We start from the raw sequence: 103,031 nt of genomic DNA, 5'->3' as shown, positions 1-103,031 counted from the left end.
GGGGGGGATTGTGTAATATCATGATGTCGTGAGGTGACCTCAGTTAAATAGTGTCGTCTCTGTTTACCACTGTCCACATGCCTGGAATATAAATGTAAAAAACGTAGCTAAGGCTCCGAAATGACCAGGAAATGAAAGTATAGCTTTGGACAAAATCGATTCATGACCGCCCTCCGTCCGCGTCATCGTGAAATTCCCAAATTTTATGAAGTTTAAAGTGATTATGACTCGGAAAACAGGCATGTTTGGTCACGTTAACAGAGCAGAAAGCCTGTTTTATAATTGTACAGAGTGGTGCTGCAGAGGCGAGTGCAGACATTAAAATAATTTATAAAAATCCACATAAACAATTATAATATGAGAATATTGCACATATTTAGCAGCCTGATGACCCATGGATAAAAACTGTCCTTGAGTCCATTCGTCTGAGTCTTTATGCTCCTGTGTCTCCTGCCAGAGGGCAGGACGGAGAACAGTTTGTGACCTGAGACCTGGAGTCATTGATAATTTCCCCGGCTCTGTAGAGGCAACAGGAGCTGAGATCTCCTCCAGTCGAGGCAGAGGACGATGGGTTTTCTCTGCCATTTTTATTACCCTCTGCAGTGCTTTCCTATTGGCCGCTGCACTGCAACACTGAGATGCAGTACGCCAGACTCTCAATGGTTGCATCGTAAAAAAGGACACCAGCAGCTTGTCCTTCACTCTGTAGGAGCCTCAGGAAGTGCAGTCGCTGCTGGGCGTCTTTCGCCAGCGCCGAGGTGTTCGCTGTCCAACTGCGGTCCTCAGAGATGTGCACCCCAGGCCCTTTAAGTTGGAGACAATGAACTTGTGAATGACAATGCCCCTTACAGAAAAGTTCATGGGACTGCAATGTTGGTGTGGAAGAAAGAAGAGAATTCTTGTACTCCTTAAGTTTATAGATGTTACAGTTTTCCCCCCCTTCAGCCTATGGGTTAGGGTTATATCTCATGAGGATGGAGAGGTATGAAACTGACTGTCTTTTCCAAAGAGACCGACAACAGATAAATAATCCTCTGGATGCTCAGTTCTGTTTCATTGGGATTGAGCCACTGAATGAATCGCACTTAGTCAAGCCAAAGGTGGTGTGGTGTGTCGTCAATAAAATGGACAGGACTGTTACTCTTTGGGTGGTAATTTTCCTGAGCTCTCTTCAAATCTGTCTCGATAGCTCTTTGACCATCCATTAAAGTGAGGGTCGACCTAAAATCCATCTTTTGGGCATCAAACACTCGTCGGCGTGTGGTCGTAAAAAGTTTGTAGTTGTGTCCTCAGTGAAGAAAAAAGTTACAGAGCTGCAGCTGTGGTCAGCATAAATTACAATCGATTTTCCAGCTCCTCGGAAAACTCCAGCAACATTCCAACAATGTGGACACTCTTCACTCATAGAACCTGCTTACGCCATGAACGTTGTCTCTCAGGTGTTGGGTGGTGAAACCATGACGCCTTAATGTCACATGACATTGGCTGTAGATCTTTGGTCCAAAAACTCTCCTGCTCAACTGTGACTTACTTTCTGTCTCCTTAGTGCAGTTAACAAAGTTTCCCCAGGCAAGTTTCCTGCTTACATGAGTCAGAAGTTCTCATCCTTAATTTCAAGTATTTTATAGACTAAATCAGTGTAGTATTTTGAATAGACAAAAAAATATTTCTTATAATGTTTATGTAGGCCTGCATGCCATTATGTGAAGCACATATAGCATATCTTTGTTGCCTACCTGTGTATAACATGTTTGTGTGGATAACTGACCCTGGGTTTTTTTTTCTAAAGATCTGTCGTACTACGTTTGCCAGGACAAGTAATAAAAAAGTGGATTAGCATGGATGACCCAACTCTGCCATCTTGACATGTCAAAAGGTTATCTCCACTCTGGAACACGTGTATCAAAATTATCTCCCAATTTCCCACGGGAAATCACGACGTGACGGGGCCGTTCGTGTGCATTTTGCACATTGGGAATTATTTACCATTTCCAATGGCATGTAAAGGCAGCATAAATCTTACTGGTGAAAGAGATTTTCCTCGCAATGCAACTTCTAACTGAAATGGCATCAATTCTTTTTAGGACGTGGCAGTGACAACCTGAGCATGAGCATTATCCCCAACAGAAAACCAGTTCGATGAGGACTACTGGCCCTGACAAGGTCCTAAAGCTGTTGCGAATACAAGTACACATACAATCTCTCACGTTAATTTAACGTCTTCTGATTTAATTAGTTACAACAAGGATAATCTGTCAATTACTTAGTCTGTAATATGTCATGAAAAATGTTGATCTGCATTTACCAAACCTGAAAAATGATGATCCTGTTTCGTCCACAAACCAATTATTCATTTGTCTTGATTTATTTTTGTTATTTAGAGCAAAGAACCCAGAAAATATTCACAATTAAGTAGCTGAAAAAGCAGAGAGCTTGTTTTCATTATTTAAAAAAAAAAAAAAACAACCTTAAAGCGATTCATCAATCTATCAATCAAATAACCGATGCAGCTCAATAGATTATATTTTTTCCAGGCATCACTGAGCATCATTCAAACCACATGTGTCCATGTTACATACCTGCATGTGTAGTGGTAGTGGAGGTGAGGGTGGGGGGGTGCTGCCTAACATGTGACTGTGTGTGGGCGTGTTTGTGTCCAATGCTGAGCTCTCTCCATTTTCATTGTCCTTGCACTCACACGCCGAGCCTTTCTTTCCCTGTGTAAGATAAATAATTCAGCCTTTCTAGAGACACAAAGTGGAGTGAGAACATTAATGAGGGCGGCAGCGGATAAAATGGAACAGCCATGAAGTGTCTTTCAGGAAAGGACTGGAGCGCAGGGGCTGCAGCTCCTCCGTGGAGGCGTGCACAAATCGGCCATCGTTAGCTGCGTGCAGAGCAGACTGGAGATGGAGCTGCTGCATTTGCATTTCTGCAAAAGTGCCTGGCACACTCACAGCATCTCTTGTCAGCCCTTCTCTGTAACGAGGATAATCGATTACATCTTGGTCAAATATCCATATGTTCCTCAGGAGGGGAAAAACAAACTAATGGTACTGTAGACTGGAGGGTGAAGCACACTGCACTCATCAACATGTATCTGAGGTGTACGAATGAAACGTAATGTTTTAACCTATCCCACGCAGATTTGAACACTTTCTCGCTATAATTATGTTCTAGCACTAAAGTGATTTTGTTTCCCCTCCTCAGTGATATTGGATTAGCTGTGTTTTCCCTATTGAGCTACTTCCCACCTCAGGCTTTTTACTAATGCTACAGCCCCCCCATCCTCCATCTTCCCTTACAAGGTTTGCTGAGGAGGCCATCCATGTAAAAGTGCTGCTGCCACTGCTATAATGTCTTACTTGTACTGTTTTTTTTATGTGTTTTTGTAATTGAGGTCTGATTGCAGTGAAAATGTCTCTGTCTATTGTCACCTGGAGGTCTTTTCACCTAATTTGTCTCAACCCCAACATCAGCTGATTATTCTCAAATCAGCTTGTAGAAAATAAATGGACAGGTCAGAACATAAAAGGCTTATTCTCACCCAGTGACACGTCCCTCAACAGAGGAGCACCAGACACAAGTGGTGTAATATGAGACAGATCTTGGTTCGATAACCACTTTTTGGAGATCTGGATGGTCTAGGACGCAGATTTTTCTCATTTTGACCTTTACGGGGCAAAGTAGCTTCCACAGACATCCAAAATCACATTAGTTTACGTTACAGTGGGATCTTAGAAAGTGTCGTCATGAAATTTGACCAATCGGCAGAGGCCTGTGACGCTCAAAACTTGTGTAGTGCAGTTCAGTTCCTAACCTATGAGGGCCAGGATTGGGAAACACTGCTCTTTCATGTTCTTTTCATTTTATTTGTGTTTTTATTGTATATTCATTTAAATATACACACAGACGGACAAGGAACGCTATATGGTACCTTCAAGGACCCAAGGATTTTCTACATGAAAAAAAAAGTATTTTTATATCCTCCAATAATAATCTTTTTTTTTTATTTCCAAGCATCAAATCAAAAAGACTAAATATTACTTATTCCAGGAACGTTAAATGTACTGCATTTACTGTATATTATTTGGTGCTTGATAATCACTCACATTACAGTTTTGTATACACACACACACACACATTCCTGCAGAGCTTTCTCTACACAGGGATCGAACCAGCAGCTCTACCTGCTGAGTCCCAGTTAGACGCTTAGACCAGTAAACCAGCAGGAACCTAATGTTCAAATAAACATACCAGGTACAAAACGACCTAGAAAAGAATCTGAAGAAGACTGGATTAGCCAAACTCTTCATTAAGCATCATTAAACTCAAATACGGTACATTTTTAAGACTTTAAAAGAAAGGAATTCTTATCCTAAGGTGAACTGCAGCTGTGGCTCAGTTGGTAATGAAAACAATTATTAAAACTCTTCCACAGACTGGATCAGTGAACATGTTGTTTAGGCATTGTAAAAAAAAAAAATTAAAAAAAAATGCAAAGCAAAATTTAGCTGTTGTGTTTTTCCACTGTTTTCTGTCACACAGAATGTGACTGTATGAGAAGGCTACTCCAGGAACCTTCAGACAGAGGTCACTGATCATTTCCAGTAAACACAAAAATAAAATGTGCTACTTGTGCTGTAAAAGTGTCCAAAATCGTATCTCATTTAACCACATTAGAGGCTGATTCATTTCCTTTTCCAGTCATTGGGGTTCGTCATAATCAGTGTGAGATCAATACAAGTCAGACATGAAAACATCGGCCTCGTACTCTATGCATTATCATTAGTGCCCTTGTTTAACTCCTCCCACAAAATCAATCCTCTTAGCTCCTTCCCCTGAACCTTTACTCTGCCCCCTTCAGCTCCTGAGTGAAACAGACAAATGAGGATGGAGATGATGATGGGACAGACACACAGAGAGAGAAAGAGGAGGGAGGAACGCAGGAGGGAGAGAGGGAGAAAGGGCAAAGAAATGGGGGAAAAAAGATGGAAAATGGAGTGATGGCTTGTATGTGCTCAGACTGAGGAGGAGGAGTGTATCGATTCCTACATCATGATGGACTGAGAGGCCTCTCGTCGTTCTGAGAGCCTGAGACAAATGGAGCATCAGATCAGGCAGGTTTTTTGCAGCTGTGTGGAGCGACTGCAAAGACCCAAACAACAGAAACACAAAAACAGCCCAGAGGTTAAATCATATCTGGCAGCACGGGGATTCGAGCTAAGACCAGTGCACCTCATTAAATACTCAGCATAAGCCCTCAGGATTTCATTGATTGCTGGTGTCCAGTAATGCTTGAGCTTTATCTCGCTGCCTTCCTGCTGAAAAGAGGCTAAATGAGCATGAGCCTGAGGCGGGGACAATTGTTTTTTTGTATCTGGAGTCATTTCTGACTGCAGAGCTTCATGAGAGGTTGGTGTGCAAAAAGACCAAACTAGGTCATAGGGTGAAGCCATAACACACAGTGGAGTCATCCTTGCTGGGAGGCATTTCCCTTTATCTCTCCACTTGAAAACCATAGATTCACACACACACACACACACACACACACACACACAACCATAAACCGCTTTTGTTAGCACAGCTTCTGGTTTTTTTTGGTCGACAGGTTTTCGTCTCTGCCTTTGCATTCAGTGGTGTGCACAGACATTTCAAGGGGCAGGTGCTCAAGGAGAAAAAGGGCCACCCCTCATAATTGACTGAAAAAACTAAGTTCTTGTACTTCATTACATGTTTATTTACTTCATTAAACCATACACATCTTTTAGAAAGTTACTGCATGCAAACATAATGTTGTCACACAGTAATTACAACCTATTATTGGGCCATCATTGGACATTTTTAAGAATTCATGCTTTGGGCCGTATAAATAAATCAAATATATAAGTAGAAAACAGAAAATTCCTGTCAAGAGGCTCTAACCTGTTCAGAGGACAAAAGAGTCTGTGCACATCCATGGCACACAGTTACGACAAAAACCATAGTGTGTAGCTTTTAAATAAAACATGTCCGTTAGTCTCCAATCATTGTCAAATTACTTCTCAAAATGTGGATTAAGCCAATCAGCTTGTCAGTATAGTGGTGTTTTGATTTTGACATTTTTGCCCTGCACACAGGAAGTGATTAATCAGACAGCTGAGTGACAAAGAACACAAAGAGCAGCAAAAACGTGGCTGTTCAGCAGTTTGTATGCTGCTCCAGCGCGTCCTCTGTATACACACAAACGCTCCCTCAGTCAGATCTGAAAGTATTGCTTGACAGGGCCCGTTTTAAGCATGTCTGTTCATGAAGACCAAACAGAGGCAGAATAATGACATCAGCAAATCTTGCACACTGCAGCTTTAACCTCAATCCTAATTCCAAACCCAAACCAAGCCCTGACCTTTTTAATCCTCTTAAAGTAGTAAGAAAAGGCAAAATGCCTTTACTTTGCGTGTTTATTTTTCTCCTTGTGAGGACATTTCAGGCAAACACACTCAGTGAGGAAACAGGCTTTAGGACCCAGAGCTTCAGCTGGAATAATAAGGTAGTAGAGTGAGTGGTGGAGGAGGAGGAGGAGGAGGAGGAGGAGGAGGAGATACAGTCAGCTGTATTTGGAAAGTCAGAGGGAAGCTGAGAGTGATAGAAGAGAGGTGACAGTGTGAGACACACTGCAGCTGCAATAAGGATTAATGACACTGGAGGAGGAGGCAAGAAGAGGAGAGGCAGGATGTTGTGTAGAGGGTTTTTAAGCAACACTGCTGCTTCACAGGTGTAGATGCAGCATCATCATCATCCTCCTCCTGCATCCACAGCCGCAGCATCAGCACCACGGCTTTGACAGAGGGATGCTGACAAGTTAGGCTCCCCTGAATGACTGTAGCTCAACCCTCAGCGTGTAGGATGTACACGGAACCTGCATTTGAAATCTAATTACACGCACTTGCTTCACATGCCCACGCCGTGAAAGCGCTGTCAGTGTGTAAGAAAGGGAGAAAAAAGAAAGAAGAAAAAAAGCACTCACTCCAGTGGACTGTGGATTCCCTCAATTTGTCCTAGAGGGACTCAGGACAACAGGACGAGAGGAGCGGGGGAGAGGATCTTTAAAGGTGAGACAACACACAAATGCTGTTTTCTCTACATTGTGAGAGCGATTTTCAACACAAAATATTATCTTTTAAATATTTTCTCCGTACTCTAAGGCAAGGATGCAAACAGAATGGTTTTCAACATGTATTTAAGAAAACATTGAATGCTTAAAATTGCAGTCTTTATTCTTTGATAATTGAATACATCCATCTTTTTATTTATTTATCATCCTCCTTTCATCCCATTGTATAATGAAAGTTGTTCTGCTTATTAAAATAATCACTCTTTAATATTCAAGTTTTGACTTCCACGTCAGCAGTAATTTGTCTTGGATGATAAATTAACGCTCTGTGTTCACGTGAAAACTTTCAATTACTGATTCACAGGTCTAATGGTGAATTAAAACACAATATCAAATGTGAAATGTAAAAAAGGAGCTGTAAAAAGCATATGCAGTACAATAAAGGACATACTGCTACAGAGTGGAATCATCATCATCATCAGCAGCAGCAGCAGCAGCAGCAGCAGCAGAATACCAACACCACCACCCACTCATTCACCCCCATGACAAATGCACTGCTCTGCTCTATTGTTTATCTTTGCACTGTATATTTATTTACTGCTGGCAGCATCACAGCAATCTTTCCAGAAACCTCGGAAAAACCTTAACCTCCTCCTGCATTCCTCAACACACGTCCTATTTTTATCGGCGTGTGTCAACCGTGAACTGTCTAATGATGACGGTGAGAGACCATGTTTGTTTTACATCATCGCTCATCCTGTAAAACACCTGAGAGGCTGATTACCTCATTCAGCAGCACACACACACACACACACTTTGGTCCCTTGTGATGACATTACATTGACTCTAATGCTAATCTTATAAAGCTGGCACAGGCAGAGTCTTAAATGTGACTATTTTTCCCCAGTTTTTGTTCATGGAAAAAAAACATGAAAAGTGAATCATTTTTGGTTTGTGGAAAAAAACATGACATTTGAGGACGTCGTAATTTCAACGTTTGGGGAAAAGAAATCAAGATTTTTCTGATACGTTATGGAGCTAAAGATAAAATCATCTCAACGTAGTAAAGAAATGCTTTGTATTTGTATAAAATAAAGTGAGATTACTTTTTTTTGAAAAGGGCATTGGCTTGTTCAAGGTGTGTGTGAGAACAGATAATTTCCCCCGACAACAGAAAAACACACTCTTTAATACAACTGATGTAAACACGGTTTACACGTCTAGAGGCGTGACAGGCGTTACACGTAAACTGAGTGTTTTGGCAGCTTTGTCAGCTTTCACACACATTTTTTTCTTTTTTTTACTAATGACACCTTATTATAATTAAAGTGACATAACAATAACAGTCTGGTGTTTTTCTGGTTTTCAGGTTTCATCAACGGTGTGAATTTAAGTGATGGCAAAAACATTTAGCTCTTTTTAGATCTTTTTCCGTATTATCTTGTGAATCGGAATCAGAAATCATTGTGGTTGTATGTTTATACCACCAACTATGATAGTATGACGCGACCATAAAAACACTAAACAGAACATTAAATAAAATGAAGACCACCTGATAATAAAAATTTTAAATAAATAATCTGTGTGTGTATTAGACATGAGATAAAGTGGGCGTGATGCTTAGCAACGTGAGTCGTCTGGCAAATGTCATGTTTGTCATATATACGCACAGCAGCTTATTATATATACACTATATAAAAATGTATTCTAGAAATGAATATGCATTTAAAATTAGGTGCATTTTTAGCATTTTTTAATAATCAGCATCAGCCGTTTATTATTTATTTCCTTTGTTTATTCACCTTTGTTTCCAGAAGGTAAATAAACGCTGCTCAGTGCAGTGAAACTTTCATTTTTCATCATAATATATTTGACAAAATGCTTGTACCATGTGTTTTTATTCAAGTCTTAGGACATGTTGCTGTCATTTTGTCTGTACAAAGGGTCTCTGTGTACAGGGTACTGTGTGTTATTGGGAATCTCCAATTGTTACCTTACATTGTCAGTGTTTTGACACAGTGGCATATACAATTAGTGCACTTCCACACAAAGTGGCAGCAGCTGCAGATCACACACACAATACTGTGTTAGTGAGGTATACAGTATACACTTCCTGTACAGTGTGTCCCATAATGCTCACAGATGCACGTAACATCACACTGGATGTATAACATAAAACACACGCTGCAGTGAGATGCTGCAGCCGTTTGAAACACATCACAGATGGGTAACGTGTCGCTCCTCAGGCCTCGTTGCACTCGAGCACCAGCTGTGCAAAGAGTGTGTTTTTCTATAGATGAGTGGGTGACGCGTGTGTGTAGGTGTCGATGAAAAGTGAATGATGCGCAAAGCTGCAGAGATTCTATGTGCACGTGTGGCTTCTGTGAGGGAATGAATTGACTGAATGCGTGTCTTCTTGTGTTTTGTTACCTTTTTTTTGGCATAAACACTGATCTTGTCAGAACCAGACAAAAAAACAATCTGGTCAAACCTCATTTTCTGAGGAACTGGTTGAGTTTAGGAGGATATGGGAGGTTATAGGTTTTGGCATTAACTGGTTATGGTTAAGGTTTCATTTAACTCTTTGTTCAGGCTATTCAAATGAATGGAAGTCAATGTAGTATAGTGTCTTGTGGGGACCTAAATCGTGTTACACAGCCACATTATGGGGACAAAAATCAAGGTTAGGGTTAGGGTCAGGGTTAGGATTAGGCCAGTAGTAATTATGGTTATGGTCAGTAAATCTCCAGAAAAAAGTCGATTTAATGTCCTCTGAAGTCATGGAAACCAGTGTGTGCATGTGTGTTTACCTGGTATTCCTTATGTTGTGGGGACCTGTTTACACAGTCACATTATTGGGACTCGTCTTCTTTTTAGGGGACAAAAGTCAAGTCCCCATAGACATGTGAGGGTTAGGTTGTAATGTAAATAAATGCAATGTCCTCTGAAGTCATGGAAACCAGTGTCTGTGTGTGAGTGCTTGTGTGTGTGTGTGTTGGGGGGGGGGGTCAATGCAGGGCATATCGTGGACTGATTAATGAGCTCCTGCTGTCGCACACACATTCAGCACAGAGGGGTTTTAAGTAAACCCAGTGTCTGGCACGGCTGAGGTTCATTTGTTATCACGTAGTGATTCTGTTGAAATCATCTGTCCTTTGCTGTCTAACGTGGAAAAACGCGGCTACACGCCGGAATTATCCCATCCAGTTATTATCAAGCCGAGCAGAGGAGCAGCACTGAAAATGGCAAATTAGCCTCCGCTTCATTTCTCCTGCAGTGAGCACTGCACTCCACCACAGTGAATGCGTTTCCATAGGAACATGGTGTTACTTTGAGCTCCACGAGCTGTGCGATGCTGACTATGTCGCCTTTTCTGTTGCAGTTTTACCCCCTCAAGAAAGTGATTAGGAGGGAGAGAAAGTGTGAGAAAAGCCATTTAAAATGCTACTTGAGTATCCACATTTTGTTTGGCATATCTCAAATCTCAAAGACTGCTCTGGTCTTATCAGCCTGATATCTCTGCTCTTCATCATGTATTTTCATTCGAACCTGCAGGCTTCTACAGCTGCAGTATTCCACTGCCAGCATTTCCCTTTTCTACAAGTGCTTTCACTGTATCTGCATCTCCTCGATCCGTATCAGCTGAAGTATTGCAGCAATTACTTCCAGCTCTGTGTTTGTATGCGCATGTGTGTGAGTGTGTGTGTGTCTGCACTGTGAGATAGAGAATCAGTGTGTCTGTGCAAAAAAAGACTGCAGAGTCACTGGAAATCAGTTCAGAGTCAGCACCAGCAACAGGGTTTAGGGCAACATTTCACATTTGTGTCATGCAGCAAGTGCAAGACAAGTTTTCAGTTTTGCACACTGGCTTTTGCTGACAGTGTTGGCTGGATTACGGAGGAGAGCAATGGAGTCTGATCATAAGCAACAATAATAAAAAAAAAAAAAAAAGGAGGAGGGATGGAAGCAATGAAGGGAGCTGAGAGTTGTTGTGAGCTTTTGTATGAGCACTAGAATAAAGAAGAGGCAGAGAGGGAGAAAGGGACGAGGAGCTCTTGTAAAAGTGTCAGTGGTGATTTGCGGTGGCGTCCTTGCAACATTCCCTGTACCTGACTGGATGTTTTATGAGCGTTGCAGAATCAGAAAAAGAGGCAGGCTTATAATACAGCTGACAGAAGTCTTTTTATGGTGGATGGGCAGAGGTGGGGCTGTGGAGGTGGTGTTGGGGAGTGTAATAAAGCTGAGTGCACCTCTCCTGGAATGAAGCTGCAGTGATTAGGAGGAGGGGGGACAGAGGAGAGAGATAGAGAGAAAGAGAGATAGAGAGAGAGGCTGGTGCCACAAAAATGTGTGCGTCCACATGCGCGTTTGCTCCGAGCTGTTGAACGATCACTCGGCTTGTTCAGCGCGAGAGGTACGAGCCCTCCATGAAAGAGAAGACGAGGGGGTCTCAGCTCCACTCCAGCCAATTATTCCAGCTTTCTTTTTTATATTATATATTTTATTATTTTTTCTCTCTCTCCCTCCCTCCCTCCCTCCCTGTGCTCTGAAGCATGTAACAAGTCACTGGATTGATCTCGAGCCTGTGAAGCACTCAGCCATGCAGAATGAATGCTTACTGATGAGATATTATGTAGTATGGGTTGAAGTGACTCCTTCTCATTCCAAGCAGGAGTGAAAAGCCCCTTAAAGCACAACACAGGATTTTTTTTTTTCTTTTCCTCTCTTGTCAGCTCGCAGCAGATTTCTCCTCCACCTCTCAGTTGAGGTCTAATTTTAAAATGTTCTTATAGTCCACGAAGTCATTGGTATGTGAGGTGAGTCACATGCCGTACTAGGTGTGTACTGTATGTGTCCAACGGTTATGGATGTTGTGCAAGTGTTGAATCGGCATGTCAACAATCTTGTTTCGTGATGCAGCACGGTGGGAATATGATACTGTGACAACGCACTGCCACAGCTTTTCAGTTTATTCACACGGGCGTTAAAAGTTAGGTTCATTTAATTTAACTTAGCATAGCTAATGTTCCTGAGTGTGGAACTAATCCTGTTTAAATGAAACTGATTAAACATTAACAGATACTGGGAGGAAATGGAATACATGTGGAACATACAAAGAAAGATAGATTGGGATGAATTTGTTTTGATGCCCAGGCCTATCATGCAAATGTATCAGTAAAAAGCTGAAAGTTCTGATTCAAAATGTGGCATTGATGAGCAGTGACGAAAGATTTACGAAGAAGATAAAAACAACAATGTTGTCTTCCCGTTTCTGCTCTTCAGAACTACTTTTAGTCAGATTTTGACATTTTGTTCAAAAACGGTCTTGTCAGCACAGGAAATATTGTGTCCTAAGCTCATTCATTTGTAAACTTTATGTAAAAATAGGCAATTGCAAACTAAATTTCAATTTTGAAACCTCAAGGTTGGTCACCTGTAAGCAGGTACCATGGTTTGCCATCCATTTTCCTTTAAATGGGATCATCATTTACATCGTGTTCTATTGAAGAAGACCTGAAACCTGATTGAGCCCATTTACTCCTCAGGACGTCATAAATCATGTGAACAGGCTCCTGTTCCCACGGACCTCCATTCAAACAACGTTATTTTTGCAGCTAGTGGAGTCGCCCAAGTGATACATTTACTATATGTGCATGAAGAAAAAAAAAACCTCCGTCTGACATGGAGTTTTGAAGGCAGCAAAAAGCAGTCAGCAATGGGCAGCTTTCACTCTCACCGTTTGTTCTTTTCTGGCAACAGAACTTCAGTTTATACGTCGTCTGCTTCTACTTCCGGGTCAAAGGCCAGGGAGGAAATTTAGGTGCAGAACACCAAATCCAACGCCAATCTGACTAAGTGTATATATGCGTAATAGGACTATGAATCCAGGTATGCTAGTCCGACTAAGACTAGCTGAGGTGTTTACATGAGATTGACAAAACCAAAAGATTGTCTTAGTCTGACTAAAATGGGACTTTTAACATACATGCAAACGCACTGACTTAGGCTTAAAGGTCTATTGGGAGAGAATGTGTGACATCTAATAATGAGACTCCTTCCTTTCCAAAGTGTGACAAGAAACTATGGTGGCCCGTGCATACTAGAAGGGATTTCATTTTTCTTTGTTTGCATAGTGAACTTCCATGATAAAACATGAAAACACAGCCTCAAGCAGTTTTGTCCATTTGTAAAGTACATATAAAAGCTATATACTTTATTTTAAGGTGACTACACACCTAAACAAACATACACATGAGTAGTTTATTCAATACCGGTCAGTGAATGCTCCGAAATGTTACACACTGGACATTGAAGTGTAAAAATCATTGTGTGACCTTGTTCTTCTTTTTATCAATAGACTTCATCGTCCTCCTCGGAGAAGTGTGTCGTGAGCCGCCCGGCTGCTCCTCTGTCCTGAATGAAACCCTCTTAAGGCGGACGGGAAGCATTAAAATTACATGTCCCCAAGGAGCTCTGCTGTGGCAGGCGGCAAAACCACAGCCATAAATCAAGAGCAGAGAGCTTTGATTTCTTCATTATCGGCTCCTGCAGCAACAACAATGTCCGCTGACCTGCCCATCTGCACCGTGGGATTCTATTTCTGGAGCCTCATTGCTTTTACAGATTAACTGCCCTCAAATATGGCCCCAATCCTGTCAGTGTGCCACTAGTTTGACTGCTGCCCGAGGTTGTGCATATTCAAGCTTCATAGCACCCCACTGAGCATCCGTCCAGTCATCCAAAAGCCCTGATGCCTTTGGTCTGTTTTTGAGAACACAGTCACTGCAACTTTTGTTCTGACTCATGAAAAGGAACAAAAAAAAGTACATGACAAAACATCCTAAAAGTCTTATTTTGTTAAATAACTTCTCAACTCATGTGTGATTGCTTGTTTCCTTTCAAATCTGTTGACAGGAGAGATTGACATCCAGAGCTTTCACACTTACTTTATGACACTTATTCATATTTTATTGCAGTGGACGTTTTTTGTTTTTTTTGTTTGATCCTGAGGGCAGTTACAGTGAAATCCTTTTGCCCAGTGTTTTCATTTTCCTGTCTGGGGCTAATCAGGGACCTCGATCATCTCAATTGGCATTTTCATATAATATGAGAGAGGAAGTAACTGGTATTAGCATATTCATGAACACTAACGCATTCAATCATGTAAAATTGGAGACATGGGGCAAATCATGAACCACCAAATCCTGGAACTAATATCTTATTACATGTGAGGAGAAAAAAGGGGAGTCTTTAATCCACCCACACAACTTCAGCACATCATCTCGTGGCACATTAAGGACATTTTCGCTCTCATAAACCTGGCCTGTGTTGCAGGCCTCTGGACAAAGGCCTGTGATAAGTCAAAAATGAAAGAATAGGATTAAGATGGATTATCAGTAGAGAAGCAGCTGCCTCTGCATAAGCCCATCGGACGCTCTTCAGGGAGACAAGCTGCAGACTGATTTGCAGATTACATTTGGTTGTTGATGTGGTGGCCGCTTGTGTGGTTGGAATTAACCGAGAGGGATGGAGAATCAGAATGAACTGGAGCACCCTCTTCTGGGAGAAAATCCCAATAACAGCCGGGCATCCGCTCCGGGGCTGGGGCCCGGGACTGGACAGGCCCCGGCTCCTCTGTTCAAGGGAATGTTGGTCAAGTGTGAGGAGGACAGAGCCTATCCTCCCTTAGCATGGAGAGGCTACTGTGGACATCCTCCTGAGCTTCAGCAGCAGCAGCTACTGGACCCTTGTTCCTTACCCCGCACACTGGATTCTTTTTACCCGCCAGCTCCAATCTGGGGCCACACGGACTCCCTGCTCAGCAAAGATTACCTGGAGACCACCTTTGTGGACATTCGGCCTGGCTCCACGCTGGAGAGGAAGCTGCTGGCCGAGGCGCAGGACTTCCACAGCATGTCCTACAGCATGGACGATGAGGATGACCTGCTTCCTGACTCTGACGTAAGACTCCACACTGACATTGTTCAACCTCATACAAAAATTGCCAAGACTACCTGAGTACATTAACTTTAGATAGAAGTGGACAAAGTCTTCTGGTTTGAAATGAAGCCTAGGAAGTAGAATACAAGTTAGCCACTAGGGGGCGACTCCACTCATTGTGGAAAAAAGAACATTTGCCTATCCAAAGCCTATTGGAGTCTCTACTTCTTGATTGATTTATAGTGTCAGTAAATCATTTTCTGAGGAGTTAATGGTCGAAACCACTAGTTTCAGTTTGTCTTCAACAGGAATATGATGTGAATTTTGTAAATAATGTATAATAAGTATGGCACACTTAAGTGGTCATGTTGTCAAATCATGAATCTTGAGGCTTCAAAATGAGTTTTCCAAACCACAGACCCCCACTGTTACATACCGTCTACGGCTAAATTAGAGGAATGGTTTTCTTTAAAAAATAATTGGAAGCGATTTTGATTTGACTCGTTTCATCATCAATGTCCTCACAGCTGATCTAAACACATTTCAGCAACGTCCTTTGTCGTGGAGGAGTGCGACCGCCTCATATTCTCAGAACAGATTCTGTAAATGAGAGAGCAACTTAAAAATAGACGTACGAGCGGTGCATTTCAGGGGTAGGCAGCAAATTGAACGCTTACTGTCAAAAAGCCAGATTACATAAAGCTCATCTCCTGCTGCCGCGCAGGTAATGACACCACAGTAGCGATGCAGAGGATGCCAGGTCTATTTCATAGATCAGCGAGCTAGGCTACCCTGGAGAGAAATGAAAATGAGCTTTTTTATAAATAAAAAAGGCAACTTTATGGTGGTCATGTGATGTTTTGGGGGAATGTGAACATATACATGTAAATGTCACAAATAAGAAGCTGCTAGTAAGTTAAAGTCTCACAGCAAAGTCAAATTAAAGTACAATGATGCCTCACTGTTTTTACTTGGATTAAAAACACAAATCAATCACGCAGGCAAACAGCAGCTTTACACACACGGCAGAAACTTTTTCTTCACAAGGGCAAAAGAACAGCACAAACATTGTTTTTCCCTTCATTCATTCTGAAAGCTTGATGCAGAAGGCGAAGGCCTGTGGCAGTGAAACCTTGTAGTGACCTCAAACAGGCACAACACAACCACTTTGTTAAACTGGTGAAGTGGCAAAGGGAATAAGGAAAAGGGTAAAGGTTGTCAAAGATTAAATGCATTGTTAAGAATATAAACTGTCGTGAAACACCAAAGACGAAGACCAGCCATGGTCCAGATTACTCAGGAGGATGATTAATAGTAAATGGAGCCATAAATTAAGTAAAAGAGATGTTAATCTCAGTAGTGTTCCTTCCCAAGAGACATCAGAGCAAAATGACTGGGATTACATCGACACAGCATTCTGATAGTAATCAGATTATGACCAAAAATTGGGGGCTAGGCGCACCCTTGGTAGATTGCTGTGGGAAAACTCCTTATATGGACATTCTTGGAGAGTGTGTTTATAAGTCACATCTTCAGGCTTTTCCAAGCGCGATTTTTCGTCCTCTTATGTGTTGTTGAGTCAAAGTAGTATTATTTTATTTTTGTTCATAAAAATGAGCCAAGCAAAACTTTGAGCTGTGACGTGTTTCCAAATATAACCGACTCCATCGGATTTTAACATTTTGAGTAGATTTTGCTCAGATGTGTTTATATAGTTTCTGTGTTTATATAGTTGGTGAAAATTGGGGCGAAAAAAAAGATAATTTCATCAGACTGCCTTTAGGTTGTGCTGAAAAAAAGAACACATAAAAGACCAGTTTAAATGAATTGGAGTCAGAAGTTTTCACACAAAAAAATCTAAATGCATCACATGAACCCCAGTACGCCTCAGGTAATTATCAGTAACTGACTTCCACCCATCGCTAATAATGGTGGTTGTAGTTTCAACTAAAAAACACTCACTTCAGTGAGATTTCCAACTCAAAAAACCCTTACACAGGAGTTCCAAGCTACCAGTCATGTCAATAATTTAAAATACCATGCTACTTTTTCCCTGTTAATTGTGCCGTCTGTGTCTGTCACTCCCAGTTCAGAGTTTAGGTGTAAATGTAAGACATTGAGTTGAGCTGTGGTAGTTTGTGAAGGAATGGAGTTGTCGAAGTTTAACAAACAACCAGTTCCCTGCACAAACACCACAAATACCCCCAAAAACAAAAAACACAAAAAAGTTTTATCAAGTTCAAGCAGTCAAGAAAGAACCCCACACTTATTTATTTGTTTTACTACAGTTACATCATTTCAGCCTTCTGCCCTTCTCTCAGACCAGAAACACTCTGACACTGGCACTGATTTATAACCTAGGCCACTCCTACTCGACGCATGTGTTGGCAATCGTAACAATTAACCTCCACCTGTTGTGAGGGAGCAAACAATCAGTTTGGGGGTTTTTTTTTCAAACATACATAAAATCACAATATTAAAAAGAAATAATTCTTAGTAGATGTGCAGACAAGGTTACAACATTAGTATGTATGTCATAAATACCTTTCATATGATAGAGAATGAAAATTGAGAAAGAGGTGGTAACATGGCAGTTTTAACCACATGGGCTGAACATTGATCATAACCTAAAATGTTTTTATGGTGGATTTGTTGTGGGTTTTTTTTAAAGCAGTGACATGTCCTGTTTTTATATATGTTAAAATGTCAAATCTACCCACTGATTGTTTTCTCCCTCACAACAGGCGGAGGTTGATTGCTGTGATTGTCAGCACATGTGTGAAGTAGGCGTGACCCACTCTATAAAGCAGAGCCAGTGTCACAGTGTCCCTGCTCTTGAAAGAGTGGCCATCACTTTAGTTTTGAACTTGTGCAAATGGGGGAAAAGAATGTGTTTGACTGTTTCTATGTTTAGCCACTTTTTTTTACTTCTTCTTCTCAGTGATCAGCTCCTAAAATGCAATATAATTATGTGCTACTTTTTTTTTTTTTTTACAAATAGACATGAACACACGGGCAGCTGACATTTATGACAAGACTTTTGGTTTTGAGAAGGTCAGCCTTGTGCCGCTCTGATCACCAACTCAAATCATTGAGCAATTAGTTTTTCTCATCTCTGAGAAGTGATACATCAGAGTTGAGAGCAACAGATTAAACATTTCCTTTGTGCCAGGTGGCAGGTTTTTGGTTTTTTTACCGCCGTCCACTGCAAACCAAATTTCCACCTGGAGAAACAAAAACCTCTGAATCTTAATCTAGAGTTTTCACAGCAGTAGATGTGAGTCATAAGGAATATGAATGGAAGCTTGTGTAAACATAATCTGAACAATGTCGTATTAGATTACTGATGAGACAGTCACTATCTGTGCTGCTTTTTGCTTCTAGTCGCCATGGGAACTGCTTTATGCTCCAGGCATATTATGAGATCATATTCCAGAATTATCCAATGGCATCAAATTAAACTTAATTTTATTGTAGGTTAAAGCACTAGTATTTAAAGCTCAAATGTTACAGGAGTATCTTTGTTGGACAATGCACAATCATTTCACATACACTTTTTAATAGAAGCAGTGAGGTGGAAGGGAGACGCAGCATCACACTGAATACGCAACCGTTTCACATTGTTGCATTAATCATGAATTGTCAGCAGTCAACAGAGCTTTCCTACATCCAGGCTAACCCCATTCAGTCACACTGTCTTAATGAGAGTTTCATTTGTTGTGGAATCTAAACCTTTCACACAGTGTGGGCCAAAGCCCTCTGGTGGACAATGCAGCTACTGCAGATGGCCAATTTGAGGTCATTAAAAATAATAGGTTTTTTTTAGTTTCATAATTAAGCTCAAACTATTTAAGCTACATTTTTAATTGACAAACAAAGACATTGGATTTAAATGACATGCTAAAAGGAAACCATTCACTAAGTGTTTTGTAATAAGTTTGAAAGGCTATAAAAAGGAAATTTGCTTTTTCTCCAATTCATCCCCTGTGAACATAGACATTTCAAAGACACACTTCACGTGGGCAAACACAAGCAGACTCACGAGTGTGAACAGACACTGTGAGCACTCAGACACTCTGACCTGATCTCAACTCTGTTTAAATCCCAGGACTCGTCCATTGATGACTTCAGTGATACAGACAGTGAGAGCAACTTCCCTCTGATGATCCCTCAGGACTATCTGGGTCTGGCCTTTTTCTCCATGCTCTGCTGCTTCTGGCCCCTGGGCATCGCTGCTTTCTACCTTTCACAGAAGGTACACACACACACAACTAAAAATAGCCCCAGTGTTGTGCAAGGGTGGATGTTATGATGCTGTTGTATGATTATAACATGAGATCTTTAACAGGACAGAGCTGAACAATCCACAGTAGAAACACAAGATCTTTTGAAATGGTGTGTGTGTGTGTGTGTTTTGTGCCATGATTCAGATCAATTTGTTTATTTCCACTAAGGAGGACGTGTTTTTATCCACATTTGTCAGCTGTGGGCAACAACACTTGAAAGTAATTGTTAACCATGTGAGATGGAGTTGTAAAATTGACATTGTGGAAAACTGGGCAAACTTTCCTTAGATATTTCTCATATTCAGTCTCTAATATGTCATTTTATAAACCTGCCTATATCAGTGCCATGATTTGCCAACATCCTGTTCCCAATGGATGCCAAATACAAGGCATTCATTCTGAGGTTATGAAAACATTTCTACTTTAATTTTAACAGCAAGGACACACTTGTACAAACATACTTATTAGTTGTATGTTTCATTTTTGCCAATAAACCTTTTTAAATGTTTACACAATAGATTCCAAGTATAATGCAACAAAACGAACAGAAAAATATCACTAAGGAAAAGACAAATGTTCAATAACTGATTTCATGCCATCCCTAAACCAAATGATGTCTTGACCCTACTGAACTATAGATAGATAGATAGATAGATAGATAGATAGATAGATAGATAGATAGATAGATAGATAGATAGATTTATCCCTGTCTTATATCATTTGTATTTCCATTAGCAAGGAGTCTATCAAGCCACTGTGGAAAGAAAATATTAAAAAATCAGTACTGCTTCTGATATAATCATCTCCCCCACCTATCACTATATATAATTAGTTTTCCGGACAAAATGTCAGTGAGGAGCTGGTAAAAACAAAATAGATCAGGATAAAGTGAATATAATGACTATGTCAACTATCAGTCCATAGCAACACAGACCTATTTTGAAATGCTGTGAAAACCAACAGTTGAACAGTAGTTTTGTTTTTTTACTCGACCGGCTCTCTGCTGACCACAATATATACTCATTGGCCCCCAGGTCATTTGACTTTTAGAGCCCTGGCCTAAACCATCTCATCACTCACTGTTAGTTCTGGCAGTGTGGAAAAAAAATAAAACACCTATATCTCCAGTCCCCAGAGGGCTATAGTTTCATACGGCATCATACCAGCAGTGCTGGGGGGGGGGGGGGGTGAAATCCTATAAAAGCAAAGCTACAAAGCTAACTGGCAGCAAAATGCAAAGGCCTTCTGATCAGATCAATAGCCTTCGTTAAGGTTTAATTGGAGTCATAACAAGGAGCCCGAAGGTGATAGATTTCCAATACTGTTGAGTGCTACTGAAAACAGAGGTCAGAGTCAAAGACATAGACGGGAGGGAGCGAGCAGGGACGGAGGGGGAAAGTGATGAATGAGGCACAAACGTCGGGTGTAATTCAGAGATGGAGCGTAATATGGGTTTAGCTTGTGATTGGAATGAGTGGAAGAGGAAAGTGTATAGGCCATGGAGGACACTGACAAATGATGACAAATGCTGCTTCCTCTCTCCTCTCCCTCCACCCTCCCATGACTCTAATCCTTATCTCACTCCTCCCCCTCTCTCTCTCTCTCTCCCCCATTTCTTAGACCAACAAGGCAGCGGCTCAGGGGGATTTTCACGGGGCCAATGCAGCGTCACGGCAGGCTCTGTGGCTCTCGGTGCTCTCCATTGTGTTTGGAATCATCACGTACATCTGTGCCATCGCTGCACTCATCTCCTACCTGTCTGGGAAACCACCATAAAGGGCACACAAGGATTGCGACTCTTGTGCACATTATCCACACAAGCCAACATGTCACCTGTAAAATAGCCCGTTTTTGTCTAATTAAACAATCATTTTCTCCACAGTGAGAAACAAAGAGCAGTGGAGATCACATTCACGTCTAAATGGATCAGGTCACATTTCAACTCAAAGAGGATGTTCCTTGCACAAGAATGAAGAATCACTGAACATTACGCAGTACAACTCCATGTAGAAGATTCAGTCTGTAAGTGTTGTTTATTGTCACCCGAGGTTTTAAAGCTATAGTGCGTTAACTTTTTAAGTGCAAACACGTGTCCAATGACATTCAAGTCACATCTGTAGCCATCAAACCGAAGGGTTCACACAATTCTGATCAAGTCAGCTTCACACTTTTCTACTATACAGTTGTAGCTCGGCACGGTTTGGCTCGTCTTTTCATTCCCATAGTACAACCTCAATGTGGGCGGAGTCATCATATCAGGGCTGCACAACACCAACTAGAGACTTGTAAAGCACTTGTTTTCGGTGTACTGAATCAGTTGATTTTAAAAAAGATGTTCACAGAATCATTTAGTACTTTCCTACATGACCGAAGTGCAGACTCTGACACGCTGAATTAAAATACAGCAGAAGGGATTGTGATGTGGATCACGATCACCAGATTTCGGCAGCGCTGACGCAAAATACACCAGACTCTTCTGTTAAATACAAAAATTAAAAATTTTGTTGCTAAATGTTGGAGATGAACGCATGTTTTCAGGATTTTTAAGTCTTACTAGCTGATCTACAGTTCGGCATTTGATTCGTCGCGCTCATGACTCTTCCAGTGACGACACTCTCTGACCAATCAGTGTCCGGCAGTCTGTCGACCTCACATTTTAGCTTCACGCTTGGAGCCGTGCCGTGCTACAACTTTATAGTGGAAAAGCGCCACAACATTACTGTGCTGCGCACGGAAGTGATTCAGTTTATTTCATAAAAAAACAGATGAAAGCAACAGCAACATTGTGCTAGTAGAGCGAGGTGTCTGAAAAGTTTCAGAAGTGAAATCTTCTGCTCAACCAACTCCACCAGTACCACTACAGTGGTGCTGTATACACACAGATGCTCCCTCAGTCAGGTCTGATTTTTCAAATGAAGGATGCAGCATACAAATAACGCTACATTGTTTCTGTTCACCAACACCAAACAGAGGCAAAACAACAAAAAATCACCAAAAGTTACGCACTGTAGCTTTAAATGACCAGTTTTTCTGTTATTTTGTGCTATAGTCGTTATCAAATGTTAAGCATAACTGGGGGGGGGGAAAAACTGCAAAAGCAGATGTTAACTTAACACTATAGATGTCATAAAACGATGGAGAGGCAGAGGGAGATACTTAACTTCAGCTGCCTGGAAAGTGGAGGGGGATTTACAGTGATGCAGATTCACAGGAAGGTCAGAACAAGGACGGTGCAGTGGCTAAATCCTGACGGACTTTGCTGTTGGAGAGCCTCAGTCAGCACCGTCGCTTGCAGGATGAACGCTGCAGTGGTAGTTTTATAGCTCCTCAGAGCTTTATTTTTAAAACTCATAATGGAATGGATGAAATATTCTGTTCCCTGCTCTGGCCGGAGCGAAGGACCAGCAGTGACACACTGTACATGAATCACCCACATCCTCGTTCACCTGCAGAAGAGACTTTGACTCTGCTTTGTCCATGCCAAGTCCAATAGGAATCTTTTTGTTGAAACACACAAAAATAAATGAAAAGTAAATATATTTAGACATTATATATATAATGTCTAAATATATATTATAAAATAACTGAAGGTTTTTAAAATGAAATGCTAAGTCATGGTGTGACTGGCTTCAAATATAAAATACCCTAATACAGTGCTCTGCATTTAAATTGCTGGTAAAAAGAAATACTAGATAGAAGTTGCAGATCTGCAAGAAAAAGTGCCAAAAATATTGGAGAAACTCTGGAGGAAAATCCTGTTGAAAGCTTTTCCATAAATAGAAATAAATGTGCTGCTCCACAAATATAGCTTCTGCTGTTTTCTCAAAGCCTCCCTTTCCTGGAATCCTCCAGGAACTTGCTTTGTGCAGTACAGTCCTGTTATGTGAAATCATGTAAACAAAGTTTAAGGCGTCATTGGTGAGGGGAAAAAAGGAAATGTTTAGAAAAAGTAAAAGTGTGACTGCTTGGCCCTGCAATGCATGAGTCATTAAAATCTCCGTTTTTGGTCCCGTCAGAATTCTGCATGGTGCGTTTTGTTGCTCCAAGCTTCAATCCCTGAATCACTGAGAGCAGCTTTGACAGAAGAAAAAGACGAAAAGCTTAAATGAGCTTAAATGTGCCATCAACAAATACATTTTTGAACTAATGTGGCCACATGGTAAATGTAGACATTTTTTATGATGTAGATGTATAGTTTTGTAGAGTCCATAGGAACAATTTAAATCACTGCATTGCTTTTTCTGTTTCCGTGTATCATGACTGTGCTGGTAGATCACTACGACTTAAAGCGTTGTCCGTTTTATCACTGTTGATGCGATGCAGCTGCGATCCACACACGATGTCGTAACAGGTCTGACAATCCTTCACATAAAATAAACAAAAGTATATTTATGAATGTAGAGAAAATCCCTTTTGTTGTTACAGCCGGGTTCCCACATTCAGAGATTTATACAGGAGCATTTGATATGGACGACCTTGACTGATCACGCTGGCGTTAAACAGGGTCTGGTCAGATTTGTCTCACTTTGTGTCACCTGGAAATTTAATGACTGGACGCAGCAAATAAAGGTTAAAGGTGGTAGCAAAAGAGATTTATTACAACACAAGAGACTGAGTTCTTTCCTGGTTCACATCCTTGTGTTTAATGTAAATATGAAACTGAGAAAAAAAAAAAATCACCTAATAAATGCACTTGTTTGACTTTCATCTTTATTTCTTGGCTCTTTTATTTCAAATGTCGCGTGTCCTGTGAAATCACCGGCTCAGTTGACGCAAAAAGGTAGTCTGAGGTAAATATTTTATTACAACATCAGTGGGGAAAAAAAGAAAACAGAAAAAGCTCATTCATAATCAGAGGTTTTTGGAGTATCGCCGTTTGACAGACTCCCGGTAAAACTGGAACATCTTCTCTGATGCTTTCTGGCTGACTGCTATGCACTGCTGCAGCTGCAGATGAAGAGAAAATAATCATGAAAAGAAAAGGACAAAATAAGAATTTGTCTGATGTCAGTACATGTAAAAAATAACCAACATCGTCAGACCTGAAGAAAATCAAAGAAAGAAGCTCGAACAGGAACAGCAGTTAAGAGCTGGAAAACAGGTTTGATTTAAACAAATGTCATCATTAAAGAGATATTAATAAACATATTTACCTCGTGGACTGAAAATGATCCTTTGGTTGTCGACATCAGTACTTTGCGGTCTCTGCTGTCAACTGCAAAGGTCATCAAAGCTCGACTTTCCTAGTGACAGTGAAAACAAGAGGAACAGTGAGTGTTTACGGAGAGAAAAGTGCCCAACTTTACATTGATCCGCCTCATATGAATCTATTTGACTTCCATCATTTCTAAGGCAATCTGTATATTGACGTTTTCCACGAGTCAAATCCAGCTCTCATTTCAGATTTTGGAGGTTGAACTGTGAATGAAGACATGAGATATGCATGTAGAAGCTGAACATCCCTCCCTCATTGGAGAAGTATCTATGTAGTCTTCAGTTACACATATATGAATATAAAAGACTCATTCTGGGGTAATGAAAAACAATAGGTCATGCAATTGGATGATAAAACACTTTTTTAAATACATCACACTGCGCATTAAATACTGAGCAGTGATGAGGCTTTAGACCAGGGGGCTCCAACACAAATGACCTGGCTGCCACTGAGTGTCTAGTTTGGTCAGTAGGAGGCTGGTCCTATCAAAATAATATTTAAAATCATATTTCATAAAATTAAAATAAGGTTTGTTTTGATATGGAACAGAAAATGGTTCTCAATATAAATGTATTTATGATGCAAAAATGTGGTTTAAAATTATAATGTTCATCTGTTGCTGTCTATACATCTGTGGTTCCCCAAAGCCATTTTTCTACATGTGCTCTTTAAAGAGCATTTAGAAAAGAAAAGCTGGAGCTTTAATAGTCACATGAGCATCAGATTTACCTTTTCCTGAGCAGCAGTGGGGTCTGTGATGATCTGACCGTCTGCACTGATGGCACATGTCACTCCACAGAAGAGGCAGCTCATAGGCAGACCGGCATCCATGAGCGCCATACAGGCTGCGTTCAAAAAGCAAGACAAGAGCTGGAGAACAGGTAAGGAAGAACGGACACCGTCACTAGAACATATCAGTGCTTTCAAGTGCACATAAGAAGTGAGCTTTCACAGTATAGAGCAGGTCAAGAGCTTTGGCGAAGGATACCGAGCCATCATCGTGCAACACCTGAAGAACGAGGGTGAGGGAGGAGCGAGGGTGAAGTGACAGGAGCAGAGATGCCTCGCAGGTTTCTCGCACACACTGCTCCTGCGATCGCTCCCTTACACCTGGGACAGAGAGAAACCACGCGGTTGTAAGTCTGCAGCAGTTAATCGATTACTAAATCAATCACTAAATATTTTGATTAATTGGAAAGCAAATATTTTCTGGTTTCTTTGCTCAGTTTAACAAAAAAATATGAACAGAACATTATATGACAATTTATAAACTGAAAATCTACTGGCTAACCTGCTACACCTTGTGGTCTGTTATGATATAGCTCTTGACAGCTCTTGAAGAAGATAAGCAAAGAGAAATTTAAGTGGCATCTAAATAATAGCCCAAACTGTTGTCTTTGGCTTCTTGAAACATTTACTCCGCACTGTGTCAAAAATTCATAAATATTATTTATTTATGTATATTGACAATGCTTCATAACTACAGTATCCTGCCAAACAAAATATTAAATGTTTGTCCTATTACATTGTATTAAGTGTCTTGAGTAGGACTTTAAATAATAAGCACCCACATGACAAAATTCTACAAACTACAAACAAACTAATAAATCTGCATGAGGATAAGCAAGCATCTCACTTGGTAATCCCACTTTAGGCTGTATCAACACCTCCAATGTCGCCCGGTCATAGATCTCTTTGCTGACTTTGACCTCAGCTGGTCCGTACACTCCAGCATACACACTCGTGTCTCCTTCAGATAAGAACGAGAGGTCTTTATTCAACAAATCTTTTGAACCACATGATACAGACAACAATAATAATAATAACAATGTCTAGACAGAGGGGGACATTCACGGCAGATGCAGCTATAGGTGAGGATGATGGGCCAAATATCTAGTGTACGGGTGGAACTGGGAAACAATAGTTACAATAATTAGATGGAAATCCTTAATTTCTTCATCTTTAATAATCAACACTGGCCAATTCTTGTCTGTCAGTGTTCTCAAACTAGATGATTGCAGCGAAAACTTTTTTTTTTTTATCTAAAAGTTTATTTGAAAAGTGTAATTTTCTCTATTTCCTATTTTATGTGTGTAATATCTAGTTTATACACTATATACACTTATACACTACGACATGCAGATTGGAGCAACAGAGCACAAGTGTTTTGTTTTGGGGTTTTTTTTAATGCTTTTTGCTTAAATTTTGCATTTACAGTTTTTTCTAGTGTTGTGAATAGTGAAATGATTGGTTATTTGTGTATATTACATTGTTGACTGTGTGAAAAACCTGCATATATGACAAATAAACAAATCTGGATCTGACAGCCTTGTTACAGTTAAAAATGACTGTATATCGGACCTTGATTAATGTTTACATTATTATTTTTAGCTCTGGACCCTGCACATGTATCTAGACAAATTTAATTTATCTTAAGGTTTATATTGCTCCTATATTTTGATGCTTTTTGCTTATATCTATACGAGTAAAATAACTGTATAGGGTCGGTGTCAGACCCAAAATATCCCGATCCATGCCAAGTTAACAGAGTTTTATACAACATGACTAGGGCTGAAACAATTACTCAATTAATCCATTATTAATAGATTAATCGAATAATCGCTTTGCGTGTTAAGGAATTAAAACAAGTTTTCAGATTTTTCAGCATCTTAAATGTGAATATTTTATGGTTTCTTTGCTCCATATAACAAAGAAATCATTAAAACAGAATAGTTTTTGGTTTTCGACAAAAGAAAGACATTTGAGAGCATCATCCTTTCTAGGTTTGAGAAACACTGATCGACATTTTATGGGCCAAACGATTACTCGATTAATCGAGAAAAATAATGGACAGATTAATCGATAGTGAAAATAATCGTTAGTCGCATGAGGATAGACAGATGGATAGAAAGATGGATGGATACGGTTTAAAGTTCGGTGAACAGGCTGTGCTTGTTTTTTGGGGGGAGTTTCAAACTCTAGCTCGTGTTTCCTCTGTCGTTACCTTGGACGAAAGACGCTGAACCATCGGGTCGAGAAAGTAAGTTGTGTTCACATCCAAACGCTCTGAGAGTCACATCTGAAGTGTTGCACGCCTCCATCACACCGCCGCCGTGGAGAGGAAATGAGGACTCGCCGCGCCTTGATGACGTCATCTGTTTACAGCTGCTGCCTCTTCTTCTACGTGGAATTTTAAACCAAATAGAACGTGTTGGCGCATTACCGCCATCAAGCGGTGAGGAGTGTAAACGTTTGTTTGAAAACGACACTTTTCATTTGTTATTACGAGTTATTAATCTGTAGATTTAATGTCATAACCAAACAGTAGCCGGGATTTTACTGTTGCACTCGTCATTTCTACCTTTCTACCATTTTCAGCAGAAAATGCATTTTCTCCTGCTTACTTTTTTTTAATTTGAGAAGACAAAACATAGTTTTGTTTCTTTTTGAAAGCACACGTGTGGTTCTTTTATATTAAACGATCTCATCTTCCTTGACTTTGCTCTTTTATTGGGCGTTAACTGTATAAAGTAACCTGAAGAGGGCAATATTGTCCTTTTCAGCGTCTCGTCTGCCGGAATTGAAATAAAAATAAGACTTTACTTCGGCGGCTTGGCTTCATTCAAGATGGTGGAAATCTGTACTTCCTGCAGTCAAAGCTTATGATATAAGTTTCCCCGTGTTTAAGGAAAAGGACAACTTTTTTCTTTTGGGGGAATTTCGGCCTGAATTAATAACCACCAGGGTAGGTGTCGTTAAAGTTGTCTTGAATGTGAAAAAACGAGGCTGTGGCAGGTATTAGCTGCTTCACGTCTCAGTACTCCTAGTCATCATGTCGCCTCGCTGTTTATTTGCCAAATACACACATTTTTGTAAATATCATTGTATGTTTAGTCTTGGTGTGTTGATTAATATTTGTTAATGTACTTTTCTTTATGTTTATGTCGTCGTGTCACACATCTATTCATCACCTTATCTCTTGCTCCATCTTAGTCTAATTTCACTATACCAATGTCTGAAGTATATTTGAGGAAGAGGATGATGAGGAGAGAGCAAATGATCGTATTGGGATTAAATCTGTCTCCTGTGAAAAGTCGGTAGCTGACTTTCTTCAACCTATTTACGCCACTGTATTTTACGTTGGCGATAATTGAATAAATACATTGGTATAAACAGTTTGAAAAGCACTGATTTAGGCTGTTAAATAATAAGAGGAGTTGCTGCTTTGTATACGGTTGTGTATCGGACAACAATACCTTGTGTGGAATTGGAAAATGTGTTATGATGAATAACCTTTAACCCTATAATCAGCAAATATCCACAAGGAAAAGCTGTAGTTTGTTGCTTGGGTGCGTTAAATATATGGGCTCTGTCTTGGTACTATTAAGAGTACTCGGCCTATTTACACCACTGTTTTTTAATGTTGGAGATAATGTTACTCTGAGAGCTCTATTTCCTCAGGTGGTACTTGGTATAAAGTTTGAGAACCACTGATGTATACTTGTACTTTGTATCAACCTCTAACATCCTTAAATACTATAATTCTGTAGATTAACAGTAAGTGAATTAATTAATTGAATTAAAAATTTCCCCCCCTCAGATGCATTTCTCCATCTTAACAAAAGGAGCTACTTTCCACAGAACAACCATCACACCGTCACTATTTGGTTGTCCTCTGTGTCCAAGGTTCAGGACGACAAAGGACAAGGCGAGTAAGAGGCACGTGAATCGACACATTGAAATGGGAGTGCAAGTCCAGGGTACGTTGACAAGAAGTATCTCTTAAAAATGTTGTGCTATGTGAATGTTTTTTTTTTTTTTTTTTCCTTTAGCATAGATTTGAAGTCTGGTATAATGAGGTCTGTAGATGAGCTTGGTGAGTGTTTTTTGGGTGTAAAGTACATTTTTGTTTTATCTTTTCAAAGTTGAATTCTTGTTTCATTACAGATACGTTAATCTGCCGATGCAACATGCCATGCCGGGACAGGGGTCATTACCACTGCTTGTATTGTGCCATAACAATCTTACGCAAAGAAGACCTATATTCACATCTGTCTAGATGTCAAAATTCACCTCCACCACCAGCTAACCTCAGCTCAGCTTTACTATCCTCATTGTCCTTGCCCCTCAAGGATGCTGTTGCACCTGTAGTAAGTGTAGAGCATTCCAACAGCCTTCCACCATCCGTGACATCAGTGAGTGTACAGCCTTTTTACGCACACTCTTCCACACCATCACCCCAGTTGCCAACGTTGTCAGAAAAATCTTTTCAGTTACCCACAGGCAAACCGTCGGAGCCTCCCAAATCACCCAAGGAAGCAGTCGGCCTGGGCTATTCACTCGATTACGGTATCAACACTGCTACTGAGGAAATACTCAAACATGAGGTCCTTGAGGAATTGTTGGAGTGCAAGTTTTTCACCAAGTCCACAGTGGCAATTTGCAAAAACAGGCAAAAAGAAGCAGAGGAAGCTCATGCAGCTTTGTGTGTGTTGGTGGAACACGATGGTTCTCAAGATCAGATTTGTCTCTCTGTGCACGAGCCCACAATATCTCACTTCTGCAGTTTAGGCAGGGTTGTAGTGACGTATGACAATAAAAAACACACATGGCATTGTCCCTGCGTAAAGGTAAATACATCCTGCCCACACAAGGACATTGCAAAATGGCATCTTTTACAAACCCAGAAAAAACTTTTTACGTGGCTGTAGTTTGCACCAACTACCAGAGCAACGGATATTCACAGGCGTCACCTGTAACCAGGAATCTATTTGATGATTCGAGCTGTCAATCATGCTGGTGCCCACTCGTATGTACTGTGTGTAACTGTCTATTTTTAAATGGGAACATTATTTACAAAATGTACATATTTTATGGAAGGAGACCATTAACTCCTCAGGAAAATGTTTACTGATGTTGTAAATAAAGTTATTTTTGCAACCGTTTTAGTCACCCCGTGGTGGCTATTCTTTAAATTGTTACTCCCTGGTTGGCCTCAACCAGAATATCTGAAGACTGTGTCCATTTTTCTATATGATCTATGAACTTAACTTGATATTGTTTTGTAATAAACCTGAAAGTGAAGGTTATTTCCAGTTCTGTGTGTTCTCTGACTAAAAGCGCTATATACATTTTTGGAAGGTTTAACATATGTGTAATTTTACCCAAAAACAACACAACTGTTTATTTTACAGTTATATACTATATTTGTGGGCACAGGCAATGCAATGGAAGTGTTAGTCTTTCAGTCCAACATCTATTGACAATCATTTATTTGTTTGTTATAAGAGGGACATGGATGGCTACAAAAAAACAATTCAAATCAGTCAAACTCATGTTAATAGGTATTTTTGGTTAATATGTTATTTATAATTCTGTTTTTGTGTATCAAGGGTTTGACTCACTTTAAATCAGCATGCTCAACGTTTATGAAACACTCCCTGGATACAAGTTTGTCTGTTGAAACATTTGGCAAATATGCCTATTTTTGTAACTGGACCTTTCTTTACTATTTTTCACACTGCGAGAATATTCTGTGATATGGCAAGCAGTCTTAACATTTAATCATTTAATTAATTTTGACTAGTAAAAACTGAATTGCAAATGTTTGAAACTAGTTTTGACAAGAATGACGTTACATCTACAACGCGTTTGGATTTTTATTTTGAAGTTCTAACCGGAAGTCTTCACTTTGGTGAGCTGTGAAGTACAGCTGTGGATGGAGTAGCGGTGTCTAAAGCCGAAAAGTGACAGAACGGTCGATGCCAGCTCATTGTGTCGTGTAATTGTGATATTTAGCGAAGAGTCTGACAGACACATTTCTAACGAGCTTCGGAGAGAAGCGACTGAATAAAGGCATCGACTGTTGCGGCCTGTGCAGATGGCGGCGGTGACTGTGAGCGGCATCCACAAAATGTACGGACTGTGTTCCCACGCTGTTCGTCAGACTGCAGGGCTGAGGGCAGCGAGGCTGCTGCAGCACCACAGAGCCTTCAGAGTCAGCGTGAGTTTCACACGGAGGGAAAGCGGCTGTAGCTCTACGGGGCTAACGTTAGCCGAATAACGTGGAAGGTCGCTTTAGCTGCTGGATTAAGACGCTGAAGTCGGCTTCTGGCTCGTTCGTCAATAAACACAGACATAAGTAGCACCGAAACTGTTTTAAACGGCATTTGACGTCTTTAAAATTATTACATACCTATATTTAAACATATGAGCTGATACTGGTCATAACCCGATTGTTAAGAAGGGTTTTTTTTTTAAATGATCAAGTTTCCTTGAGATTATCGAATCAGAAACGAACTTCAGCGTCGCGCAGGAGCTAACTGCGAGCTCGTTAGCTTAGCTCTCAACACTCCAGCAAAAGACGTGGATGTAATTACATTTGGATTGTGCGACTCAACGTATTTAATCTTGAGTTTCAATTTGGGTTTTTTAACAATATAACGCACAGTGTGACCTTGCACTTCCTGGTGTGACTGTGGTCAGGCTCAGCTAGCTATTTGGCTAAAGTCAGTTAGCTACTATCCCATTGGTCGAAGAAAGGGGTGTGAGCTCAAGTTAAAGTTTTACTTGAAGTTTTACTAAAACAATGTCATGTTCAGAAATAGAAACATTTCAGTTGTCTTCATTGTTGTATATAGATTTGTTTTCTATTATAAGTTGCTGTTATTTGTGTCTGTGTGTGCGATGCCAACCGGTTACTGTAAAAACAATTTACATACATATAATGCAAACAAATAATATGTACGGACATAAGTAGAAAAATATAGTTCATATATTAAAAAAGTTAACCATGTGCAGTACAAAATACTGTGACAAGGCATGTACATTAATTTTTATGTATATTTCAAGTCATAATTGTATCTACATTAGGGCTGCAATTAGTGATTGTTTTCTTTATGTTTTCTTTACTTTTTTGAGTAATCTGTTGATTATTTACTTGATTGAGTAATAGTAAGACTGTAAAATGTCAGAAAATGTTCATCAGTGTTTTTCAAACCTGGATATGATGTTCTCAAAAAGTATTCCGTTTGAATGATTACTTTGTTATATGGAACAAATAAACAGTGGAAAAAAATGTAAGAAGCTGAAAAATCTGAAAACGTATTTTAAAAAAAACACGCCAACTATTCATTGATTATCAAAATAAAAGTTGCCGGTTAAATTAGTAATTCATTAAAAATGGTTTTACTTTTAACTAGGGATTAATAAATGTTTTAGCAACGAGAGTACATAAATACATGATTGTTGTATTTTTAGTTTTGACTTGTCTTTTGCAGAATTGGAAGGGTTTTTCTCTCACAAGAAAAATATACTGCTAACCTGAGGTTACTTCCTGTTGTACTGCATAAATAATAAACTATTGTGGTCGGAACTGTGACCACATTTGTATCAGCACTGTAGAGTCACATACATTAATATATTGACTACTATTGAACAGGTGTGTGTGTGGAGGGGGTGGTGCATTTGCTTTATTAAAAATACACAATGTAGATTAGAGAAACAAACCATTAGTGTTGTTCAATAACTGGTTGCAGAAGTTAAAAAAGGTATTTTGTATTTGTTATAATTAAACAGTTGCATTTTATCAGATGGTGGAAAAAAGGAATATTGGCCAAATATGTGGGACAAACAAAACTGGCGTCAGACATAGAATAAGCCTTATCGGTTGTAAATATATAATTGGTTTTATTCCATGTGTCAGGCGGTACACCAGCAGGAACCCTTTGACTCATCACTGGAAAAGCCTCAGTTCCCTGGAGCATCAGCTGAGTTTGTGGATGAGCTTGAGTTCATCCAGCCCAATGTCATCTCCGGGATCCCAGTGTACCGAGTGATGGACAGGCAGGGAAATATCATAAACCCCTCTCAAGACCCTCAGGTACAATCACCCTGCCTTGTTTTCACCTTAGTGTTAGTAATGGCACTTAAACATCAACTGCAGTTAATAGTGTTTTTGTTTCTGCTCCCCTCAGCTCTCTAAAGAAACAGTTCTGAACTTTTATCAGAAGATGACTATGCTGAATACAATGGACCGAATTCTGTATGAGTCTCAGAGACAGGTATGTTTTTTTTTTTTCCCTTGCACTTCCTTTTTAAACAAGAGAAAATCAACACCACTATTAAAAAAACAAGTGTTGTCCTGTATCTGCTCCAGGGTCGAATCTCCTTCTACATGACCAACTATGGCGAGGAAGGGACACACATTGGAAGTGCTGCTGCTCTTGACCAGAATGACCTTGTCTTTGGTCAATACAGAGAAGCTGGTAAGGATCAATCCACTCAAGTACTTGGATAATTTTATTTTACTCAGTACTCGGTACATTGGGTATTCAATTTCTACCACTTGATGTCTTCATGTGTTTGGGATCTCCATTGTAACTCACTGTCATTTCCCTTAAACAAGTTGAAACTTTATTGATTGATCACACATCAGAGAGGGGATGAGTCCGGAGAGTACAGTTTAATCTCATGCACTTTGTCGCAGTAATGAAGCATAGTCTGAAGAAATCATTCAGCAGTTCACAACAGCATGTCATCGCTGTTAGGATGAAACTGTAAACATGTTCAGTGATCAGTTTCACCAGTAATTAATACGCTGACATCAGTGTGCAGGAGGAAGTTGCAGAGACTTTGTGTTCCTGCTCCAAAGGAATGTACTGACACTGTGGAATTATCACATTATCATTGTCAGATTATCTTTCTCCACGTGGCAGCCCTATGTATCGATGTTAATCTGACACACTTTAATCTCAGCATCTCCTCTGTCGGGGGCATTGTCAAAAAAGTAAACGCGTAATTCGGAACTGACAAAATATAGCTGTTTAATGATAATTGTAAGGAATTCTACAATCTATAATCTAAATATTTTACAGGTCACTACCCGTTCTTGTACTCGGGTATTGTATGTTGACATTGGGCAAATGTTCCAAATGTTTTATTTTTTTTTTTTTTATTTGTCAGGGGCAATGCAATGCAAAAAAAAACACTATGTTTTAACATCACAGTAGTATGACGGTAGTGTATAGAAAAGCCTGTCCTGGGTTTTTTTTTCTTGCCAAACGAGTTTGTCAGAATGAAATTGTGTCTGATACAAAAGAAGTGCAGCTAACGCACCCACGTTTAAGATGAACACAAGCAAAGCAAACAGGCTTTCAGCATGACCATAGAAGCTGAATGTGAAAAATGTGCTTAAATAATGATGGGGTCTCTTTGTACTCTTCATTGTCACTAGAGCAGATCATCTTCTAACTGGCTCGTCCACATGCCAATGAGTCCTTATGGATGACAAAGGGGAATTTCCTTCTTTAGAATTACTGGTTTGCAGCTGTGAGGTGGTGGAAATGACTACAATGTGTTTCTGTGGGGCAACGGCTGGGCATGAAAACAATATTTGTTACACAGTTGGAGAATTGTCTTTGAAATGTCTCAGCATAAATGTGTTAACATCTTCGGCCTAATGGATGGATAGGTAGATACTCAATTATGCGTTATCGATATTGGACACAAAAAGTTGGTATCGTCCCATCCCAAGCAAGTGCAACACTGAACAGTGTTTTCTTTAATAACAGTTACAACACTGCCTTTTGTGTTCTGCCCCGCAGGAGTGTTGATGTACCGCGGGTTTCCCCTGGATCTGTTCATGGCTCAGTGCTACGCCAACGCCGATGACTTGGGGAAGGGTCGGCAGATGCCCGTCCACTATGGCTCCAAAGACCTGAACTTTGTCACCATCTCGTCTCCCCTGGCCACTCAGATTCCTCAGGGTGAGCTGTACATGTGTGGCGTTAACCCCTCCCAAAACCTACTCAATAGCTTTTATAATATTGGGTATATTAATGGTCGCATGTGTTCTGTTTCAGCGGCTGGAGCTGCATACGCAATAAAGAGAGAAAACATGAACCGTGCCGTGATCTGTTATTTTGGAGAGGGAGCGGCCAGTGAAGGGGACGCACACGCCGGCTTTAACTTCTCTGCCACCCTTGAGTGCCCGTTGATATTCTTCTGTCGTAACAACGGCTACGCCATCTCCACCCCCACCAACGAGCAGTACAGGGGAGACGGCATTGGTAAGAATCCGTGGTGTGTTTTCTGTAGAATCTGATTTCAGGACCCATGCTACTCTTATGAACTCCACATTTTTTTTCTTTCTTGCCTAAACAGCTGCTCGTGGTCCGGGTTACGGCATGTTGTCCATCCGCGTCGATGGCAACGATGTGTTCGCTGTGTACAACGCCACAAAGGAAGCTCGGCGCCGGGCTGTGGCAGAGAACCAGCCCTTCCTCATAGAAGCAATGACCTACAGGTTAGTTGTTTGACGGCTCTGTTGTGTCACTGTCGGATACATTTGCCTTTGCTTTTACGGGTTGAGAAGTAAAATCCTGGTTCTCTTCAAATTTCCTCAAATTAAACAGTAACAAAACAGAGATTCTCCTCATTGGTACAAAATCAACAGGATACAAAACCGACAGTTTTATTGTTATTGACAATTGCTCCGTTCCCCCCTCGCTTCCACAAGCACGTCTCTACTTTTTTTAGTACCTGTTCAGACCGGGTTCCAAGCGCGCTGAGCTGATGCTGTGTGTGACGCCATCAGACTGCAGCGCACTGATTGGTCAGAGTGCCGTCACAGGAAGAGGCACAAGAATAAAACCAAACAATGCCAAACTGTAGATCAGTTAAAAAGGCTTAATAATTCTAAAAACAGGGATTAATCTTCAATTACCAGGGAAGTTCTCAGTATTTTACAGTAGTCTGGTGTATTTTGCGACAGCACGGCTGAAACCCAGGCGTTCGTGAGCGACAAGTACTGAACAAATCTTTTCAATTAGCTGATTGTAATGATTCAGTTGCATTGAAAACAACTGCTTTACAAGTTACTAGTTTGTGTGTGCCGCGTATACAAGTCCTGGCAGTTTCATGCAGCCGTGCTGTGACGACCACGTTGAGGAGGTACTATATTGTAATGGAAAACCAATCAAACCGTGCAGAGTCGAGCCGTTAATTGAAGAAAGATAATTCTGTTTCTCCTCCAGAATTGGCCACCACAGCACGAGCGACGACAGCTCGGCTTATCGCTCGGTGGACGAGGTGAACTACTGGGACAAGCAGGACCACCCCATCTCCAGGCTCAGGCATTACATGTCGACCCGCGGCTGGTGGAGCGAAGATGACGAGAGGACCTGGAGGAAGCAGTCGCGCAAGAAGGTGATGGAGGCGTTCGAGAAGGCCGAGAAGCGCCTGAAGCCGAATCCGGAACTAATGTTCACAGACGTGTACCATGAGATGACGCCCAACCTGGACAAGCAGAGACAGGCCATGTTTAAGCACGTGCAGCAGTACAAAGAGCACTACCCGCTTGACCTGTATGATAAATAATGGCCCTGACTAGGAATTTTGGGGAAGGGTTGTTGTTGGTGTTTTGCTCTGTGGTGAAATAATTCAGAAATGGTTTGGTGGTGAGACGAGAAAAAGATGTTGCACACCTTTTTAATAACGACTGTAAAGACGTTGTTTTGATAGAATCTCAGAATTTCTTTCTGCAGACCGTGCTTCCTGAAAAATATTGTACTTCATACCTCTGGGTTTTGGTGCCTTTGGTTATTAGATTTCCTATTTTCTATGCATCCTAAAATCCCACTTTGATCTCAAATCTTGTTTCTGCTGCAGTGTGACTACATTATCCAGATAAAACTAACCACACAAGTCAAGCAATAAGCGGTGGAGATTCACATGTGTTGTATATGCTTCTCCCCCTGTACTGTTCTGCTTCAGTGTATATGGTATTGACCAGGTTTCCCTGTGTAGCTCTGAGGTGACTGATCTAACTTAAACCTGTTTTAACGGTTCCAAGTGCACAGATTTTTGATGGGATTGTATCATGTTACGACACTAAATATCAGAACTGTATAGCCACCCAGCTCCTGTTACATGTTTGGTGTTTGTAGAAAATAAACTATGGTAACCTAAGTTTTATTATTTCGTTTTGATTTAAACCTAAACCTTAATGTCACCTGAGGCTCATAGCTCACAAACTTTACAAATTATGTCCCAGGTTTCCTTGTGTAGCTCTGAGGTGACTGATCTAACTTAAACCTGTTTTAACGGTTCCAAGTGCACAGATTTTTGATGGGTTTGTATCATGTTACGACACTAAATATCAGAACTGTATAGCCACCCAGCTCCTGTTACATGTTTGGTGTTTGTAGAAAATAAACTATGGTAACCTAAGTTTTATTATTTCGTTTTGATTTAAACCTAAACCTTAATGTCACCTGAGGCTCATAGCTCACAAACTTTACAAATTATGTCCCAACAGTGAAAGCTTTGACGGGCTGCATGGTTTCCTCTACTGTTTAAATGTTATTATTTGTTTTCAAGTGTTCCGACAAACTGGAAAAATCAAATTCCAGTTGTGCATCAATCACAATATGTTAAAATGCATCTTTAAAGATGAATAAAAATAAACAATTTCATGCTAAAGCAGAGGCAAACCTATTATAAACAGTCTTGTGAAGGTGTTTTAATACCTTGGATATACAGTGCTTAAAAAAAATATTAGACCACCGGTCATAAAAACACTTTCAAAAATGTTATTTATTTGCCAAATAACAAACGGAATTCACCTTTTTATCAAGCATAACATTGACATCTTAATCAAGAAATATTTATGTGCTTTGATAGTTTTTTTGTAAAAACACTGCATTTAAAAATGGATGATAATATTTTTTTATTTTTTAGCATTACAAATATAATTTTGGTTAAAGAGCATCTACATACAGTTGTAAACATTATTTGGTAATTACTAATAACGTTTTTGAAGCACTATATTTCTTCACAAACTTTATGGGGAACCCGCTTATTCAAAGATGGTAAACTCCTGTGACCCAAATTACAAAATCAATAGCAATTGAGTCAAATGAGTCACTACATTACACACAAATGTGCTCCAATGTGTGTGTGCGTGTAATGTAGTGACTCATTTACAGCCATATCTGTCTCCTCTAATCATTTTTGAAGTGGTTTGTAAATCAAAAGTAAATGGTTGGGGGAAACTCCACATCTCCTTTTCAGCTCAAAATATTTTATAAAATTACAGTCACAAGAAAAATTGTAATACTGAATCACTGCCATGATGCAAATTCTGTGCAGACTATGAACAGAAAAGCTTTTTTGGAAGGGAAATCATTGTCAGATCATAAACTCAAACATTTTTTTACGTTTATTTTAATTTTAGAGGAAGAAGAAGAATAAAAAACAAGCCAACCTCCTTAAATTTTAGACACTTTAAAAAAAAAAACAAGAAAAACATTGCAAAACAATATTTACAAAAGATAACTGCGAGACGAGGGAGCATTGTATGAATGAACGTGCAGCTGCTAGTCCCTTTGGTGCTGGTCCTTTTGTTTTCAAGCCCCCATCATAGAATGAAAAGAGCAGAGAGTGAAATGACAAATGTAATGCGAGTTGTTTCCGTCATGACAAGGTCTTTCACAGGTTTGAAAAATATGTACACAAACGACAGGCGAGGAAAAATTAAACACGAGGAGCACAATGAAACACAACAAAACATTACACATTCAAGTAGCACAAATGATATATCACATGGTGCATATGTTCAAAAAGGAGCCGCAACTTAATGAACATTATCATCACTGATGCCATATAAATAAAAGCAATTATCTCGTATTTTTAAATACGAGATAATTCAATACCAGAAGTGATGAGAAGTGATACTATGAACTATGGAACGGTTCATCATTATTTATTTATAGCTTATAATTTTAATTATTTTAAAGATGTGTATGGGGTTGTTGTTTTTTTGTGCTCAGATACATTGTATTGTTTGGGTTTAAGCTTTAAATGTGAACTTGAAACCTATGAATTGAGCGCGTCTGTCCCAGTCTTCACATTTGCGATCACAAGAACGGCAAAGTATGTTAAAGCATAACTAAGTGAGATATGGAATTGGACACCCTGTGGGTAACTCCACCCAATGCCTAATTTTGGGTGGAGGAGGAGGAGGAGGAGGTATGAGGGAGCACCACGGGAGCGTGGACGCCTTTTAAGTGTGATACGTCGGCTGCGTGAAGCTGCCGTGACGTTGTTTTATAAACACGATGCAAACACACAGCCTAGTAACTAGCGACTTGTGAAGCAGTTGTTTTTGGTGTAACTGAATTATTAGAATCAGTTCCTTAAAAACATTTGTTCACAGAATCGTTCAGGACTTCCTGCATGACCGGAGCACATCGTTTTATCAACAATCAATATATTAATGACATTGTAGTACTATAAACATGTCATGATTCAGGACTGCCTTGTCTAAACTTATAACTTGGTACAACTGCTCCTGGTCTCTTTCTTCTGTCTCTACCTCACATCTCTACATCCCTCTTGCCCTTCCTCTCTCCTGTCCCCCATTTTTCCTTTCACCCCAATCAGTCGTGGCAGATGGCCGCACATCTTTGAGTCTGGTTCTGTCCGAGATTTCTTCCTCTCTCAGTGTTTGCTCAGTGTGTGAATTGTTTGGTAAGTAATAATAAGAACGAAAGAACCACAGAATTTCAAAATAAAAGGGTCTGTGTTGACATGGAATTTGTATGATGCAACAAAAAAAAACCTTACTGGGGGAAAAAAAAAAAAAACTCACATTATAAATTTATATTTGTAAATAAACCCACAGGTTTTACACCTCAGGTTTAGGGGGTGAGTTTTGCGTTAACACCTCAACAGTTGACAAATGATGGACCAAAACTCTCGATGAAACTCACCCGTTTTATAACTTGAACTTATCTCTCATGCTCGCCTTTGCAAAACGACCACTTGCTAATCCTCCTGCTACAGTGGCACCTTTTTCAACATGTCAACAAGGGGCTGTGAATGCCCCTCCACAGCCTCTTCATCTCCTTTGGCAAGCGCTGGTGGATCAGAATAAGTTTCTTGTGCACACACAGATCCTCGCGGTCTTGCTCCCTGATGTCAAAGGTGTGGAAGTCTTTGTGTTCCTCGGGAATGATTCCCAGAGCCTTAGCACACATCCCGGTGTAGACGTCGTCGATGGGGAAGAAAGGAATCACTTGTGAAATAATATACAGAGGGTGCAACAACGCTCCAGAGATGATGAAGCCACCCCCACCAGCGTATAGAGGGTACGGGCCATCATAGTAGCTCATGGGAATGTAGTACTTGTTTTTGGGGTCTCTTATGGGACTTGCGCTACTTAAGATGTGTCCCACGTACAGTTGGTCTGCTTTAGAAGGATTCAGAGACTGCAGGTAAGAGGCCAAAGCTGGGGTGTTGACAAATACGTCGTCATCCCCGCTGAAGACAAAGGAGACATGAGGACAGTTTGTCTGTGTCCAGCGGAGGAACAGGTTCATTTTAAGTGTCAGGTTAAAGAAGGACTCTTGGAATTCCCACTGCAAGATGTCCCCAAAACGTTTCGCTTCAAATGCCAGCAATGAGCTGAGGTCAGGTGAGTCCTGCGAGGTTGTACCCAGGAGAAACAGTGTCTTCACGATCACTCCTCCCTCGTATTCTATCTCTTGTCCCCATGTCTCCCGCACCACTTGTCTCTGCACAAAGTTCCAAGGGGTTGACTTGATGGCCAACAGCAGGGTGGTCTTGTGCTTTCTATCCCCTTTTCTGGAGATGCACTTGGCAGGCGGATTGATGATGACTGGAAAGATCCTGCAGTTCATAAGCAACAAAAAGTCCTGGAATAAGGCAGGGTATTTATTGATGTCATGCAGATTGAGCTGCATATACTCTCGATTCGCCTTGTTGCAGTCCATGTTGTCTGGGAAAAGGCGTTTGCCGTTATCCTGGCTTCTGAGACCGAAGTGCAGCATACGGTTCCAGTACGCTTTATTGTCAGGTATTAGCTTTTTGAAGTCTTCTGACACATTGTAGACTTTGGGTTGAGCTCGGGTGATGCTCTCTGTCTCCAAGGTGGCTTCCATTTCATAATTGTTGTCCAGGTAATTGCGGGTAACATATCTCTGGTCAATCCTGTAACTGGAAGACGTTTCCAGGTGAAGACTTGCGTAAAAGATCAGGAATAAAGTGATAAGCATTGCCATCAGAGTGACCATACGAATACGCCCCATTGCCTTAAGCTCAGCAAGCAAGTTGTGTGGTGTGCAGTTCCAAGGAAGGATTGTGTTTCAGGGAGGACGATGTCGGCGCAGTGTTATTGTCTTCGGGTTACACACCCAGCAGGTGACACAACTCCTGAACCTGCCAACAGGAACAAAAAAAACACATAGACTTAACAAGAAACTTGTTAGTAATAATAGATCAGCTTCAGTAAGAACAACAGTGGTGCAGTGGTAGACCTTGTTTGATATAATAGAGATGATATCACAATGTAAACAATGTAATTTATATAATCTACCCTGACACAGCAGCATCCGTTGTCATCCCACTAAGCCGCGTTGACATAGAAATGCAATTATCGCTCAAGAATTAAATTCTAATTAGTACCCAGCCTTACGCACCACCTTCAGTGTGTCTCCTTCGCCTTTTCTGTGCCCAAATTTTTTGTCTTCTATGGCAAAAAGTTGAAAATTGTAAAATCCCCCCCTCCCAGACTGTCATCTGCAGATTTTCTTTTACACAACAGACATTTGGTATTGTCGTCATCTTCATCATCATCATCATCACCCCCCCCCCGTCTTGTGTTGGCATGCCTGTCGTGTTCGCCAGTGTCAAACTGCATTGTAAATTATTACTTAAAAAAAAGTACAATGAATGACTTGTCAATGAATCATTAGCAGGCGTGTTTTTTTTTCCAGGAAATCACATCGAGATGTTTTAACTCCAACTGCTGTACCAGGAAACACACTCATCCTTATTCACCCACGTTGTTAACATTAACTTCATGTAGAGACGCAATAAAAAGAGGCATTCACAAAAAAAAACAATGACAGTATTTTACTCTATGTTACCTTATCTTTTAAACATCAGGGGAGTTTTTTTTATAACGTTTTAGAAAAGGTATTAACATGAGCAATTGTAAAGGAGACAGGACACTTCAAACTATCATTTGTATTGAGGATTTAAAAGATGAAATATATAGTGAAAGCAACAAAAATCATCAAATGAAATAAAATAAAAATATGGTAACTTAATTGACTTAATAACTGACCGGCACTAGCAGGAAAACTGAACTTATGTTTTAAAGAAATGTGTAGATTTTAACTAGAGCGGTGGGAAATCATTATGGGAAATGTTTTTGCAGTTCTTTTTTTCATTCACAACACACAATGACTTTACATTGTGTGTTGTTTTCATTGCCAAAATAACTCCTGGTGTGTGATGGTCATTTTAAAGGGAGTTTTTCAAATGTTCCTTGGCCATGGTTACACAACAACCGTGTATTTAAAGGCTTTTGCTTGACTTCACAGTCAACATTTCGTGTTTAATCCTCAACAAGTCTGTCCAGGAGAGAGAGGGAGTGGCTCCTGTACCATGACAGGTATTCAAACTGATGGCTGGTCCGTCTGTTGCTATTTAATAATAATATTTAATATATATCTCTATATTTTGGGGGGGATTTTGACAATAATTACCTATATCCTCTCAAAAAATGTTTGATTTTAATCGTTTAAGTCATTCATTTTTGCTTACAGAGTATATCAATGGAGACAATGTTTTTATATCAAGTATAGATTCAAAGTCGTACAACATGCTGTATTTGTATTTGCGTATTATTTTAACTTGGACTTTAGATTGTTTGGCATTCATTGTGGACAGCAAAGAAAGAATTCCATTGAACAGCGAAACAATGTTTGCTTATCGTGCATATGGCGGTAATATTTTAATCTGTATCTAAATCCTTGAAACATTGTATTGTTTGCTCTTCTGACTGTGTGTGTGTGTGTGTGTGCGTGGTCACATTTACACGGTCACATAATGTAAATTATTACATTTTATTTCACATGAGAGAGGACATGTTTTAAGGTAAGGCTGAGGTTACGTGAGGTCCTGCACGTATTTCACAATAGAAGCCTTGTTTTAAAAAAAAAAAGAAGATAACATCAAGAGGAAACGCTAGAACTATAAAGGATATAAAAGAGTCTGCAGTGCAGAGGAGCTGACCTTCCAACTCATTTAAAACTCATAAAATAATCCTTAAAAAATCCATATGTTTGCAGATTTCTAGAGGATATTGTTTTGTATATAGTGTATTTGAGGAGACGTGTGACCCCGTGACTGCTTGATAATCACAAGTATAATGAGAATATACTGTGTCGTGAGCTCAGTTCCGGACACTAAGGTTTGTCAGACACTACTGTCTGCTGCTGTCTGACATCCCGTATGAAACAGGAAAACCCCTCTGAGGAAAACCACAAAAAGTGGTCGACATGTTTCTGTCTGAATGAATCTTAAGCTAAGTGAGTTTGGGTTTCTTTATTTATCGATTTGATTTGGCAGAGATTTCACGCTGGATGCTCTTCCTGACACAACCCTCCCATTGTGGCCCCCTGTAGCTGAGGTCAATATGATTAAACGATTATTTTCATAATTGATTAATCTGTTTAATTTTTTTTTTCCCCGAGTAATCGTCCATAAAATGTCAGAAAATGTTGATCAGTGTATGTCAAACCTGGAAACGATGATTTTCTCGAATGTCTTGTTTTTGTCCACAAACCAAAATGATTCACTTTCAATCATTTCTTTGTTATATGGAGCAAAGAAATGAAGAAAATAATCACATTTCAGACGCTGAAACAATCATGATCATGAAAAAAGCTTCAAACCAATGAACCGATCATCAAAATAGTTATTAATAATCGATTAATTCAGTAATTGTTTCAGCTGTAGTCCATGTAACAATGGGGATCGGGTACCTTGCTCAGGGGTACCCCAGCCCTTGATCTAGATTGGATTTTTGATGGAAACATTCCACTGGTATCTGCATTTATGCTTTGAAGGAAATAGTTACCGCAGTCACAAATTGATGCATTTAAGGCCGGACAAATAAATCGTGAGAAAATAGTTTCAGAAGTTGGTTTCTAGAGGTGTGGGAAGGTGCACAATGATTTGGATACGCACAATGACAATATATTAAAAAAAAAGCTGCTGCATTCTTGTAAAACTGGTTGCGCGATGGGCAACAGTGCCATTAATCTTCCGAAGTGTGCTGACAATTGCCAGGAAATGCCCGGCTGTAGTCAGCCGAGGCCAAGAATAGGTGTGACACACGTGCAAAGACAATGAAATATCTCTATACTGATCAGTTGAGTGATGGCAGAGATAAGCTTTGACAATGCTGTAACCTTCCAACTTGGAGCTTTTTGTGCACCTGCACCTCTTTAATGAAACTCATCCCATGTTGATCCAATCTTACAATATCCCCATTCTCATTCATATCAGTGTAGTCATATCCTCACATGTAATTTCTTAAAAAAAAGAATATATATATATATATGGTGATGATTTATTACCTTTTTTGAGTGCCTTGAGTGCTGCAGACGTCCCTGTTACATCATAAAATGTAAGGATCTACTGGTGTCCATTCTTGTGTATCTCCTGGATGAAAACAGCATCATGGAGCTCCTTTTGTTTTGTGATCGAGGTTAAGAAGACACTGATATACACCTTCGTGTGAATCTGTGTGGAGAAAAAAAACAAAAAACTGAGTAAACTTGGTAAAGGTAGTGATGGCAGGGCAAATAACATCAGCACTAATGTGTACAAAATGTTGCTTTATTTTAATAAAAAACAAATTTGAATTGGCCTGAGGTGATATTATCTTACACTCTGGTGAGGTGCTCATGGCCACATCCTTCTCTCCAGTGTCTCATTAGGCAGACAGGCTTATTCCAAAAACCAAAGGAGAGAAAACCCCCCTAGGGGAAGTTCACAGGTGAAAAATAAATGAATGCACCTGAGGTCTGTTGAATCATGAACTGTGTGTTTGTGCGTGTCACTGTCCTATTTCATACAAGATCTTTCAAATGTGTTAGACAGATTCACAGGACGACTGTGGCAAGTATGCAACGTGTGACTCATTAAAATGTGGTTTAAAAGCCTTACTAACGGCCAGAGACACAATGACACAAACCAGCACTGCAGGTTTCACTTACCGCTTTCCATCTTTCACCTGGGTAGAGTCTGCTCTACTGCTCTACTTCACCGCTTTACAATATAAATCAGACCAGTGAGAAAAAAAGAAAAAAGTACTTACCAAAACCCAGAAGAAGACACAAAGCTGAATAAGAGCACATGGGTTTCTAGGAGTCCCAGGGTCCTGCTGACAGGTTCACAAAGCTGCTGTCATCCTCATTGTACAGCAGAGGAAGTGATATGAACCACATGTACAGGCAGACTGAGGCAGAGAGAGGCCACACCCATCACAGTGCTTTACCCATACAGGTTTATTCTTGAGAAGGAAAATTGTATAATTTATTGGTGAGTTGTTCAACTTTGCTTAAATACTTGTTTTTAACCTGAGGATATTTTTCCCCGACTCATGCATGTTGAGAAGCTGTACTTCCCTGAAGCCCAGGTCTTCACTGGATACCGGATTGGGGACAAAATACGGCTCCAGCATCACCCCATCTGGACCTCAGAGTAAAGATAACCAAACAAAGTACAAACAACCAACACCCAATTCCTGTCCACCCTCTGATGGGTGTCAAACACTGCGTCCATCTTTGGGCAATAGCTGGCTTTGACATTGGCATTTGTGCAAGACCTGAAGACAGAAGTGCACACTCCATCCAAACTGCAGGGTGTACATCACAATTTCATGAATAAACCACTACCTGAATCAGTTTATATTGTTTGTGGAAGTTAGGTCTATAGCTGTGCATCACAACTTGATCAAACTTCTGTACAGTATAGTGATACACCTGATATGATTCCATTGCCTGATTAGGTTCCTGATGTCTATGTACCACAAAAACAGCTCATTGTCTTATTTATGAATGTTATGAAAAATGTGGATTTACTTGTGTGTGTGTGTGCGGTCATAGTATGACCAAAGGGAGGATTGATGGGGCCAATTGTATCATTTAACAGTTGAAATGTGCTCATTATACTTATGTTTAACCTGATAATATTTCCTGTGACTTAACTTGAAGCAGCAATATGCAACTGTGTCTAGCCACACGCAACCACTTGAGTGACTGTGCATTTGTGAACAGGAACATTGAGTCATTGGGGTAGAACCTGTGTTTGTCCTGCGGAGTAATTCTCTGTAATCAACTTTGTTTGCTTATTAAAAGAAGAAAGACCATTCCTGACTGAAAGACTGCATTATTTCTCTTCTCACGGATAGTTTCTACAACAATTCTGATTTTATTATTGGCAGGAAACATCACTGTTATACAAATTATTTAAGACCAATTGTCAATAGACAAAAATCATCCAGAGGATACATGGGCACAGTGTTCAGATCAGTAAAGCTTCCTTATCTTCACTGTATTGCATCTTGTGCAGGCCTCTTTTTTTTCCCCAGCCAGTTTAGTATTAACAGAAAACAAACAAATCAGACAAGAACCAAAAACAAGGAAAGCGTTTGAGAAATGTCTCGATATAGTGGAAAACGTCTCCATTTAGACCAAACTATGCAAATGTCTTCCAAAGGGTCTTCTTTTGTGGAATAAAAGCACTTTAAATGGAAATGACGAAAACTCGTTTGCTAATTAATCAACAACTCTTGATAAAAGCAGTCATTATTAATATTATAGTGATATTTTTTTTTTTTTTAAATCATATCTATCTTTTCGTGTCCTGAGAACTTAAGGCAGAGGAATTATTTGCCATGGAAAACCTCAGGGACTCTCTGCGTGCAGGGAGGAAGAGCGCAGGTGAGGTACTCGGTGAACTCGAGACACCCTGTTGTGACCTGCAGTTAAAGTACCAAGAATAACACGACTGCTTTAGTCCTCGTGATGGCATTTTGGTCTGTTTCATTTAATCTAATGCACATTTTCTGGAAAATAGATTTTGCAGGTCTCAGGGTCACGTTGGCATCTTCCCATCCATCTTTATAAACTAACAGAAATAAAATAAAGCCTTTATATTGCAAGTACGCTGGTATTTGGTATTGCAGCCAAATTATTTCAATTTTAACTAATACTAGGCCAACACATGAATCATAAAGATAAATATATCTAACATAATGTGTGCAATGTGCACTCAGGAAGGTAGTGTTCAGAACTTTAAAGACCATCATCGTTGGAGGTTTGAGTCGAGCAGATTAAAAAAAAAGGCAAGAACATATACTGAAGATGGTAGGAGGAGAACTGTCTGTGAAGTAATATAAGGGCTAATGGTTAAATAATTAAGTGGGAGTGGCAGGCTCGAGGCAAAACGAAGAATGCAAGTTGTTTGTCGAGAATGGAGGGAAGTCAGCGGAGGTCGCTCTCCTCGTCCTGTATGGTTTTCTTGATGCGCAGCAGCATGGTGGTGAGCCACTGATCCAACCGAGAGATGGTGTCGTACTCCTTCACCTGAGACACGAGTAACAATGTCATAATCAGTTTTATTTATACACCACTTCTTAACAATGTGACAAAGACTTTAAAAAAAAAGGTGAAAAACAAAAAGGGAAAACGGAACAAAACTGTTTGAAATCAAACAGGTAGTAGATTGAAACGACATGGCTACACCTATAAAAAATTAAAACTGATGAAGATATAAAACAACAAATAAGAATAATTTGTATCCAAAATCTTTGATTAAAAGAAAAACCAAACAAGGTTTGATGATTAAAAATAAGGGAGGGGTGGGCTTTGTCTAAGAGCCAAAGGGAGAGAGTTCCAGGGACCATACACACAAAAACAAGTTCAGTAGAATCTGCTTATCGTGTCAGCTTTTTCTCACCCTGGCTTGGTTCATTCCATCTGTGACTGTACACATTGTAATAGATTAAAAATGCATGCATGCTAAACATCTCCTCTGTTTTAGGCGTGTTTCTGTGGCAGCGTTACAGCACCACATACAGGCTTGGCAGATGTACTACAGTGTTTAGAGGATTTCTGGGAAGTTGTGTGGATGAAGACATTTCTTGAAATATGAACGAAAAAGATCATCAAGGGAAAATTTCCTTGAAAGAAGTGAATATTACCAATACTGAAGCAGTGGATTTTTTAAGGTTATGATTCCAGTTGAAAAGTAGTTGGGGGACTGAATATGATTTTATGACAAATCACTCTAAAAAGCACAGTTGAATTGTGAATAAAAAAAAAGGTAATATTTCATGTGAGGGTGTTGAAAAATGCTGTCCACCACAACAACATACAATGCCACAAGGGGGAGCCAGCATCTTTCTAGTTATTCCATGACCTCATGATAGATTCTTCTTTTTCCCTTTAAAATGTTCTAACTATCTGTGATGCATAAAAACTATTTATTACTGTAAACTATGTTATGCTTGTTCTTTAAAAAAAAAAAATACAGATAAACTTAACTTAAAGGTTGGGAAAATTCTGCAAAGTCTCCTGTTTCCCATCTGTGGGTTCCGACCCAGTGTTTGGGGATTTTAAATTTTCATTTTAAAACGTTTGATTCACAATTATTTTAGTCAGGATGAAAAGACAAGATATAGCTCCCGCGCATTTGTTTGTTGCCTTCCATAAAAGAAAATCCTTTAGACTTTAATCACCAATCGATACTTTTTACTGGTATCCCATCAGTGTGAAATCAGAGACCCAGAAACACAGCATCATAAAAATATTCAGCTATATTTGATTGACTCACTGAATCAGTATAGGCATCCACCTTCTGTTCTTCATAGGCATCTAGAAGTTTCTGGTGAGATAAAAATGAGGACAGAGATCAGAGTAAAAGGAAACAGAGGCAGCATTCAGTCAGACTGTTAAACCTCCTGGACTAGATTTATATGGTGTTATTGTTAAATAACAGGATAAATAACAGGATAAATATAGGATTAAAAGCCTCAATACCAACCTTCAACAGTTTGCATTCCCTCGAGTCTGAAAATGCTGGAAACATTTCTTCATACTTCTGCACAGCAAGCTGAGTGAAAAGAGGAGGAATATTATTATTATTATTATTATTATTATTAGAGTAGCAGGTGACGCTACATCTGCCGTGTATGTACTGTCTGGACACAGGTTCCATGCCAAGGCTAACCTTTGCATTTAACATGTCTATGCAGAAGTGACAGAGCGCTGCCTTGAAGAAGTGATCCTTGGCACTGTATTTAAGGAGCGTACTGTCCATTGCGTGGGTTCCCACCTAAAAGAAAAAGGACCAATCACAGGTTTGTTTTGTTACTACAGCCCTTGGTGGACAGATCACGTGGTAAAAACAAAAGTAAAAACAAAAGGTTGCATCATCTCACCTGTTCATAGATTTCAATAGCTTTTGGGTACTGCTCCAACTGAGCTGCATAGGTTGCTACTTTCAGAAGGCACTTGTTTGCTGAACTGAGAGGGAGGGGAGGGAGAAAAAGATTCTCAGCCAAAACACATTTAATGAGATCAAAGAGCACAAATTAACGCAACCTTACAACAAGCACAACAGGATTTTAGTTCATTCCTTTACCAAATCTCTTTTACTAATCTGTATTAATTAAATGTTATGAAATAAGTTGCATGTCTAATTTCAAGATGTTTTAGAACCATAGAACAGTATTCTTATTAGAGTGACTATGATACTTATGACTATGATTATTATATATATTTAAAGATATTGGTTAAGGGAATTAGTTATTTATATATATGTGATATTTCAAATCATATTTGTACACCTGAATAAAAAGGAGAGAAAAAGATGCTTTAATAGTCACCTGGTGGACTCTTCTCCTTTGTAATAATCTGCAGCTTGCTCATAATGAGCGACAGCCTGGAATGGAAACAGGAAATAAGGTGTAAGCAGAGCCAAAAATCAACATGTACAGTAGAAAACAGAATATTTCCTCCGACCTTGTCAATGTCCACCAGCTCTGTCTCGTATATTTCGGCAATGGTGATGTGATGTTTGGCTGCAATGGTGAAGCGGCCCTAAATCCAAAATAAAGGGGAGGGATCAACCTTTGTAAATCAGATGCTAAACATCTTCCGCTTCCATTTCTAAAACATTTACTTACCATATCGGTGTATATCTCAATAGCTCTGTTGAGGCAGTTTATGGCCTCTGTTGGGAAAAATAATGATGTTATATACATCACACAGACTTAATATCACTGCAATTGTAAATGATTGTTAAACATTTGAATAAAACAGTTGATTCTGTGGTTTACTTCTACATTTCTCCACAGTGTAACACAGTGTACTCTCTTTTCCCCATGTGTAACAAACATCCTTCATCAGGAACAACTTTATTCAACACAGATCTTGCTGTGCATGGTCCACTGCAGCTTGTGAAATAAAAGAAAAACTGGTACGACACACATGAACTTCAGCACTTATATATTCTGTGGTGGGGATGAGTAATGATTACCTTGTGGATCTGCTTTTTTAAAGGCGTTCCCGGCATCGATGTAGTTTGTCGCTGCGTCGTGCTTGCTCTGCATCTGCAGGTGAAGGCGGGCGGCTTGGGAGAAAGCGTTTCCTGCGGCTGAAAAGGAAAACGTCCTCACATTAGAGGACGGAAAATCTCCAAAAGAAGAGGCGATGATCATAACACTTGTTCTTAATCGATCACATTGAAATATACTTACCACACCAGTTCTTGGCCATTTTGTACATGTTGGCTGCCCTCACATACATGTCACAGGCCTCTTCAAGCTTGGATGAACCCCTGTATGATAACACATGTAATCAGCTACACAAAGATTGTTAAATCAATCTTAAATACCATGACACAAAGCACTAATGTCTATTTCGGGTTTTTCCACTGGCAGACACATGAGAATCAGGGCTATTCTTTCCCCCCCCCTCCATCTGATAAACAGTTAAATAATAACAAACAATACAAAAACTGCTTATCTTAAGTACTAATTGTATCAGTTTTCATAAAACCTGAGTAGAAAAATTAAGTTTATTATTAAACAAATGTCAAAACTTTTAGTCTACATCTAATTTGCACCACCCATGATCATACTTTATATGTATTTAATGAATTATGATCATATTTGACAGTGTCTTGCATTGTTTTCTTGCCTTGTTTGCACCTTGGTTGATTTGATTTAAAACTCCCACTACATACAGCAATGTTGATTTTGATCAATTTATATATTATAAGTCAGATTGTAAATAAATTACTCCTGTGCCCCTAATACACAAAAATGCTGTATTAAAAATTGACAAAGAAACATAAATTAATGTATCAATTTTTTACCAATCAATACCATTATTGACTTAATTCCTCACCATGAAAAACAAATATTCATATTTCAAATATTCCTGTCAAGGTAGATCTACATTACATAAAACAATTACTTTATCTAGTGGAAAACAATAAAACGTGAAATTTTGAAGGGATTTTAACACAGAGGAATAAAAAAATTAAAAAATCTAATTGAAATAGCATTGTATTCTAAATATGCATTTTCAATGGGAGTCAGTGGCACACACAAAAAATGGCTAAGGAACACAGATTTCCTCATTTTGTTTCCAGGGTGTATTAAAATAATATCAAAATTCATCCCAAAATACACAACCTTGTCAAAGATGAAAAATCCAAAAACACATAACATGTCTAGGGAGCACACTTTATATGCAATTGAAGAATTGTGACTATCTTTTACAGTGTACTGGTGAATATTTTTGTTGGACTGTACCAGAAGGGTTAAAACGCTTACAAAAATCCCCCAGGTGATGGCGCCACAGCTACACAACTCCCTGGCAGGCAGTGTTCCAGAGGAAATGTGGCAGCACCTAATATTATCTAATGTTATCGAATATTATCGAATGTTAATGATATTATCACATGGCATGCGAGTCACTTTTAGATCACCGTTTAAACAGACAGAGCAGCAACTCAACTATGTAACTGAAGCCTGCTCACTGCAACATATATATATACACAACTCAGTGTAGCTCCTAACTGTATGTGTCAGGATTCGTATTCTGCAGTGACCCGCGGGGAAATTACGCTAAACACTTATGTAACACTAATTACAATGGTATAACGTTGTATATAGCGCAATGGTAACGTACTGTTAAGAGCACAGAGTGTGAGTAAGAGTTTAGTCGTGTATTTTGACAGATAAATCCACCTTCCGCTTCGTTGGCCCCTTCGCTTTGCAAAATTAGCTTAACAGTGGCTAGCCAGCATACTCACCCAAACATCGATCCGAAAAACGACTGCGATGACCGTACTTTCTTCTCGGCCTCGGCCATTAAGCTTGTCGCTTCTTTTTCTTTCCCGGTATGTTCCATTTCTATGTCGCTGCTCCGATTCAGAGAAGAAGAAAAAAAGGATCAAACGAAAGTCAACAAACCTGCTAACCAGAGCTAGCGGCAGCGGATCAGTCTTGTCACATCACCAGTGGCGAAATCATCATCACTCCTTGTCACGTGACACGCTGAACACACAGATGCTGCGTTCAAGTGCGTGTCTGTAACTTTGAATAGTTCACATCCCCCAGGTTTAAATAATTTGCTGCTCAATCAAATAACTAGCCGTGATAAACCAACCACACTATGACCTGAATTACGCGTAAACCAAACGGTAAACATGTACATACGGCACATGTATTTACAAACAATATATTATATCAGTATTTATATATAGTATATCTTTTTACCACATCAACATCTGTTCTGATCAGTTTCCGACAACAACAAAGGTATCTTACAACACATTCTAAAACCCACACACGACAACGAGTATATGAGAAACTAAGAAAGTATAGCAAGTCAGTGTCCTTTGATGTAAAGTTGGTTTGAACTGAAAATAAAAAAAACAACAACTGCACAACTCTAACGGCAGCTTTGCTTGATGGTTCGTGGATAATTTTGTTAGTTTGTCATCGTTTGTAATGGTAGTAATAACAGTTTACATTACTATGGTATATATAATGCACTGAATTGTTGCAATACATTTCCAATGCTTCAACATTATGTACGGATAGCGTTCCCTTGACATTTAGTTGTTAAGCAAGAATGCACCAAATGAAGTCTTAATAATCACATAATGTACAAATTGTAATTTGTACAACAATTGTAATTTTTTTTCGAGCTTCATTTTCTTTGTGTTTTGATAGTGTTGTCGTTTTTTTGTCTCCTTGTTTTACAATAAAAATATAAATATTTTATTATTATTATCGTTGTTGGCATAAACGTTTTTTTTTTTCGTTCATTCAAACGCTTAAATGTTCAAACTTTCAAAAAAAAAATAAAAAAATACAGAAGGGGGCACAGATTTCAGTCAGGCAAAACGGAAGTCTGCTGTTTCCTGCCTGTAGTTGGGTCCTGCACAGCAGCCCGTGCGAGGTTGTCCTGGAGACCCCGCGCTGCCTGCACCTCTATCGTCTCGGGTGAGTTTGTCATAAAACTGCATATTTCTCAATTTATACGAGTAACTCTAACAAACCTGCGATATTCACGCACTGCGGGAAACCCGCAAACTGCATCGGCACCGCAATCGAAGCGCCACGTTTTTGCACGAACCTGCAAACACAGTCATTTTCCACCGAATTCCCAAGCATACCCCCCTCATCCAAGAGTATTCCAACATTAACTCATATTTTGCTTGCAAGGAGAACCACATAGCTCGCTACGCCATTGCGTTAACACTTCTAATCACAGAATGCTGCGTTTTCTCGGTCGAATTGAGGCGCCCCGGTAACTAAACGAGTGTTCAAAATGAGTCAGTCGGTTGTTTGTTTTGAATGTCAAAGGCTCATGCTAGCTATACGACTGAATATTGTTGATAGCTGGTTGACTTAGCAGCCTAGCTCGCTAGGCTAACGAATTTCAACCAAGGTGCGTCCAAACGCTGTTAACTGGGCGAAACTGGTTTTTGAAACTAATCGTTTTATCAGAGTGGACTCTTAAGTCAATCGCGTGGTAGTTAAACAGTCTGCATTGAAATGTATCTGCAAAATATGCATGGAAAGTCTTTTGAAAACACCAGCTAGCATGTAGCTAGCCGCTTGCAGCGTCTCCATTCATATCCTGCGCACTGGCTCTGCTCAGACCCGAGTAATGGCTACAATCCGCTGCTATTTTAGAGCGGTAACTGGGGATGTGTCTCCATCATAACCCGGGTAAAATATATGTTCAAGTATTCGACGGTTACTGACGGTTATTACAAGTTCAGTGCTTGAGAGTTTTACTTAATCTAGCGATACTCCGCACTCGAAATGTTTCCAGGCTGAGTAAAAACCGCGCGTTTTCAGGTTGTTATCCTCTTCCATCCGCTGTGTCTTGGTGCAAATCGAAAATTATCTGCTCCTTGGTTTCTTGACGTGTGCATACCATATGCTTGTTTTGTTGTTACTGAGTATGTTTATGTACGATATGACATGTTGTAATTGACGAGTAAGTTGGGCTAGTGTGTTGAGATTCAAACTCAATTTCTGTATTTGTTAAACTCACAATTGCAAGTGATAATGTAGTTGGTCAAGTCCCAATATAATTTCATTGCCACTGTGCAGACCCATATCTTAGACTTTTAACAGCATTCAACTTATTCACAAACCATATGTGGGTAAAACGGATCACAAACATCTGTTTATTTTAGTTTTCGCATCAAACATCTGTTCATTTTAGTTTTTGCATTTTTCTTTTTAACTTAAGTTTAAATGCACAATATCGGTAACAGCAGATACTGGCTTTAAAATGTGTTAATGGATATTGCAAACATGCCAAGATCCCCCAATATGACTAAAACTGAAACAGTTGGCTAAATAGGCTGCTACCTCTACACTTGTTTTTTTTTCTTTTAAGCACTTTATTTTGCACACTGAAGTTATTTTATATCTACGTCTGCTGCAACATGAGTGTGAACAATATTATGTTAAATTCATTACAGAAGCGACTAAATGACCTCTGCAGTTGAGCGAAAGCAAAGACATACTATATATCTGTATTGGTTATCGGCCCAAGCACTGCTGATATATTGGCGTATTGGATATTGGCAAAAAGTCCAATATTGTGCATCCCTAATTTTAATATAAAGAACTACCTGTGTCTGTTTGCTGAAGGGGTATTTCTATGGACAAGCATTTAATTTTAACTAGAGAAAGCCCCAAACATTTTTGACAAGACAGCTCAGTTTCTTACATTGTCGATACACTCTCCTACTTTGCATGGTTAATAATTGGTTTTTAAAAAGTACTGTATCTGAAACACCCAGAAGATTTCATCACAGTTTGTTCCTTATTTTTAGAGTTATGCTGCTCACCTGCCAACACAGTCTATAAGGTAATGACTATAGTGGAACAAGGAAATACTCCAGTGTGAAGGTTTAAGGAATCATCTTGCCCCTATGCTGTCCCATATAGTATGTGCCCTATATAGTAATTGCTGTGTAGTATGATTACACAGTTAACTGTTTTGTTAAAAAGCACTAGCAAATGTTTAGTTTATTGAAGTTGGTTTTCTGTATACATTAGAAAATATCTACATGGACAGTAATATAGTTAAAGATAACGTTTTTGTGGTTCTGTAATGTAAAGTGTGTTATGATGAAGGACATTACCTATCAGAAGCAATCCATGCTAAAAGTGTGGGATTCATTTATTGCCTATTAAGTGAATGTTAATAGTATAATATATGGAATTACTCAGTTTGACATTAAGTTAGCAGATCGTTTAACTTATTATTGGATGTTGCCAGTCCTTTTAATATGCAAGCATACATTAGCACTTAATCAATTAAACTATTAAATGTAGCAGTTTGATCTGTACTTAATATATTGGACATAGAACACAGTGCTCGGACGGATAGCTGAAAATATCTTGTATTTGAGTGACAGTATGTTTTGTTTGCTGTTTCTGTGAGTGTATTAATGACTTAATTAATATTTTCATCTTTTCATCAGTTGTCATGGATGATGAAGACGGCAGGTGCCTTCTCGATGTAATTTGGTAAGCAGTGCTAAATTGGTTTCTGGTGATATGCGAAAACAATGTGAGTCATCTTATTTGTCATGTTGTGAATCTTTTTTATTTTTTTTGCAGTGACCCAGAAGCTCTCAATGACTTTCTTCATGGATCTGAGACCCATGTGAGTATAGGAGGGGGAAACAATTGAAGACTTAGTCATGCGGTTCCTAGTTGTGACCTTCTTCCCTTAAATTATTATTACTTTTTTTATTTTGTGATGGGTATTTATTTTGCGTATTATAAAAACGCTTGGGGCACTTGGGTCAATTTCGGATTTCACACTGATGTACCATCAAACATGTGACCCTTGCTGCCTTCATTTTATTTTTCTTATACTGGTGCCATTGCTTCATGGTTGTCCTTTCTCTTTGCGCTTTGTATGGTCTCACCCTCCCTTCGTTTTTGTTAGGCTAATTCACAAAATGAGAAATACTAATACTAACAATTCCCAGCTCTGTGTCACTCCTTTTGTTTGTGCCCCTCGTCGCTTATCTTTATGCTTTTTCTTTACAATCTTGGTTCTATGGATTGTATTCTGTCCTTTCCTTGCCCCCATCCTCTGTTTGATGGTCTGTATATTTCTCTGTCCTGGTGACTTTTGCCTGCTGGTTTGGGTGCCTTTTGGTTTCTGTCTGTCCTATCCTGGGTGGGTGTCTGTAGTTGGACACTGACGACCTTTTGGATGGTGCGAGTGACCCCTCCAGCTCGTTCTTCTCTACCACTGGGGTGAGTAAAATCCCCCAATCTTCATCCTCCTCCTCCTGTTTCCTCTCCATCTATGTAGCATGTTAATCCAAATACCCTCCCTTTCCACTAACATTCCTATACTTCTCATGCTGTGCAACGTGACAAGAGGTTTTTGTGGAATTTCCGTGTCTGTAAATCCGTGTTAACTACACCACACTCCTTGGCATCACATCTACATCTCGGCAATAAAATCCATCTATTCTCTGGTTTCACCTTTTCCCCATTTCCTTTCCTTTAAGGGCCATGTTCCAGAGGTCCAGCCCTCAGCCCAGCTGTCGGCCAGTGAACCGGCAGGCCTGCCCAGAGTCAGTGTCGACCTGGACTTCCTCGAGGATGAAGACATTTTGGGTGGATCCCCAGGTGGTGATGGTGGAAGCAATGGCATTGGGACAAATCATGAACCATGTGACATCCTGCAACAGAGCTTGGCAGAAGCCAATATCACAGAGCAAAGCTTACAGGAGGCAGAGGCTGAGCTGGACCTGGGCTCTTTTGAAATTCCAGGCCTTACACAGGTGGTTCAGACGCTACCTGATGCCAGCCTCTCTGGGGCTGGAGGAACTGCTGTTGGTGTAGGCTTAGGTGTTGGTGTTGGGGGAGCAACGGCAATTTTCCCTGGGTCAGCCACAAGCGCCACTGCTACTCCCCCCAATGCCACAGCTGACATGCTGGGGTCAGTCCTTGCTCAACAGGGCCTTCAGCTCCAATCCCAGGTCATGAACAAGGCAATTAGTGTTCAGCCATTTATGCAGCCTGTGGGCTTGGGAAATGTGACACTTCAACCCATTTCAAGTCTCCAAGCTCTTCCTAATGGGAGTCAGTCTGGACATCTGGGTATCGGACAAATTCAGGTTGTGGGTCAGCCCACAGTCATGACTATCAATCAGTCTGGACAACCAATCCTGGCTAAACCCATGGGTGGATACCAGTTACATCAGTCTGGGCCAGAGGTACCAGGTTCTGGTACTCAGCCGGGGCTTGGAGGCTCAGGAGGCGGACTTCTGATCCAAGGTAATAAAGCCACTTTGGGATCTCCTGCTTTAAATGGACCAGCCGTTTGTGTCAGCAGCACAAACAGCAGCGGTGGTGGTACAATGACTGTTCCTGCTGGGCTCTTGGGTTTTGGCAGCAACACCACAAGTTCAGGAATTGGACCCCAGACTCAAACACAAGGTCAAATCATGCAGAATGTGATTATACAACGCACACCAACACCCATTCAACCTAAACCCCCTCAGGGGGGAGCCATCCAACCGAAACTCTTCAAGCAGCAGCAGCCACAGCAGCAGCCACAGCAAGCACCCCAACCCCTGCAAAATGATGCCCACAAGGCTCTAGGGCTGCAGCAGCTACCAGTTTCTGCTGCTCAGAATGTAGCGTTCCTGACGGGAAAGCCTGGCTCTAACGTTGTCCTAAGTACTCAAGCCACAACACAAGGCACCCAGTTTCAACAAACGCTATTCAAGCAACAAGCAGCACAAGCATCCGGCAAGCCCCTTAGTGTACACTTGTTGAACCAACAAGGTAGCATCGTTCTTCCCCCTCAGACTGTCCTGCAAGGTCAAAACCATCAGTTCCTCTTGCCACAGCTTCAGGCAGGTGGCCAGATTCTGACTCAGCACCCTGGGGGCCACATCATAACTAGCCAAGGTCCTGGTGGGCAGCTCATTGCAAACCAGATTTTAACTGCAAACCAGAACATCAACTTAGGTCAGATGTTGACTTCACAGGGCCACCCTGCCCACATCCTCTCTGGATCCATTCAGCTCCAGCCTGGCCAGATGGGCACACCCACCCTCTTTCAGATGCCTGTCACATTAGCCCAGAGTCCAAGCCTGGCACAGACACACACTGTCTCAGGTCATGCCCAGACAGTCATACAAGGCATGCCAATCCAGAACTCCTTGACCATGCTGAGCCAGGTGGAGGGGCTTAGCCCAGCAGTCACACTTCAGCCAGCCCTGCAACCTCAGCCAGGTGGGGTCCCCAACAGCAGCAGCAGCACTGGTGCAGCATCCATGGGTCAAGGCCAGACTGGAGAGTGTGTGACTGTGCTGGGAAGCTCCACAGACCAGGCTGCTCGTCCCACTCAGCAGCATGTTCCGCAGCAGTCCCCCATCCTCACAATGCAGCCAGCTTCCTCTGTGTCCACGACGATCACAGTACCCTCCTCTTCTCCGTCCATGTCAGTGTCCACCAGTTCGCCTGTCACAGCAGTGGGGCTGGTCCCCCATCAGGCTCAGCACAGTCCAGGAAGGTTACTGCTCACCAACCAGGGCTCCAGCATGATCTTGAGCCAGGAGTCTCTGCAAATGTTTCTGCAACAGGTCAGTGTTTCACTCCTTGAATGTTTGCTCTGCTGTTAACATTGTCTTTAAAATTACATAACATTGCACGGTGTGATATCTTGGTCTGACCTCTTTGGTTTACTATTTTACCCCCCCAATCCCCTTCCTTCACCCTACCTCCCTCCCACCCTCCTTCATCTTGAAATGGTAAATGTACACCTATCAGGAGCAGCACCACCAAACAGAGAATGAGACAACCCCCTCTGTGGGCGTACCAGCGTCTGTAATCGTCAGCAGCAACAACATCACTGCTCTGGCCCCCGCTGTCCATGACAGTCAATTAGCTGACTCTTGGGTGGGTCAGAGCCACAGCCCTTGCCCTGGCCCCTCCCACATGACAGCAGTGGTAAAGCAGGTAGAAATGCCCCTTTATGTTAAGCCCCACCCACTTGTTGCCGCCGCTGCTGCTGCCACAACATTAGGGTATCTTACCTTTCCCTATCACTGCTCTGAACCTCTCCTTGCACTACGCATTGCTTTCCTGGCCCTCACTGTTGCATATTATATTATTTTATTAGCAAAATTACTAATTTGCTTGCAGCTTCTGTGTGTTTCTAACATTGCTACATTGTGTGTCAAAGCATGACCATCCCTCTTGTTCATGTGTATTGTGTTTCAGCCACTTCATATGTCAATATTCAACTTAAAATCTTTCTAGTTTGAGACTAATAACCAAGTGCCATTTTTTTTAACTGAAGTCTACTAATTTGCTGTTTTTCATTCATTCTATATATTTTGCTGCAAACTCCAAACACTGGGCTCAGTATTAATTGCAGAATGACTAAAGGGCATGTTTTTTTTTTACCTTTTTACTAGAACTGATTAACTCGCCTCACCTTGCTCGATCAAATTCAGTAAAACTCACCTTCATCTGCTACATTACTTACCTATTACTGATCAATCACACCACACCTCTCAACCCAGCACTTCTCATTTACACTATTATATGCTCACAGTGCCTCTCTACCCCTTGTAATTCCTAGTCCGATCACTGTAATGACTCCCACACCCAAATTAAATGCTACCCTGACCCGACTCCCATCCCTAAGACCTCAAATCACCTTCTACTTAACCATCACAGAGAACTGCTGATCTTTACCTCCTGCTTTTGTCAAATGTTGTTCTTTTTGCCTCACCAAATGATTATTTTTCTCCTAATGTGTAATCCTCCTCAAATGCTAGAAAAAGAATATTGGGCTTCTACTACTTGTACTGCTTTTATATTGTTTGTTTGTATTTTCATTGTGTAGTTCTTTTTAGGGGTTTGGCGATAGATCTAAAATCTTTTGTGGTATTACGTGTGTGAAAAATAATTTTTTTTTCCCCAAATTAAACTTTCATAAATTTGACATATCATAGTATTAAAAATTAATGCCTAAAATATTCTAAATGAGATTGTGGTATATCCTTGTCGCCCAGCCCTGCTTTACACAGTAGATAGCATATAATCTTGTCCTTAAATCACATTTACTATAATCTGTGCATGTGATGTATTTTTTTTTTTTTTTTTTTTTTTGATTAATATCCTGATTTCTACCTGTGTTTAAGGATGGTTTATATTCTTGAGTCAGTTGCACATGTCAATATTTTGTGATTCCACATCCTCAGATACCCTCCGGTGGACATCAGCAGCCCCTGAAGATCCAGGGTATGTCCCCATCAACGGCCTTGTCCACAGCTCCCCTTGTGGCAGACAGACCACAACCTTCCCAGTCCCCTCTGACTCTGAGCCAGCAGATCCAGTCTCCACACCATCAACAGCAGTCACGTCCTCCTTCTCAGCCTCAGCCACAGTCCCAAACTCCTTCTCGCTCCTGTACGCCCTCATCTCACCCTCAGCTCTTTATTGTTCATAACCAGATTACAGAGTCTCCCCAACCAGTTCCACAAGGCCAGCCGCAGCAAACACAGCTTCAGCAGGCGCACATTCAAGTGCAGCTTCAGACTCAGCCACGGCCACCCTCTCAGCCTGCCCCTTATCAACAAGATATGCCCCCTATGTCACAGTCACCCAAGCCTCCTCCTGCACCACCCCCACAACATCAGTTTACTTCGCCTCCTGTTAGCACTGCTGCTACTGCTGTAGTGAAAGCCCAGGTTCCCATTCAGGTCCTGACAACCGAGCAGCAGCACCACCTTCAATTAGTAGGAGCGCAGATTCAGACCTTGTCAGGCATCGCCCAGCCCTCTCCTCAGCAGAAACAGTTACTGGATAAACTGCACCAGGTATTCACCTCAAGTTTATTTTATATTTTGACATTTTTTTTCCCTCATGGTTGAACAGTGGACTAATCTTTCTGCCAGTAAATGCATGCATGCATGTATGTGTGGCTATGTTCAGACTACCAAGATGCAGTGACTCTCCTCTGATTTCTTTTTTGTCCCTTTGATCTGAATCATGGATATCCAATTGTCAATTGGGATTTGTGTCAGTTTAGTGTGCTAAATCTCACGACTTTGCTGAGATGGCTTACATTTCTGACAGTCCTCCCTCTTCAGCACTGACTGGATTCACAGTTAGGATATTTTCTGTTTTTGATAATGCACACAAAAAGGTTTCATTGCACACATGCATGCTGTTTGAGATGACTGGTGGGTTCACTTGAAGGTCAGATACAAGACACCTGTACTTGCCAATGGGAACCCTCAATTCTTTATTCTGAACATAGCCTGTGGATGTATGCCACATTAAAATGTGGTCAATGTATCAATGGCACAAGATGTGTATTAAAAAGTAAGTAGTTTTAGATCATAGGAAGTCTGGGGAACATTTTTAATAAACTAATTATGCAGATGGCCGATCAGTACAAATCTGTTTGCATAGGCACCTGGAAATTAAATAGGTTCATCTAGAGTTCCTCATGTACTTTTTATGTTTTTAGGTCCAGCAGAATATCCTCCTGCAGGTCAAGCAGACTGCACAACCCCAGGCTCAAGCTCCCAGTCAGTTCAGTTCTCAGCAAGACGTGCCAGTCGATAAAGTTGTGCTTGCATCAACACCCAGCACTGGAACTCCTGCTCAACTCCCTTCTGTGCTGCAGTCGACACCAGTGCTCGTAAAAACTCCTGCTACAGGTTAGACACGATTCACTGAAGCTAAGCGACAGGGTCCTGAACACACCTTGGAAGTCTTTGTGCACCCTTTGTTATTATTTCTCTTTGTAATGACGTGTGTGCTCTTATTTTAGCATCAAGTGACTTAAAGGTATTCTCAGGAGCCCAAGGGCCAGCTGGAGCAATGGTGAATCAGACTGTCACTCCTGCAAGCCTTACCCAGCCTGCACAGGTAAGCGACATTAGAAAGTCCTTTTCTCTAAGGGTCAATTTTATACTGAATTTCAGAATGACACTTTTCAAATTCTATTACGTCTGTGCCTAATTATCTTTCCAACTGTTCCCACAGGTTCAGCCAAAGCCAGGAGTGATCAGCTCAGTTGGAGGGATGACTCTGGGGAAAGGTGGGTTGCAGATACAAGTGTTAGGAGCTAGTCTGACTCAAATGCCTGCTCCACAGCCCCAAGCTCCAGCACAAACTCAGGTAAGGAAGCTTTGCTTTATTTTAGATCAAGAAACTGTTCAGTTTTCAGCTTCAGTCTAAAGGCTTTGAATGCTGATTTTAATCTTTCCTCTCGTTACAGATGACAACAACAACAACAACGATGCCTTTCAGTGCAGAGCCCAGCAAAGAAGCCAAGTGCGTGCAGTAGGCATTTAAAATGTTATTTTAACTGTCTAAAAATGCACGTTTCTTTTAAATAGTAACTCTTTGTCTACACTTTATTACAGGATTCTAGAACAGGTGAGGAAACAGCAGGGTTCGGTTCTTCACCCAAACTACAGTGCACCTTTCCACTCTTTTGACGACACGCTGCACAGACTGCTGCCTTACCACCTCTACCAGGGAACTGCCATCTCTTCTCAAGACTATCAAAAAGGTAGTGAGCCCTATAGCTGCAGGTTGTACACAGTTAATTACATTTCCCCTCATTTCAAGATTTTCATGAATACTTTGGCTCTCTTGTGCACAGTGGATGATGAATTTGAGAGAGTCTCCTGTCAGCTGCTGAAAAGGACCCAGGCTATGCTGGATAAATATCGCTACCTGCTCTTTGCTGAGTCAAAAGTAAGTTTATAAATCAACATTTTCACCACAACCCTTCTTGTTCCATTTGTTCTGAACTGGTTTTAACTGATGTTTTTTGGCCTTTAAACCTGAGCAGAGACTGGGCCCCTCAGCAGAGATGGTGATGATTGACCGAATGTTCATTCAGGAGGAGAAGGTTGCATTGAATCAGGACCGGATTCTGGCCAAGGAAAGACCAGGTACAATAGCATAGTCTGTTATACATTGTTGGCGTTATCTACATTGCCGTATGTGCTAATATTATTCCTTAAATGTCGTTGCAGAGGAGTTTGTAGCAAACGCTCGCTTGTTGGAGAGAGTAGTTTCATCCCAAGAGAAGTCCTCTTCTGCTGAGCAAACTTCAAGGAGTGGAGCTGTACCAGCTGCTGACGCCCCCACTCCTGCACCTGCTGCTCCGGCAACTGTCCCTCCTCCAAACATCACACACAAACCTCCTGCTGCACCTACCCCAGCTCCAACTCCTGCTCCAGTGTCTGCGCCACCGTCTGCTCCAGCTTCTGCTCCAGCGTCTGCTCCAGCTCCAGTTCCTGTTCCAGTTTCTGCTCCTCCTGCCACCACCTCTGTCACCCCATTCCCTTCTACTAAACTGGTAATAAAGCAAGGTGGAGGTGGAGCCTCTGTGTCATGGTCGAGCAGCTGTCCACCACCTCCAGCTGCAGGTGCGAGCAAACCGGTGGCTGAGCCCACCAGCCACAGCTCGTCCATCAGTCGCACGCCAGCAGCCTCCTCCTCTTTCTCATCCTCGTCTTTCAACTCTCAAGCGGCCGATGATGATGACGCTCTCCCGCAGAGAACCAGCAAACCGCCGATCAAGACCTACGAGGCTCGCAGGAGAATTGGCTTGAAGCTGAAGATCAAGCAGGACCAAACTGGTTTTAGTAAGGTGGTCCATAACACGGCCTTAGACCCAGTGCACACGCCTCAACCTCAGCTGAGCAGCCAGTCCACATCCCAGCCTCAGCCTGCTCTACCACATCCAAAGTCTGTTCTTTTATCTACTCCTTCTACTACAGTCATCAGAACTCAGTCCCCCATATGCACTGCTTCCTCTGAATCACCAGTCTCAATAACGACCCCTCAGTGTAACCCAACACTGAGAGGTAATTTCCCTCCCAACACAGCCCCATCTTCCTCTACCTCTTCTTCTCATACTTGGTCGTCATCCTCCTCCTCGTCCACTCAAATGAATGGGACTGTGGATCATCACGATGTAGGAGGGATCAAACATAACCCCGCCTCCACTGCCAATCCCTCACCAACGACCTGTCGCCTCCCCCTTCGAAAAACATACCGGGAAAACATTAGTCCCCGGGTCAGACCTGGTGTTCCTGGGGGAGGAGACGAGAATCTTTCCTACCCCAGACCCACACCATCTCCCCCCAGGCACGAGGCCTCATCTCCTCCCTCAGAGCGGACAGTGATAGCCAGTGTGAAGGTGGAGAAAAGAGGCAGGGAGGCCTCGCACACACTCACAGAGTTGGGCCACGAAAGGAGTCGTTTAGGGAGTGCAATGCAGGGGCTGAACGAAGTGGACGAAGTGTTCAACCGTGGCATAAAAACCACACACCATCACCTCCCACACCTCCTGGAAAAGGAAGTAGTGAAGGAGAGAGTGGAGGAAAACAAAGACCAAGAGACTGATGTAAGTAAGTACAAGCGGGCAGGGGGGAAAAATAGACACAGAGTAGGTGGGACATTCAGAATGGACCAGCATGCCCCTGGGCCTCCCTCCCCAGAGTCCTCTTTCACACGAGACTCTTTACTTCCTGCCAAACGTTGCAAATCAGACTCTCCCGACATGGATAACGCCAGCTTCTCCAGCGGCAGCCCCCCGGATGACTCTCTGAATGAGCACCTGCAGTGTGCCATCGACAGCATCCTGAACCTGCAGCAGGAGCCCGCTGCCCACGGGCACCACATCAAAGGGGGCAACAGGTCACACCAAAGCCAGCGCCCAGGGGGCTCGGCAGCTTCGTCTCACAGACCCTCGGTCCCACCCCCCTCCTCTGCTTCCTCGTCCCCCTCCCTGGCCCAGCACCCTCAGGTCGGTGGTCGTGGCCACAACGGCAGCCTGGTACCCCAGACTCAAAGTAGATAACAGCCCCTCAGCCCCAGGCCGGACTGACGAGTGGGAACTAAGAGACAGACTTGGAGGCAGGGAAAGGGGGGTCACTGTGAAAACAGTATCACTGTACTACTCAGCCAAGCTGTGTTGGCTTTGTTTGTCCATTTGAATTGTCCTGACATTTCTTTGTCATTTACAGTCTGAGGTAGACCCGCGGTGGAAGAAGCGTGTGTGCGATCTAAGGTAAAAAAAAAACAAACAAAAAAACACGGTTGTGATCCGTCAAGTTTGCGAAACAAGATAAAATTATCAGAGGTTGCTGTTCTCAATTCATACATTCCTTTCATGTGGCATGAGCACCAGTTCATCTCATCTGAACAGTGTCCAAGTGAGCATCAGGTTGTTTTAGCAGTCGACTGCCTTATTTGATTTGTTTACCTGCAGCTGAGAGAATATAATCAGATTTGTACTCTTATCAAGAAAGAGTCCTCAAACAATAAATAAACTCAAGCTTGGTCACACCACTCACAAGGCAACTGCTTTGTTTCAGCTGGCAAAATCAAGTCGCCCCATCTTCCATTTTTAACGATAATTAATGTAGACATCACATTAGTAAAAGGTGTCGATGACATAATTTCCAAAAATTGTGAAGTTGTTTTCCTGTTCACTGCTCGTGGATTCTGTGTCAAGATGTAAAGAACATGTAAGGAAATTCAGTTTAGTTACTGCTTTTAATGTCTGATGATTTTCCAACGGTCTTGTTTTCCGACGCCTCCACACACACACACCTGCCCTTCTGTAACTTGTGATGCCAGTTTAGGACTTTATGCATTTTAGTCAGCAGGGGGCAGGCCAGTTTTAACTGTTAATTTTTCTCTAGTCTCAAGTCTGTTTCATATTTCTGCAACTGTGCCCCTGCCTCCTGTGAGTGAGTGTGTGTATGTGTGTATGTGTTTGTGTGTTTTTTAAAGCCTGGTGGACAATTTAAACCCAAACACAGCACAAGCATTGAAATGGAAAAAAAAGGAACAATAATATTGTACAAAAAGACGGTGAGAGAATTTGAAGTATAGTATTACAGATTAATTTTGTATTGTATTTATTGTGTATAATGACACTTTTTAAGAAATGTACATTTAGTAAAACTGTAAATTAAACCTTGCTTCTTTTATGAAACATAGCAGAGCTTTGTGTCATTTTTTTTTTTCCAGACAGTGATTCCGAAGCTCCTGGATACATTCCCTTGAATGATTAATGGTGACTGAGGAGTACGGTATGACAGTCAGGAGGGGATGGTGGGGGTGTGTCCTCCATCAGACCACCAGCAGGTGGTGCATGGAAGTAAAAACTTGTGCGTATCAGTGAAGCTGAAGCGATGGGGAGGAGCAAGAGAGTTCAAAATGAACTATCACATCTGTAAACATATCAGTGTTACAGTAGGGAGAAAAAAAAAAAGAAAAAAAATGTGGAGGAGATAAGAAGCCACCGCTCGAGGGAGCAGCATGAGATTGTGTTTATCATCCTAATTAATGAGTTATGACTGTGAGGTTATGTCATGTTAAAATAAAGACTCCACCCAAATTATTTATCCCCCCCCTTCCTCCAGTTCCACACCCTCTGACCACAGCTCATCCCTGCCCTGAGCAGAGTGTTAGTGCTGCCCACAGTTTTGCCAGGCATCCCTGGAAGAGGAGGAGGTGCGTTCAGCACTGAGACGTTTGTGAAATCTGTGTGAGTTGTGTGCTCTCGCAGCAGGCAGAGAGAGTAAAGACCTTTGCCAGATCTGGAGCTCATCTGAAATACATTAAAACCCCTGGAGAAGAAGGATCCTCTGTAAAACTGTGCTGCGTCGGACGCTCCACCGAGGGTTTCTATTTGCTGTTCGAGGTACACCCATGCGAGTAGCTGCAACTCCACCAGAAGACTGACTGCTTTTGTGTCCTCCAGTCAAAATATTTTCCACACTCCAGGGAGCAGGAGAGAGGTTTACAGTGCTTGAAGAAGTCTGTGATCCACAGAAACGAGGTAAATACTATTTTTCAAGCTTTATGTTTGGATTTAATAATCAGACTGAGTTTGAACTTTAACTTGTATATCCATGTTTAGATGCAGAAGAGCAAATTAAGCCATGGTGGGCATGTGGCGAGTAAAGATTATAGGTTATAGCTGAGGACTGAATGCACTGAAACTTTTTTATAAACTGTTAGAAGTTCTTGTGAACATCGCCCCCCCCCCCCCATTTCTTCATTTGGATATTTAGTAATACCCTCTTGTACGTGTTGCTCTTGCAGGCTGAATTGATGAATTCCTTTTTCCACGTCCAAATCTGTTCCAGTTGTGGTGCACAAACCCACAGAGAATTTTTCCATCTTTAACTTCAGTAAAAGTCAACGTCAACCAAACCATTAAATGTTACAGGAAGCCTGTAAGTCAGTTTTTAACTCGCGCAGCTCTTCTGGCACGCTACTATTATAATGAAATGGTGGGCAAAACACATTTAATGTAGATCCCTGGGGTTCGCCATTTTGATAGGAGCTCTGTCCACACAGGTCTTGTGACATGTCAGTACAGCATTGCTTTCTCTCCTGTGGGCATATTTCTTTTAATCTGTGTTCAGATGGGGTTTTTTTTCTCTTCAGCGAGAAGCTCTTCAAGACACGTTACCATCTGCTGATGCGTGTCTCACTCTTGTGTCTTTTGTGTCAAGTTGAGCTTCAACTTCAATTCCTAATCCACTGTTTGTGTGTATAAAGCCTCCAGTGGAAAGGAGAGATCGCTACTTAAATTGGGTTAAATTGTTTTTTCCATGTATAAACTAAGATGTCTTTTCCTCACTTGAACTATGCACATATTTTATGTTCCAGCAGGAGGATCTGCAGGAGGGGGGTAAGAGGAATGTCTTACTCACTTCACTATAGAGAAATGAGCTGTGCGATCCCTCACGCAGGGCTGGGTTTGCGAATTTTCCAACGTGAACACCAAATTTTTTTCCAGGCATGCACTGACAATGTGTGGCCAACTTCTTGTTGGGCTGAGGCTTACTCCTCCTCCTCCTCACTTTAGGTTGTGGCAGATCCCAATCACCAGCTTCACAAAAAACTGAGAAATGTTTTGCCCTCTGGATTAATCTCACTTGATCTTCTCTCCTCCTTTTCTGTCTTTCCAGGGAATAAAAGTTGTTTTCAAAAAAGGAAGACCCAGACTTCAAAAGAGGCATCACCCCTGTGGCTCCCTGTGTCGTGTGCAGAGCAGATTTCAAGGACAAGAGAGCAGCGGTTACATATATACAGGAAACACCTGAAGATTTTCCAGGGCTCAGGCACAGGAAATACAGCCCCAGAAAACAAACCCAGCTCGATCTCTGATTTTTGTAAGAGGCTCACAATCACATTAGTCTATCAACATGTCACGCTGGGGGAGGAAAAATGTGAAAAAGGCACCAGAGGTGATCCGCACTGTGACAGAAGGCCTAAAGTCTCTGTATCGAAAGAAGCTGCTGCCTCTGGAGCAGTACTACGGTTTCCATGATTTCCACTCCGCCAGTCTGGAGGATGCAGATTTTGACAACAAGCCTATGGTGCTGGTGGTGGGGCAGTACTCTACCGGGAAGACGACATTCATCAAGTAAGTCATTTTAGAGCATTTGCATCAACCGTTGCCTTTTATTTGCTACGTTTATTTAAAGAGTGAAGATATAAAAGCTATTTGTGTGGCTGACAGGTATTTACTGGAGCAGGATATTCCTGGAAGCAGGATTGGGCCTGAACCTACCACGGATTGCTTTACTGCCATCATGCATGGAGAGGTGGAGGGGGTCATCCCCGGGAACGCCCTCATTGTGGACCCCAACAAGCCGTTCCGCAAACTAAACCCATTTGGAAACACCTTCCTCAACAGGTGAGAGCAGCTGGGCTTTTACGTAAACATGAGGGAGCCAGATACAGATCAGCACGACATGAACAGAGGGAGTCCAAACAAGGAGGGAGTGATAACAGAAGGTTTTCAGCTCGATGGAATTTCAAGACCTTGTGCCAAATTTCAGAGCAGGGAGGCGCTTGCCTTATTTGTGGAAAAACTGAGAAAGGGAGCGATATCACCCGAGAGCCTGGTGAAAGCTGATGTACTCAGAGAGGAACTGCGATGTACGCAAGCTCAAAGTTGAGGTCAGAGGCCTCCACTGGCTCTCGGGGCAAAGACAAACACATGAAGTCACGGACTGTGTGAGGCCTGTAAGAGAAAGCCTTGACACTGAAGGTTACGTTCTTGACTCCCAGGTTTCCACTGTATGTTTTTCCACTGTTTTAAACTAAGAAGGTCATATAAGGGAATAGTAGCACGGACATGCAGTCCAGAAGGAACAGGAACTTGCAGTCCTCCTGCTAATGAATCTCCAACATGGAGCTGTGATGCCAGTTTTCCAGCAGAGCCCCCCCTCCCGTCCCTCTGTAGGGTGTGTTTGCGACCGTGTTTGCGTCTCTCCTCTTTGCGTCGACTTCCTGTCCTGCGAGCCAGTGGGCTCGTTAAGTTCATAAGTGACAGGAAGCGTCGTTGTTGTTCTAAGCCACACATCGTTAGCAGGACTTATTGTTTGATTCTGGCACTAGTGGTCATTTTCCTTCAGGAAGCTCAGAGCAATGAGAGGCCTACTAGCACACAATGGCCTGCAGAGGGAGGGGTGGGGAGGGGAGCCTGGAGAGGACAGCGTCCAATCTGCTCCTTGAATCACATTAGCCTCTTTGATAAGAGTTAACCATTTTGCACATGATTCACATTCTATTCAAGCAAAACTGGCGGTGTTCCAAACAAACGTGACCTTCCTGAACTTGTGTCTCGTCATCGTTCACGTGCCTTTTCTCCTGTTTACCTATGAAAATACTAGGTTCCAGTGCGCCCAGATGCCCAACCAGGTCTTGGAGAGCATCAGCATTATTGACACACCGGGAATCCTGTCCGGGGCCAAGCAGAGAGTGAGCCGAGGTGAGGGAGGTAACAAAGGTGAGAGGAGGGATATGGGGGGCTGCAGAGACACACATCCCCGAGCGTCAACTCACAAACTCATCTCCTTGCCACGCCTGGCTAACTCCTGGGACCAGTTTGCTCTGTCACAATAACACTTGGCAGCAGCAGGGCAAGAGAACTTGTCAGTGGAGCACTGAGCAGCCATAAAGTCCTAATCAGGAACAGAGATAACACTGACAAGAAACTCTGTCAGCACATCTGGAGGAGTGAACCTCACAGAAATGCAGTAACTATCACCATCATCTCACTGTAGGTTTGTAGGTTTCCCCCATTTTTTCTGTCCATCCACGCTTCAAATAACCCAAACATTCATGTCAATCTGCATGAGCAACTAACGAGTCAAAACAGCGAGTGAATCCATATTATGAAGGAGACTGCGGGTTTCAGCCACACTGATGGTTTTTGGTTTTATCTGCTGACATTTTGTCTGTGAGTTTTTTATCCTCCACCACAATATAACAGAGGTGGACAGGGTGATGTGTGCGGTAGAGGCAGATTTTTGTCACATATTTAATAATATTGTACCTAACTGTACGTTAATCACTTATTTAAAATGTAATTTTACACATTCTGATCTCAGAAACTTAAACATTCTGCTAAAATAATCATTCAGAGGTTTATTTGACAAAGCTGAATTCTTTGTTGACCCGTTTCATTACTTTAATATTTAGTTTATTTAAAAATCTGCATCATATATCGGCTATCAGTTGCAGATTTCAAACACTGGCATTGGCCATAGTGAAACCCATATTCGATGTCTAGTTTGTGGTTTCCAAATTATTTCTTTGCAAACTACTCAAGCAGTAGGTTCATCCAAAGTATCTGCATCTGAATCTTTTAATGCAGATATATTTAAAAACCTGAAAACCTTGTCAAGCTCAAACCAAAGCAAGCAATTTTGGAGAATGGTCATGTTGACACAGATGAAGAAATCACCACACAAGTGATTTTTTTGGTGACTTCAAACCTTAAAACTGACTGTAAAGCAGTTGTAGGTTTGACATACACAGAGAAGAGTTGAAGGGTTTGTGTCTGTGTTGACCTTCTGTACCCGCTCCTCTCGCCGCGGCCTAATCCTGCCATGGTTTGTCTGAGACATTTATGCACATTTATTTATTTATTTTTCACATTCTCCACTTTCCTTTTTCATAACCAAACAGGCTACGACTTCCCAGCTGTGCTGCGCTGGTTTGCAGAACGCGTGGACCGCATCATCCTGCTGTTCGACGCCCATAAACTAGAGATATCGGACGAGTTCGCCGAGGCCATCAGTGCCCTGAAGGGCAATGAGGACAAACTGCGCGTGGTGCTCAACAAGGCAGACATGGTGGGCACCCAGCAGCTGATGCGGGTGTACGGTGCACTCATGTGGTCCCTGGGGAAAGTGTTTGGCACCCCGGAGGTCCTGCGCGTCTACATCGGCTCCTTCTGGTCCGAGCCCTTGATGGTGACGGACAACCGCAAGCTGTTTGAGCTGGAGGAGGAGGACCTGTTTGCTGACATCCAAAACCTTCCTCGCAACGCAGCCCTACGCAAACTCAACGACCTGGTGAAGAGGGCACGCCTGGTCCGGGTGTGTAACCATGCATGTCACAGATGTGTTCTTTAATGGTCCAGTGTGTTAGAATTAGTGACATCTAATGGTGAGACTGCTCATCCTTCAGGGAAATACTGTGTTTGGTCTGTTCAAGCTACTGTAGAAACATGGCTGCACAAGATGGCTAGTCTTTTGGTAGTAAGTAAGAATATTTTGAATAGCCACCAGGGGGCTACTCCACTGGTTGTAAAAATAGATCTGTTTGAATGGAAGTCTAAGGGAAAATGTCTAATTTTTTTTGAGTAGATGATAAAGTGCAACACTTTACTTACCAGTGTAATTTACAGCTGGTATCGTCCAACAGGTGTCTGGTTACAGGTGACATCTGTAAACTTCTGTCAAATCGTGAATCTTGAGCCTTTAAAAGCGAAGTTCAGATTCTTATGGGCGACGACACAACTGGTTGCCACTTGAGCGTGACCCTTGCATATAAAAAAACTGATTCTAAGGCCACAAAAACCAAGCATTTTTTTTATTTTAAAGTGATTATACACTTATACAAATGTGTTCCATTCAATTCAACTGCCAATAAAGTATTACACACTGGACCTTTAAGTATTATCGACATCTTAAAAGTCTTGAAAGTGGTATAGTAATGTAGCATTAATAATTAAAGAAACCTTTCCTGTTCTTTTCTTAATCCCAGGTCCATGCCCACATCATCAGCTATCTGAAGCAGGAGATGCCGTCTCTCTTCAGAAAGGTTAATAAAAAGAAGAATCTGATCTACCAGCTGCCAGTTATTTTCTCCAAGATCCAGCTGCAGCACAACATTTCTCCTGGAGACTTCCCAGACTGTACTAAGATGCAGGTAAGTCTGAGTCCTTATGGTTTTCACTACTGAGTACATCTGTGAGGCAAATGTGTAAAAAGTACAGTATGTAACGCCTCCAAACCCTGCATTCTTCTTTTTTTAGGAGGTTATTTTTTGTATTCAGTAGTTAGACAGACACGGTGATGTATCTCTATATAATTATTATTATCACAAAATAGCTGTGTCATGATGTCACCGTGGGCCGTTTATCAAGGAACATGTTGTGATTTTACGCTGCAGTTCCCACCCCAAGGATATAGAATAGCATAGAAGAATGCAATGTCTTTGTTGTTATTGTGTAAGAACAGTGACATTTGCTGGGCAGCTCCTTTGAAACATTGATTTAACCTTCGCACATTACCTTGTCCTGCATTTTTAACTTAATCTAAAATGATTTACATATCTACACAGTAGTAATAAAAGTAGTAAAAGACTAACTATAAAAATAGACAACAACATTTTGTCATTTTGCCCTTTTTAAGGAGCAACTGATGGTTCATGATTTCGCCAAGTTCAAATCCTTGAAGCCCAACCTCATGATGGCCTTGGATGAGTTGCTGGCATCTGACATCGCCAAGCTGATGCCCCTCCTGAGGCAGGAGGAGCTGGAAGCAGGTGAGCAACTGGGCGTGCAGGGCGGAGCCTTCCTGGGCACCCGCGTCGGACCATTCAGCGAGGGCGACCCCTTCGCCGAGGAGAACGGAGAGCAGTGTGAAGGGGACGAGGACGAGGACTGGGTGGTGACCAAAGACAAGCCCAAGTACGACGAGATCTTCTACAACCTCGCTCCCAACGAGGGGAAACTGAGCGGCACCAAGGCTAAGGACTGGATGGTGAGTTCCCGCCTACCCAACTCGGTGCTGGGCCGCATCTGGAAGCTGTCAGATGTGGACCGGGATGGCATGTTGGATGACGAAGAATTCGCCCTGGCTAGCCACCTGATCGAGGTCAAGCTCGAGGGCCATGGTCTCCCACCTGAGCTGCCCAACCGTCTGGTCCCGCCGTCCAAACGCAGACAGAAGGGCTCTGATGCATAGACATGAGCTGACAGAGACTCTACTCTCTAAATTGTCACACTTCTGCTTTGCTGTTGTTTTCCTTTTCGACCCATGTCAAAAGCTTTGTATGCTTTTGACTGATTTTGGCCTCGTACAATGGAAATATTGTATTCAAGTGTTAGTCCCATGCTTGAGACTGTAACAAGGGCTCTTTGCAAAAAAAACCAAAAAAAAAACAGATTATGTATTTAGAAGTCACATGGGTCTGGCTGCTTCTCCCCCTTTGACTCCTATGAGTTTGCTTTTTATTAGCACTTTTTAAATGATATATCATCTTGTGTGTGCTGAGCAGAGGTGAATGAAGACTGGCGCCCTCTCAGCTGAGCAGTATTCAGTATATATAGCTTTCACAGAAATACCACAAAAACCTTTGAATCCATCACTCACTGCAGTGACCAGACTGGAGCGGCACAAACAAGATTATGCTACTTCAGGCCAGTGAGATGATCGTCAACAAATCTATTTTACACAAACTAATTTCATTCACATGATTTGTATGATATCAATTCCAATTCAAACTGGCAGCACATATCTAATAACCTGAACGCGTTTCACTCTGTTGCTTTACATGCCACAGTTATATTTTTTGTGTGTGCGTACTTTATATATATTGTTATTATTTTTGTAATTGTTGCTGTCGTTTTGTATGTGCAGGAGCGCGACCTCGGTACACGCTGAGGTTAACCTTTCAACCAGACTGAATGATTGATATACTGCTGACTACTGTACACAGCTCCACCAACGTTAACTGTTATTGTAACCAAATAAAGTTTTCCAACTGTGTCCCGTCGTCGCCGTTGTTTTGAAACAGTTAGGAAACACTATTCGACATAAAGTTCACGGTGCAGAAAAAACAGCCGGGTGCGTTTTAATTTGGCTCTTTTCTCTTCTATGGAGCTCAGTTGGTCTCTCAGTGACGGACCAGATAAACAGTGACTCACACTCTCGCCTGCCAAATCCCCATACCACCATTTTCCGAGCCTCACTTCCCCTCTCATTCCCACCATCTGAAAGCCTCTCAGTCTCTCCCCCTCTTCCATCACTGGTTGGTTTTACGCTCACAACTCTCACTGTAGCTTCCCTGTGCAAATCTTTTTTTGGCTCCATCCTGAGTAAACTACAGGGTGTTGAGCACAAATACTGTATGTGTCCCGTGTAGGGATGCGTGCACTTCACACAGGGCTTCCAAGATATTTGCGAAAGAAGGGGTGGCCTCCCCGCCTTCTTGTTCCACTCCTCCATGGAAAGAAATACAAATGAGAAACAGAGGCAAACCAGCTCTTTCCTCCCAGCTCACTGGCATACAGTGACTCACTTGTGAAGAATGTGGTGGGAGGGCCTTCAGTGTTATTAATATCCCCTTTCCAAGGGTCTACTGAGGTTCCTCAGGCACATACACAGAATCTAGACACTATACCTTTCTGAGAGACATTTAGCAGCATCCCCTGATGGATTGGAGTGTGATTCTGCTTTACTAAAGATTTACCACTGGAAAAAATGAAAGTGGGAGGTTGAAAAAAGAAAAGTGAAGTACATTGACAACAGTGCGGCCGACATGTTTATGTGGAAATGAAGGCTCTCGACTACTCGTGTCTTTTTAAGTCACTGCTCACGGAGCTACCCGACATTTCAGGGAGCAGAACAATGCCCAGCTGTTACGTAATTAGGCTGCACTGAGTCATAAACCATCTCAAACATCTGATGCTCATTTAAAGCGGCACAGTGGTGCCACGGTGATGGGTTAAATATGCAGAGGAGGGACCCCTCTCCTCCTCCTCCCCTTCCCTCACACACACCAGAGACAGACATCCCCAACAATGAAGCTTACTCAACATAAACCGGGGTCTCCACATACGTCACTCAACGCTTTCATGGGGAATTCCTCACAGCAAACCTGGAGTTAAGAGGGAAAAAAAAAATAAATAAAAAAAAAAAATGCTGTAGGTCATTGACTCTGGAGTGTTGTGACATCTGGTGGAGGCAGGAGGATTTCTGGCAGCCGTGCAGTGAAAACTGCACATTCCACTGTCCAGCCATAGATGGCAGACTGGAGCCATGCAGCAGCTGTGAGTATCATTTATTCAAGTCTATACATGAGCTCCACATACTGAAGTAGAACAGAATTAAGTAAACGTCAAAAGTTTCAACAATATAATATTTATCGTCTGGATGTAACAAACTATATAAATGTCACTCGTACTCTGTTGTTGCATTTGTCAAATCTTTTAAGCCCAATAGAGACAAAGGGAACAATTAGTGATCAAACACTTTCAATTTGCTAATTCTTTTATTAATGTACGTTTTCCTTCATGTCTTTAGATTTTTGATTTCCTAATTGTTTAATATGTTATATTCTAGTTATTTAATTAGATTTGTGTAAAATGTCCACCCTTATTTCTGAGTGTCTTTGTCCACAAAGATGTCACAGGGTAACAATGAAACCCCCCAAAAAAAATCACATTTACTAAGCTAATATCTCTTAGATAAATTGTTTAAATGGTATAAAAAATATTAATTTAGTTTGTCTGTTGTAAACAAATGAGTAATGTCAACTGTTGTTGCCCCAATGTTTTGACAATGTCTACTTTAATACAATTGTAATTATTCGTTATTGTGCTAAATAGTAACCGTCTCATATGATTAGAGCTGCAACAAACGTTTGATCCAAAAAATGTCAGAAATTGTTAATCAGTGTTTGTCAAACCTGGAAATAATGAGGTTCTCAAATGTCACGTTTTGTCCACAAACCAAAATGATTCACTTTCAATGATTTCTTTGTAATATGGAGCAAAGAAACAAAGAAAACATTCACATTTAAGAAGCTGAAACAATCAGAAATCTTGTTTAATAATGAAAAAAGCTTCAAATTATCAAAATAGTTGACAATTAATTAATGAATGAAGTTTATTTATTCAAAGAGATACCAAATTACAATGAAAATATCTCAGCGAGGTCAGCTCAAAAATAAGAAATCTTACCCGACTATACATGACATACTCTGATCGGACTCAATCACAAGTCTTAAAAAAAGAACCATAACATAGATACATCTGTATAAAGAGTAAAACAGGCCTGTAGCAAAGATAGTTCCATCGGTATATATGAAATGTCTCAATTTAAACACGCTTACACCTGAAGCACTGGTTTTCCCTTCAGAAAAAGGCAGATTTATTAACTGGATTGTTTTCAAATGAACATTTGAAACATTTTCCTCAGTTCTTCGCAAGATATTTTTCTGAGTTTCTACAATGCTTAGAAACTGAAGTGGTTTTTGACGTCTTTTATTTGCTTCATCATGTCACCGATTTGCTGCCCCTGTTCTCTGAGGACATCCTGAACGACCTTCTTCTGTTGGGCGTTGAGTGAGACCTTTGTCCGGTCTGAAGACACCTCCTTCTCCACCTGCGTCTTCTGGTACTGCATCTTCATGTTCACCTGTTTGATGCAGTTGTTCAGGCGCTTCAGCTGATCACTGATGGTCTGCAGCTCCTTCTTCATATCCTTTTCACTGCTGGACAGTATCGGCAGCTGGCTTTGCAGACTTCCCAGCACCTTTTTAACCCTGTTCATGATGGTCTCCTGGCGATACTTTGCATCTTCATACTTGTCAGCCAGCCTCTCTGCCACTTCTGTCAGACTCTTCCTCTCCTCCCTACACAGGGAGAGCTCCTCCAGCTGCTTCCTCTTCTGGCTCGTCAGGAGTTTCACACGTCTCTGCAGCTCTTCGCGGGCCATGTCCTGCTTGAGAATGTATTCCTCGCGGAACACCTGCGTGGCTCTGCTGAGGAGCTGCAAACACTCCGGTGGGGGTGGTGATGTTTCCTTGTCCCCAGCCTTAAGTACAAGAGGATTGGTGGAGCTGCGTAACAGGATGTTACGGATGTGCTGCTCGAAGGAGTCGTTGGCCAGACCACGCAGAGGGGAGCTGACGGAGCCTGAGCCAGGATGGGTACAGAGCAGGGGAGGTGAGGGAGGGCGAATAGAGCTCAGCAGGGGCAACAGGATACACTCGTAAGTGCTTGTGATGCAGATCATGGTGGCGCCCAAGGCAAGATCAGACACAATCAAAAAGCCACGAACTGGGGCTGACTGACTAGTAAGAAGGGGCCTGGTGCAGAGAATGTGCTCAACGATGCAGCGCTTCTCAGCAGCCAGCTCCTGGAGACTGTCCTTATCCTCCTCATTCGACTGGAGGAATCTCTGCAGCTTGTTGACCCAGATAAGCCCCACACTGTGCACTCCTGCTTCATGGGTGCAGTGATACCTGTGTTGGCACAAGGGGTCTCGGTGCAGTCTGATGCGACAGGTGAAATCAAACTCCTGTGGCTCCTCGTCTTCGCCCATGGCTACTTTGAGAGTGAGCTCCAACTCAACACATTCAAAGACATAGAGAGCTGGCACTGCTTCTGCGTCTCTGATCCATTTTTCCACCGCCTGCGTGTCCTCCTCCTCTTCAGACTCCAGCACCACACAGTGATACAGCGTGCCCGTTTCTGTGGCAATGACCAGGATGCTGGGCACACATGGCAGGCAGAGAATGGCACAAGCGTCATAGCCATAGTTATCCTCTGCAGCAGGATACATGGGGAGGGGTCCAACAGGTTTAGTTAGATTCACGTTGTTTGCCTGACTTGTGTAGCTCACATACGTCTCCCCGTTCTCGTAGAGGATGTACAGAGGATAGACCTGCTGATCTTTGCCGATCTTTGACGCAAGATGCCGAGGAGGAGACGACACCGGCCCAAAGTCGAATGCCACAGCTATCTCACCTAACGATGCTGCATAGGAGCAAACTGTAGGAAGGAGGCTGCCGTCGTCATCAGACTGCGACAGAGACAAGATGCTGGTCGGAGTCTGGGGCGACTTCAAGCCGTAAAACCTGATGGTGTTATCTGATGTGAGCAGCACCAGGTGGGGCTCATCGGTCTCGCTGGGGTACCAAGCCGCCTGTCGGAGATTCACGGACTGTGAACTGGTGAAGTAGCGCTCCGCCACCGGGATGGTCTTGCAGTTGATCTCGCTGCGTCCGCCCTCAAACTCGGACCGTTTACCCCAGCGCTGGGGGAGCTCCAGCACGGAGACGCCACGCTGCCCCACGAGCGCGACATGGTGCTGCGTTGGACTCAGCAAAACCTGGCAAACCTCGAAAAGAGGCGGGTTGATGCACATGAAGGTCTGACACTTCCCGCTACTGCCACTGTCGCCTGAGTTCAGCTGCCTCAGGTTGGTAGTGTGAAACAAACGGTCCGCGTCGTCCCACACGAAGAAGTCCCCGCCCAAACAAAACGCGAGGTTTTTGGCGATGCCTCTTTCATTTTTACGACTTCTGGAATCCGACTTATCTCGTATTTTTCGGAAAACTGCGTGATTTGGCAAGTCTTCCACCCACCGCTCCGCGCCGCACGCAGCCATCTTGATTCGCTGTGTGTGACTTCTTGTTTTTATTTCCTGTGGAGTTAGTAGGTGGTTGGCAACCAGCGTCAATGTGCAGTATCGCCACCTACTGGACTGGAAAGCGGATTAGGAGCTATGGCAGAAAAAAACGACAGGAAAGACAAACAAACAAAAAACTAATTCATGTTTCTGTGTTGTTTATATGTATCTCTGCACAGCACCGCGAATCTACCCGTGAAAAGTGCTTTCTACTTTAAACATTACATTCTTAAAATAAAAGGTAGCCTATTTTTATTATATAGGTATTTATATAGTAAGACATTTTTAGGACTTTTTGGACACCTTACTATACTAAGACATTTTTGGGACTTTTTGGACACCTTACTATACTAAGAAATTTTTGGGACTTTTTGGATGCCTTAATATACTAAGACATTTTCATGACTTTTTTGACGCCTTAATATACTAAGATATTTTTGTGACTTTTTGGACACCTTACTCTACTAAGACATTTTTATGACTTTTTGGACACCTTACTATACTAAGACATTTTTGTGACTTTTTGGATGCCTTAATATACTAAGACATTTTTATGACATTTTGGATGCCTTAATATACTGAGACGTTTTTATGACTTTTTTGACGCCTTACTATACTAAGACATTTTTATGACGTTTTAGACTACTTACTATACTAAGACATTTTTATGACGTTTTAGACTTCTTACTATACTAAGAAATTTTTATGACTTTTTAGACTACTTACTATACTAAGACATTTTTATGACGTTTTGGATGCCTTAATATACGAAGACATTTTTGTGACTTTTTTGACGCCTTACTATACTATGACATTTTTATGACTTTTTTGACGCCTTAATATACTGAGACATTTTTGTCACTTTTTGGACCCTTTACTATACTATGACATTTTTGTAACTTTTTGGACACTTTACTATAATAAGACATGTTTGTCACTTTTTGGACTACTTACTATACTAAGACATTTTTAGGACTTTTTGGACACCTTACTATACTAAGACATTTTTATGACTTTTTAGACTACTTACTATACTAAGACATTTTCTATGACTTTTTAGACTACTTACTATACTTAGACATTTTTATGACTTTTTAGACTACTTACTATACTAAGACATTTTTATGACGTTTTGGATGCCTTAATATACAAAGACATTTTTGTCACTTTTTGGACCCTTTACTATACTAAGACATTTTTATGACTTTTTGTACACCTTACTATACTAAGACACTTTTGTGACTTTTTGGATGCCTTAATATACTAAGACATTTTTATGACTTTTTGGATGCCTTACTACACTAAGACATTTTAATGACTTTTTAGACTACTTACTATACTAAGACATTTTTATGACTTTTAAGACTACTTACTATTCTAAGACATTTTTATGACTTTTTAGACTACTTACTATACTAAGACATTTTTATGACTTTTTAGACTACTTACTATACTAAGACATTTTTATGACGTTTTGGATGCCTTAATATACTAAGACATTTTTGTCACTTTTTGGACCCTTTACTATACTATGAAATTTTTGTCACTTTTTGGATGCCTTAATATACTAAGACATTTTTATGACTTTTTGGATGCCTTAATATACTAAGACATTTTTATGACTTTTTTGACGCCTTACTACACTAAGACATTTTTATGACTTTTTAGACTACTTACTATACTAAGACATTTTTATGACGTTTTGGATGCCTTAATATACTAAGACATTTTTGTCACTTTTTGGACCCTTTACTATACTATGACATTTTTGTGACTTTTTGGATGCCTTAATATACTAAGACATTTTTATGACTTTTTGGATGCCTTAATATACTAAAACATTTTTATGACTTTTTTGACGCCTAACTATACTAAGACATTTTTGTGACTTTTTGGGCACCTTACTACACTAAGACATTTTTATGACTTTTTAGACTACTTACTATACTAAGACATTTTTATGACTTTTTAGATTACTTACTATACTAAGACATTTTTATGACTTTTTAGACTACTTTCTATACTAAGACATTTTTATGACTTTTTAGACTACTTACTACACTAAGACATTTTTGTGACTTTTTGGACGCCTTACTATACTAAGACATTTTTGTGACTTTTTGGACACCTTACTACACTAAGACATTTTTGTGACTTTTTGGACGCCTTAATATACTAAGACATTTTTATGACTTTTTGGATGCCTTAATATACTAAGACATTTTTATGACTTTTTTGACGCCTAACTATACAAGACATTTTTGTGACTTTTTGGGCACCTTACTACACTAAGACTTTTTTATGATGTTTTGGATGCCTTAATATACTAAGACATTTTTGTCACTTTTTGGACGTGTTACTATTCTAAGACAAAATTACACGAAAAAGTCATACTATAGTATGTCGTCCAAAATTAAACAAAAAGTCATACTATAGTATGTCGTCCAAAATTAAACAAAAAGTCATACTATAGTATGTCGTCCAAAATTACACCAAAAAGTCATACTATAGTATGGCGACCAAAATCACACCAAAAAGTCATACTATAGTATGTCGTCCAAAATCACTCAAAAAAGTCATACTATAGTATGTCGTCCAAAATCATTCCAAAAAGTCATACTATAGTATGTCGTCCAAAATTAAACAAAAAGTCATACTATAGTATGTCGTCCAAAATTACACCAAAAAGTCATACTATAGTATGGCGACCAAAATCACACCAAAAAGTCATACTATAGTATGTCGTCCAAAATCACTCAAAAAAGTCATACTATAGTATGTCGTCCAAAATCATTCCAAAAAGTCATACTATAGTATGTCGTCCAAAATTACTCAAGAAAGTCATACTATAGTATGTCGTTTAAAATCAAACAAAAAGTCATACTATAGTATGTCGTCCAAAAATTACACCAAAAAGTCATACTCTAGTATGGCGACCAAAATCACACAAAAAAGTCATACTATAGTATGTCGTCCAAAATCATTCCAAAAAGTCATACTATAGTAGGTCGACCAAAATCACACAAAAAAGTCATACTATAGCATGTCGTCCAAAATCATTCCAAAAAGTCATACTATAGTATGTCGTCCAAAATTACACGAAAAAGTCATACTATAGTATGTCGTCCAAAATCATTCAAAAAAGTCATACTATAGTATGTCGTCCAAAATCATTCCAAAAAGTCATACTATAGTTTGTCGTCCAAAATTACACCAAAAAGTCATACTACAGTATTTCGTCCAAAAACGTCATACTATAGTATGTCGTCCAGAATCACTCAAAAAAGTCATACTATAGTATGGTTTCCAGAATCACTCAAAAAAGTCATACTATAGTAAGTCGTCCAGAATCACTCAAAAAAGTCATACTATAGTATGGTTTCCAAAATCACTCAAAAAAGTCAGACTATAGTATGTCGTCCAAAATTACACGAAAAAATCATACTATAGTATGTCGTCCAAAATCATTCAAAAAAGTCATACTATAGTATGTCGTCCAAAATCATTCCAAAAAGTCATACTATAGTTTGTCGTCCAAAATTACACCAAAAAGTCATACTACAGTATTTCGTCCAAAAACGTCATACTATAGTATGTCGTCCAGAATCACTCAAAAAAGTCATACTATAGTATGGTTTCCAGAATCACTCAAAAAAGTCATACTATAGTAAGTCGTCCAGAATCACTCAAAAAAGTCATACTATAGTATGGTTTCCAAAATCACTCAAAAAAGTCAGACTATAGTATGTCGTCCAAAATTAAACAATAGGTCATACTATAGTATGTCGTCCAAAATTACACCAAAAATTCATACTATAGTATGTTGTCCAGAATCACTCAAAAAAGTCATACTATAGTATGTCGTCCAAAATCACTCAAGAAAGTCATACTATAGTATGTCGTCCAAAATTAAACAAAAAGTCATACTATAGTATGTCGTCCAAAATTACACCAAAAAGTCATACTATAGTATGGCGACCAAAATCACACCAAAAAGTCATACTATAGTATGTCGTCCAAAATCATTCCAAAAAGTCATACTATAGTATGTCGTCCAAAATCACTCAAAAAAGTCATACTATAGTATGTCGTCCAAAATCATTCCAAAAAGTCATACTATAGTATGTCGTCCAAAATTACTCAAGAAAGTCATACTATAGTATGTCGTTTAAAATTAAACAAAAAGTCATACAATAGTATGTCGTCCAAAAATTACACCAAAAAGTCATACTATAGTATGGCGACCAAAATCACACAAAAAAGTCATACTATAGTATGTCGTCCAAAATCATTCCAAAAAGTCATACTATAGTATGTCGACCAAAATCACACAAAAAAGTCATACTATAGCATGTCGTCCAAAATCATTCCAAAAAGTCATACTATAGTATGTCGTCCAAAATTACACGAAGTCATACTATAGTATGGTTTCCAGAATCACTCAAAAAAGTCATACTATAGTAAGTCGTCCAGAATCACTCAAAAAAGTCATACTATAGTATGGTTTCCAAAATCACTCAAAAAAGTCATACTATAGTATGTCGTCCAAAATCACTCAAGAAAGTCATACTATAGTATGTCGTCCAAAATTAAACAAAAAGTCATACTATAGTATGTCGTCCAGAATCACTCAAAAAAGTCATACTATAGTATGGTTTCCAAAATCACTCAAAAAAGTCATACTATAGTATGTCGTCCAAAATTAAACAAAAAGTCATACTATAGTATATCGTCCAAAATTACACCAAAAAGTCATACTACAGTATATTGTCCAGAATCACTCAAAAAAGTCATACTATTGTATGTTGTCCAAAATCATTCCAAAAAGTCATACTATAGTATGCCATCCAAAATCACTCAAAAAAGTCATACTATAGTATGTCGTCCAAAATCACTCAAGAAAGTCATACTATAGTATGTCGTCCAAAATTAAACAAAAAGTCATACTAAAGTATGTCGTCCAAAATTACACCAAAAAGTCATACTATAGTATGGCGACCAAAATCACACCAAAAAGTCATACTATAGTATGTCGTCCAAAATCATTCCAAAAAGTCATACTATAGTATGTCGTCCAAAATCACTCAAAAAAGTCATACTATAGTATGTCGTCCAAAATCATTCCAAAAAGTCATACTATAGTATGTCGTCCAAAATCATTCCAAAAAGTCATACTATAGTTTGTCGTCCAAAATTACACCAAAAAGTCATACTACAGTATTTCGTCCAAAAACGTCATACTATAGTATGTCGTCCAGAATCACTCAAAAAAGTCATACTATAGTATGTCGTCCAGAATCACTCAAAAAAGTCATACTATTGTATGTTGTCCAAAATCATTCCAAAAAGTCATACATGTTGTCCAAAATCACTCAAAAAGTCATACTATAGTATGTCGTCCAAAATCACTCAAAAAAGTCATACTATAGTATGTCGTCCAAAATCATTCCAAAAAGTCATACTATAGTATGTCGTCCAAAATCACTCAAAAAAGTCATACTATAGTATGTCGTCCAGAATCATTCCAAAAAGTCATACATGTCGTCCAAAATCACTCAAAAAGTCATACTATAGTATGTCGTCCAAAATCACTCAAAAAAGTCATACTATAGTATGTCGTCCAAAATCATTCCAAAAAGTCATACTATAGTATGTCGTCCAAAATCACTCAAAAAAGTCATACTATAGTATGTCGTCCAGAATCACTCAAAAAAGTCATACTATAGTAAGTCGTCCAAAATTACACCAGAACGTCATACTATAGTATGTCGTCCAAAATCACTCAAAAAAGTCATACTATAGTTTGTCGTCCAAAATTACACCAAAAAGTCATACTATAGTATGTCGTCCAGAATCACTCAAAAAAGTCATACTATATTATGTCGTCCAAAATTACATCAAAAAGTCATACTATAATATGTTGACCATAATCACTCAAAAAAGTCATACTACAGTATGTCGTCCAAAATTACACCAAAAAGTCATACTATAGTATGTTGTCCAAAATCACTCAAAAAAGTCATACTATAGTATTTCGTCCAAAATCATTCCAAAAAGTCATACTATAGTATGTCGTCCAGAATTACACCAAAAAGTCATACTATAGTATGTCATCCAGAATCACTCAAAAAAGTCATACTATAGTGTGTCGTCCAAAATCACTCAAAAAAGTCATACTCTAGTATGTCGTCCAGAATCACTCAAAAAAGTCATACTATATTATGTCGTCCAAAATTACATCAAAAAGTCATACTATAGTATGGCGACCAAAATCACACCAAAAAGTCATACTATAGTATGTCGTCCAAAATCATTCCAAAAAGTCATACTATAGTATGTCGTCCAAAATCACTCAAAAAAGTCATACTATAGTATGTCGTCCAGAATCACTCAAAAAAGTCATACTATATTATGTCGTCCAAAATTACACCAAAAAGTCATACTATAGTATGGCGACCAAAATCACACCAAAAAGTCATACTATAGTATGTCGTCCAAAATCATTCCAAAAAGTCATACTATAGTATGTCGTCCAAAATCACTCAAAAAAGTCATACTATAGTATGTCGTCCAAAATCATTCCAAAAAGTCATACTATAGTATGTCGTCCAAAATCATTCCAAAAAGTCATACTATAGTTTGTCGTCCAAAATTACACCAAAAAGTCATACTACAGTATTTCGTCCAAAAACGTCATACTATAGTATGTCGTCCAGAATCACTCAAAAAAGTCATACTATAGTATGTCGTCCAGAATCACTCAAAAAAGTCATACTATAGTAAGTCATCCAAAATTACACCAAAAAGTCATACTATAGTATGTCATCCAGAATCACTCAAAAAAGTCATACTATTGTATGTTGTCCAAAATCATTCCAAAAAGTCATACATGTCGTCCAAAATCACTCAAAAAGTCATACTATAGTATGTCGTCCAAAATCACTCAAAAAAGTCATACTATAGTATGTCGTCCAAAATCATTCCAAAAAGTCATACTATAGTATGTCGTCCAAAATCACTCAAAAAAGTCATACTATAGTATGTCGTCCAAAATCACTCAAAAAAGTCATACTATAGTATGTCGTCCAAAATCATTCCAAAAAGTCATACTATAGTATGTCGTCCAAAATCACTCAAAAAAGTCATACTATAGTATGTCGTCCAGAATCACTCAAAAAAGTCATACTATAGTAAGTCGTCCAAAATTACACCAGAACGTCATACTATAGTATGTCGTCCAAAATCACTCAAAAAAGTCATACTATAGTTTGTCGTCCAAAATTACACCAAAAAGTCATACTATAGTATGTCGTCCAGAATCACTCAAAAAAGTCATACTATATTATGTCGTCCAAAATTACATCAAAAAGTCATACTATAATATGTTGACCATAATCACTCAAAAAAGTCATACTACAGTATGTCGTCCAAAATGACACCAAAAAGTCATACTATAGTATGTTGTCCAAAATCACTCAAAAAAGTCATACTATAGTATTTCGTCCAAAATCATTCCAAAAAGTCATACTATAGTATGTCGTCCAGAATCACTCAAAAAAGTCATACTATAGTATGTCGTCCAAAATTACACCAAAAAGTCATACTATAGTATGTCATCCAGAATCACTCAAAAAAAGTCATACTATAGTGTGTCGTCCAAAATCACTCAAAAAAGTCATACTCTAGTATGTCGTTTAAAATTAAACAAAAAGTCATACTATAGTATGTCGTCCAAAATTACACAAAAAAGTCATACTATAGTATGTCGTCCAAAATCATTCCAAAAAGTCATACTATAGTATGTCGACCAAAATCACACAAAAAAGTCATACTATAGCATGTCGTCCAAAATCATTCCAAAAAGTCATACTATAGTATGTCGTCCAAAATCACTCAAAAACATCATACATGTGCTGGACCAGGAACAGAAACATGAGCATTTAAAAGTTAAAGCCGACTTCTCTGCTGAGTTTTATTTATGAGTGAACCACGTGCCTTGTGGCTTCCTCGGGTTCACTCAGCTTAATTAGAGGAGTATTCAAAACTGAACTCATTAGCCGCTCATAATGAATCACAAAGTCAACATCTTTCTTTGGAAATACTGTACCTGGGTGGAAACAAACATTTTGAGGCTATAAAAACAAACTTTGTGACTCTGCACCGGCTTCAAGTGTTCCATATATAACTCCATCACATCATTGTACACTCATTGGTTTAAGTCAGTAAACTAAATCTTTGCCCACCACTTCCTCATGGTTTATGAGTGGTCAAATATCAAATGTGAGTCTCCTCGTGTCACCACAGTAACATCTGCAGCTTCATCAGCACCCAAGTGGACGAAAAACCTTTCAAAATAAAATACTTTCTTCCTTGGACAAGTAGTAGCAGCATTAAATAATGTGAAATAAAGAACGAGTCATTCAAACAGTTTAGTCTTTGAATCATTTATTGCAGACAAAGACTCTTTTTTTTTATGTGAGATCAACTAGATTACAAACCATCATCTAGAGAGGAAGAGGCATTACCATTTAGAAAACACTCAAACTTCAATGGCAATTCAAAGTCAGTTGCTAGGATACAAGGCAAGGGCGATACATTTGTGTGAGCTCTACAAATGAGAAAGTGAACTTTGTATACAAAAAAAAGAGAGCTTGAATTTGTGTTGATTTGTGTGACGCTGTAAAGTCAGGAGGTGCAGTTGTAATAAACTTTCAAAGAATTTTTAAGTATTTATTAAATGGAAATCCTTGTATGTAGCAACTGCTGAACTGACTGGTCACCTGTAAAACCTTTAATTTTGATCCCTGTGTTTTAAAATGACAGCCAATTGCCTGACAGTAAGACCCGCAGAAGAAAACGGGAAAACAGACGCTGGATGTATCCGAGTTATGAATAAGAATCCAACCACCGAGGGACGCTGCATTTGAGTGGCTCGGCGTCATGTATGTCAGAGTGTGTCTGTACAAAGCTGAGTGTGTTCCTGGGGGCGGATTACACAATCATTTCCAGCTGTCGTGCATATTCGATGACCTGCTGTGCCAGCTCAGTCGAGGGGATGGTCACCTCTTCTGTCCGCTGCTGCTGACTGGTGAAAGAGTAACAGCCGTCTTGGCTCAAACTCCAGCCTCTCTGAAACAGAGGGAAAAAGCACATTCGTAGGTGAGAATCTGGAGAGTAGAGGTCGACTGCTGATCTTTAGAATTCAGGGCGGACGATGGTCGATAAATTATGTCATATACAACTTTTTACTTGATGATAACAAATAATACTAGGGCTGCAACTTTAAATGGTTTTTGTTGTTTCTGTATTGAATGCTTAATTAATATATTATTTTGATCACTGATTATTAGGTTTTTTATTAATAATTAAAACACTATTTCTGATTATTCAGCTTCTTAAATGTGTATATTCCCTGGATTCTTTGCTCCATTTGACAAATAAATCATTCAAACTGAATCATTTTGGTTTGTGGACAAAACAAAACACTTGAGAACATCATTAGTTTGGGAAACACAATCATCATTTTATGGATCAAACAAATACTCGATTATGGAAAGAATTGCTAGTTGCAGTGACTGAATAAAAGAGAAGAGAGATGTCCTTTTGTACACTTTTTGGCTTTTCTGAAATACTGTCATGTACCTATTTTGACCTAACTATTTGATTTTTATTTCTTTGTTGTTGCCTTGTTTTTATACGCTTATTTTGTTTTGCTACCTGTTTAAGTCATAGGCACTTTTACTCCTACCAACATTGGGATTGAATGTAACTTTAAATATTAAGTTATCAGGTCTGCACATCTGCTTCTTGATCAAATTAAAACATACATACATACCTTCTTGGCATATTCTGTCATCTTTTTTGGGGAACTGAAGAAGAGCACACGGGTGGCTTCACTGTGCTGGATCTGCTCGTATGCTTTCTCTATGCATCCTGCGATCTCATCACTACAATTAAAAAGGTCACACATTTAGATGAAGTCGTCTTTGAAGCCAATAAATAGACAAATATAAAACACCATGTGTTCATCATGTCTCTATGTAATCTTTTAGATTACACCTAAAAATCTGACTCAATTTAAAATCTACTTTCCTCACCATCATTGCACTGTCATGACTCTGTGCCAAAAGACAGACAAGCAATTCTGTACCTGAATCTTAAATTACTTTCTCATTAAGTAAGAGAAGTGTTTAGCTTTAAAACCAAATCATACTATGGGATTTAAAATAAAATAATGACCGAACAACTCTTTCACAAGGAAAAATAATTACTACATTGCTATAAGGCGGGTAGAAATTGCCATATATACTTACCGAATTGTGTCAAGCAGAATATCTATAAAAAATGTGTAGCTCTCAGCAGGAATGTTGCCTTTGGCAAGAAAAACCTTGTTGTAGCTTCCCTCCATCAAGTACTGAAGTGACCAAGAAGATATAATACATTAAAGGTGGCACAAACACACAAGTTATAACTGGCTTTTGTGTCAGTATAATGTAGATTCTACAGACCAGGCATAAGTCTGAGGGACTATTTTTGGTTCAAATGACTTATTTCAACCTCTTCAGTGTTTGTGAATACAAAATATTAAAGACAGCACATTCATGTAATCAACGTATTAAGGCTGCAACAATGAGGTTTTTTTTTTTGTAAAGCAACGAAACTAGGACACATTCACATTTAAGAACATGAAATCAGAGGACTTAATTTATAAAATACTCTGAAACACTCAAACTGATTTGATGATTATCAAAATAGCTGTCAAATTATTTTGTAATCAATTACTCATCTATTAATTAATCATTGTAGCCCCAAATGATACTGAATGATTACAGAGCGATAACAAAGCTTTCTGCTTTGGCTTTGGATAAAGTGCAGTACCTGCTCTAGGGACACTGGGTGTCGGATGTACACGTTGGTCTGAATATCCTTTGCGCTCAGTCTCTCCAGTTCTGTGTGAAACTCAGACACTCGGTTTTGTGAGAGCAGGAAGAGAAGGTTCAGTCCAAGCAACTGGTGCATGTAGGCAGCTTCAGGCAGCTCATCCCTTTAAAGGAAACGTAGAGAAACATCAATAAGTGAACAAAACATCAGAACATTCATCCACACAATATGAAAAAAAAGAGAATCTGAAGGGGACATTACTTGTAGTCAAAGTAGTAACATTTTAGCTGAGCCATGTATCTCTCAAAGGATGGGATGTCCTTCTTCAGGATACTCCACAAGGCTCCAATTTCAAGGACATCTCCTGGAAGACAGACGTTGATTTGATTTAATGAAAGTTTTGCTGTTGATTTTTGTTTCCTTAGGCAAACACTGATCCATAAATGAAACTTTAATTTGACACCTATACTCACGAGCTAAAATGAGCTGCTGCTTGGTGAGCGCAGACCCACTGGTAGGTAAAAAGTTCAGCTCGAGCAATGAAACCTGTAAAGAGAGAGAGTTGGTGTTATTTTCTACAACATGTCACATGTACTGGGTCTCTTGAGTTACCATTAATTACTTGTTAAATCTAAGATAAAGATGCCTTCACTGCCTACTGGATTAGGTACATCTGATCAACTGCTTGTTAATGCAAATATAAAATCCCCAAAAGACATTGCAACAACTCAATGCATTTAGGTGTGTACACATCAAGTCAAGACAACCTGCTGAAGTTCAAACCAGGCATCAAAATGGGGAAAAAATATAATAAAGTGAATTTGAACATGGCAGGTTTGTTGGTGTCAAATGAACTAAATACAATGGTCCAAAAAAGAGATCCATCATCCAGTAAGCTGCAGTTCTCTGGGTGAAAATGCCTTGTTGAAATGACCAACAAACGATAGAAAAACAACAGTAACTGAAATAATGATGCAGAAGAAATTTACAATAAGTGCATTTCAAGATGCAAAACACATGGAACACTGAAGCAGATCTGCTATTTTAATATGCACCCTGTGTGCCTATTGAATTGGCGTGAATTTTGGTGTTTTAAGGATTATATTCCTTGGTATGTACAATATTTAATGAAAATGTCAGTAATACTTAGTGGTATAATCATTTAAGTTGTATTTAAAAATTAATGTCTACAATGTATATTCTATTTTTTACCTTTCTAAAATCTTACTGTAGATATCTTTCGTTATTGTACATTCAGAGATGTGAAAAAGCATGTTTATTATTTATAAACATGCGTTTACCTTTATCTTTACTGTCCTAGCTGCTATGACATTGTACTCTTTCCCATTGCAGGATTAATCACGGACTAACTCATCTTATATGCAGTGCTGTTGGTTTTGGCCTGGACTTTCTTATAAAGGCAATTTTAAATTTGTGTTTGAATTTAGGATATTATAACAATAACAAATAATATAGCCGATATGTTGATATGTCACATCCAGGTACAAGCTAACTGGATAATGAATTGACATTATCGTGTTAGCAACACTGACTGAAATGATTTGTTTTGTTTGTTTACTATTGTTTTAAATGTGTTCATTGTTTCATCGCATAAACGGCGACAACTCAGCATTGCTGTTGTAATAACATGACTATAGGGGGTATTAATATAGTTTACCAAACACAATAACTACACGCAGCATTAGCCACGTTAGCTTAGCTACGTATGCTAGCGCTAGCGCTTCATAAACCGGCTGCTTCTGGTTCGTCGTTGAACCAAAAAAAGACGATAATCGACGAGGGACCTTACCTTGAGTTTGCTCAGAAGGTCGCCACATTTACTCAGGTTTGGATTCTTCTTATTCCACTCTGTTTTGAGTGTTTCGTACAGTCCGGCGGTCTCTTTCAACGCCATGGTGATTCTGCAAAAGGTACGACACCGGCCACCGTAATACGTTAAACTGACTGTCGTGAAACACTCGTGTTGCCATGGAGTGTGTAGAAGGAAGCAAACCAGTTTATATCTGAACATTTACATATTTCCTGTTGATTCTGTTTGATAATTCGTTCCGCTATTGTGCAACATGCTTAAATTGTTGAGTTGTTCATAGTATTTTTAACATTATTCTTAAAAATGCTTGTTTTGCTAACCCTTACGTTGTACATTTAAAAAAACAAAACAAACATATGCAGCCAGAGCACAATTATTCATGTATTTCATTTGCTTCTCAAATTACAAAACGAAAGATTAAAAAGCTACCTGTTCTTTCTGGTGTTTCGTCTCATTTTTACACTGGAAATGATGTAGACTTCCTTGCTATGTCAGATTCCTAAAATACGTATTGTTTAATCGGGGTAGGAAGACGAGGTGTGGGGACCATTTTACTTTGATTTAGAATAACATTAAAGGCATAAAAGAGTGGAATGACCAAACCTGGGAAATAAATGAATCTTTTTTTCCCCCACTAGATTTTTTTCCACTGCACAACTCATGACTTGGGTGTTGAATGTTTTTTATCCTACAACTTTGTTTTTAGTTTAGCTAGAACAAATGTATGTATTGTCCTTCTTCAGCTGGCCATCTCAAAAATGCAGCAGAATATAGGAAATCACATCTACCAAATTCAAAAGAAAATGTCCCCAGTATTAATGATGCATGTAATAAAGAGATACATTTTCAAATGTAGAATATTATTTTGTAAATTGTATTTTGTTGAGATGATGAACATATCTTTATATTTTGTAGCAAAATACTTCAATGTCGTGCATTTTTGTATTTTGAAAATACTATAAGACACATCATCAGAACACAGATTGGATGTTACGGTGCTAAGGTGCTTTTTTTTAAGCAAGCCATACTTATTTTTTTTAATATACGTTATTATATTCTACTTTCATGAAGATTTTTTTTCACCTAGGTACATCTGACCTCAAATACTGTTTTTTTATTTATTTATTTAATATTCTTCTTTTTTTTTAAGATTTTAACCCCTTAAATGCCAGGTTTTTGTCAGCAAGTGTTTAGGTAAAAATACTAAAACAAAACAGAAAATATGAATTATTTTCAATATAATACATGCAAAATAGTAGTGGTACATAGATAAGTAGCAGCAACACTTATGACAGTGCCATCCCGTGGAAATAGCATGTTTTTCCACACCCATGCTGAATATGGCTTAAATGACGCCATCTGGTGGAGAGCAATGAAAATGATCACTTCCTAAAACGAAAGCCCAGATTGACACCCGGAATATAATAAAATGCATGTATTATACTTTAATGGAAGTAAGATAAAAACTGCAGTTTGAATGGGTTTCAATTTTCATTTTTTGCACTTAACAGTATGAGTGTAACTCTTGTTTTTGTACACAGTGTATTTCAGCTTTTCTCTAGGAGCTGAGCTGGAATTAACACAATCAAATAAAAATAGTAATACATAATCATATGCACAAACACAAAAAATACAAAATGAAGGCAAAATTATCACCAAAAAAATTAAGAATGAAACGCGTAAAATGTGTACTATACTCAAAGGGTTGTAGCTATAGTTTTTTTATTTTAGTTACTCATTCATATTCATATTAGTAACCCATTCATATCAGATTCAGTGATATTCACATTCTTTAAAAAAAAAAAAAAAATTAAACGTTAGCTACTGTGTCTTTAAGAGACACTGCTGTCCATGGTGCTGAAACACTGGGATCCTACACAGTTGGAACAGTTGGTTGTGTCCCTTTTTCCTTGTTTTGAACAGAGAAAAACTTTATAAAACACGTTGTTAGGAAACAATATCATTTACTGTGGCAGCACAAACACTGCGATATAGGTTGTATAGTTTTGTGAATGGAAACGCAAACGCGCGTGCAAATGAAACGCCAGTGGTGTTTTTGTTCTACTGTAGAATTTGTTATAATGAATGGAGCAACTGGGGGTCATTTGTTTTTAGTTATTAACAATAATAATAATAATAATAATTATTATTATTATTATTATTTTCCATTGTTATTTATTTACCACCCACGTCACTGCACATATCAGCAACTCAGTTTGAACAATCTGAAATCACATGGTCACACACGGACAAACCTAAAGCCACGATGCTGTCAATGATTAGTGCGGATGTGTTGGCACAGTGGCAGGTAGAGTGAGGAAGGGGATAAGGGAGAGAGAGAGCGAGAGAGAGAGAGAGGGAGGGAGAGAGAGAGAGGAAGGGAGGGAGGATGCTGCCAGCGGAAAATGGCTGCTGCAACCTCAAGCCTATCCTGATACACCGAAACGACATCAAGGTGGAGAGAGAAAGAGGAGGAGGAGGAGGAGGAGAGAGGGAGGAAGATTAGGAAAAATGAGAGCAGATAGAGAGAGAGAATGTGAGTGAGTGTTTCCTGAAAGGAGGATAAAAAAGAGAGAGAGGGAGGGAGAGAAAGAGAGGAGAGAGACCCTGGGGTGGGCTGCTGTGCTGCAAGCGGCGGGCAACACCGAGCCATGGAGGGCGAGTAAGTCCTTATATTTTCATTTTTAACATTGCAGATATTTTCTATATTCAACCACATCCGCCACGAGACAAGACAAGACAGGAGAGAGAGGGAGAGAGGAGAGCAGCGCCATCAGTGTTCCACCAAACCCAGCAGCAGCAGCAGCAGCAGCAGCAGCAGCATCATGCACTAACATCAGCACAGCCGCTGCTCTATAGAGAGAGAATAAAAACACCATTACGTCGTCTTGAATCAACAGCATCCACCCTCATTTCACGCCACTGTGTGATAAACGTGAAGCACCTGCATGTGCATCTATCTGTGCTTTTACATAGCTCTCTCACACACACACACGCACACTGACACACACCTTTACGCACAGCATTAAACACAACAATGAATCCACTCTGTTTTTATATCATCATATATACATATGTAGTCATTTTAAACATGAACTGCGTGGCTGGTGATAATAATAATATTTTAAATATGTGTGTGTGGTGTGTGTGCGTGTGTGTGTGTGTGTGTGTGTAAAGTGTGTGGAGGTTGAGGGGAAAGAAAAAAAAAGGCGAAATATGGCGAGTTTGGCTCCAGCATCGCGTCATTCAAGACATGGCTACAGTGAAACGAGGGAGGGATGGAGGCGTTGTGATTTTTATCAACGTGTCTCGGGGTTTCATTATGATTTTTAAAGCCAAACTTTATGAATGAAATGTGATTTTTTTTCCTCCTCTCCTCGCTCTCTCTCTCTCAACCTCACCCCTCCTCTCCTCCTTCCCTTTTCTAATCGCCCCCCTCCCCCCATCTCTCGTTTCCTCTTCATCCTCTCTCACCCACTCGTTCCCTTTTTTTCTTCCTTTGTGTGTGTGTGTGTGTGTGTGCACTTAGGCCTCATCATCATAATACTTATCTAAATATATGTATATGTATATGTATATATAGGCCTATATATATATATATATATACATATATAAAGCGCAGAGTGCATACATAGACACACACACACAGACACACACATATATATGTATAAATCGAGTCTCGTCTTCCTGTGTCCCATTCATAAAAAAACCCCTAACATGATATCGGGGTGTGTTAATGAGCGCGGTCAGCAGGGGCGGAATGGAGAAAAGAAGCGTCTGTCTGCATGGGGAAAGATAATCATAATAAATAAGTAAACAATTTGGTCAAAACAACAACAACAACCACAACAGCAGCTGTGGTTCACATGTGGCTGAATTATTCTGGTGCATGAGTGAAAGAGGGCAGAGTTTGATTTTGTTGTTGCAGGAATGTTCAGGGGCCTCTGGTGGAGAATGGGTGCGTTCATTGATACATCTCTATCTGGGAAACACTCATTCTTCCTTCCTCCCTCCCTCCCTCCCTCTCACTCTCTCTGTGCTGCCTCTGCTTCCATTCTTTTTTTTTAGTGTGGCTAAAATCTGTTTTCACAAAGGGCAACACACTTCAGACCAGACACCAAAAATATAATCGCAATTATATTGATAATTATCGCGATAAATGTCAGATAATTATTTAATATAATGTGTTTTTTGATACTCCTTCATGAACTGTTGCTGTGCTTTAATGATGTTTTTTTTCTTAAACTTTTTAAGCAAAGCATGATTTCAGAAATCACAAGAAAGATATTTAGATATTTCTGAAATCATGCCATGTTCCAATGTTGTCTCATTTTTGAAATGTTTGTATGCTCACAGTGCAAGAAGGGAATATAGGTTTCATTTATTCAATCATTCATGTAGCTCCTGAGTGACAGTTGAACTAACCAGATAACTTAGGTTTTAAACTTCTTTATTATAATCAAGGCTTCTGTTTGAACATGTGCAGTCGTCACAGTAGCCCTGTAGGATATGACTGTGCAGGATTTAGAATAGTCTGGATTAAAGGAAACAAAGATATATATGAAAAAAAACAAAACAATAAAATGATGGTTTAACATCATAAATACCAGCAGCATTTGAATGGGAGATGTATCATGTTTTTCAGTAGTATTGTATTTATTACATACATGTATTACTACTACTATTACTACCTAATCCTAATCCTAACCTCACCCTAACCAATCAAAATGTCTTCATTTTATAATGTTATAATCTATGTTACGGGGACACGATTTTTGTCCCCATAAAATGACTTACACACGCTTACGTAAATATTCTTCTCAGGACACTTCACTGATTTAATTCCTTTCAACAACCTTAAACAAACTGTCATCCCCAACCTTAACCATAACCAGTTAATGCCCAATCATAACTTTAACCTTAACCTATAGTAACAATTCAAATCTTAGCCCTAAACCAGTTCCTCAGAAATGAGGTTCTGCCTCATCAGGACCAGGTTTGGATCTCCATTTAAAGTCACTTAAATCACCTTTCTACCTCATTCTCATGCTCTGATTGAATATAAGCCGGTCGTTGTCTCCATGCTAAAAGAGCTGCTGGCTTCTGATTGGCTGATTGGATATTTGTTGAAATAATCAGTTGAACAGGTGTACCAAATAAAGTGGCTGATCTCATTGGTGTCAGGTTTTTGTTTTTGGCCTCAGACCCAAACGCAGACCAGAACAAACAAAATGAAGAATTATTTTTGATGTCCAAACCAGATATAGCAGCTGAACATCCTGTGTACCTAATAAAGTGGCCATTGAGTTCCAGTGAAAAATACACAAGTATCATTAGTACACAGTAGCAGCAAAGACTTGTGATGGTATGGAAGCTCATATATAGTTAAATCCACGTGTAGATTTTACAAAAAACATCCCAGTTTTATGTGTAGTCGCAGAAACAACCACATTATCTCTATGTTTATATTGTTTATTATATGTTTTTACATCAACCGTTTTTACTATAGATTATTGTGAGTGTTATTTTGATTTTAAAAACATTATGATAAGTTGTCTGTTCCGTCATCTTTGTGTGGATTTAATCACGTTATCGTCATCTCAGTGAAATTTAGTACGTGTTCCTTTTTGTGCTCTGGCTGTGGAAGTCGGTCTCTGTGTCACTGTGTTTCTCTAATCGGCCCCCGGGGGCGCTCTGCTCACTCTCCTCCTGACAGTGTGCGTGTTCGTGCAGTGGTGATGACACGTGATGACTCCAGTGGCGGTTGGGTGCCCCTTGGAGGCGGCGGCCTCAGTCATGTGGTCATATGTAAGGGGCGGAGCCACGAAGGCAGGGGACGGAGGGAGTACATCATACGCGGGGAGCGGCTGCGAGATCGAGCGGTGAGTGTGTGCGCGTGTGGGCAGTGTTGTAATGCAACAATACTTTGTATTTATATTTCTAGCAACTTTTACTTTTACTCCAATACATTTCCTCTAACTATCTTTGTTACTTGTTACTACCAAATAAGAACATAAGAAGAAGAGTTGGTGTTATGTTTCTGTATTTATATAGCGCTGTTCTAGTCTTGATAAGCTGCTTTACACTACAGTTTTCACCCTTTTACACATCTTTCATTTCCATTCACCATGTGCTGCACATACGTAGCTGCGCTGTATGAAAGTGTGTGTGAATGGGTGAATGGCAAAACTGTAGTGTAAAGCAGCTTTGAGTGGTCATCAAGACTAGAAAAGTGTTATATACTGTAAATACAAACCATTTACTTCTCCCAGAGTCATTTTCTGCTAAGATACTTGTACTTTATAGAAGACTGCGTGTTGGTGATAACTGTCCACTGTGCAGATGCGTGTGGTGTGTGAGGGTGGGGGTTTCAGGGAGGGACGCTGCATGTCTTTGGAGGGTACATTAACTATGTTGTGTCGCTGTGGCTGCTGTTTGTGTCTTCAGCCGGTGTTGGAGTGTGCAGTGCAGAGGGGGTTAGTGTACAATAAGGTGAACCCCATCTTCCATCACTGGCGAGTAGAGGATCGAAAGTTTGGCCTTACATTCCAGAGTCCTGCTGACGCCATCTCCTTTGAGAAAGGACTGCAGACTGTCATCGACAAGCTCGACAGAGGTAGAGTTACACGTGTAAGGAAACGCTTTTCATTCGCTGTGTTTGATCAGCTTTGAAAAATCTTCAGCCTTCTCTCTCTTCTCCTCCTCTGCTCACCAAGGCTCTGACTCTCCCTCGTCCTCCACGCCAGAAGAGGCCGACACTGAGGACGACGGACAAGCTGTGAGTGTCGAAAGCGGTTTCTGTCTGACGAAAAAAGTCAACGCAGTTATCGGTGTTTTTTAACGTGTTGGATGACGTGCAGTCTCTGCCAGTCCCATACAGGAAGTGAGTCGTCGTCCAACAGCAGAAAGGAGATGCTTCCCAAACCCATCACCATAGTAACGAGTGAGTCGTCGTCGACCTGCTTCGTGAGATCGGAGGAGTTTAGTTTTGGATCCAGCCATGCTGTAACCACTCAGACACCTGCTCAGGTAGCACATGCTTTTTCTTTGTCGCCACCTTCAAAGGAACTAAGTGTAAAATATGTAAACCTGTCGTAATTGGTGTTTAAAATGGGTACTGCAATTCCCAGCTCAAAATATTGGAGCGCGATGGTTGACGGGAAGTTACTGAAGGATCAGTGGATGAGCCGATACAATAATCAGTGTCGATACTGGTCATATACTGGCCAAAATAACTGGATTGATATTGGATAAGGGCCACACAGTTGGTGTAGTGGTTAACACTCTCTTGGGTCTTCTTGGGTTCGAGACCCCGTCGGAACAAGGGTCTTTCTGCATGGAGTTTGCATGTTCTCCCCGTGTGTGTGTGGATTTTCTCCAGGTTCTCTGGTTTCCTCCCGCAGTCCAAAATCATGCAATATGGAGATAAATTGGACACTTTAAATTGACTGTAGGTGTGAGAGTAGATGGTTGTTTGTCTCTAGGTTTGGCCCTGTGATGTACAGGATAAAGCGGTAGAAGATGGATGGATGGATACTGGAGAATTAAAACAGAAAATGTTGAAACATCCATCTATTGTTTATCACTTTATTCTCCACATGAGGGTCCCGCGCTGCTGGTGCAAATCCCAGCTGACACAGGGTGAAAGGCGGGGGTCCCACCCTGTACAGATCGACCCTGGACAACCCTTTACTCGCGCACTTCCCATTTAGAGTATCTAATTAACAGAGGTGGGCAGTAACGCCCTATATTTACTCTGTTACATTTACTTTAATAACCTTTTGGATACATTGTACTTGCCAGAGTTGTCTTGAGTATATTTGTGAAGAAGAAACGTTACTTTTACTCCGCTACATTGAGTGACACTCCACTCGCTACTTTTATTTTTATCTATTTGTTTTGGTTTGTCAGAGAGACTTCTTCCTAGTGTATGGTCACATGAGTCCGTTTGACCAATCTAACGCACCCACTGGCGACCAAACAAAGCACGGCAGAAACAATAGAAGAAACAACAGCGTTATGAGCTTAGAGTAAAGAGAAACGTCTGCCACCAGGACGTTAATGAGGGCCAGAAATGGCTGGTTATAGTAACTACATCAGCACAGACTTAAAATACGGGCAACATTTTTTTTAAATCCATCCCTAAGGCAGTTTTTAGTTTTTTCTCAGGTCAAGATGTTTTTGAGAGGGGTATTGAGGCGTTTTAGGTTTGCTAACATTACACGCTTGAGATCCACAGCTGGAGCTTGCTGTGTTTGACTAATTTAAATTGTGAATTTATTGACTGAAGCCAGTATTTCAGATTGATTCAGATTCAGATTGTTTCTTTTAAGTCTGACGGCATATACTGGTCGTTTCATGAGACAATACCATAAATGTTTCCACCATGTCCCTTTAACTTCGCACATACAGCAGAGACACATTTGTTCAGCCTTCAGAATGACCATCTGACATGGAAAGAAATCTTATCCAGTTTTAAATTTCTATTTGTGCCCATTTGAGGTAAAACCTTCTGTAACCACTGCCACAGTACATGTTGTTCCTGACTCGCTCTGTAATCCTATACCCTTTCCACAGATCCACACGAGGCCGGGACAGCACCAGCTCCCTCAAATGACGGCTGTGTTGAATCCGCCGGTGCCCCCACCCCCACCTCCTGCTCCACCTACTCCTCCTGTGGGTCCCCCAGCCTCCTCGCCTCTGTCCCCCCTCTCACCTACAATTTCTCTGCTGGAAGAGGGGGACCTTCGGAGCGTGGACCCTTGCAAAGACCTGTGGGGTTCTAGAGGTTATGAGGATTACCGACGGGCAGGGGCCACCAGGACTATGGTCGGGGGACTGACTGGGGGCGTGGTCGTCGGTAGCGGAGGAAGTCACCAGGACAAGTCAGAATTGTGTGTGGTTCGCTTTGAGAAGGATTTGGCAGGTGTGGGGACGGCGGGCTGCGACGTGACAGTGAGCTTGGATAGTAAAGCTTCCCAGCGCCTGTCCTCGTCGTCGCCCACCTGCATGTCCATGCCCAACGCTGTGTCAGGCGTGTCCTCAGGTGCCGGCTCGCCCCAGGAGACGGGCAAAGGCTCACCCTCCCCGTGCTGCATCCACACCTCCGTGGCCACGCCCCGCTCACGGACTCGTAAGAGAGGAGGAGGAGGAGGAGGGGCCAGCAGCAGCAGCGGTGACCAAGGCGTGATCTCCCCCGACGATGACAGCCCGTGTCCTCAGGCCTCTTCGTCGTGCTCGTCTCGCTGTGTGTACTGCCGCTCTGTTTTCAGCGCTTCAGAAAATGGGCGGGGCCGCTGCAGAGACGCCCCGGACCCGGCCCTGCACTGCCTGCGCCAGTGGACCTGTGTGTGGTGTGCAGAGAGTCTGCTCTACCACTGCATGTCGGACTCTGAGGGAGAGTTCTGGGAGCCTTGCTCATGTGATGACTCGATGGGGGGCCACCCACACCCCCTCTGCTGTGCCCGCTGGTTGGCCCTCCTGGCCCTGTCGCTCTTCGTGCCCTGCATGTGCTGCTACCTGCCTTTGCGCGCCTGCCTGCGGTGTGGGGAGAGGTGTGGCTGCTGCGGGGGAAAGCACAAGGCGGTCCGATGAGGCCAGGCTTGGGGGTGGGAGGGGTTTCCCTGGACTAAGGGGGTTTGGGTAAAAGGAGAGAGCATCTGTAGTGACGCAGGAGGTGGAGCCTAAAAAGCGGGACGGTGCTCTCAGTAGACCCAGACCTCTCACATGTTCCCTCCAAAGCCCCTGGGCCTTCCACTGCATTCCACTCTTTCTCTTTTCAACCTGGGGCCTTCCTCACTGGTCCATACCTGCTGACGGTGCGCTGCACTCAGACCAGGCTCTGTGGGAGTCATCTGGAGCCTTAGAGTTAGCAGTCAGAGACTTAACGACAGGAAGAGTGGCAGGAGCAAAGATGATGTGTACACTGTTTCAAATGTCCGACTTTTTTTTTTTTTTAATTTAGGATGAAAAACACAAAAACAAAAGATGTTTATATATATGATTGTAATAATTTTAATTGGTATATTTTATTAAATGTAAAACATTGACAGAACCCCACCACCACCAACACACACCCACCCACCCCCCCCAATGGCACACCCACGCGTATTCACGAACACAAAGATTCTTGGGCAAGTTATTTGTTTCATGTCAGATGAAGAAATATCACCCTTTACCTCTAATTTTTACCTCACATGTTCCTCAAAGCCTGGTCAGAAGAAAGAGGAGGAGAAGAGAGTGAGCACAGTCTTCAATATAAAACAAGTATTAGCATCTAAAACAATGACAGAGCAGTGGACCACAGCGGATGACAGGTTATCAAAACGCAAAGGGACAATTATTGTTAAGGGAAGTTGCAATGACAACCACAGAGACTTAAAAGTCATAGTGTGATTCGTTAATGGTCCTTTGTAACCAAAAGCGAGAAGATTATTTCAAATGATGTTTGTAAAGTTGCACATTTAACTCCAATCACTGTTTAAACCAGATTTACTTAAACTCACTGAAACTTAAAAACATGAATAACATAAAAACATAATCAAATTGGAAAAGTACATCTAGTGTTTCAATCTAAAT

At 40.6% G+C, this 103,031-nt stretch overlaps 11 protein-coding genes across 16 annotated transcripts; 6 read left to right on the top strand and 5 right to left on the bottom strand.

Annotated features, from left to right (window-relative positions):
- The first annotated feature begins 6,602 nt into the window (after positions 1-6,602).
- On the top strand, positions 6,603-21,481 carry tmem91 (transmembrane protein 91). The gene is made up of 4 exons (XM_058633024.1): positions 6,603-7,091; positions 13,452-15,055; positions 19,143-19,289; positions 20,941-21,481. The coding sequence occupies exons 2-4, from the start codon at positions 14,621-14,623 to the stop codon at positions 21,094-21,096; spliced, it is 738 nt and encodes a 245-aa protein (XP_058489007.1). The 5' UTR covers positions 6,603-7,091; positions 13,452-14,620; the 3' UTR covers positions 21,097-21,481.
- A 2,409-nt stretch (positions 21,482-23,890) lies between these two features.
- exosc5 (exosome component 5) lies at positions 23,891-27,680 on the bottom strand. Its single transcript, XM_058634013.1, has 6 exons — positions 27,540-27,680; positions 26,172-26,285; positions 25,524-25,645; positions 25,265-25,405; positions 24,474-24,563; positions 23,891-24,267 (listed from the first exon to the last, which is right to left on the bottom strand). The coding sequence occupies exons 1-6, from the start codon at positions 27,634-27,636 to the stop codon at positions 24,172-24,174; spliced, it is 660 nt and encodes a 219-aa protein (XP_058489996.1). The 5' UTR covers positions 27,637-27,680; the 3' UTR covers positions 23,891-24,171.
- A 414-nt stretch (positions 27,681-28,094) lies between these two features.
- LOC131462763 (uncharacterized) lies at positions 28,095-30,624 on the top strand. Its single transcript, XM_058634268.1, has 3 exons — positions 28,095-28,280; positions 29,136-29,295; positions 29,483-30,624. Exons 2-3 carry the CDS (start codon positions 29,136-29,138, stop codon positions 30,244-30,246), a joined length of 924 nt encoding a protein of 307 aa, XP_058490251.1. The 5' UTR covers positions 28,095-28,280; the 3' UTR covers positions 30,247-30,624.
- Positions 30,625-31,214: 590 nt separating this feature from the next.
- bckdha (branched chain keto acid dehydrogenase E1 subunit alpha) lies at positions 31,215-37,765 on the top strand. 2 transcript variants are annotated; one of them, XM_058634894.1, is made up of 9 exons: positions 31,216-31,314; positions 31,416-31,538; positions 33,240-33,416; positions 33,511-33,597; positions 33,693-33,801; positions 35,140-35,301; positions 35,398-35,604; positions 35,699-35,840; positions 36,571-37,765. In XM_058634894.1, the coding sequence occupies exons 1-9, from the start codon at positions 31,297-31,299 to the stop codon at positions 36,911-36,913; spliced, it is 1,368 nt and encodes a 455-aa protein (XP_058490877.1). In that variant the 5' UTR covers positions 31,216-31,296; the 3' UTR covers positions 36,914-37,765. The 2 variants fall into 2 exon arrangements, with proteins under 2 accessions (XP_058490878.1, XP_058490877.1); XM_058634895.1 differs by having other exon boundaries at positions 31,215-31,538.
- Positions 37,766-38,215: 450 nt separating this feature from the next.
- Positions 38,216-46,705, bottom strand: b3gnt2l (UDP-GlcNAc:betaGal beta-1,3-N-acetylglucosaminyltransferase 2, like). Of its 4 annotated transcripts, XR_009240896.1 has the most exons (5): positions 45,732-46,705; positions 45,302-45,393; positions 44,989-45,154; positions 40,309-41,776; positions 38,216-38,934 (listed from the first exon to the last, which is right to left on the bottom strand). XR_009240896.1 is itself a non-coding variant. In XM_058634025.1 (4 exons), exon 4 carries the CDS (start codon positions 41,644-41,646, stop codon positions 40,393-40,395), a length of 1,254 nt encoding a protein of 417 aa, XP_058490008.1. In that variant the 5' UTR covers positions 41,647-41,776; positions 44,989-45,154; positions 45,302-45,393; positions 45,732-46,705; the 3' UTR covers positions 38,216-40,392. The 4 variants fall into 4 exon arrangements, 3 of the variants coding, with proteins under 3 accessions (XP_058490008.1, XP_058490011.1, XP_058490009.1); XM_058634025.1 differs by having other exon boundaries at positions 38,216-41,776; XM_058634028.1 differs by having other exon boundaries at positions 38,216-41,776; positions 45,302-45,360.
- A 118-nt stretch (positions 46,706-46,823) lies between these two features.
- On the bottom strand, positions 46,824-52,993 carry napab (N-ethylmaleimide-sensitive factor attachment protein, alpha b). The gene is made up of 11 exons (XM_058634029.1): positions 52,745-52,993; positions 51,180-51,259; positions 50,960-51,076; positions 50,607-50,653; positions 50,443-50,520; positions 50,307-50,362; positions 49,860-49,944; positions 49,649-49,753; positions 49,463-49,531; positions 49,253-49,303; positions 46,824-48,003 (listed from the first exon to the last, which is right to left on the bottom strand). Exons 1-11 carry the CDS (start codon positions 52,840-52,842, stop codon positions 47,902-47,904), a joined length of 888 nt encoding a protein of 295 aa, XP_058490012.1. The 5' UTR covers positions 52,843-52,993; the 3' UTR covers positions 46,824-47,901.
- An 869-nt stretch (positions 52,994-53,862) lies between these two features.
- Positions 53,863-67,000, top strand: bicra (BRD4 interacting chromatin remodeling complex associated protein). Its single transcript, XM_058634022.1, has 15 exons — positions 53,863-53,942; positions 56,453-56,498; positions 56,592-56,637; positions 57,177-57,242; positions 57,503-59,590; positions 59,778-59,966; positions 61,220-61,837; positions 62,494-62,686; positions 62,800-62,897; positions 63,015-63,149; positions 63,250-63,305; positions 63,398-63,546; positions 63,640-63,735; positions 63,815-63,934; positions 64,019-67,000. Exons 2-15 carry the CDS (start codon positions 56,458-56,460, stop codon positions 65,851-65,853), a joined length of 5,730 nt encoding a protein of 1,909 aa, XP_058490005.1. The 5' UTR covers positions 53,863-53,942; positions 56,453-56,457; the 3' UTR covers positions 65,854-67,000.
- A 295-nt stretch (positions 67,001-67,295) lies between these two features.
- ehd2b (EH-domain containing 2b) lies at positions 67,296-75,091 on the top strand. Of its 2 annotated transcripts, none has more exons than XM_058634023.1 (7): positions 67,296-67,845; positions 68,987-69,444; positions 69,541-69,717; positions 70,700-70,815; positions 72,000-72,412; positions 73,083-73,247; positions 73,733-75,091. In XM_058634023.1, the coding sequence occupies exons 2-7, from the start codon at positions 69,224-69,226 to the stop codon at positions 74,285-74,287; spliced, it is 1,647 nt and encodes a 548-aa protein (XP_058490006.1). In that variant the 5' UTR covers positions 67,296-67,845; positions 68,987-69,223; the 3' UTR covers positions 74,288-75,091. The 2 variants fall into 2 exon arrangements, with proteins under 2 accessions (XP_058490006.1, XP_058490007.1); XM_058634024.1 differs by having other exon boundaries at positions 67,307-67,845; positions 70,700-70,797.
- Positions 75,092-77,121: 2,030 nt separating this feature from the next.
- nup88 (nucleoporin 88) lies at positions 77,122-79,746 on the bottom strand. Its single transcript, XM_058634970.1, has one exon. The coding sequence runs from the start codon at positions 79,718-79,720 to the stop codon at positions 77,561-77,563; it is 2,160 nt and encodes a 719-aa protein (XP_058490953.1). The 5' UTR covers positions 79,721-79,746; the 3' UTR covers positions 77,122-77,560.
- An 8,420-nt stretch (positions 79,747-88,166) lies between these two features.
- Positions 88,167-92,585, bottom strand: psmd8 (proteasome 26S subunit, non-ATPase 8). The gene is made up of 7 exons (XM_058633004.1): positions 92,433-92,585; positions 91,096-91,168; positions 90,884-90,986; positions 90,620-90,785; positions 90,055-90,155; positions 89,577-89,688; positions 88,167-88,870 (listed from the first exon to the last, which is right to left on the bottom strand). The coding sequence occupies exons 1-7, from the start codon at positions 92,535-92,537 to the stop codon at positions 88,733-88,735; spliced, it is 798 nt and encodes a 265-aa protein (XP_058488987.1). The 5' UTR covers positions 92,538-92,585; the 3' UTR covers positions 88,167-88,732.
- Positions 92,586-94,816: 2,231 nt separating this feature from the next.
- spred3 (sprouty related EVH1 domain containing 3) lies at positions 94,817-102,661 on the top strand. Its single transcript, XM_058632980.1, has 6 exons — positions 94,817-95,115; positions 98,170-98,335; positions 98,901-99,069; positions 99,170-99,231; positions 99,324-99,482; positions 101,031-102,661. Exons 1-6 carry the CDS (start codon positions 95,105-95,107, stop codon positions 102,045-102,047), a joined length of 1,584 nt encoding a protein of 527 aa, XP_058488963.1. The 5' UTR covers positions 94,817-95,104; the 3' UTR covers positions 102,048-102,661.
- The last annotated feature ends 370 nt before the right edge of the window (positions 102,662-103,031 follow it).

Source organism: Solea solea, chromosome 7 (assembly GCF_958295425.1).
Source record: "Solea solea chromosome 7, fSolSol10.1, whole genome shotgun sequence".
Classification (NCBI taxonomy): domain Eukaryota; kingdom Metazoa; phylum Chordata; class Actinopteri; order Pleuronectiformes; family Soleidae; genus Solea; species Solea solea.
This window is presented reverse-complemented; position numbering and strand designations above follow the sequence as displayed.

Coding starts and splice junctions, on each gene's coding strand:
- tmem91 (XM_058633024.1), top strand. CDS start 14,621: ATGGAGAATCAGAATGAACTGGAGCACCCTCTTCTGGGAGAAAATCCC. Junction 15,056..19,142: donor ACCTGCTTCCTGACTCTGAC/GTAAGACTCCAC, acceptor TTTAAATCCCAG/GACTCGTCCATTGATGACTT. Junction 19,290..20,940: donor CTTTCTACCTTTCACAGAAG/GTACACACACAC, acceptor CCCATTTCTTAG/ACCAACAAGGCAGCGGCTCA.
- exosc5 (XM_058634013.1), bottom strand. CDS start 27,636: ATGGAGGCGTGCAACACTTCAGATGTGACTCTCAGAGCGTTTGGATGT. Junction 25,406..25,523: donor TGTTGCACGATGATGGCTCG/GTATCCTTCGCC, acceptor CCTGTTCTCCAG/CTCTTGTCTTGCTTTTTGAA. Junction 24,564..25,264: donor CCACTGCTGCTCAGGAAAAG/GTAAATCTGATG, acceptor CACTGTCACTAG/GAAAGTCGAGCTTTGATGAC.
- LOC131462763 (XM_058634268.1), top strand. CDS start 29,136: ATGCATTTCTCCATCTTAACAAAAGGAGCTACTTTCCACAGAACAACC. Junction 29,296..29,482: donor AATGGGAGTGCAAGTCCAGG/GTACGTTGACAA, acceptor GTTTCATTACAG/ATACGTTAATCTGCCGATGC.
- bckdha (XM_058634894.1), top strand. Junction 33,417..33,510: donor ACCCCTCTCAAGACCCTCAG/GTACAATCACCC, acceptor TGCTCCCCTCAG/CTCTCTAAAGAAACAGTTCT. Junction 33,802..35,139: donor TGGTCAATACAGAGAAGCTG/GTAAGGATCAAT, acceptor TCTGCCCCGCAG/GAGTGTTGATGTACCGCGGG.
- b3gnt2l (XM_058634025.1), bottom strand. CDS start 41,646: ATGGGGCGTATTCGTATGGTCACTCTGATGGCAATGCTTATCACTTTA.
- napab (XM_058634029.1), bottom strand. CDS start 52,842: ATGGAACATACCGGGAAAGAAAAAGAAGCGACAAGCTTAATGGCCGAG. Junction 50,654..50,959: donor TAAAAAAGCAGATCCACAAG/GTAATCATTACT, acceptor TTTTCCCAACAG/AGGCCATAAACTGCCTCAAC. Junction 50,521..50,606: donor TTGAGATATACACCGATATG/GTAAGTAAATGT, acceptor TTTTGGATTTAG/GGCCGCTTCACCATTGCAGC.
- bicra (XM_058634022.1), top strand. CDS start 56,458: ATGGATGATGAAGACGGCAGGTGCCTTCTCGATGTAATTTG. Junction 57,243..57,502: donor CGTTCTTCTCTACCACTGGG/GTGAGTAAAATC, acceptor CTTTCCTTTAAG/GGCCATGTTCCAGAGGTCCA. Junction 62,898..63,014: donor GCCTTACCCAGCCTGCACAG/GTAAGCGACATT, acceptor CTGTTCCCACAG/GTTCAGCCAAAGCCAGGAGT.
- ehd2b (XM_058634023.1), top strand. CDS start 69,224: ATGTCACGCTGGGGGAGGAAAAATGTGAAAAAGGCACCAGAGGTGATC. Junction 70,816..71,999: donor AGGTGAGGGAGGTAACAAAG/GTGAGAGGAGGG, acceptor ATAACCAAACAG/GCTACGACTTCCCAGCTGTG. Junction 72,413..73,082: donor AGAGGGCACGCCTGGTCCGG/GTGTGTAACCAT, acceptor TCTTAATCCCAG/GTCCATGCCCACATCATCAG.
- nup88 (XM_058634970.1), bottom strand. CDS start 79,720: ATGGCTGCGTGCGGCGCGGAGCGGTGGGTGGAAGACTTGCCAAATCAC.
- psmd8 (XM_058633004.1), bottom strand. CDS start 92,537: ATGGCGTTGAAAGAGACCGCCGGACTGTACGAAACACTCAAAACAGAG. Junction 90,786..90,883: donor TGTTACTACTTTGACTACAA/GTAATGTCCCCT, acceptor TTTCCTTTAAAG/GGATGAGCTGCCTGAAGCTG. Junction 90,156..90,619: donor ACCCAGTGTCCCTAGAGCAG/GTACTGCACTTT, acceptor TGGTCACTTCAG/TACTTGATGGAGGGAAGCTA.
- spred3 (XM_058632980.1), top strand. Junction 98,336..98,900: donor AGCGGCTGCGAGATCGAGCG/GTGAGTGTGTGC, acceptor TTGTGTCTTCAG/CCGGTGTTGGAGTGTGCAGT. Junction 99,483..101,030: donor CCACTCAGACACCTGCTCAG/GTAGCACATGCT, acceptor CCCTTTCCACAG/ATCCACACGAGGCCGGGACA.